General features: G+C 42.9%; 4 protein-coding genes and 1 long non-coding RNA gene across 12 annotated transcripts; 4 read left to right on the top strand and 1 right to left on the bottom strand.

Annotated features, from left to right (window-relative positions):
- Positions 1–501: 501 nt before the first annotated feature.
- On the bottom strand, positions 502–10,697 carry CA7 (carbonic anhydrase 7). 6 transcript variants are annotated; one of them, XM_084861149.1, is made up of 8 exons: positions 9,811–10,510; positions 8,904–9,101; positions 7,548–7,745; positions 3,900–4,018; positions 3,034–3,129; positions 2,859–2,921; positions 1,876–2,031; positions 508–1,374 (listed from the first exon to the last, which is right to left on the bottom strand). In XM_084861149.1, exons 2-8 carry the CDS (start codon positions 8,956–8,958, stop codon positions 1,252–1,254), a joined length of 810 nt encoding a protein of 269 aa, XP_084717275.1. In that variant the 5' UTR covers positions 8,959–9,101; positions 9,811–10,510; the 3' UTR covers positions 508–1,251. The 6 variants fall into 6 exon arrangements, with proteins under 6 accessions (XP_084717278.1, XP_084717273.1, XP_084717275.1 ...); XM_084861148.1 differs by having other exon boundaries at positions 8,904–9,291; positions 9,811–9,825; XM_084861152.1 differs by lacking the exon at positions 8,904–9,101 and having other exon boundaries at positions 502–1,374; positions 7,548–7,672; positions 9,811–9,927.
- LOC311610189 lies at positions 9,874–13,756 on the top strand. The gene is made up of 2 exons (XR_014792909.1): positions 9,874–10,009; positions 13,560–13,756. It is a non-coding gene; the product is annotated as an uncharacterized lncRNA (long non-coding RNA).
- A 6,807-nt stretch (positions 13,757–20,563) lies between these two features.
- On the top strand, positions 20,564–45,890 carry NAE1 (NEDD8 activating enzyme E1 subunit 1). Its single transcript, XM_084861078.1, has 20 exons — positions 20,564–20,702; positions 24,447–24,550; positions 24,639–24,699; positions 26,499–26,529; positions 27,278–27,349; positions 27,571–27,650; positions 27,988–28,097; positions 30,382–30,491; positions 31,758–31,820; positions 32,218–32,281; positions 32,595–32,686; positions 35,162–35,221; positions 35,312–35,445; positions 37,222–37,297; positions 37,600–37,639; positions 40,787–40,873; positions 42,316–42,408; positions 44,533–44,647; positions 44,734–44,783; positions 45,649–45,890. Exons 1-20 carry the CDS (start codon positions 20,650–20,652, stop codon positions 45,756–45,758), a joined length of 1,605 nt encoding a protein of 534 aa, XP_084717204.1. The 5' UTR covers positions 20,564–20,649; the 3' UTR covers positions 45,759–45,890.
- Positions 45,891–50,746: 4,856 nt separating this feature from the next.
- Positions 50,747–74,881, top strand: TERB1 (telomere repeat binding bouquet formation protein 1; the record flags this gene model as incomplete). The annotated part of the gene is made up of 17 exons (XM_084861045.1): positions 50,747–50,777; positions 53,286–53,396; positions 53,592–53,720; positions 56,523–56,654; positions 58,192–58,252; positions 58,348–58,463; positions 58,895–59,017; positions 61,092–61,244; positions 62,399–62,530; positions 64,128–64,253; positions 65,874–66,022; positions 66,762–67,102; positions 68,357–68,421; positions 68,731–68,826; positions 71,425–71,574; positions 71,866–71,931; positions 74,198–74,881. The coding sequence occupies 17 exons, from the start codon at positions 50,747–50,749 to the stop codon at positions 74,383–74,385; spliced, it is 2,169 nt and encodes a 722-aa protein (XP_084717171.1). The 3' UTR covers positions 74,386–74,881.
- A 4,214-nt stretch (positions 74,882–79,095) lies between these two features.
- On the top strand, positions 79,096–105,987 carry DYNC1LI2 (dynein cytoplasmic 1 light intermediate chain 2). Of its 3 annotated transcripts, XM_084861060.1 has the most exons (13): positions 79,107–79,268; positions 79,436–79,509; positions 81,799–81,915; positions 88,534–88,764; positions 93,320–93,489; positions 94,864–94,957; positions 96,143–96,278; positions 98,595–98,706; positions 99,151–99,210; positions 99,974–100,015; positions 100,406–100,523; positions 101,449–101,565; positions 103,003–105,987. In XM_084861060.1, the coding sequence occupies exons 1-13, from the start codon at positions 79,162–79,164 to the stop codon at positions 103,101–103,103; spliced, it is 1,479 nt and encodes a 492-aa protein (XP_084717186.1). In that variant the 5' UTR covers positions 79,107–79,161; the 3' UTR covers positions 103,104–105,987. The 3 variants fall into 3 exon arrangements, with proteins under 3 accessions (XP_084717187.1, XP_084717188.1, XP_084717186.1); XM_084861061.1 differs by lacking the exon at positions 99,974–100,015 and having other exon boundaries at positions 79,096–79,268; XM_084861062.1 differs by lacking the exon at positions 88,534–88,764 and having other exon boundaries at positions 79,106–79,268.
- Positions 105,988–114,157: the final 8,170 nt, after the last annotated feature.

Below are 114,157 nucleotides of genomic sequence, written 5' to 3'. Positions count from 1 at the left end.
TGTGAGTCTCATCTAAATGCCTCCAGCTGCAACCCGCATGTTCAGGTCTTCAGGAGCATGGGAGGCTGAGCAAGTGGCTCTTTATTTCCACTGAGCTACTCTCTTGGGACAGGAATTGTGGGAAAGGCCTGAGGACACAGGAGCCCCAGGGTCAGCTGGGTTCCCGGGGTCCCTCTGGTTTTCCTGATCTTTCCCCTTTCACGTGTGGCTCTACCCCAGACCCTTTAGGACTCCCCAGTAGCCCCGGGGGAGTCCCAGGCTCCAGCCCAACCGGTCCTTTCAGCCCCACAGACACTCTGGGTCTCTCACCTCTGAGCTTGCTCACCAGCTCTTCCCTCAGCTTCAAACACATTGTTCCCTTCGCTCTGCCTTGGGATTTATTTTTTTTCACCCGATGAGGTCGTAGGCTCCTCCTCTTCTCTGCCCCCCATCACCCCTGCCTGCCCTCTCTATAACCCTGACTTGCTAAGTACCCATGTCCCTCCCAACATCCTGTGCTTGGCTCACCACGGTCACGTCCCCAATGCTTAGAACAGAGCTTGACATAGCACAGGCACTCAAGGGGAATTTGCTGCATGGATGAATGCATTTATTAACCACTGCGTGGATGGATGGTCATGTAGGCGGCTTTGGTGGCGGGGGACGAGGGGAGATACTACATAAGCTGTAGCCAGAGCCTGCCCATGGCAGCAGGTGGCTGGAGGGAGAAGGCCGTGTCACCTCCAGCAGACTGGGTGCTTTTTTTGTGTGTTTTTTTTTTTGTGTTTTTTTTTTAATGGCCTGGCAGTGAGGTGCGCACATGGCGGAGGCCTGCAGAAGAGGTAATGCCGAGAGGGTGTGCCCATCTCTAATTATTATTGCTTGAGCCTTTCTGGCAATGTCAGCTGCCTGCCCCGGAGAGCTTGGTCTCGTCCGTCACAGTGTGAGCTCAGGGTGGGGCCGCTGCCACTGGCAGTGGGAAGAAGACGAGAGGAGGTTCCCAGGGACCTTTGGATCTCGGGGAGCAGAGGCAGCCCCAAGCTTGGAACCTGCTCGGCTCTTGTCCTTCCTGTCCCCAGGGCAGCTGACGAGTGTCTCCTGACGTGGGGGTCCTGTCCAGAAGCCTGGAGGGTGGCCAAGGAGCAAGCCAGCTGAAGAGGGGGGGGTGTCTACAGCCCCCCCAGGCAGGGAGCCTTAGATAATTTGGTGTCTGCTGACATGGAAGCCCTTGGGAAGATAGTGTCCTGGTGGCCAGCCGGGCAGCCGGGCAGCTCAGAACCGGAAGGAGGCCTTCACCAAACGGCCCATCAGTGGCTGTGGCGGCCGGAAGTTGTTCACCATGTGGATCCTCTCATCGTCCACCGAGGTGAAATGCAGGCCCCGGAACTTCTCCATCTTGAGAAGGCAGAAGAGAAACCCAGGGCGGAATGGAGTGCTGTGATCCCTTCTGATCCCAGACGCATCATTTTGGCCTACCTGGCCCAGCCAGCTCTGCCTCTCCGCCCTCCCCTTCCCCTTAGGGCTTGTCTCCAGTTCTCCCCGCTCATTCTCTCTTGGGGACCCCAATCTCATTTATTTATTCACGCCAGGGCCTCTGACCCTGCTTCACCTGCTTCCAGTATTAACTCCAACTAGTTAACACTGATCAGCAAATACCACATTGAAGATCTTAACACAGTAGGCATGACCCCCAGGATCCAGGGATCTCCCCTCCCAGCCTGTGTCTCTGTCCTAATGACCCGTCCACCAAGCTAACTTCCATCTAAGAATCCAAACGTTTATTAGCAAAAGATGAGGGTCTCCTTGGTGGGCCCACGGGCCGTGGGCTGCTGGCTGGGAGAGCCACACCGCTGGGGTGGGCCCCGAAGGCCGCCTCCCTCCACCCGGAGGACTGACCTGCCTCTCAGAGATGCTGATGGGCTGTCGGAGCACAATCCAGGTGACGCTCTCACTCAGAGGGGGTGTGGTCAAGGAGCCCGGGTAGGTCCAGAAGTGCCGGCTGGCAGGCAGGAGGCAGCTGGGCTGGAAGCAGGTGAACTGGGCCTTGGTGCCCTGCACGGGTGGGGAACCCAGAAGTCAGCATAGACCTCCCACTAGGACCAGACCCGCAGCCCCCCTACCTGTTTCTGTCAGGGGGAATCTAGGCTTCTCCTTGGCTCATGGATGCAAATAGTGGGCACATGCCAATAGTGGGCAGATCCCAGATGCCAATCTCCTAGCCGGGGCCAGGCCCTGTCCACCCATTGGCTCGTATGTAAAAAAGCTGCAGGAGCTCTTTGGCCACATGTCTTGTCCCTTGCCTTTTATTTTTTTAATTTCTTTATTGATTAAGGTATCACATATTTGCCTTAACCCCCCATTCCAATCCCCCACCTTCCCCACTCATGCCCCCGCCCCCCTATTGTCCTCGGCCACTGGTTAGGCTCATATGTGTGCACATAAGTCCTTCGGTTGATCTCTCCCTTTTATCCCCACCCTCCCTTTGAGGTCCAACAGTCTGACCCATGGCTCCTTATCTCTGGGTCTGTTCTTGTTCATCAGTCTATGTTTTTCACCATTTCCCCTATGTCCCTTGCCTTTAGCGGCCCTGAGTGGCGCTGCCTTCGGGACAACCATGAACGGATGTGACAAGAATCTTATCAATCCTTTACCCCCCAAGATGGCACGCTGGGGGCTCCATGGGGCCCCTGACCCTGGTAAAGAGGAGTCAGGTGCAGAATTCTGCAGGAGCTGACCTGCCCCCTTCATCTCACCGAGGGCTTACTACCAGAATGGAAGAGTGGATGGGTCTGCTCCGTGATGTAGCCTCTTCCCTTCTCTCTCCCCCCCTCTCCCCCTGCCGGCTGCTCTGGGTCAGAGGCACGGACCGCTGATCTCACCTTAAACCGAACCATGTAGAGTGCGTCTGTCAGACGGTTCATATAGGGGTGTTCAGCCCCGATCTGTCAGGGAGAGGGTAGTGTGAGCCCAGTACCACTGGGTTCTGGAAATAGGGGCAGTCCCAGGCCTTTCATGCCCCCCACCCGCCCCCTGGCCCTGGGCAAACCCCCTCACCTCCAAGAAGACACCGACCACTGTCAGGCCGTCGGGGGCTGAGGCCGCCTCCCCAAAGGTGCTGTACTTCTTGGCGTTCCAATGAACCAGGTGCAGCTAGAGGGTCAGCAACAGGCCGGGCCGGTGCTCAGCACCCCACGGGCCCCAGGGGCTCAGAGCAGGGCTTCTCTCACTCCCATCGGACTCCTGGCCCCTCTGAAGGCAGGACAGGCTGCCCAACCGCCCCCGGGCCTAGCTAGCATCCTATGTGGGCCTGGGGAGCCCCCAAAGGGCATACCGAGCCTCCACCTTGCTCTGGGCCCACCCCTTTCCTGAGCCCCAGGGAACCTGGCTCGGGCCCTGCCCCCCATGAACTATCTATAAAACAGATAATGGCCATCCAGGGACACTCCCTGGGGAAGAGGCACTTGCACGGAGTCCAAAGAATAATTAGGGGTGATCGGCGGAACCTGGGGGAAAGGTATTCCAGGAAGAATCCCTGGGGGTGTGCTCTGGGGCCTCATCCCCCCCCCCCCCCGCAGGGCAGCATGGGAATAACTCGGGGGAAGAGGAGGCTCTGCAAGGCCAAGTGCACGCAGGGCCTTGAATGCTAAACGCAGTCCTCGAAGGCTTAGTAGCAGGGGTGTGGCGGGACTGGATTTGTCCCTGAGAAAATTCCTTCCGGACACACAAGACCCGGGCAGCCGTGGGCAGAGTTCGGCTAGAAGACCCTGGGCTGGGGGTGTAGGTGGAGGACATTCCTCCCCAAGACACGGGCTGCTCCTCCCCAGTCTCTCCAGAACTCCAGACCAGGCCCCTGCCAACCCTCTGGCTATCCAGGCCCCCACTCCTTCCCCAAAGGGACTCCCACCGAGGAGGGTCCTTACCTCGCAGGGGAACGACTTGCCGTCCACCATGTGCTCCGAGCCCACGTTGTGCATCTTGCCCCAGTGGAAATGGAACTGCCTGAGCCGGTAGGGCCCATCCAGGGGGCCCCCAGTCACCACTGCGGGGAGAAGCGGGGCGTGAGGCAATCCACGCGAGAGAGGCCACAACAACCGGCAGGCGCCAGAGCCAGCCAGGATCCGGGGAGTACACAGGAGGGAGATACACTTTTCATTTGGAAAACTGGTGGGGCTGATGGGTCTTGGGTCAGTCTCCACTCTGTTCCCTGGGCCCTTAGCTGGGCCAGGGCAGAAGTCCTGGCGGCCTGCAGGTGGCAGAGAGTGTGGCACTGACAGAATACATCTCTCTGTTATCTCCCCCTCCTGCCCAAGTTTGCATGGAAGCTGGAACCTTGCGTCTAACACCCCCCCCCTCCCCCGCCCCCCCCCGCCAATGATCACTAACAATATGCCCCCCATGTCTGAAGTGCTGAACAAAAGTTGGGTCAGAAGGAATATTCTGCTTAGTCCTCCTAGTAGTTCCTGAGGGCCAGAACCTATTACCTCTATTTTGTAAAGGTGGGAACCAAGGCACAGAGAGGGCAAAGCATTTGCCCAGGGTCACACAGCAAGGCACTGAGCTAGGAGATGAGCCTGCATATCCTTTGTAAGTCCAGAGCCCACGCCCCTTGCCCCTAATCACCAGGCCATGCTGCCTCTTCAGAGGCCGGCTCCTGAGGGTCCCCACGCTGGTGGCTGGGCCCAGGTACCCCCTTGGGCTCCTTGGCGGGTCCCATCTGTGCTGGTTTATGACTTCCCCACCCTGATGTCTGGTGAGCTGGGGCCATGCCTAAGGCCTCCTGAGACTTCTTGAATTTCTAGCTGAAAGGGATCTGGCCGTGGAGGGAGCTGCTGCCAGGCCTGAATGTGAGCCCCTGGATCAGGTGACTGCCCTGGGCTCAGAGTTCCACTAGACCTCTCAGGACGGTGACCAGGCCAGGGCCTTGCCCTCTGAGGGCCCCTTGAGGCGGAGGAGGAGGGGGAGGAGGAGGAGGAAGAGGAGGGAGAGGGGAAGGAACAGGAGGAGGAGAGAGGACAATTCTTGCTGTCTGTCCTGCCTTATCTGAGAAGCAGGGCCTTTAGGCTGAGCTCCCTGACATGGCCTTCGGGGAGCCCCTCCTCTGAGCATGCCATACCTGGGACCCAAGCGTGGTCTCTCAGAGAATGAATTCCTTCCCTAACCCCTTGAACTTGGCTTCTCTGGCCTCCTCATGACCATAAAACACACTGCCATTCACTGTGCGCTTACTGCATTCTGAACTCCATAGGGGTCAACCCCCCTCAGAGACCTTGAGGGGGACACATGGTTGTCCCCATTGGACAAATGTGAGACGAAGGCTCAGAGAAGTGGGTATTCTGTCCAGGGTCACACAGCTATGGTGTGGCACAGCTCCAATCATCTCTCCCCCAAACCTACCTTCTTTCCACGGACTCTCTGCCCCCTCAGGCCTGGGTATTCTGGTAGGGGAGGGAACCCCAGCGGACTTGAAAGCAAGTCCCCATGTCAGTGGTTCAGGGGCATGCCCCTTGGGTCTTCTACCCTCACCCCATACAGTGGCCTTCGTTGAGCTACTGATGTCTGAATTGAACCCTCAGTGCCCTCCGTTTAGGAGGTGCAGCCATATGAAAACTGCTCCTTCATAAGCCTAATCTAGGGTTGGTTATCAAGAGTCTCATGTCCCTCTCCAAAGCTCTGGGTGAGAGGCTTTTCTTACAGTTTTGTACCAGGAAATGCTATTTCTCTTCTCTGAGGATTCTGCAGCAAGAACGATAACTGATCCTCTTTTCCTTTTTGCCTAGCCTACCAGGGAACTCAGAGCTAAGCAACTAACATCAGTCCCATCTGACTTCCCTCCTCTTCGATTAAAAGAAAAAAAATTATTTGGGGGAGTGGGAGAGGGAGAGGGGTGGGGGGAGAGAGGGAGAGGGGTGGGGGGGGAGAGAGAGAGAGAGAGAGAGAGAGAGAGAGAGAGAGAGAGAGAAACATCAATGATGAGAGAGAATGATGGATTGGCTGCCTCCTGCATGCTCCCCACTGGGGATCGAGCCAGCAGCCTGGGCATGTGCCCTGACCAGGAATCAAATGTGACCTCCTGACTGGATACTCAACCACTGAGCCAGGCCAGCCGGGCTGACCTTTGATTTTTTTATTTGCAACTTAAGTTCCCTTGAGTGCTTTTATTATGTGCATGGGAGGGGGGAGCGGGAGGTTAAGCAGAGTTCCTGTCACTTTCTTACACAAGAAACTCCAGCAAGTCTCCTCCTTGCCCCACTCCTCCCCTCCTAAGTCTGATCCTAAGGACACAACTCCTTCACGGAGGAGCGCTTCTGAGGCCGTCTGCCTAGGAATTTATCGTGAAAGCGCCTGGACTTTACTCCCGGGGCAAAGAGACCTTGGGGAGAGCGCCACGGATTCCCGCTGGCCTCTCTCTGGCCCAGGAGAGCTGGGACCTTGAGGCGGAATGTGGGCTGGGAAGAAGACCTTTGGAGTTGGACAGGCTGGTTTGGGCCCTCCCCAGCTCACTGAGTCTCTACCTGCCTATCTTTTCTTTAAAAAAAAAAAAAAAAAAAAAAATCCTCACTCGAAGACATACTTTTATTGATTTTTAAAGAAAGAGAAGAAGTGGCGGCGGGGGGGGGGGGGGGGGGGGGTTGGAATCCATGTGAGAGAGAAACATTGATCAGCTGTCTGTTGTACCTTCCTGTCTACACTGGGTTTTGGACCCACAATCACCAATCAATATTGATTGGTTCTCTGACTGGGAATCAAGCCCACAGCCTTTGGGGTACGGGACGGTGCTCCAACCGAGCCCCCAGGCCGGGGCACCTGCTTGCCCATCTTAGAGGTAGATTCTTGAGAGGAATCAGAGAGCTGCCCGTGACCTTAGCAAGGGGCCTGGCACAGAGCATTTTCGCTGCTTTCTCTCTCTCGCTGCTGGGCTTGGCCAGGTCACCCAAAGAGGAGGGTTCAGCCTTAGGCCGCACAGCCCTGCGGTGACGGGGCAGGGAGTGCAGTGGAAACAAACCTGACCTAAAGCACTAACGAGAAGGAGGGGAAGCGGCACTTCTTGAGCGTCTGAGCATCTGCTGTGTGCCAGCACTACAAACACCGCTTCAGCGTTTTCCTTTTTCCTTTCTATGACCCTAGGGAGCAACATAAGGTCTCGTTGCCGAAACCGGTTTGGCTCAGTGGATAGAGCATCGGCTTGCGGACTCAAGGGGCCCGGGTTCGATTCCGGTCAGGGGCATGTACCTTGGTTGCGGGCACATCCCCGATAGGGGGTGTGCAAGAGGCAGCTGTTTCTCTCATCAATGTTTCTCTCATCGATATTTCTGACTTTCTATCCCTCTCCCTTCTTCTCTGTAAAAAGTCAATAGAATATATTTTTAAAAAATAAATAAAAAATAAGGTCTCATTACTCTCATTTGATGCCTAAGGAGACTGAGGCTCAGGCCACGGCTTTACAGCTGGTGAGAGATGGAGCCTCCCCCAGCCCGACCCCCCACCGCATGCTGCCCCTCCTGTGCCTGCCCCAAGCAGGGTGAGTTCGCCAGGTGGAGGGGTGCCAGAGTCTGTGAGGGTCCACTTACCAGATCGATCATCGCTGTCGTTGAAGTCCACCTGGACGGAGTGGCCATTGTTGGCAATGCTGAGGGACGTGCAGCCCTCGTAGGAAAGCTTCAGGGGCTTCAGGCTGGGCGAATACACAGCTTGTCTGGATATGATATTGATCGGTGATTGGCGGACTCCCTGGGCAATGGGATACAGCTTGTACCACTGTGAGGGGCCTGTGGGTTGGGAGAGGGACGGACTCAGGCCAGCCCAGGTGTCTCCCTGGTATCCTTCCAGACCTTGGCCCCTGCTTTGGAGCTGTGTGTGGCCTGGAGCTCCAATCCCAGCTCTGCCACTTCCCCTCCATGTCCTTGTCTTCGAAGTGACCTCATGAAAACTCACCACCCAGCCCTAACCGGTTTGGCTCAATGGGTAGAGCATTGGCCTGCGGACTCGAGGGTCCCAAGTCCGATTCCAGTCAAGGGCATGTACCTTGGTTGCGGGCACATCCCCAGTGGGGAGTATGCAGGAGGCAGCTGATTGATGTTTCTCTCTCATCGATGTTTCTAACTCTCTATCCCTCCCCCTTCCTCTCTGTAAAAAAAAAAAAAAAAAAAAAAAAAAAATCAACAAAATATTAAAAAAAACCCACAAAACAAACAAAAAAACCCTCACCCCCCCAGAGCTGATAGGAGGCCCAGAGAGGTAGTGCATGGAAGAGAGCACAATACAGCCCTAGGCTTATGGGTGGTTCTGGGCAGTGAGTCCTCCCAACATCTAGTACCTGGTCGGAGGGATCCCTCCCCGCCAGGCATCTGCAGTTCCTGGCCTGACTCCACCAGGTATCTGGCTTTTCCCGCACCTTGGGCATGTTCGGGTTGTTGTTTGTGATAATAATAACAAAAGCTCCCACCATCCTGGCTTTGACAGTGTGACATGCGTTTGTTCCTTACAGCCACTTTGTGAAGTAGAAACCAAGGTGGTCCTCATTTCACCAATGAGAGGACTGAAGCCCACCCAGGTATGTGCACACATACACGTGGGCACTGGTATAAGTCTAGCACATGCATGAACTGCCCCTAGCGGTCCTCCCCAGCATGTGCCTACCGATCCATAGAGTTTTCACATATGTACGCATATGCATAGTGGCCGGAGCTCAATGGGCCCTGAGCAGCGAGGCCCAGCAACACACGTGCGTACAAACACACACATACCTTGCTGACTATACCTGACACACATATATGCACCCTTACCCAGAGACTGCTTGTTGCAAACCCAGATCAGCACTAAGGGACTACAGCAAAACACATGCTGGTATGCACACACACACACGCACGCACACACACCCCTGCGTGCACACCCACACACCTGCATGCACACCCACCGGCACCCACCACCTGCCTCCCAGAGGCTCCATCTGCAGCCGAGAGGCTTCTCCCTGAGGAACATCCTGAGATGCAGCCTATTTTTAGAGCTTTGCCGGCTGGTGCTTCTCCCTGTCTTTTGGCTTCTTACGTTTTCCCGAGAAAATAGCAGCAGGTGCCAACAGAGCTGTGTCCCCAGTGGATGACTCAGATCGGGGTCCAGACTCCCTGGGTTATTTTTGAAGTCTCTCGTGAGTATGCTGCCCGCTGGCACCTCTGTCCTTTGTCCTTTTCTCCCTCGGGGACCCTCCACTGGAGCGCCCAGGTCTGGGTGGGTGAGGGGCAGCCAGCAATCTGAGGGTGGCTGGCCATGGGGCAGGCCTATAGGATGCTGGAAGCTCAGAGCGTGTGGGCAGCGCTAGAGAGAAGGCTGGAGTTAGGGAATTCTGACGCTCCCAGAAGCTGGCTTGGAGCAGGTGGTGGAGATGATCTAGTATGGGTTGTCAGCTTGCCCCTTTTCTGCCTCTCTCTCCATCTCTGCCGGTCTCTGTTGCCTTTCTCTGAATGTCTCTTCCTAGCTTTTGCATGCACACATCTGGAGTTCTCCCTCCAAAAGATGCCCCCGTGTCCTTGGGGTTCCAGAGGGGGTCAGATACCCCACAGCATCTCTCTAACGCCCTCTGGCCCCAGACTGTAGTCCAGGACATCCACCCTCAACCCCCATCGACTGCGTCTCCCCACATTAGGGGTGGGGTTTGGGGGGTGAGCGTAGGGAGTGTTCCTCCCCCTTGAATTTGCCCTTCTCCCACCCCCACCTGCCCTGCCTGGATCTGCCCTGGAGCCTGGATCTTGGGTCCTCAGGGTTCACCTCTGGGAAAGGGGGAAACCCTTACCGCCACCCCCCCACCCCTCCATCTCAGCCCCAAAAGGAACTGACCTGCCACAGGCCCACACGCAAGTGGTCTGCCTCGGCTCCCTTCCTCTCTGCATCCTACGGAAACTGAGGCAGCACCGAGGAGGATGGCGCGGGCCACGCCTCATGCCGGGACGTGTCCAGACACCCTGCTCCACGGAGACACCCCACACACCCTCCGTGGGCACCCCGAGGTCCCATCTCCTCCGGTACCTGCCGACAGGTAAGCGCCGCCGCACATCCTCCGGGGACACTCTCCCGGGGCCATTCGCCCTTGCCCTTGCGGGGCCGGACGCGGGCAGATTCCTGCGCGCTCCATCCCGCATCCATCTCGCACCCACGCACCGCGCTCCGCCCCCGACCGGCCGCCCTGTCCCCGCGGCTCCGGGTCACTTCCAGCCCCGGTGCCCGCGGGGGGAGAGGGCGATCGCGGCCCCGGTCGGAGCGAGCGCGGCGGCGGCCGGGGGCTGCGCGGAGGAGGCGGCACCGCGCGGCCGGGGAGCAGCGCGGGCTTTGCGCCGCGGGGCCAGGGGAGCCCGGGCTCGGGCCGGGCAGGGGGGCCGGGTTCTGGGGGGCTGGAGGGGATTTTTTTGGGGGGTGTCCCGGTCTGGCCTGAAGGGTGCGGCGGGCTTTGCGGGTCCGGGAAGCCCGGGGAGCCCGGGCCGGGCTTGAGGGTCGGGGGGAGGGGGGGAGTCGCCGCGGCTCCGGGCCAGCTAGGGTCCGCGCCTACCGTCCTTGTGGCCGTAGCCCCAGCCGTGGTGGCCGGTCATGCCGCCGCCGCCGCCCCGCAGTCGTGCACCTGCCGCCGGCTGGACTCGGCTCCGCTGGCTCCGGCTGCGGCTCCCGCCCCGCTCGCTGCCGCGGAGCAGCCTCTTAAAGCGGTGGCGGGCGGAGCGGTTCCCGGGAGACCCGCCCCGCCCCCGCACCCCCACCCCTCCCCGCACCCCCACCCCATCCGGGCGAGAGAGGCCGGCCCGCACCGCCCCGTCCGCAAGCTGGTTGAGCCCCCAGTCGAGATGAGATGCGGGGCTAAGGGGGGACGTAAACCTCTCCGGTCCTGACCTGATGACTCTCCTTCCTCCTCTCCAGCACGTGTGCAAGCTCTGGGACCAGGAACCGCTCGGGTTTCCCACATTCCCTCCCCTCCCCTCCCCAGGCTGGTCCCTGGGCAGGGACCTGTGCCCTGGGCCCTGAGTCCTCTGGGCTTGGGGAGAGATTCCCCTTTAAATTGCGAATTGCGCTGACCATCATGTCCAGAAACTGGAGCTTCCCGTGTTTGCCAGACGCTCGGGCAGGTTCCGGGCTTCGGGTCTATCCTGTTCTCTGGACCTCCAGCTTCCCCAGAACGTTGGGTGGTACCTCCATTAGGTCTCTCTGAGAGGAGGGGACTGAGGCCTAAGAGGTCGCCCTAGGTCACTAGCCAGCTAGTGAGTGATTCGCTCCCAGGTTGTGTCATTCCAGGGACTGTGCTCTTTACTCCCCCCCCCCCCCAATGGGGCAGGGATGGGGGCAGGTGGGTCCTGTGGGTGCAGGGGTCTAGGAGCCTTGGGGGAGGGCAAGGGCGGTCCAAACCCTTAGCCCAGGAAAAGCCAGAGCCTTCAAGGCAAGTGGGAAGTTTTGGCACAAACTAGCGGCATGAAGACAGACAGATCCACAGACATCAGCTGGCTTACTCTTGGATCCAAGTCCCAGACCTTGCCTCCCACCCCCTCTTTTTCTCCATCGCTTCTTCATTCTGTCCAGGACTCTCTGCCGGTCCCTGTGCAGCCCACTCCTTGTCCCTCCTTTCCTTGCCTCCCATGGCTCTCGGCACACATGCAGGGAGCTCAGGCCCCTCACGCTGCCTTCAACCTCACTGCCGGTCCTGGCCCAACATTTTCCCACCCTCTAGGTCTGGGCATCCGTCCTCCACCTGGTACATCCTTTGTCTCCCACCGGCTGGTTCCAGCCTGGCCCAACCTAATTCATCTCAGGATGTGCCTTGTGCCAAGACTAGGGCTAGTGTCTGGCTAAGTCTTAGCAGGCAAGACGGACAGCTGGGTGGACAGAAGGACAGGATATGGTCCCACCAAGGTGCCTGCCCCCAACAGGAGTTCAAAGGGCCATACGTGCCTGCTGGTCTGACCTTGACCAGAGGAGACTCTTCTCAGGCCCTGCTCTTGGCTGACCTTATGAAGGATTCTGCCATTCTGTCTGTCTGGCTCCCCTACTTCTCCGTGGGTGTCTATTCATCAGTTTCCCTCTCCTCAGCCCTGAACCCCAGTTCCCCAGGAGGAGTTGTGGAGATTAATGGACTACTTTCAAGGGAAGTCAGTGATTTCTCAGCCCTGCCTTGATATCCTTCTCTGACCCAGGAACAGGGAGGGGCCCTTCATATAAATATCTGACCCTCAGGTGTGGACGGGGGACTCCTGATAGAGATGCCAGGAGTGGCCCCGAGACCAGCAAGTGACAGAGGATGCAACACTGCCGAGGCCCCAGCTCTCCAAGCCAGAAATGTCATCTTCAGACCAGGAAGATGAAGGCTGCTTCCACGTGACCTGCTGCCTCTGTTCAGCTCGCAGAGGAGCCTGCCTTCTCCTGGGGGCGCTGTCACACCCTCAGGGCCTGGGGACAGGCGCAAATGTGGGTCTACTTCCCTGACCCACGTCCCCCTCACAAGTGACCCAGGCCTTTTCCACATTTGTCTATAGCATTAAACATAAATTGGAATTATTTGTATAGTTTTGCATCCAGTTTCATCTGCACAGCAATCCTGGGGGAGGGGGGGATTTCACCCCATTTTACAGACGAGAAAAGCAAGGCTCAGAGAAGTTTAATTATGGTGCACCATGAGTGGCAAAGCAAGGATGAAACCCAAGGCTGCTGAGTCCCGTATTCAATATGTCTAAAATCACCGGGAGGGGGAAGAAGTGGATTTTAAATTTGGTTGTCATTTGTGCATATATATGCTTTGCATAAGTATGCATCACTCTGGAAGGAGTTAAGAGAAACTAGGGAGAAATTTGCCTCCAAGGAGGAGACAGGGAGACTGGAAGGGCGGGGGAGGGGGAGGAATAGAGGTGGAGGGACACTCTGTGCTGCCTACTCCTTTCGAAAGAATTGAATGTGTACAGTTGACTCTTGAACAATATGGGTTTGAACTGCACAGGCCCACTTATACATGGATTTATTTTTATTTTTTTATTTTTAAATATGTTATTGATTTTTTTTCAGAGAGGAAGAGAGAGGGATAGAGAGTTAGAAACGTCGATAGAGAGAAACATCGGCCAGCTACCTCCTGCACACACACACACACACACACACACACCCTCCCCTGGGGATGTGCCCGCAACCAAGGTACATGCCCTTGACCGGAATCGAACCCGGGACACCTGAGTCCGCAGGCCAATGCTCTATCCACTGAGCCAAACCGGTCTTGGCCATGGATTTTTTTTTTTTTTTTTAATAAATACATTCAGTACTCTAAATGTATTTTTTCTTATGATTTTCTTAGTAACATTTTCTTTTTCCTAGCTTAGTTGATTGTAAGAATACAGCCTATGGCACATATAACATACAAACTCTGTGTTAACAGACTGCGTTATCAGGAAAGCTTCCGGTCAACAGTAGGCTATTCCGAGTTAAGTTTTAGAGGAGTCAAAAGTGATGCATGGAATTTCGACTGCATGGGGCGTGGATCGGTGTCACTCACCCGCATATTGTTCAAGAGTCAACTGTGTCACCTCTTTGACAACCAAATAAAAGTTGATCCCATTCTCTCCTTCCTGCAGCTTGACTTCAAAAATTTCCTCCCAGCGCTGGAGCACCGGGAGCTCAGGAAGATGAGAGGAGCCGGTGGAGCCTGCCTGTCTCAGATGGAGCCCCAGTTGTCCCGGCAGCCATTCAGGTCAACCTGGTAAGGCCTGCGCCCTCATTCAGGCGCCTCCTGTCTCAATTACGTGCTGTCATTAAAGCTGAATTGATTTCACTGCTCTGGAGTTGACTCTTTGGCCTCGTTGGTGTCAGTGGATCCTGGATTTTGCTGTTTCTGGAGGAAATGTGAGGGCTCTGCTGAAGGGCTGGGGAGGAGGGCAGGAGCAGCTTGCATAGCCACACCTCGTTCATCAAGCAACTTTGACCTGATCTCACTTTCCTTCTTGACGGTACCGTGCTTTTGCTCTGTAGCTGATAAGAGGCTCATCCCCACCTTGTCCGCTTTATGGGCGTTCCTGTGAGCATGGGTTGAGAAAATAGATGTCCAATGCTGCACCAACAGGCAGAATCATGCCTGCTCTTCACAGTATTATCATGCACAGGACCAACAGGCAGGCTAGAAGCCCGATGGCCTAGAGATTCTAAGATCAGAATGATTGTTTCTTGTGTTTTTAAAAAACATTTCCCCTCCAAGCATGTGTGGGGATGTGTGCAAGCAGTGGGATATAATGATCCTGGGCTGTGGACTCAGACAGATCTGGGCTTTGCTTCCAGCATCTCTGGCTGTGTGACCTGGGCAAGTTGCTTGACCTCTCTGAGTCTGTTTTCTCATCTGTAAGATAGGAATAGAGAGTCTAGAAGGCTAATAGTATAGTCAGGTAAGGTGATTCCTGGCACCACGGATGCATCCATGAGACCCTAGTATCTCTTGTTCTTCCCCCTTTCCTTGTTGGGCACATTTAAAACCCCAAACATGCCCTAACCATTTGGCTCAGTGGATAGAGCGTCGGCCTGCAGACTGAAGGGTCCCAGTTCGATTCCAGTCAAGGGCATGTACCTTGATTGCAGGCACATCCCCAATAGGTGGTGTGCAGGAGGAAGCTGATCAATGTTTCTCTCTCATCAATGTTCCTGACTCCCTCTCCCTCTCCCTTCTTCTCTGTAGAAAATCAATAAAATATATTAAAAAAATAATTTTAAAAAAATCCCAAACATTCCTTTGCCAATTATAGTAGTGGCAACTCAACTATTCATTGCAGAAAATTTGGAAGAATCAGAAAGTATATAGAAGAAAATTTAAATAGATCATGTGACTCAAGAATCAGCACTGTTAATATTTTAGTGACCATCCTGCCCAGCTTTTTAAATACATGTTAGTCATACTTAAAAAACAATCAGAATCACATGTGTTCACATGTATAGCTTTGTGATCAGCCCCCCCGCCACACACACACCTAATGCTCTATGGTGTTTGGTCAGCCTTGGAGAACTTGACACTTAACAACTGCACAATGGTTTAGTATATGAGTTATTTCCAGTTTTCATTATTATAAATAGTACTGCAGTGAACATTCATATTTATATGTCTGATGCTTCCTTGGGATAAGCTGCTAGAAGTGGAGTTACCATATCAGATAATATATACATTACCAGTAAGGCATTTAAAAATGTAAAGTAGTTTCAGAAATGCATTCTTTCATTCAATAGGCATTTGTTGAAGATTTATTAGATGTCAAGTATTGGGGCAGGCAAGGGTAATACAACTGTGAACATTATAGACCCTCAGCTGTTTCAGGAGGGGTGGGAAAGAGAGGTAAATGATTGGCCAATAAGAACCAGGATGAGAAGGGCTAGGATGGGCAAAGGGCAGGCAGGGAAGGTTAGTGGCGGAGGCCTGGGAGAGTGTCCTGGGTTGTGACTGATTCTTCCTGGCTGTTTTCCCATACATTGTAAATTCTTCTAGGGCAGAGCTAGCTCCAAACTTCCTGGGAGCTCAATAATCCAGTCTCCACCGGCTGGGACCAACAATGATGGGTAACAAAATAGACCTGAGCTGGGTCTGGCCAGATCAGTTGGGGTGATTATTTCTAATCTCTATACCACCTCTTAATGACCCTGGGACTTTGGAATTTTATTCACCTTCCAAGTTTCTGTTCTCTTGTCTGAACTGGGATGAGCAATAGTGTCTGTTCATTGGATAAGCCCAAATGGGCACAAAATGAGGTGATGCACATCAAGGGCCTGCCTGGCATGTGACTGCTCAGTAATGTGGTTAGGTCCTAACCATGGTCGGCAAACCGCGGCTCCCGAGCCACACGTGGCTCTTTAGCCCCTTGAGTGTGGCTCTTCCACAAAATACCACGGCCTGGGAGAGTCTAATTTGAAGAAGTGGCATTAGAAGAAGTTTAAGTTTAAAAAATTTGGCTTTCAAAAGAAATTTCAATTGTTGTGCTGTTGATATTTGCCTTTGTTGACTAATGAGTTTGCTGACCACTGGGTTAGGGGCTCAGTTTTCCCATCTGTTCAATGGGAGATTGGCCTAGATCAGAGGTTCTCAAACTCGAGAGTGCATCAGAATCACCTGGAGGGCTTGTTAAAATAATGTCCTTGCCAAAACCGGTTTGGCTCAGTGGATAGAGCGTCAGCCTGCTGACTGAAGGGTTCTGGGTTCGATTCCAGTCAAGGGCATGTACCTTGGGTGTGGGCACATCCCCAGTAGGGGGTGTGCAAGGGACAGCTGATTGATGATTCTCTCTCATCGATATTTCTAACTCTCTCTCTCCCTTCCTCTCTAAAAAAATCAATAAAATATACAAACAAACAAACAAACAAACAAACAAAAAACCCCAATGTCCTGGCCTTGGCCGGTTTGACTCAGTGGATGGAGCGTCGGCCTGCGGACTCAAGGGTCCCGGGTTTGATTCCGGTGAAGGGTATGTGCCTCAGTTGAGGGCACATCCCCGTCGGGGGTTGTGCAGGAGGCAGCTGATTGATGTTTCTTTTTCCCTCTCCCTTCCTCTCTGTAAAAAATCAATAAAATATATTTAAAAACAAGAACAACAAAAACAACGTCCTGGCCTCATCCCAGAGTTTCTGATTCAGCAGCCTGGGATGGGGCTGGAGGATTTGCATTTGGAACAAGTTCCCAGGTGATGTTGATGCTGCTGGTCCTGGACCACACTTTGAAAACCAGTTTCAATGAATGCAGCCACGGTCTCCTGTTCTGATACCCGATTCTTCGTCCTCCACAACAACAAAGACTCATTCATGGGCCTTGAGCTCCCAGATGGCAGAGTTTGTATCAGATCAATCCCCACAGCTCCAGCGCGGGTGCTTTGCCATTATGGGTTGAATTGTATCCTTCAAAAAGTTGTTGAAGGCCTAACCCCCAGGACTTGAGAATCATGTGATCTTATTTTGAAATAGGGTTTTTGGAGATATATTCAAGTTAAGGTGAGGTCATTAGGATGAGCCCTGATCCAATGTGATTGGTGTGCTTATAAGAAAAGAAGGGCAGCCGAAACCGGTTTGGCTCAGTGGATAGAGCGTTGGCCTGCAGACTGAAAGGTCCTGAGTTCGATTCCGGTCAAGGGCATGTACCTTGGTTGTGAGCACATCCCCGGGGGGGGGGGGGCGGGCGCGGAGGGTGTGCAGGAGGCAGCTGATCGATGATTCTCTCTCATTGATGTTTCTAACTATCTATCCCTCTCTCTTCCTCTCTGTAAAAAATCAATAAAATATATTTTTAAAAAAAAAAGAAGAAGAAGAAGAAGAAAGAAAGAAAAGAAGGGCAGCTGAAACTGGTTTGGCTCAGTGGATAGAGCGTCGGCCTGCGGACTGAAGGGTCCAGGGTTCAATTCCGGTCAAGGGCATGTACCTTGGTTGCAGGCACATCCCCAGTGGGGGGTGTGCAAGAGGCAGCTGATCGATGTTTCTAACTCTATCCCTCTCTCTTCCTCTCTGTAAAAAAAAGCAATAAAGATATATTAAAATATATATTTTTATTGATTTTTTTGCAATAAATTGATTTTTTATTGTAAAAAATCAATAAAAATATATTTAAATATTTTTTTATTGATTTTTTTACAGAGAGGAAGGGAGAGGGATAGAGAGTTAGAAACATCAATGAGAGAGAATCATCGATCAGCTGCCTCTTGCACACCCCCCACTGGGGATGTGCCTGCAACCAAGATACATGCCCTTGACCGGAATCGAACCTGGAACCTTTCAGTCCGCAGGCCGACGATCTATCCACTGAGCCAAACTGGTTTTGGCTAAAATATATTTTTTTAAAAAAAGAAAAAAGAAGGGCAGATAGAAACATGAGGGGAGAATGCCATGTGACCCTGGAGTCAGCGATGGTAGCTCTGCAGCTGTAAGCCAGGGATTACCAGCAAACACCAGAAGCTGGAGGCAAGGAAGGATTCTTTCCTTCAGGCTTCATGGGAGCATACTTCCAGTACCTTGATTTCAGGCTTCTAGCTACCAGAACTTCGAGACAATAAATTTCTGTGTTTTTCAGCCACCCAGTTTGTTACGGCAGTCCTAGGAGACGAATACACTGAGAGATGTGTTTTTATTTTTTATAGGTACCACCAATACAGATCTTTTCAAAATCATACCTTTTAAAAAATATATTTTTATTGATTTCAGAGAGGAAGGAAGAGGGGGAGAGATAGAGACACCAATGACAAAAGAGAATCATTGATCAGCAGCCTCCTGCACAACCCCCACTGGAAATCAAGCCCGCAACCCAGGCCTGTGCCCTGACCAGGAATCGAACTGTGATCTTCTTGTTCATAGGTTGACACTCAAACACTGAGCCATGCTGGGTGGGCTACATTTTTAAAAAAATATATTTTTTATTGATTTTTTACAGAGAGAGGAATAGAGGGTTAAAACATCAATCAGCTGCCTCCTGCACACCCCCCACCGGGGATGTGCCCGCAACCCAGTCACATGCCCCTGACGGGAATCGAACCTGGGACCCTTCAGTCCGCAGGCCGACGCTCTATCCACTGAGCCAAACCAGTTTTGGCTGGACTACATTATTTTTTTATAGGTAGTATGGCTCTCCCTAACCCCCCAAATTTTGAGATGTTTTCTTTCATGCAGTGCATAGGACTGCACTGAGCATGAGAAGCTAAGCAGTAAACTCGCACCCATCTCCTTTTGACCTTTCTACAGTCCCTGGGCATATTTTATTATCCCTTATATTTCATCTGTCCCGCTGGAGCAGGAAACGATAGCATAAGCACTTAATGTGCTGGGAGAGCCCCGTGGCTTTGTTTCCCATCAGCTGTTCCATGGGTGCTGGGTGGGGGCCAGGGAAATCATGAGAGGGTGTGCCTCAACCTTGACTCCAGAGACAGCACCCAGGGGAAACTGCATCCATCATTACTACAGGGTTACTGTCAAGTTGTGTTCCCACCCCTGTCTACATCCCAGGGCAGGTTGGGCTTGGGGATTTGTGCTCCTTCCCACCTTATTTCAGGCAATTATTAACCTGGAAGTGGCTGCAGGGATTTAGTGAGAAAAGAATCCTGGTCGCACTGCCTGCTGGAATCCTGGTTTCCAGTGTCCTCTCCTCCCCTCTTCCTTGTAGAGGCTACCACCCGTTCCCACAGGGCCGCCGTCCTCTTCTGGAAAGTGATTCTTTTCAGAAAGCAAAGGGCTGTAAACTCCTCCTTGCTTGTTTGTTCATGGTCCTCACATTTTGGCCCGGGGTGTCGCTCAAGCCTCCTCTGACCACTCCCTACCCTTCACCTAACTCCCACCCCTCCAAACTCCTTTAGTGCCCCCAGCCTGCCATGCCTTCTCTGTCTCCCCAGGTGACACCTGCTGCTCTTCTGCTTAAAACATTCTTCCTTGCCCATACCACGCCAAACACTCCTGGTGTGTGTGTGTGTGTGTGTGTGTGTGTGTGTGTGTGTGTGTGATGTGCCTCTGTGCACCTCTCAGCTCCCCCATTTCCTCTATCTATAGTAGGGGTGTCGAACTCAATCAGAGAAGGGGCCAAAATCTAAAATCCAGCCTAAATTGCGGGCCGAATGGTTTACTGAACAGTCATAAACTGACAATGTCATAAACTGACAGCGGAGTGCAGTGATGACAGCGTGGTGCGGGCCACATTGCAAGGCCTGGCGGGCTGGATTTGGCCCGCGGGCCTTGTGTTTGACATATGTGATCTATAGGATGGCCATATTGTCTAGTAAGTACTTGTGTACTGTTCCTCTCCCCTCTTGGGCTATGACCTCCCCAAGAGCAGGGCCCTGGTCTTATTCATCTTTGGTCTGTACCTGCAGCTGGGAGCAGCTAGCTAGCTAGCTTTATGGCTGGAAACAGGTCCTCACAGTGGGCTTGTTGCATGAGATGATGATGGGTGACATGGGTAAATCATCATCGCCATCATAATGAAAGGTATTGTTCAGACAGGGGTTTTTGTGTGAGTCTGGTTCTTTATATTCAAAATCTCATTTCATTCTAGTAGAATCCTCTGACAGAGAACCATGTATCCCCATTGCACAGATGGATATGCGGAGGGCTTGAGAAGTAAAAAGCGGGCCTCACCACTAGTTAAGTAGTTAAAAAACCCAAACCAGCCTGAGTCCAAAGCCCGAGTCTCCCCGCAATCGTCGCACTTAGAAAATCACCGAATGGCTGAAACCGGTTTGGCTCAGTGGATAGAGCGTCGGCCTGCGGACTGAAAGGTCTCAGGTTTGATCGGTCCCAGGTTCGATCCGTCCCAGGTTCGATTCCGGTCAAGGGCATGTACCTTGGATGCGGGCACATCCCCAGTAGGGGGTGTGCAAGAGGCAGCTGATGATTTTCTCTCATCTATGTTTCTAATTCTCTATCCCTCTCTCTTCCTCTCTGTAAAAATCAATCAATCAATATATTTTTTTAAAAAGAAAAGCACCGCATGGCGGAGAGCGGATCTGGTGCAGGGAGGAAAGACTTGACCAACCAGTCCCAGGCCAGGTCCGGGCTCGGGCTGCAGCGCTGGCTCCAGCAAACCGGCCACGCGTGCGCAGTGCGGCGGCGGCGCCCCCTGCGGGCGGCGCGCGGGCGGCGGCGGCGGCGGGCACGTGGTGCGCCTGCGCGCTCGCGGCGGGGGGAGGCGGCGGCACTCCGCTGGGCACCGGCTCTTCGCGCGCCGCCGCGGCCATGGCGCATCCGGGGAAGCTGCTCAAGGAGCAGAAGTACGACCGGCAGCTGAGGTTAGCCGGGGCTCTCCGCGTCGGGCGGGCGGGCCGGTGAACCCTCTGCGTCCGTCCGCGCCGGGCCTGAGCGAGCGAGCGGCGCGGCCGGGCCTCGCAGGCCTCCCGCCGGGCCCGCCCTGCAGGGCTCGGGAGCTGGCGCTCGGGCCTCCAGCCTGAGGCCGGGGGCCGGGGGTGCTCCTGCAGGGCCGACCCCCTCCTCCCCGCGGGGCGTGCCTGCCCGCCCTCCAAGCTGTTTGAGGTGCGCGGTCCCCAAGGCGCAGCCTTTGTCCCCGGGAGGCTGCAGGCCCCGCCTCGTTGCGCTCTGGCACCAAGTTTTGCAGAATTGGGGCGGGGCGGGGATCGCCACTCCCCATCCCCGCGCCTACCGAGGGTTAGGTGCTGTCCATAGAAATATAATGCTAGTCTCCTGGGAGCCAGGTGCGTCATGATGCATTTTCTGGGAGTCACATGAAAAGGAAACAGTAAAGTCAATTTTAATAATACAACGTAACCCAATATATTCAAAATACTACCATGTCAATAGGTAACCAATATTTACATTTTCTTTTTTTTTTAATATTGCCCTCGAGATGCGGCCTTTTGCACTGTAAAGCACATCTCCTTTCCGACGGGCCTCGTGCCTATTGCTCAGTAGCCCCATGTGGTTAGTGGCTACCTTAATGGATATACTACAGGTCTAGGCCATGAGGCATTGTTTTTTCTCTTTACCCTCCCCATTCCTTATTTATGGAGCATCTTTGTTGTGTTAAGGCAATAAAAGTAATAAACTCTTGGCTCCCTTTCTTTCTGGAGCCTCCAAGCCAGAAGTTACAGAATGCCCCCTTTGTCTTAGGGACTTTAGGCACGCAATTCTTTTTATTTTCTTTTTTATTTTATTGATTTTTTTTTTTTTTTTTTTTAACAGAGAGGAAGGGAGAAGGATAGAGAGCCGGAAACATCAATGAAAGAGAAACATCGATCAGCCACCTCTTGCACCCCCCCCCCCCCCCCAACAGGGGATGTGCCTGACTGGAACCCAACCGGGACCAGTCTGCAGGCCCACGCTCTATCCACTGAGCCGAACCGGTTTTGGCTAGGTACTCGGTTCTGAGAGCAGCCTTGAAGGCAGACGATTCTCTGCTTTATTGATGGGGAAACTGAGTCTGGGAGAAGTTAGATGACTAGCTCTGTGTTCTGGCCTTTGCAAAGCTGGTACTGGGTCACATCACTCTGCTCAGAAGCTTGTGGGGAAAAGCAAAGTGGCAGGGCCCTTGTCACCAACTCCTGCTCTCTTGCAAATGCTTGGAGTTGCTTGTGTTTTGAATGCAGATAGAACCATCCCTGACAGAGCTGAGATGATATTTTTGGTTACTAAGTAAGTGGAACCAAAGAGTTGTTGCTGAGTTCAGTCCATTGAAGGATCAAACTTTACCTTTCATAGTAAGAACTAGTTATTATGTTGAAATGCCAGAGGGAAGCAATTAGAACAAGTAAGTACAGCCAGCCAGCAGTCAACAAGGCCCTGCTTTTCCTAGGCCAACAAGAGTGGAAAGGATTGATTTCTTGTTTTGGGCCCTTTCTTGAAACGTGTTATCTAGAAATGCACCAGTAATCTCTTAGGCCCACTCTCCAACTGCCCAAGCAACCATCGACTAAATATGTCCGGTGTCTTCTGTGTGCCCTCCTTTCATTGGAAAACCTGATGTTTCCAGTCCTTCTGGTTCTTCCAGGTTTTCCCTCCATTCATTTGATAACTGTTCGGTGATCACTTACCCTGGACGGGACATTGTGCCAGGCATTGGGACTACAGTGGCAGATACGGGGAGTGACCTGGGACCCTTTGGAGCTTAGAGTGGAATGGAAAGATGGATATTCAGCAAATAAAAATAACAGATAAGGCAATGATAGTTGTGACATATGCTGTAGGATAGACAGGCTACCAGATAAGATAATCTGCTTTAGATCAAATAACAAAGAAGGCACATTAAAGTCTATCCAGGCTTTGGAATTTTTCTAATGGTTTGGGCTCTCCTTATACTTCCTTTTTTCTTTTTTTTAATTGTTTGAAGTATTACAAATAATAGTACATATGTCTCCTTCCTCCCCCCCCCCCATTGACCTCCCCCCGGCCTCCGCTACCCCCCAGTACATGCCCTCACCTGCCTCTCCCCTCCCCTCTTGAATCCATTGGTTATGCTTATATGCATGCGTACAAGTCCTTCAGTTAATCTCTTACAGCCCCCGCCCCCCCCCAACCTCTCCTGCCTTTCCGCTGTTGTTTGACAGTCTGTTCAATGCTTCTTTGCCTTTTGCCTCTTTATCTATTTCCCCCCCCATTTCTTTCCTTTAAAAAAATCTTGCCTCTGCAGACTAGAAATAAACATATAATAACAAAAAATGTTTGAGTTCCAATTTCCATGTCCAACAGTTCTGAGTCCCCATCTCAATATCAAACAGTTCCTTATGTGTACACGTCAGCAGTGACATCTGGATGGCGGGCACATGGTGGCAATGCGGGCCAGACCCTCTCTGGTTTGGCCCTAGGCAACGTGCAGCGACGCACAGCTGCTGACTGCTAGCGTGGCCAGGCTTCATCAGCATCTTCCATCTCTGGAATGTTTTTCCTCTTGTCTTCGTGGTTGGAGCAGACCTGTCAGATTCCTCTCTGTTGCAGGAATCCCCATGGTCTTGGAGTTGTTTTCTGAAAATATACAAGCATATTCTCGACCAAAAGTTAATAAAGGAATCTTTTCTGTATAATTGATTTGGGATCCTTTTTATTTTTGCCCAATCCTTATACTTCTTATCGTGACAAGAAAAGATAAACTAGTTAGTGCGCTTTCTGGATGAAAATCCGGTTGGCTCGGATGCCATGATACATGTGTGATCATGTGCCTTGTTCTTTTAATGATATGCCTGTGTGAATCATAGTATAACATATATGTCTAATCTTTAGTACATCTTTGTTAATGCTTAATTTGTTAATTTGTTAATCATGCTATTAGAATGTTCGTTGGGTATTATAGTTTAAAGTACTCCTGTAGAAGTCAGTGTGAGGCCTTTCATATTATAATAATTCCCTTTTCTTGGTAAAGCTTTTCTCACTCTTACAGACGTCACAAGTCTTATATCAAGTGATAAGTCCTATGTCAAGATCTTAATTAAACTGGATCCACGTAACTTAAGGAGAAATGAAGTAGAGGACAGAATCAATTTTAAGTCTAAGGCACTTCTTTAATGTTGATGAGTATTTTTAAAGACTTTGCATTATGGGAGTTATCTGGCTTGAAGTGAGTAATGGACAGGAAGCTGAAAGACCAAGTGTCCAGTTCTGACTTGACTCCCCCAATCCAACCATGCATGGCATCACTCTTAGTCTGAATGCTACACAGCTATATGATGCCCATTACACCTCCTGCTGTTCCTGTTTTACATATTTGCCATGGTTATCACATCAGTTATTCTATTCAGGAATACTTAAAAGATCAAAGATCACCATTCAGATAAGAAAGGTATTTTTATTGATTTCAGAGAGGAAGAGAGAGATAGAAACATCAATGATGAGAATCATTCATCTGTCTCCTGCGTGTGACCCCCCCCCCCCCAGGATTGAGCCTGCAACCAGGACATGTACTCTTGACTGAAATCGAACCTGGGACCCTTCAACCCTTCAGTCCACAGATTGATGCAAACCAGCTAGGACAAGAATGTTGTATTTTTATGAAATGCTTTTAAATGTTGAATTTGTATCTTGTTTCATAGGTTGTGGGGTGACCATGGACAAGAGGCTTTAGAATCTGCTCATGTTTGCCTAATAAATGCAACAGCCACAGGAACTGAAATTCTTAAAAACTTGATACTTCCAGGTAATGCAGTTTTATGGTTGTAAATTTACTTCTTTAAGTTTTAACGTGAAATATATATATCCTTGACTGATTCTCTTTTGTCTCCCAGGTATTGGTTCATTTACAATTATTGATGGAAATCAGGTCAGCGGAGAAGATGCTGGAAATAAGTATGTTTTATTCTTTTCAAATATTTGCGTGTTAGGGAAGGCAGTGTATTGTCACAGCAGAGTGAGGCCTAAGTCCCAGCTTCACCTCAGTCAGGGTGACTTGACTGAGTGGACAGTAATCCCTGTTTTGGATTATGGCGAGGATGAAGGGAATTAATGTAGCTCAAATGCTAGCTATCACAATGTCTGGCAAATAGGCCTTTAATAAAATATATCCATCATCATTATCTTTATTGCTGTTATTAATGCAAAGGAGTAGGCATTATTTTTCTAATTGTGGAGTCTGGACACTTCCTAAGTCCTTGCGTGGATTCCTGGATGTTAGTATACAATTAACAATAGTTGTATATTAGAATTATAAGAATAATAAAAATCTGCCTTTTACTTGCGGTATCTTCTAAGCTTAGTCCAGGTATGTGTCTCTCTCCACTACACCGTCTCCATAAACATGCTGTTGTGAAGATGGGCCCCCCCCCCCTTTTTTTTAATATATATTTTATTGATTTTTTACAGAGAGGAAAAGAGAGGGAGAGAGTTGGAAACATCGATGAGAGAGAATCACCGATCAGCTGCCTCTTGCACACCACCCCCGACTGGGGATGTGCCTACAACCAAGGTATTATACATGCCCTTGACCGGAATCGAACCTGGGACCTTTCAGTCCCCAGGCCGACGCTCTATCCATTGAGCCAAACCGGTTTCAACGTGAAGATGGCCTTTATATCATTCTTCAAAGCTGATCATATTTAGGTGTTTAGAGCCTTTCAGACTCGCCTTTTCAGGGACTTGGAGTCTGGGATTTCTCATGTTTGTCAGTATACAGCAGCAATGAATAAATGCAAAAACATATTGAACTTTGATACACAATACAGCCCTTTTATTGGTGTCTGTAAAGAAAAAGTCCTCTTACCTTTCTTCACTTGGTTGCTTAGAGCAGGATGTAATAAGAATAAGGCTTCTTTTTCTTATGGAGCCACTGAACTTCTGCTACAACATAGCATCCTGACTGATTGTTTAGCAGCCTCAGGTCTGGGCCCTGGGATATGACAAGGGTATGTGTGGGAAGCAGCCTGAATAGATCTGTTAGAGTTACCGGCAAAAGCAAACGGTTTAATACAGCATTTCCCACGTGTGGCCGATGGAGCATGGTTCTGGAGAATTTTTTTTTTTTTAATATATTTTATTGATTTTTTACAGAGAGGAGGAGAGAGAGATAGAGAGCTAGAAACGTCGATGAGAGAGAAACATCGACCAGCTGCCTCTTGCACACCCCCTACCGGGGATGTGCCCGCAACCAATGTACATGCCCTTGACTGGAATGGAACCTGGGACCCTTCAGTCTGCAGACCCACGCTCTACCACTGAGCCAAACCGGTTTCGGCCTGGAGAATGTTAATGACTGCTAAATGGGCAAAGGGATTCCATGGGCAAATGAAATTAGACATTTCTTTAACATGAGACTTTAATATCATGTGTATTGTGTATGTTATGAATTTCCAAGAGGGAAATATAACCTATGGTGATTCCTAAACTTTTTAAAGCCAGAGAACACTCTTTTCTCTCAGAGCATCTTGTGAAATTCGTATGTGCTGCACACTTTGGGGAACATTGATTTATTTGCTTGTCTTTGATTGTAAGTTTCATCCAGTGTTCTTCCTCCAGGAAGGCTGTTACAATCTGTAATCAAAATAAAGTTTGTTTTGCAATATGAATGAAATGTACCTGGTATTACAAATAACCTTCCCTTTATATAGTCAAAGAAGCCCTTAATTTTATTTTTTTTGTGTGTCTTTTTTCAGTTTTTTCCTTCAAAGCAGCAGTATTGGCAAGGTAAACAATTAATTTGTTTAGTTTATAGTTGAGTTTAAGCATTTAATGATGCTACTATATTTTGGTTTCTCGAAAAAGCTTTGACTTTAAAAGAGCTTATATTTCTCTGAGAAAGAAGTTAAAATAACTCATTATTTTTATCTTGTAAATTTTATAAGCTTTTAGTTCAAGAATGTAGAAGTAATGTTTTTTTTTTTTTACTGTATCCTATATTAATGCTAAATCTTGAGTGATGTTAATGTTCAGAGGAAAGAGTATTTTTAACAAGAACCAGAATATCTTTTATTGTATTTTATATTAAAAATCTTACAAAGCCATACTAATCAATTTAGTACAATATTCTGAGTGAAAATGACTTTTTTTTTTTTTTTAATGATTTACCTCTTGTACAGTATTTTTTTTTTTTTACTTTTTTATTATTAAATTATTATCTGTGTACATCTCTTGTACAGTATTGTAAATTGATCTAGAATATTCCTGCCTGGTGCTCATGGTTTTTTGGTCATTTACATAATCAGAAAAGTAGGATGCAAATAAAGTATTCACTTAAAAACTCTGAATAATGAGTTCTATTCAAAGTAATATTCTGGTGGAGTCTCAGTGTAAACACTATGAAAAGCAGAGTTGTCATATCTGTGCATGAAATTTGGTGTCATTTTATAGTTTGTTTGCTTAATCTGTTAATTGAAGGCGTTACATTTTAACAAATTTTTTTCTAATTCAAGTTAAATGCTTTCTTTTCAAAAAGAACCGAGCTCAAGCTACCATGGAATTCTTACAAGAATTAAATAATGATGTCTCTGGGAGTTTTGTGGAAGAGGTATATGTGTATATACATTATTATTTCTGTGCAGAAATTTTATTTTTTAATAATTCAAAACTTATTTAGAAATTTGAATTTTTGTATGCTATTTACTGGAGTGTTGGATTTAATATTGGAGTCTAGCATGTTGCCTCATTTATTTTAAATAGCTTAACTTTTTCTGCCATGTTTAATGTGATTGTGAACTTGTTGGATTTTTTCCCCCTTGTCCTATTTAGAGTCCAGAAAACCTTCTAGACAATGATCCTTCATTTTTCTGTAGGTTTACCATTGTGGTTGCAACTCAACTTCCTGAAAGGTAAATTTTTATGTTAATTTATTTTTAATTGAATGTCTTAATTAGATTTGCATAGTTTTGTTTATCCTATAGAGTATGGTTTTTAAAAATTCTTAAACTCTATAGAAACCTTGAATTGGAAGCACTTATGAATCTCTAGCATCAAAAAGATAGGAAAGAAAGATACTGGATGTGAAATTTTGAAGGATTATATTTTTAGAGCAGTTAAATTGAACATTTGTTATTTTAAATGGGAGGAAAAAACTAGTTAGAAATAATTATAGGGAAGAAAGATTTTAAGGTGTTTTGTTATATATCCATTTGCTTATACTCTTATTTATTGTGCCTTCCTTTACAGCACATTACTGCGTTTAGCAGAAGTCCTCTGGAATTCCCAAATCCCTCTTTTGATCTGTAGGACATATGGACTCGTTGGTTATATGAGGATCATTATAAAAGAGCATCCAGGTAAAATTGTTGCACATATGGGGCTTGCTTTCCATTGCTTTAGCTATGATTTTAGAACTGATAATTTAAAAGTCAATTTTAAATTACAAAGTAAATTTGTAGCAGTCCAAACGGTTTATAGGTTCAAAGTGTCAGTCAGTGACTGACGTAGGCTTTAATCTAGTATTTTCTTTACTTACATTATAGGATACAAAACAAGAGATAAGAGGGTACAGCTTCTTCATCTTATTAGGAGGCCTAGTTGCTGTGCAAGTACCTAGCCATTTATTTTTTATTTTTTACCTCTTAGCATACATAGGGCCTGCATGTATGACTACTTACAGGTGAGAACCAAGGTCACGCTGACACCTAGAAGTCACACCACCTTTTCCACGCCAATCTTTTATTCCATTCTCATACAGGCCTTAGACTCCTCCAGTTCAGGTACAATTCCACAAAACAAGGCATTTACCTAACTACTGTTCTAAGGACAAAGTGTTATCAGAGACCAGAGTCATTCATATGCAGGCTTGCACCAGCTCAAGGCTGATGTTAGTCCTTTACTTACAGAATTTTAATCTTAAATGACCATAACATTTTAAAAAAATATATTTTATTGATTTTTTTACAGAGAGGAAGAGAGAGGGATAGTCACAAACATCGATGAGAGAGAGTCATCAACCAGCTGCCTCTTGCACACCCCCTACTGGGAGGTGCCCGCAACCAAGGTACATGCCCTTGACCGGAATTGAACCCGGGACCCTTCAGTCTGCAGGCCGATGCTCTATCCACTGAGCCAAACCGGTCTTGGCGACCATAACATTTTTAATCAGTATTTATACATTGCTCTGAGCCAGGTAGTTTGCTAGTGCAATGATGGAGCCATTGGCATTGGTATCAGCGCTGAGTAGTAGTATCTGCTTAGCAGTTAGAGAGTGACTTGAGAGGATAAGCTTTTGGCAGGTGATGTTGGGCCATTTAAGAGTTATAAGTGGGGCCGAGACCGGTTTGGCTCAATGGATAGAGCGTCGGCTTGGGGACTGAAGGGTCCCGGGTTCGATTCCGGTCAAGGGCATGTACCTTGGTTGCGGGCATATCCCCAGTAGGGGGTGTGCAAGAGGCAGCTGATCGATGACTCTCTCTCATCGCTGTTTCTGACTCTCTATCTGTCTCCCTTCCTCTCTGTACAAAATCAATAAAATATATTTAAAAAAAAAAAGAGTTATAAGTGGGAGAGTGACAGTAACAACTTCCAGTGGATCACTGAAGCTGAGTAGAGAATGAATGGATTTGAAGAGGCAAAGACTGGAGGCAAGAGTTGCTGTTAGGAGATTTCCAGTGGTTTATTTATTTTTATTTTTATTTCATTTTATTGATTTTTTACAGAGAGGAAGGGATAGGGACAGAGAGTCAGAAACATAGATGGGAGAGAGACATCGATCAGCTGCCTCTTGCACACCCCCCACTGGGGATGTGCCCGCACCCAAGGTATATGCCCTTGACCAGAATCGAACCTGGGACCTCTCAGTCGGAAGGCCAACGCTTTATCCACTGAGCCAAACTAGTCAGGGCTTCCAGTGGTTTATATGAGAGAGAGGGAGAGAGAGCCACTGACTAAGTACAGATGTTACAAGGATAGGGAAGTGGGAATAGATGTTATATGAATCATTTCATTTAATCTTACTAATATCTTATAAGATAGGTACTATTTTTATCTGCTTTTTACAGATGAGGATGCTGAGGCACAGAGCTATAAGTTGTTAGTCTAAGGTCACACAGGTAGCAAGTAACAGAACTGAGCCTAGCTTTAAAGACTCATTGGGATTACACATTTTTCTGAACTCGCCTTTGTGGAGAGCTGTGTGCACAGTGACATCAGGAAGTGAGGAGTGACTGGTGATGGACCCAGGAAGCAGGAAGTCAGGGATGACCATCAGGTTTCTAGGGAAGAGGTCAGGTAGATGGTGGTGATGTTTGTCGCCGACGGCAGGAGGAGTAAGGGTAGGTTGTTAGGTAATATCTGAACACAATTTTATCAGTTTTGATCTTTTTCAGCTATAATAACAAAATTTTGTATTAAGAGAGTCTTGGATTTTACTTTCATTAAAACTGTAGTCTTCTTACGATTTGTGCTTTTAGTAAAATGTATATGTGAATTTACCTGAATAATGAACAAAAAATTTTTAAACTGTAGACCCTGTGCCCATTTAAAAATTATAGATTTCCCAAACTCTTGTAATGTAGTGTATTGCCAGCAGTATTAATAGAGAAGTAAGTTTATCTTTTGGCATTATTTATTTCGCAGTAATAGAATCTCATCCAGATAATGCATTAGAGGATCTACGACTGGATAAACCCTTTCCTGAACTGAAAGAACATTTTCAGTCTTATGATTTGGATCATATGGAGAAAAGGGTTGGTATGACCTTATTTATTTATTTTTAAAAGTATGTTTGACCTGGCTGGTGTGGCTCAGTGGTTGAGCATCGACCTATAATCTACATTCTAGAAGGTCATGGTTTGATTTCCTGGTCAGGGCATATGCCTGGGTTTCAGGCTTGATCCTCAGTGTGGGCATGTAGGAAGCAGCCAATCAGTGATTCTTATCATTGATGTTTCTATTGCTATCTCCTTCTCCCTCTCTGAAATTAAAAAAAAAAAAAAAGTATGTTTGTATTGATTTCAGAGAGAGCAAGGGAGAAGGTGAGATAGAAGCTTCAGTGATGAGAGAAAATCATAGATTGGCTGCCTCTTACATGACCCCTGTTAAGGATTGAGCCCACAACCCGAGCCTGTGCTCTGACTGGGAATTAAACTGAGACCACTCGGTTCATAGGTCTACGCTTAATTACTGAGCCATACCGACCGGGCTGAACTTCCATTTTATAGATAGACTTAAAAACATTTTGAATACACCAATGTGAGACAATACCATAAACCTCCATAGTCCTGTCATCCAGATTACATAGAACAACATTGGACCTAATTTGTTTTAAATAAATCTTTTTTTCTCCAAAATTTAAAAAACCCTTTTATCGAACAAAAGTACATTAACCGAACATATCTATGTAATTGACACCTAGATCAAGAAATTGGACATTAATATATTCCTCTTCATAGCTATTTCCTAAACAAATAGATGTGCTTTTTAAAACAGTTAGAATTTGGAGTGGGTGGTTGTTGAAATTTACTCCACTTGAAGTTTATTTTTAGTGTTTGAGAATTACCAAGGCAGCTGCATATTTTGGTATGAAAATAATAATGATATTTATAACACACCATATAACTTAAGGAGTATATGTATTTTCTGTACCTACTTATTAATTAAAATGCAGGTGTTGAGTTCATCAGAAAATCAGAGAAAATCTTCCTGTAGTTAGGATTGATATCTGAAATCAAGAGATTTAAGCTTTATTTTTGGGTGGCAGTCTCTGAAACTGGTTTTTGATGGTAAAATGGGGACAAGCATAGTACATACCTGCCATATTAGGATCAAATTGGACACTGCTTCTAAAAAAGGTTTGTGAAGCAATTTTTATTAACCCAGTTCATTTTCTTTCATTCATTATTTCATGTTACTGGGGAATGGTCATAAATATTGTTAAGCTTGTTGAAAATGATAGTGAGGAATAGATATTAACTAATTAATGTTAACTGGTATTTTTTCTCTCTCAATTTTAGGACCATAGCCACACTCCATGGATTGTGATCATAGCCAAATATTTAGCCCAGTGGTATAGTGAAGTATGTCCTTTAAAAAAAAAAAATTTCTTATGTGACTGTATTTTCAATTTATTATAAAGGATTTAATTGGAGGGAATGAGAAATTAATTTTCTTTTCTTGCTTGGCTTAGGGTAGGGGGGTGTTTTTCAGTTTAGATCTAGCAGTTCCTGTTTTAATATTGATATTTTTACTTACAAAATGAAATCTGAATGAATGTCCTTCTGAAACTGGCTGTGGGGAATGAATGTAGAGAAGTGGCCCACAGTTTCTGTTTCTGTCAGGTTAGCCTCTGACTTCACTGGGGAGTATGTTTATTGATGGAATCTCATGTGGATGGGAGAATGGGGAAATTGTGGACTCTCAGTTTCTATATTTTGTTTTTATAACTTAAGTTTTTAATTTTTTTAACTGATTTAGACAAATGGACGAGTACCTAAAACTTACAAAGAAAAAGAAGAGTTCAGAGATTTGATTAGACAAGGTAATATGGGATGTGACTAAATGTTATATAAGGTTTGAAAAGCAAATTGCTTGAAGCTAATGTTTATTGGATTTCTGTCAACACCTTTGTCAAATTATACCATCATTAGTTTATATTTTATTTTGCCTTGGGGGAGATTAAGGAGCCATTCCTTGTACAGTTTTAGGAATGACTGGTGATAAACCATATTTATTCTTAAGCTATAAAATATCTGATACTCCCTTCAGAATCTGACAGTTATTTCCATAATGTTGGGGAGAGAGAAAAAGAAAGAAGAAAAAGGTTATTTGCTAACCAATTTCTATTTTAATAGGAATTCTAAAGAATGAAAGTGGGTCTCCAGAAGACGAAGAGAATTTTGAAGAAGCTATTAAGAATGTGAACACAGCACTAAATACAACTCAGGTATTAAAAGAGTTGCTGAGGGATTCATTTAGAAAGGTGTTTTTTGAAGTCCTTATGATAAAATAGTTGATTTTAGATTTAAGTTAATATTTTCTAAATTGCATATAGATGGTTAGAAATTCAAATCTATTACAGATTGACTGTTGTTTTAATAATATTCTGTATTGTCCTAGTTAACTGGACATGAGTGCTTCAGTATATAATAGTGATATAATGATTTACATAAATCAATTATTTGAAGTATGTGATTTGTGAATACTAATAGTTTGGGTGTAGGAATTATATACTGAAGGTGATACTTTGCTGGTCCAAAATAGTGATGCCTAAAAATTTAAAATTTACCCTGCATTTGATTTTTTTTTTTAACTTGAGATTTTTTTTCACTTTTATTATTTTATTTTATTATATTTTAATCCTTAACCGAGGATATTTTTCCATTGATATTTAGAGAAAGTGGAAGAGAGAGGGAAAGATGGAATTTTTGTTTTGTTTTTGTTTTTGTTAATCCTCACCCGAGGATATTTTTTCATTGAGTTTTAGGGAGAGGGGAAGAGAGAGGGAAAGACAGAAAATTGATGTGAGAGAAACACATCAGTTGGTTGCCTCCTGCACATGCCCTGACCAGGGCCGGACCTGGGGAGGAACCTGCAACCTAAGTACATGCCCTTAACAGGAATTGAACCTGGGACCCTTTGGTCTGCAGGCTGATGCTCTAGCCACTGAGCCAAACCAGCTATGGCTGCATTTGCTTTTGACAGTAATTATTGGATATAAAGGAGGTGTTTTTAAATGACACTGATACCTTAAAAATTACTTGGAGGAGCCGAAACCAGTTTGGCTCAGTGGATGGAGCGTCCGCTTGCGGACTGAGGGGTCCCGGGTTCGATTCCGGTCAAGGGCATGTGCTGGGTTGCGGGCGCATCCCCAGTGGGGGGTGTGCGGGAGGCAGGTGAGTCGATGTTTCTCTCTCATTGATGTTTCTGACTATCTGTCCCTCTCTCTTCCTCTCTGTGAAAAATCAATTAAATAAATAAATAAATAAATAAATAAATAAATAAAAGATGGAGCATTGTTTTAAAAAAAAAAAATTACTTGGAGATAACTCATTTTAGATGCCCTTTTGTTATTGAAGCCTGGCAAGTGAGGTTTTGTGGGAACTTAGGAATAATACAACTGGGAGTTTAAGTTAGAATTTTCCTATAATTTAAAACAGCAACAAATGCTGCCTTTTAAGTTAGAAAAGCACTTAAGCTATCATTATAAAATTTTTGGAGACAAAGAAGTAGTGTTTCTGAGTAAAAGTGTGTGCTTTGTGAATCAGCTTTTGGGGGTGATAAAAATTTTCTGTCTTAATTGGGGTGATGGTTAAAAATATATATTTATCAAAATGCATTGAATTATACATTTAAGAGTTATTCATTTCACTGAATGTAAATTTTATACCAATTAAAAAAACACACCAAGGTTCTCATGACTGGGGGGTAATGAACTAAGCAAAGAGATAAATGCACCAGGTGCTATCAACAAAATTAGAACAGAACAAAGAGCTGGAGCATGATAGGGAGGACAGAGGTCTGGGATCCAGAGGGGGCCAAGGAAACTCAAAGAGATGTGTTTGAGCAGAAGCCTGAGTGAAGTGACATGCAGAGATCTGGGAGAAGAGCTTTTCGGCTGCGGAAGCACACGTGCAAAGAAAGGCCCGGAACCGGGATGAAGCTTAGCGTTTGTTCAAGCAGTAAAACTGCCAGGATGATTGGAGAGACGAGAGCAAGGGGGAAAGTAGTCAGAGGGATCTGTGTTTGGAAAGGCAGAAAGGGCCAGATCTTAATATCCTTGCAGGTCATTGAAGTATTTTGAACAAGGGAGAGGAGTGATCAGATTTATATCTAAAACATTGTCTGGCTCTTGTGAGAAGAGATTGTAGAGGACGGGGATTGAAAGCAGAGAAAGCAGTTGGAGGTTACCAGTAAGACATTTTTTTCCACAGTAGAATCAAAGCCTATAATTTCTAATGTTTTTATTATGATCTTGCTAGCATTAAAAATCCTTTAATTTAACTATCTAGTTTTTGTCAGAGGGTTGCTAATTAGAGCGAAAGGGTTGAAAATTTTTGACAAGATGGAAAACCATGAAGTACTATAACTCTGTCTTGACATTAATGTCTGTAATTTTTGTTATATTTTAAAATGTAAACATGTTAAAAGATTTTACTTCGGCTCCTTTTTTCCATTTATGATGGAAAAGAACAGGTCATTCATTAATGCTGACAAACTGGGCAGGATGTGACTTCCTTCCATTCTCTTTTTCTTCATCAAACCTCCATCTGGTACTCATTTTAAATAAAAATGTAAGAAAATCAGAAGTATGTATTTGATTACAGTTTGAGAATTCAAAGAACTTATTCAGAGAAACAGCTGTGAAAATAAAGGTGGGCAGATTCTTAGTATAAGTAAATGTTTCGTGTTCCTTTGGTAGATCCCAAGCAGCATTGAAGATATATTTAATGATGATCGCTGCATAAATATCACCAAACAGGTAATAACAACAAAAAGTAAAAATAGTGCCACTTTAAGCTTTGGGTCAGATTCACATGCCATTTAATAATATTTTATTTTACTCTTTTAGACTCCATCATTTTGGATTTTAGCTCGTGCCTTAAAGGAATTTGTGGCTAAAGAGGGTCAAGGAAATTTACCTGTCCGAGGCACAATTCCTGACATGATTGCAGATTCGAGCAAATATATAAAATTGCAAAATGTGTAAGTCACTATTTTCAAACTATGTAGCAGAAAAAAATAATTTGTTTATATTTGAGATGAGACTAGCCTATCAGACATAAAATAGAAACCTTTTATAATCAAATTGCTTTAAAAACAAGCTAAAGATCTTAGAGGGCAGATTTAAAAAAATGGATTTTATTTTTTGAAATAGATTTAGCTTCATAGCAAAATTGAGTGGAAAGTACAGAAAGTTCTCATATACCACCCTCCTCCCCCAGGAGACAGATTTTTTTCTTATGTATTTCATGATAAAATGTAACATTTGAGCAGTTAATTCTGTGATATGAGTTGTCCTATGCATTAACTAATTTATTCAAACATTAGAGAGATATACTATTTTGTCCCAGTTAAATAGATGAGGAAACTGAGGCCTAGAAAAGGTAATTTATTGAGGGTCAGACAGCTGGTAACTAGTAGAACCAGGATTTGAACCCATTAAATCCATCTCCATACTCTTTTTTTAAAATATATATATATTATTGATTTTTTACAGAGAGGAAGAGAGAGGGATAGAGAGTTAGAAACATCCATGAGAGAGAATCACCGATCAGCTGCCTCTAGCACACCCCCTACTGGGGATGTGCCCGCAACCAAGGTACATGCCCTTGACCGGAATCGAACCTGGGACCTTTTAGTCCGAAGGCTGACGCTCTATCCACTGAGTCAAACCGGTTTCGGTTCCATCTCCATACTCTTAACTAGGGCCCTACACTGTCTTTTATTTGTAACTTAAAACTTGCAAGTCTTCACTTTGGATGAATTTTTTATTAGTAATGTTTCATAATTTAAAGAGTTCATGTCTATAGATAGACACCTGCTATCCAGGTATCACTAGCCTGCACCCAGATAGACTGTCAAAAGGATGGTTCTCTGGATATTACCCTTACGTGGTTTGGGCTCGATGCAGATGAACCCAGGGCCACTGGCTTGGTTTCCTCACGTGCCGAACAATGTCACACAGAGATCTCTGATCCTTAGCAGATTGCACTCTTCATTTCAGTTGTTGTTCACAAATCTTTGTTGTCTTAGCCTAAAAGTTTAACTACTTAAAACTTGGGAAAAGTCCGCTGAGGATAGAAAGAAGTATGACCTCACGTTGGAGGGAGTTAGCTTAACACGTATCCTTTTCAGAGGGTGAAAATGCAAATAGACTTTAAAATTTTACATTGCAGGTGGACAGTTTTGAAGTATTTAACTTTCCTTGGACTTGACTTCAAGGACAAAAATCATGTTCTTTAGAAACATGTGTTGCAGATTTTGTCAGAGAAGCATGGATCACAGATTAAGGAGGGCCGTTTTTCAGTTGGTTGCTGTTAGTTACAGAGGGAACCCGGGTATTATTGGATTCCAAGTGTCCATCACCAACACTGGGAAGATCCCTAGCCACTCCCAGGTGCTGCCGGCAGCATTTCCATGGCATTTTCACATTTCATATGTCCCAGACCAGTCTTTTTTCATGAATGCTTCCTGGTGATATTTGCAATTTGCTGATTTTAAATATATATTTTATTGATTTTTTTACAGAGAGGAGGAGAGAGGGATAGAGAGCTAGAAACGTCGATGAGAGAGAAACATCGACCAGCTGCCTCCTGCACACCCCCTACCGGGGATGCGCCCGCAACCAATGTACATGCCCTTGACCGGAATCGAACCTGGGACCTTTCAGTCCGCAGAGCCAAACCGGTTTCGGCTGCAATTTGCTGATTTTAAAATTTGTTAATAATAGCTCCTCCCCTCCCCCCCTCTTTTCCCCAGTTACCGCGAAAAAGCAAAGAAAGATGCTGCTGCTGTGGGTAATCATGCTACCAAATTGCTGCAGTCTATCGGCCGGGTAAGCTGCTGGGCACCCTGCCTGTGAGGGACAGCACAGCCCCCTGTAGGCCCGATCCCGTAACTTCAGCCAGAAAAGGTGGAGAGATGGAGGGCATGGCACTGGCTCCGCTCTTGTAGAGGGCCCTCTCACTTCCTGCCTCAGGAGGAAATGAGTCTTTTAAGGAGGAAATAAATGTGTTTTTCCGCTGCTCTCCCAGCAAGGGAGGAAGCCTTCCCGCCCCACAGTGACCATCTTTGTGCTGTCCCCGCTGCTAACCTGCTCTTTCATACCGGAGCAAAATCTGCATTGTCTCTTTACAGGCACCAGAGTCCATTTCAGAGAAAGAATTAAAATTACTCTGTAAGTCCCCTTGAATTAATTTCCTTACTTTGTTTCATAAAAAATGTGCCATAAGGAGTGTTCCCAGGAATTTTAAATAGTTTAAATTGAAAAATTTTCATAATCTCATGGTATAGATAAATACTATTGCGTAAGGTTTTTTTTAATTCTTATAATGTAATAATAAATGGGGATTATTTTAAGACTGGGTCAGAGCTAGAAGAAATCTATATGGCAATGCAAAAAAGACATGAAGGTCAGTTATTTGAAAATTGTCATTAATACCGACTTCTTTTCAGATTATTGATTTTAACTAATTTGGGAAAGTTTTATCTGAAGGCGTTGAGTATGAAGTCGAGTCATATGTACATGGGGAGTATTGGTTTAATTACTCAGTTTGGTCTGTGTTTAGTGACTGTAATAGAATTAAGAATTTTACCATCTAGTTTAAGATGGTCAGGCTCCAGGTATTTTTGATAACTCCTCAGTAGACCCGAAGCATTTCTTTCTTTTTTTTTTTTTTTTTTAGTGAACTATTTTTTTTTTTTTAAGTAGGTTTACAGTTGTGAGTACAAGAAACAGTTTATTCTTGTATTATTATTAATTACTAGAGACCCGGTGCATAAAATTCATGCACTGGGTGGGGGTTGTCCCTCAGCCCAGCCTGCACCCTCTCCAATCTGGGACCCCTTGGGGGATATCTGACTGCCGATTTATGCCCAATCCAAACCAGCAGTAGGACATCCCTCTCGTAATCTGGTTCTGCTGGCTCCCAACCGCTCACCTGCCTGCCTGCCTGATTGCCCCTAACCGCTTCTGCTTGCCAGCCTGATTACCCCCTAACCACTCCCTTGCCAGCCTGGTAGACGCTCCCCTGCCGACCTGATCGCCCCCAACTACCCTCCCTGCCAGCCCTATTGCCCCAACTATCCTCCCCTGCAAACCCCAGTCGTACCCAACTACCCTCCCCTGCAGGCCTGGTCACCCCCAACTGCCCTCCCCTGCAGGCTTGGTCCCCCCCAACTGCCTTCCCCTGCTGGCCTGGTCACCCTTAACTGCCCTTCCCTGCTGGCCATCTTGTGACCACATGGGGTGGCCATCTTGTACAAGGGTATGATGGTGAATTTTCATATTACCTTTTTATTATATAGGATTGTATTATTTTCCATCTGAATAACTGTAAACCTACTTTAAAAAATATTTTTTTAAAATATATTTTTATTGATTTTTTACACAGAGGAAAGGAGAGAGATAGAGAGCTAGAAACGTCGATGAGAGAGAAACACCGACCAGCTGCCTCTTGTACACCCCCTACCGGGGATGTGCCCGCAACCAACGTACATACCCTTGACCGGAATCGAACCCAGGACCTTTCAGTCAGCAGACCAACGCTCTACCACTGAGCCAAATTGGCTAGGGCTGAACTTTATTTTTAAGAGCAATTTTAAGGTCATAGCAATGTTGAGTGTTAAGTACAGAGATTTCCTGTGTACCCCCAGACCCAACACATTCACACCTCCCCCATTATGAACACCCCCCACCAGTGTGGCACATTGATTACAGTCGTTGAACTGACATGGACACATCATCACCAAAGTAAACAGTTCACATTAGAATAAACAAACAGGTGATGTACCGTCTGTGGGTTTTGACAAATGTGTAAGGACATGCGCCCACCATTATAGTATCATACAGAATAATTTCACTGTCCTAAAAATTTCCTGTCTAGTTAGGTGTGTTCATTGCCCTAGCTGGTTTGGTTCAGTGGATAGAGCGTCAGCCTGCAGACTCAAAGGTCCCAGGTTCGATTCTGATCAAGGTCATGTACTTTAGTTGCGGACACATCCCCAGTAGGGGATGTGCAGGAGGCAGCTGATTGATGTTTCTCTCTCATCAATGTTTCTCTCTGTCTCTCTCCTTTCCTCTCTGTAAAAAAATCAATAAAATATATGTGTTTTTAAATTTCCTATCCTCAGCCTATTCGTCTCTTCTTTTTTCCCTGACTCTTGGAAGCCATTAATATTTTTATTGTCTCTACACCATTTTTCCTTTTCCAGTGCACTTTGAAATGATACCCCTTCCACTCTTGCCTCTATTTAACCCATTTTCCAACAAGCAGTCAGAGAGATCTCTTAAATAGGCCATGAGGCCGTACCATTTTCTGCCAGACCTATAATGGAAGTGGATCACCTTCCTTCAACCTACAAGGCCTTGCATGATCTGGTCTCTGCCTGCTTGCCTAGCCATCTCATGCCACTGTTCTCTGAGGCATTTCTTTTTAATTTAAGACCTAGTTTAAGAATAATACAATCTGTTTACATGCTTTCTGAAGATAAAGTCTACATTTTGCATACTCCTCAATCCTAAAATATATCTATCAAACTTCTCCATTTCTTCACTCTTTCCCACTGTTTGTTTAGGCTTAGTTTTTTTTTTTTTTTTAATATATATTTTATTGATTTTTTACAGAGAGGAAGGAAGAGGGATAGAGAGTCAGAAACATCGATGAGAGAGAAACATCGATCAGCTGCCCGGGACCCTTCAGTCCGCAGGCGGAGGCTCTATCCACTGAGCCAAACCGGTTTCAACTAGGCTTAGTTTTAATGTTTTGTTCCATTATTAATCTTGTACTTTGTTTCAATATACTGTGTTTGTTTTACTAAATCACGATACCAGATTAAAAGCTGGATGTTGCGTATTTGAGGGCTTATTCTGTTCCCTCTATTTTGGGATATGTTTGAAAATTTCCATAAAATAATTTGTTTTGTTTTGTTAAAACCTTATATATACCAAGAGCACAATATATATAACACTTTACTTTTGGGCTATTTATCCATAATAATGATAACAACTACTATTCATTGTGCCCTATCAGGCATTTGCATCCATAACTTTCAAAGGTAAATATTCTCCCCATTCTGAGGCTCAGAGAGGTGCCATCCCGAACTTATTCAGTGCCGAACTGGTTGTCGCGCCAAGGACATGAATTTCGGATGACTTACGTTCTAGTGCTTTCCCTGCTAACCATTAGAGTCAAATAGGAGACATTTCTTCACGTTAGCGTGTCTGTGAAGAGTATAGACACAATTTCCTGTTCTTAAAGAGATCTGTGATTTGGAATATTCATGTGTCAGTTAGTTACCTCTGTGATGTCTTTCCCGTGTTCAGGTAGCAATTCCGCATTTCTTCGAGTGGTAAGATGTCGGTCCTTAGCTGAAGAATATGGCTTGGACACAGTTAACAGGGATGAAATTAGTAAGTATATTAATCTTTTGATGCTAGGTTATTAATTTTTTCCCATCCTTCCTTTAAAAATTGGATTGATGGGGTGACACTGGTTAACAGAATTTATAGGTTTCAGTTGCACACTTCTACAGTACATCATTTGTGTCTTCACCACCCCAAGTCAAGTCTCTGTCCATCACCATTTATCACCCCTCTATCCTCGTTCACCTCCCCCCACGCCCACTCTCCCTGGCAATCACCACATTGTTGTCTGTGCTCATGAGTCCTTTCTCTTTTATTTTCCTTCTTTTCTTTTTTGCTCAATTCTCTCCCCATCCTGTCTCACCCCGCCACCCCATAAGCTGTGAGCCTGCTCTCTCTCTCTGAATCTGCCTTTATTTTGCTTATTTTGTTAGTTCATTAGATTCCACATATGCGTAAAATCCTATGGTACCTGTCTTTCTCTGACTGGCTCATTCAATTTATTATAATGCTCTTCAGGTCCATCCAAGCTGTTGCAAAGGGTAAAGTTTTCCTTTTTTACAGCTGAGTAGTATTCCATTGTATAAATGTTCTGAAGCTTTAATTTTAAAGAGATTAATGTTTTATGTATGAGTATATGGTGATAACATAAATGATAATGGAAATATTTATGCTCTAAATTTAATTCTATAAACCTATCCAAGTAGTCATAATTTCACAATGTAAAACTTAATGCATATATACAATTGTATTTAGGTAGGTTACTAAGTTGTGTGATAAATAGAAGAACTAAAGTCAGCCTGTTACTACTTTATTTTTTATTTTTTAAAAGAATATATTTCTTTATTGACTTCAGAGAGGAAGGGAGATGATAGAAAGATAGAAACATCAATGATGAGAATCATTGATTGGCTGCCTCCTGCACGCCCCCTACTGAGGATTGTGCCCAAAACCTGGGCATGTGCCCTTGGCCGGAATCGAACCTGGGACCCTTTAGTCTGCAGGCTGACGCTCTATCCACTGAGCCAAACTGGCTAGGGCTGCATGTTACTACTTTAGTAGAGATTATGGTGACTAGATAATAGTCTAAGACACTGGTCGGCAAACTGCGGCTCGTGAGCCACATGTGGCTCTTTGGCCCCTTGAGTGTGGCTCTTCCACAAATACAATGGCCTGGGCGAATATTTTGAAGAAGCGGCGTTAGAAGAAGTTTAAGTTTAAAAAATGTGGCTCTCGAGAGAAATTTCAATCGTTCTACTGTTGATATTTGGCTCTGTTGGCTAATGAGTTTGTTGACTACTGGGTTTTATCTTAATGTATCTCCCTTTATTTTACTATTATTTATCATTTTCTATTTTATTGTCACAAAATACTAAAATTTTCTCGTAAAATTGCCTTGAGACATAAAATTTGATTATATAGTAAGGTCCATCCTTTATTGTTTTTATGTCATGAATTACCCAAATTATTTTGAATTCTTTCCCTTTCAGTTTCCAGCATGGACAGTCCAGATAATGAGATAGTATTATACTTAATGTTACGGGCTGTGGATAGATTTCATAAACAACATGGTAGATACCCAGGTAAGAATAGCAATCAAATTATCAAATATAATAAAATCTTAAGTAGACACTTGAATTAAATCTTAAAGTGTTTTTGGGTGTTTACAATTGGTCCTTGATTTTTACATTGCAAACAGTTTACATTATATCTTATTGAGGAACTACCATTTATTTTGTAAGTGTAACTATTTGCAAATAGTGTTTGATTCTAAATCATTACAAGGGAATGTTGGTTGAATGGATAGCATGTAGAAGAAAACATTTTTCTATCATTTTTCACAGTTTACCTCTAAGAGCCACTGAATTTAATGTAGTGGAAATGGAAAGTCACAGGCAGAATGCCAGTGACTCCTGAACACAGAGCTCTGAAGATGTAGGGATTTCTTTGCTTAATATCTAATTTTTGTCTTCTGTTAAATATAATGATTAGGGAATTGGCATAATTTCAAAGATTTTCAGTTGCTCAGAAAATTTTTATTAAGATAAGTTTAATTATGCAGGATTATTGCATAGCAGTACATTCTAGGTGAATCATAAAACCTCTTGCCCCAATTGATGTCATATGTCTACTGAGGTACAGTCTTAATGAGCTAGCTTATCAGAAGAAAGAAAATGCATAAACACTATATTGCTTTATTTGTATTATTTGATTAGAATGTTTTTTATAATCCATTGAATAACAAACCATCTCAAAACAATAAATTATTATATGATGACTTTGTGAATTGGCTGGGCTCAGTTAGGCCTATCGCAGTGCATGATGCCCGGAACTGGAGTCATGCTGAAGGCTTGACTGAATTGGACATCTAAGAAGTCATTTTTGCTCGGATGTCGGCCCTTTAGTCAGGAGTCCTGGAAGTGCTGGGGGCTTGTCAGGCATCAGTCACCACATAGCTAGCTGGGGTTTCCTTTTAGCACGGCAGTTCTAGGGTAGACTTCTTACATGGTGTCTGGCTTTCCTGGAATTAACATTCCAAAGACCCAGGTGGAAGGTACAAGGCTTTCTGTGACTTAGAAGCCACAGCGTCACTTACGTTGTGTTCTGTTTGCTTCCCAAGGCCAGCTGAGATTGAGTGGAAGGGGGCTACATGAGGGCACAAAGAGGATACATTGGGGAGCCATCTTGGGAGAGTAACAACCACATAGAGCAGTCTTTGAACCTAGGTTCAGATCCAAGCTCTGTCACTATTTCTTGAACTTGGATGAGTTACTGTTTCCCTCTAAGTTTCAGGTCTCATATTTATGGAATAGCAATAATAGTATCTACTCTATTAGACTGTTAGAGTTAAATATGTGATGTATGAAAATCACTTTATCCACTACCTAGCACCTTGTAAGTACTCAATAAAGGATAGGTATTGCTCTTATGAGGAAGAGTAGTGGTGATCATTTTTAAACCATAGTAGTTAAAAAATACTGATTTTTTAAAATAGGTGAATGTTATGGCAATTATGTTTTAACTTCCAGTAGTAATAACAATCAATAGCTCACCTTTGGAGATGTTATAGCTTAATTATTAACAACTGTCTGGGCTTATATCTGTTTTGCTATTTATGAGCTAAGTAACTCAGGCAAATAATCTGTGTCTCAGTTTTTTCATCTGTAAAATGGGAATAATAGTACCTACTTAATAAGGTGATTGTGAGGATTAAATTAAACAGTATACATATGGTACTTACATGTTTTTGAGCATTAACAGATGCATTAACCAGGATCTGTAATGCTCACTGTTATCTGTTGTTATATGTCCTCTGTATCATTTAATCTCTTGGAAATGAATAATAAACACCATAATTTTTACAGACGGTATAAATAGGACATCACTTTCTCATTCATTCAATTCTTCTATCAAAGTATTGAGCACCTGCTGTGTGCCAGACACTCTTCCAGATACTGGAGATGGGGCAGTGAACAAAGCAGGCTCATCAAACTCAAATTTTATCAGGTTTTTGATGGTTTCTTTGATTGTTACAGGTTTGTGGTATTTTCAAATATTGGTCTCTTACATTCTGTTATTTTTGTTCTTCATTTTCACACTTTTTTTTTTATTAGAACACCTGAAACTGGTGTAAATAAAGGAGGTAGCCATTCATTTTGAATCATATGTTTATTTCAATGAAAATTAATTTGCATGTATATTTGTAGGGGTATCTAATTATCAAGTTGAAGAAGATATAGGAAAGTTGAAGTCTTGTCTCGCTGGCTTCCTTCAGGAATACGGACTGTCTGTAATGGTGAAAGATGACTATGTCCACGAATTGTGAGTATTTCTTCAGCCATATTAAGAACTAATACTGGTGCCTGTCCTAAGCTAGTCCAAGCTCATGTCTCCTTTCTTTCCTAAAGTTGCCGATACGGAGCTGCTGAGCCACACACCATTGCTGCGTTCTTAGGAGGTGAGTTCCAAGGATGAGAAGGCTGGCATCTGTTGTTATATAGTAGAGTTAGTATGAAGTTTTTTGTTTTTTTAAAGGTTTTTATTGATTTCAGAGAGGGAGAGAGAAATAGAAACATCAATGGTGAGAATTATTGATTGGCTGCCTCCTACAAACACCCTGCCCCGTCCCTTCCCTCTCCCTCCCCCCCACTGGGGATGGAGCAGCAACCTTGATGAATCAAACTTGGGACCTTTCAGTCCGCAGGCCAATACTCTATACACTGAGCCAAACCGGCTAGGACAGTTTTGTTTTCTGAGCAGGCTTTTTACTAAAACACAGTGTAGCTTCGGGTACAGAACATGTATAATTTGCATGCATAAAAAGCCTGCTTGGATTGGCCAGAGTCAGAGAGGCGGTCTATTAAAAAAAGAACTGGTGTTGCCTCGGAAGTGGGGGGTAGTCTTATACAGCGAATATAGGCCTAAACCTATGTTTTAACTGTAAAATTAGGGGGTCTTATACGCCAGAAAATACAGTATATGTATCCTTTAAAATGCAATCAACTGTATTACTATTTTGATGGTTTTTTACTTAATATATCTTGCTAATGTTTCAAAACCACCATAATTAAAAATACTGCATTCTTTAAAACTGTGGCATAATATCCCAAGCTATGAATGTATAAAACAAAACTTTTAATAACATAGTTATTAAAAATTATGGCCCTTTATTTTGATATGGTAAATTATGTCTGTTTTGGATTACTTTTAAACACCTTTGCTTTTGGAAAAGGGGAAGGTTTTCTTTACAGAACTGATATTTTTATATAATTCTTGAAACTTAACCTTTTTTAAAAATTTGCTTTTTTCCTTTCTCCTTGCAGGAGCTGCTGCTCAAGAAGTTATCAAAATAATCACCAAACAATTTGTAATTTTTAATAATACTTACATTTATAGTGGCATGTCACAAACTTCAGCAACTTTTCAGTTGTAGAATAAGTATCCGCTGTAGTGTGTTAATAATTGAGACTATAATGGCCTTTGGGTTGTTCTCTAATCTGTAAAATTCTGTCAAGGGAAAACTGTTAAATTGTTTGCTTAATAAACATTTTCTCATTTGTAATAATGTAGTCTTGTTTGGGAGGTATTGGGGGGGCGGGGAGGGGGGTAGTGTGTGAAGGAAGTAGTCATGTTTCCCAGAGAGTAAGAGCTATTCATTTAAAATTGAGTTCGCTATTTTCAGATTGCTGTTTCAAAGTTACTTACAGAAATCGTTTCATCAGAAATAGCTTTAAGGACTTTTTTCTTAAAGTCTTAAATAATGAATCTAATACATGTGTAGATTTTAGCTCTGGACATCTTAGGATCATCCCTATTTGTTAAAATTTATAGAATTTATAAGCAAATATTTCAGACGTATTATTGATAGTTTTATCAGAAAACAAGGACATAATGCACCTGGGAGGGAAGGTTGGGAGGAATGAGGGCCCGACTTCTGGTGCTCCTCGTGCCCCTCGAGGCCATACTCCGTGATGGGTGATCGCCTCCTCCATCAGGGAGCCCTCCCAGCTAACTCTTTGGGGTGTAAAGGAAGCATTTACGGACAGGGAGGTTGGAGGATTTACCCTTGAAGTTGTGAATTTCCACCACTTAAAAACGTCAATCACGAATTCGCTAACACCTGCCCTTGGGGAGCAATTCCCCCTGGGGGCGGGGGCTGCCGGAAGTCCCGCCCCCGGAAGTGGTTCTCGCTCTCTCGGTGGGAAACGGGCTGCGGCGTCGTGGTAGGCAGGCAGCAAAGGCTAAAGAGTGGAAGCCCAGAGCCTGGCGACTTGAGGGTAAAGACCGCGGCCCCCCGCGTGTTCGTGTTCGGGTCCCCGCTCAGCCCTGCCCCGGGTGGAGCCTGTCCACTGCCTCCTGAGGAAGACGGGCTGCGGCCCGCGGGCACCGGTTCCTCACGGTGGCCAGGAGCCGAGGCCCCGCCGTGCCCTCAGCCGGCCCTGGTGACGGGATGCCGGAGCGCGAGGGCATGGGTTGTGCGTGTGGGAAGGGCTCTTCCTGAGGAGGCTGCGGTCCCCACAGCAGCTCCCGCCATTTAGTCAGGTGTGTCCCGATTTTCAACAATGTGTCCCGCAGCGTTTTTAAAAAGTCCCGATTTTTGGAAAGAACCTTTTAAAACGCCGCGAGACGCGGGACAAATTGTTAAAAATCGGGACGTCTGGTCACCTTAGTCAGGTTTTCGACCTCAGAAGCCACGGCGCCTCGCCAGGTGGCTGTGATGTAGGGCAGGTGGGAACCATCGGGGAGGTGGTCCCGGGGCAGCGGGCGGGCCCTGCGTCAGCCGCACCTGCCGCCGCCGCCAGCACCCGAACTGGGCGCGCCCGCTGTGGTGGTGGGGCCTTTAGCCAGCGCCCTGTCCTTCGCAGGCGTTGGACAACCTGGTCTACGGAGAGCCTGAGGCACCGCCTGTGCTTTTTTTTTTTTTTTCTTTATTGATTAAGGTATTACATATGTGTCTTTATCCTAAGGTGACCAGGTGTCCCGCTTTTGGCGGGACAGTCCCGATTTCGAACAATTTGTCCCGCGTCCTGCGGTGTTTTAAAACAGTCCCGGGACAGCCGAAACCGGTTTGGCTCAGTGGTAGAGCGTCGGTCTGCTGACTGAAAGGTCCCAGGTTCGATTCCATCAGGGGCATGTACGTTGGTTGCGGGCACATCCCCGGTAGGGGGTGTGCAGGAGGCAGCTGGTTGATGTTTCTCTCTCATCGACGTTACTAGCTCTCTCTCTCCCTTCCTCTCTGTAAAAAAATCAATAAAAATATTAAAAAAAGAAAAAAAAAGTCCCGGACAGATCAACCGAAGGACTTGTATAAAGGACTTGTGTACATGCATATAAGTGCATGTATACATGTAACCAATGGACATAAAACTCTGGGGAGGGAGGGTATATATGGGGGGGGGCAATGTACACAGATAATAATTTAATAATACATTAATTAATTAATTAATTAAAACCACACACACACACAAAAAAGTCCCGGGATGTCTGGTCACCTTACTTTATCCCCACCTCCGCACCCCGTCACCCCCACACACTCATACCCTCATCCCGCTGGTGTCTGTGTCCACATTGGTACCGTTAGGCCTATTCCAAAGGAGTTCTGCCAGTTCTTTTTTATTTTTAAAATTTTAAATATTTTTTATTGATTTTTTACAGAGAGGAAGAGAGAGGGATAGAGAGCTAGAAACATCGATGAGAGAGAAACATCCATCAGCTGCCTCCTGCACACCCCCTACTGGGGATGTGCCCGCAACCAAGGTACACGCCCTTGACTGGAATCGAACCTGGGACCCCTCAGTCCGCAGACTGACGCTCATTCCACTGAGCCAAGCCGGTCTCGCTCTGCCAGTTCGTGAGCGGAAATTCGGGAAACTGGGTGGGCTTAGCCTTCCCTCCTTGGAAAGATCATGCACCTTTACTTGTGCAAACGGGTGAGAGGAGGATTTAGGCGACGGCTGCTCCAATCTACTGACTGAAAATATAGTTCAAAGGTTTCTAGAACAGTGCTTGTCCTGCAATAGGACTTATGAGACATTAGAAACTTGTAAAAATTGTGATAAGTAGAAAACTGGAATAAAACACCATAGAGCCACCACTGGCAAGTGTTATGTTGCTGTTTTGTAACAGAAGTGTTTTTTCCTTACTTTTAAACATTTTGAGTAAACAGTATCCTGTGGATGTACTATAATATGCTTAGCCATTTTTTAAATGGAATCTTTGGCAAAACAGGTATACGTTTGTGTATTACTTTGTAAAAGATTCCCACATTTAAAATTGTTTTGTTTGGGAATTTTATTTTCATTTTGAGAGAGAGAATGAAAAATAGAAAGGATAATTTGGTGTCTCCCATGAACCACATAATGATGAAGTACATAAGTATTTTAGAGTTCTGTAAGTTCTGATTTATTAGTCTAAGAAGTTAATTGGACCGATAGATGTTTTTCTAAAAAATTAGCATTTAAAAATAAAGCATATAAGAGGTCAGTCATATCAGGGCTGCTGGTTATTTTTAAAAATATATATTTTATTGATTTTTTACAGAGAGGAAGAGAGGGATAGAGAGTTAGAAACATTGATGAGACAGAAACATCAATCAGCTGCCTCTGGGGATGTGCCCGCAACCAATGTACATGCCCTTGACCAGGATCAAACCTGGGACCTTTCAGTCCACAGGCCGACGGACGCTCTATCCACTGAGCCAAACCGGTTTCAGCGTGGGCTGCTGGTTATTTTAAAAATTATTATAACAGCCGAGACCGGTTTGGCTCAGTGGATAGAGCGTCGGCCTGCGGACTGAAGGGTCCCAGGTTCAATTCTGGTCAAGGGCATGTACCTTGGTTGTGGGCACATCCCCAGTAGGGGGTGTGCAAGAGGCAGCTGATTGATGATTCTCTCTCATCGATGTTTCTGACTCTCTATCCCTCTCTCTTCCTCTCTGTGAAAAATCAATAAAATATATTTTTTTAAAAATTATTATAACAAATGATATATAAACAAAGATTTAAGTTAAAAATACTATCTTGAACAAACCATGGGTTGTTAGAAAAAATCTTATTATTAATCTTAGCTTATGAAGATAAATGCAGTTCTAATGTGTGTGTGTGTGTGTGTGTGTGTGTGTGTGTGAAACTTCTGATGTGTGTGTGTGTGTGAAACTTCTGATGTGTGTGTGTGTGTGTGAAACTTATGATTCATGAAGGGATACCCAATCTGAAAGGATGGGATGAAAGACAATAAGAAGGACCAGAGGAGGACTAGTTAGATTTAGTTAACCAACCATTCGTGTGTTTATCTATTTATGAAATATATTTTTATTGATTCAGAGAGGGAGATAGAAACATCAATGATTGAGTATCATTGATTGGCTGCCTGCTGCATACCCTCTACTGGGGATCAAGTGCCATGTATGCTCCTCAGCCAGGAACCTTGGCATTTGGCCTTGACGGGAATCGAACTGGGACCCTCCAGTTTGCAGGCCAATGCTCTATCCACTGAGCCAAACTGGGTAGGGCTTGTGTGTTTATTTAATAGAATGTGTTGAATGCCTGTAGTACTTAAGAATGCCAGCAGCATTTTTTTAATGTTTTCACATATAATTCTTGTAACAAGTCTGAAGTAGGAATTTCCCATTTTACAGATGAGGAAACTGAGCCTCAGAGAACTAAAGCACACCTTGTATCACACATGTAATAATTTGTAGATTCAATCCCTGCTCTCTGGCTTTAGGAAAACTGTTCCTTCACTGTCCCTTTGCATTTATAATCCTGGACTTCTCAAATGTTCATCCATCCATTTATTTATTTGTGTGAAGGAAATGCTTTTTTTAAAATAATTTTTAGTTAAATTTATTGGGGTAATATTGGTTAATAAACTTATATTGGTTTCAAGTGTATAATTCTATAATACATCATCTGTATATTTCTTTTTTTAAATATGTTTTTATTGGTTTCAGAGAGGGAGAGAGAGATAGAAACATCAATGATGACAGAAAATCATTGATCAGCTGCCTCCAACACACCCCATACTGGGGATTGAGCCCGCAAACCAGGCATATGCCCTCGACCAGAATCAAACCCATGACCCTTCAGTCCACAGGCTGACTCTATCCACTGAACCAAGCTGGCTAGGGCTGTATATTTGTTTTTTTAAAATATGCTTATTGATTTTAGAAAGAGAGAGGGAGGAAGGGAGAGGGAGAGAGAAACATCAATCAGCTGCCTCCTGCATGCCCCCAACTGAGGAGCAAGCCTGAACCTGGGCATGTGCCCTGACCGGGATCAAGCCTGCAACCCCTCTGTGCAGGGGACAGTGCTCCACCAGCTGAGCCTCAGGGCTCATCTGTATATTTTAAACATTGACTTAAGTGAAGAAAATTTCCTTTATCTTATAGGTGAAATATAAGGGGGGGAAAAACAGACAAGCATGGAAAATGAGGACACAAAGAAAATACAAGGTGAGAATCCATGGATCATATGTCTGGAATTAGTTTCATATATTTGTGGGTAATATTGAAGATTATCTGATAGGATCCAGAAAATGAAAGAATAATTCAGCAATTTACATAAATATTTATCAAGCACCTATTCTGTGCCTGTCACAGTCACTCAGGAAACTGACATTCTAATGGGAAAAGATATACTGATAATTAGAACACCATCTGAAAATTGATTTAATGGAGGTAAATACAAGAAGAGTTGGGAACCTCAGATAACTACCATCAAAGTATGCCTGGAAGATTTCAGACTGATCCTCAGTATAATAGAAATGAAATCCATGGGCATGGAGGAAATTACCAGAGAGGAAATACTAAGAATATAATGGGGAATGGTGTTTCTTTAATGCACACTATCACATAAGGATTTGGCTAAAGACGGAGAAAAACATTTCAGAAAGGTGAATGGAGAGTCAGGAATGTAATGTGGGATTTTGAAAGTCGGCTTTAGTGTTACTGACCCTTCATGTCCTGGGACCCAAATTAGAGTTCTCCTGCCCAGTACTGTTTGCACCAATAGAACAAAACCTAGTTTGGTACAGCAGAGGAGAAACTTTATTCTTTTATGAAGGAATGGAAAGGGTGAGCTCATGCTCGAATGGCACATTCCCTCCAACTGAGAAGGAGTCTTCTATATTTATAGGCTGTGGCATGGAGTGATTAAATTCTTTTTTTAGGCCTGGATAGTTATTCTTCTGTTGTACTTGGCCCTTTTGTGCATGGCCTTTTTTTTGCACATGTTGCCCTATACCATCTTGGTCTTTGCGCTCACCCGTCTTCACTTTGAGATCAGGAATCCTCTCTAGTTCCTATAAGCTAGCATAGCTTTGATATAGTTTAGGTATTGAGAAATGTTAGGTCTTGTAGATGATAGCCAGATGACATTAGAAGAATGTTTTGTGAGAAAGACTGCTTGAAAGCATCAGTGTCAAATGTTCATAGTTGTGTAGAATCAATATTTCTCCCTTAAATATTTGGAAGAATTTACAAATGAAGTCATCTGAATTGAACCTGGAGGGTTTTTAAAAAAATATATTATTTTTATTAATCTCAAAGAGGAATGGGAGAGGGAGAGAGAGAGAGAAACATCAATGATGAGAGAGAATCATGGATCGGCTGCCTCCTGAACACCCAACACTGGGGATCAAGCCTGCAACCTGGGCATGTGCCCTTGACCAGAATCGAACCTGAAACCCTTCAGTCTACAGGCTGACACTCTATCCACTGAACCAAACTTGTTAGGGCTGGAGGGTGGTTGTTTGTTTGTTTGTTTGTTTGTTTTTTCAGAAAGGTTTTTAACATTCATTTTCATTTCCTTCAGAGATATGATTATTTAGGTTATCTGTTTCTTCTTGGGTGAGTTTTAGTAATTTGTGTTTTTCAAGCAATTTGTCCATTTCACCTAAGTCATATAGTTATGAAGTTGTACATAACCATTATTAGCTGTAGAATCTATGGCGATGTAATCTCTCCCATTCTGATATTGGTAATTTGTGTTTTTTCTCCTTCTTTCCTGATCAGTTTGTGTAGAGGTTTTTCAGTTTCATTAATCTTCTCAAAGAATCAGCTCTATTGTTTTTCTCTTTTCTATCTCATTAATTTCAGCTTTAATCTTTTTTTAAATATATTTTATTGATTTTTTATAGAGAGGAAGGGAGAGGGATAGATAACTAGAAACATCGATCAGCTGCCTCCTGCACACCTCCCACTGGGGATGTGCCCACAACCAATGTACGTGCACTTGACCGGAATCGAACCTGGGACCTTTTAATCCGCAGGCTGACACTCTATCCACTGAACCAAACCGGTTTCAGCTCAGCTTTAATCTTTATAATTTCTTCCCTTCTATTTGCTTTGGGTTTAATTTATTCTTTTTCTAGTTTCTTTTTTTTTAAATATATATTTTATTAATTGATTTTTTACAGAGAGGAAGGGAGCTAGAAACATCAATGAGAGAGAATCATCGACCAGCTGCCTCCTGCACACCCCCCACCGGGGATGTGCCCACAACCAATGTACATGCCCTTTACCGGAATTGAACCCGGGACCTTTCAGTCCGCATTTTTCTAGTTTCTTAAGGTAGAAGCAAAATCATTACTTTGAGAACTTTTTTGTAAGACAAGTTTTAGTAGCATCCCACAAATTCTAATGTCATATTTTCATTTTTATTTAGCTTATGTCTAAATGGCAGATATTTAAGCCAGTGTAGCTTTAACGAGAATAATATTTGGATTTTCTATTCCTATATTTCATGAAAGGAGAAGATCAAATAATTTTAAGAAGTTCAAGTTATTTTATTTAAGGAACATAATTGTTTTATATGTCTTTATTTGTTAGACTATAAAAGTAATGCATACTTATTTTTAAAAAGCAAACATTACAATGATATATATTTAGAAAGTGAAATTTAAATAGTTCCTTTTTAAAAAGAAACATTTGGTTTAAAATAATGACATTTTTGTTCTTTAGAAATGAAGACTGACCTGAACTTATTATTGGAGTGTCTGAAGTATCAAATGGACAACCCTTTATCACAAAAGGAAGCTTTGGTCACTATCCATTCAATTTGTCAACAAAACAGTAAGACATGATAGTGAATTTTTATCTATGATTCTAGTTCTTTAGTATTGTGACATATGAAATATGCATAGCCCTTTTTCTTCCACTCAGTTGCTCTACATGTTTTGTTACTATGTTCATATGATTTGTTTTATTCTGAAAAAAATAATCATAATAAATATGATTTCTGTCTTGTTTTGTTTGCACATCCTACAGGTGATGCAGGTGTATATTTTCGGGAAATTGGTGGTTTGATGTTTGTGAAAAATCTTGCAAGGTCAAGTGCACATAGCATGGTGAAAGAAGCAGCCTTATATACTTTAGGAACTGTTGCAGAAAAAAGTGGTAAAATATAAAAACTTTATTTTATTATCCTTCAAGCATTGTGTTATACGTTAATAAACTACTAAACATAATTTTAGAAGTAAATGTTTTTGTATGTGTCTGGATAGTTTTATCCAGGTATTTTATTTATTTATTTATTTATTTATTTATTTATTTATTTAAATTAATTATGCCAGTCCTAGCCAGTTTGGCTCAGTGGAGAGAATGTTGGCCTATAGACTCAAGGGTTCTGGGTTCAATTCTGGCCAAGGGTTGCAGGCTTGATCCCCAGAGGGGGGAGTGTAGTAGGCAGTCAATTAATTATTCTCTCTAATCCCAAAGATGTTTCTATTTATCTCTCCCTCTCCTTTCCTCTCTGAAATCAATAGAAATATATTTTAAAAAATTAATTAATGTATGCCAAAGATTATATTTAACTTATTAACTAATGAAGGAATCAGTAAAAGGTCACAAGTGTTTTAAAGGCAGTGGCAAAAACCAATATAGGCATTTAAGAATGCTGAAATCCTATATAATAAAAGGCTAATATGCAAATCGACTAAACGGCAGAATGAATGGTCACTATCATACACACTGACCTCTAGAGGGCAGACACTCATTGCAGGAGCTTTCTCCTGGTGGTCAGTGTGCACCCACGGGGGAGCACCACTCAACCAGAAGCCGGGCTCACGGCTGGCCAGCACTGTAGCAGTGGCAGGAGCCTCTCCTGCCTCCATGGCAGCGCTGAGAATGTCCAACTGATGGCTTAGGCCCGCTCCCCCAAGGGGCTCCAAGATTGCAAGAGGGCACAGGCAGGGCTGAGGGATCCCCTCTCCTGAGTTAACGAATTTTGTACACCAGGCCTCTAGTAGACATAAATAGGCACTTAATTGGTCACTATCTGAAGGGCAATAATTAATTGCATTCTAATGTCCAAGTGTTTTGCATTTCTGTTGACAGGTATAACTTGCATTACTATCAGTTTAAAAAAATAATTTACAGAATTGGGAAATAGCTCAAAGACAGTGAAAGACACAGATTGCATTAGATAGGACTTTCAGCAATAATTTTGTCCATTCAAAATCTTTTATATTCTCCTTGGCATTAGTTGGAAATAATTATTTTCACTTTATTTTTTACTACCATGCATAGGTTTTATTTTTATTTTTATTTTTTTTAATGAAAATAAAATTCATCCTTCTTTCCTATTTTGTTTTATATTTTCAGCCATAGGAAAGTTTTCTTTTCTTTTCTTTTCTTTTTCTTTTTCTTTTTCTTTTTATTAAGGCATTATATGTGTGCATATCTTACCATTGCCTCTCCCCAGGAAACTTTTCCATAGTCCCAGCTTATAGGGGAATCTTACCCACATTTTCTGTTGGTACTTGTAAGGTTTTTTATTTCACTTCTACATTTTTGATTATTTTAAATATTTTCTGAATTATGGTGTGATGAATAAGTTGGGATAATCCAGTTTTACCTTATTTTTTAAATGGCAACCCAGCTATCCTAACACTTCTTATTTAAAAAATAGGTTTTTTCACACTAATTTGAGATAGTACTATCATCAATCACTTAATGAATTTTTATATGCAGTGGGTCTAGAACTGATTTTTCTATTTTGTTCATTGAATCAAAAGATGGAAATAACCTACAGCCATCTTGTATATGGATAAATATACTCTAAGTATACAAATTCATACAATTTTTCTGAAATGAGTTTGAATCTAAACCATTGATTTGTTAAACAACTTTATATTCTTACTAGAGGCCCAGTGCATGAAATTTGTGCACAGGTAGGGTCCACAGGCCTGGCCAGGGATCAGGACTGATGGGGCCTCTGGCTGCTGGCCGGGGCCTTCCTTTCCTGGCTGCCAGCTGAGGCTTTGCTTCATTCCACACCACCCCCTGTGGTCAGTGCACATCATAGTGAGCAAAAAAAAAATCAATAAAATATGTAAAAAAAAATAAAAATAAAAATAAAATAAATAAAATAAAAAAAAATTAAAAAAATCAAATAGGATTTTTACTAAAAAAAAAAATAGCACAAATATAATTTCTTCCTCTGTTTTCTAAAGCAGGTTTCTGAATTTTCTTAAATTTTTCTTTTGCTATGTTTTTGTTACTTATCCTCTTAAATTTTGTGTGTCATATTTTTTGTTGTTAATTCTTTTTAAAAAAATATATTTTATTGATTTCTTACAGAGAGGAAGGGAGAGGGATAGAGAGTTAGAAACATCAATGAGAGAGAAACATCAATCAGCCGCCTCCTGTACACCCCTACTGGGAATGTGCCCGCAACCAATGTACATGCCCTTGACCAGAATTGAACCTGGGACCCTTCAGTCCACAGGCCGACGCTCTAGCCACTGAGCCAAACCAGTTTCGCCCTGTTGTTAATTCTCACCTGAGGATATTTTTCCCGTTGATTTTTAGAAAGAGTGAAGGGAAGGAGAGAGACACAGAGAGAAACATTGATGTGAGAGAGACACATCAATTGGTTGCCTACTAAGGATCTACTACGTGTCCTTAACTAGAACCGAATATGGGACCCTTCCGTCTGCAGGGTCTATCCATTGAGCCAAACTGTATGGAGCTGTGTGTGTCATATTTTAGTTTTTATTCAGTTAAGTTATTATTAGAAATTCTACGGGGTTGTGGTACATTTTTTAGAGCCTAGATCAAGTACTTTTGATTAAGATATTGCTTCTTTGATCTGCTAATTTAATAAGCACGTATCAGTTTGTTTATGTACAATAAATGTCAATGAAATATTTGATTTGTACTATGCAGAGAAATTAAAATTATATTTTTATATTTCAGTTTATTGTCAGCAGACTCTGTGCACTTCAGAATTGTTTGAAGACTTAATTTGGTTCTTATCTAATAATGATTCAAACACAAATTTGAAAAGAATGTCTGTCTATGTTATTTTGGTTCTAGTTTCAAATAATAGTAAGTACATTCTTTTATGTTGTAGAAACAGTTTTTAAAAACAATAAGTTGGGATAATCATTATTAATCCTTTTATTCTAGTCCTTATGTCTTTTGTTCTTACTAACTTATGAAAACTACTAGCTTTAAGAGAATTAATAGCATGCATTTAATTGTTCAATATTTATTAATTTTAACAAATAGTAAAGTGATTTGTATATTTAATTAACATTGAAAAGAAATAGCTTTAAAAGCAAAAGAGAGGCATTTAATGGATTAGTTTGGTTGTTATATCACTAAATTGGCCATTTAGTTAATGTTTGCTTTCAGTCAGCAATGACCTTAAATTTCATGTTGCTCTTACTAAAGTTTTTGTTTTGTTTTTCAGTTTTTATTTTGGAATAATTTTAGATTTGCAGAAAAGTTGCAAAGATAGTATAGCATGTTCCTGTATACTTACTGCTCAGCTCAGGCCAACGTTATTTTTTAGCATTGCTTTGTTTACATCTTCAAATTGTTAGAAATTTTATCATTTAAAATGCTTCTAGATTTTATTTTTTCTTCTTTGAATTTTTTAATGTTTTGGAGCATTTTATTTTGTTACACATAACCATGCAAAATATATGTTTTGTAATTTTTTAATAATTATTTTTTAATATATGTTTTTTAATTGACTTCAGAGAGGAAGGAAGAGGGAGAGATAGAAACATTCATGATGAGATAGAAACATGGATCAGCTGCCTCTTGCAAGTCCCCTACTGGGTATTGAGCCCACAACCTGGGCATCTGCCCTTGACCGGAATTGGACCTGGGACCTTTCAGTTCGCAGGCCAACGCTCTATCCATTGAGCCAAACCGGGTAGGGCTGTGTAATTTTTTAGAAGAAATTTAAGTGCTGTTATTCTCTATGCCAGTGGTTCCCAACATGGGGCACGTGCCCCTCAGGGGGATAATTTGACTTTTAAGGGGGGCAATTCAAGAATGAGTTATTAACAGTGAATTTTTTGCATTTCTTATAGTTCTAGGGGCTTCATATACAGTACATAAATATATATTGTGATATATTCATGCATTTCAGGTCTCTGTTATATGTTTTGAAACTTTGCTCTTTTTTCATATCACTTCATATTTGTTATTTTTTTAGTGATTTCTTCCTCAGTACTTCATCTGCCCTTTCGTTCTTTTATTTTTCTCTTTCATGGATGCCATGTTCTTTGGGAGCTTGTTTAGACCAAGTGAATGGCCTTTTAGGTTTCCTCCATGTGAACAGCTCACTTTTTGAATAATAAGAATTATATGTCACGGAGAGTGGGGAGACATCAGGATTTTAGAGATGCTTAGGTGGCCAAAAAAAGGTTGTGAACTACTGCTATAAGCATAAGTAATATATTTCCCACAATCTTGATTAGTTTTTTTTCTACCGTAATTGTGTTATACTTTGTAATACTTTAAAGTTATTAAAAGTTATTTATTAAAATATTACTTAAATGTTTTCCATTTCTGCCAAGTTACTTCTAAACAAAGTCATATTCCTGTAATATGTGGCTATTCTTTTAAGGGACTGGACAAACGCTTGTGAGAGAAACAGGTTGTTTTAAAATTCTGTCAGAGTTGTTCAGGTAAGCAGATATAAATTTCTTGTTACTGATTAGTCATTACTTAAGACCTTAACACATTTTTATTAATTTACTTTCTTTTCTTTTTAATCTAATAGGGCAGTCCTTTCAAAATATGAGTTGAATTTGTCAGATAAAAATGTTTTCCAGAATTATCAGTTGTGGTCGTCAGTGTGTGGTACTCTGTGTGTCTGTGTCAACAATCCTCAAAATGGTAATTATCTCAAATATCCTTTATAATAAAACCCTAATATGCAAATCAAACAAATGGCAGAACTACCGGCAGACAACCCATCACTTTGATGTGCACTGACCACCAGGGGGCAGACGCTCAATACAGGAGCTGCCCTCTGGTGGTCAGTATGTGCTCCCACAGCTGGAACGCTGTGCAGCCAGAAACTAGGCTCACTGCTGTGAGGCAGTGGCGATGGTGGGAGCCTAAGGAGCAGCCAGCAGGCAGGCAGTAAGAAGCGAGGGGTCCCGGACTATTAAAGGGTGCAGGCCAGGCTGAGGGCCCCCCTCCACAATCTCCCATGAATCTCATGCACTGGGCCTCTAGTATGAATATAAAAATAAAGATAAGAACAAATGAAAATTCATATTTTCCAAATATATTGAAATATGATTAACTTTGTCTTCTTTCAGATGAAAATCAAAGACTTTGTTGTTCACTTTTTCCACATGCTAATGACTGGCTAAAAAATTGTATGTTGCCTGAGATAATTCGCCCTCTTTGCTCATTTATTGGACTCACTCTTGCAAATAACAGTAAGTATACATTATTCTACGAGTTGTATTTGAAGAAGCTATTTCAAAGCATAATAAAAAAAACTATTGGTTTAGTTATTGTATTAATCGAATTAATGGATTAATTTTATTCCAGTAAATTGGGACATTTTAGATAAACTTAGACTATCACAGATAGGAAAATCTTAAAAGTAGATCTGTTGGGAAGATATTGGGAAGTATCACATGATCTCACTTGTATGTGGACTCTAATGAACAAAATAATAGATCTAGAGACATGGAAGCATAGTACAGACTGTAGAATTTCAGGTGGAAGATCTGGGAGGTGGAAATGATCAACCAAAAAACTTGTGTGTGTGTGTGTATGTGTGTGTGTGTGTGTGTGTATGCGTATGCATAACCCATGGACATAGACAATAGGGTGGTGAAGACCTGGGGTGGAGGACAGGGGCGGGTTAGAAGGGGTCAATGAGGGAAAAAAGAGACATATGTAATAATTTCAACTTTACTGGTATTGATTAAAATTTTTTTTAAATGCTAGTAATATGAAATATTGATGAAGGTGTGAGCAACTAGAACTTTCTCACACATTGCTGATATTTGTTTTCAGATGTTTAAAGCAAATAGGCATGTTTCACATGCAAAGGAACATATATCTCTATGATTTCAAAAATTGGAATCTATAGCCCTAGCTGGTATTGCTCAGTGGATAGAGTGTTGGCCTGCGGACTGAAGGGTCCCCAATCTGATTCTAACCAAGGGCACATGCTGGGGTTGTGGGCCTCTAGTACAGTATAAAAACTATTTGCATGGCATCTACATTGTGTCAGGCATCATAAGTAATCTAGAGATGATTTAAAATATACGGGAAGATGTGTATGGGTTATACACAAATACATATATATATATATATATATATATATATATATATATATATATATATAAAGAGGTAATATGCAAATTGTCCAGGATGCTGTAGCATCACAACCACTCAGGAGGAGGCTGCACACACAGGAGGGTGGGAGGGGATTGCGTGTGAGGTGAGGCAAGCCATGGAAGGTGTAGGCCTGGAGCAGAGATGGAGGCCTGCCAGCTGCTGCACACCAGCAGTCCTATCTCTGAGCGAGCTGCAGATGAAACACCTCTTCTGACTGCTCATTGGCTAAGCTCCCAGTACACCACTCACAGTGTTCTTGGTAACTTGGGTAATAAGAATCCAAGAAGGTGATCTAGAGTTTTCCACCTCACTCCTGAAGGAAAAAACGAAGGTCTTATGCTGGAGGGGCTAAGAAATGTTATATCCTGCCCTAGCAGATTTGGCTCAGTGGATAGAGCCTTGGCCTGCGGACCGCAGAGTCGATGTTTGATTCTGATCAAGGGCGGGTACCTAGGTTGCTGGCTCCTCCCTGGCCGGGGCCCAGGTCAGGGTTCATGCAGGAGACAACCAATCAAAGTGTCTCTCTCACATTGATGTTTTTGTCTTTTCCTCTCTCTAAAAATTAATGGAAAATATCCTCAGGTGAGGATTAAAAAAAAAAGAACAAAATGTCATATCCTATGAAAGGACACCTTAAAAATGCCTAAAGAAAGTTGTCATATTTTGTGGTGAAGGGACTGGAGTCCATGTTGATGAAAACACCTTGGCGGCTGCGGTGACTGGCAGTGGTAGCAGCAGTGGGGTGATGGGGGTGGCACCTTCCCCTGATCAACCCGGTTACCTCCTGCAGAGGGAGGCCAGACTGTGGCTTAAGTTCGCTTCCTGGGGAGTAGGCTTAAGCTGTCAGTAGGACATCCCCTGAGGGCTCCTGGACTGTGAGAGGGGGTAGGCTGGGCTGAGGGACCCTCCACCCCCAGTACACGGATTTTATGCGCCGGACCTCTAGTTTTAAATAAGAGACTTTAGCATTTTAGAATTTTGGTATCCGAGAGTAGGGTGAAGTGGAGGAGGGAGGAGTCCTGGAACCAATCCCCTGAGGATACTGAGGGATGTGACTATTTGGAAAAGTCAAGTCAATGTTATATTTAGTGCAGATTATGAATGAAACCGCACAATTATTTTGTTTGGGGTGTTAATTGTTCTCCTTTATTCCTTAAGCACATGTTCAGAAATACTTTATATCTGTCGGTGGACTGGATGTATTGTGTCAAGTTCTTGTGCAACTGGAATCTGATTCACATAAGACTCTTTCAAGTGCTAAGCTTGCAGTGGTGGTGACAAAGACAGTGGATGCATGTATTGCTGATAATTGTGAGTAAAAATGCTTAGTAATTTTTCTACAATTGCATTTTGCTTGAGTTCAGCTCATGAGGGTTGAAATGATAGCTTGAATATAGATTATTTATTTTCTCATAGAGGTTATAACTTCCCTAAGGGTTCAAATCTTCTGACTTCAAGTCTAATAATAGAGTCTATCATTTCTAAGCCTTTGTTTCACTTAAAGTGGCTTTAAATTAAAGAGTTTAGATGAGAAATCAAGGGATATTTTGGAGATATAAGGAATGAAAAACCCTATCTATAGATTTTTAAAAATTTTATAAAGAATTAAGGTATGCCTTTCTGGTAAGTGTGAAGTCTGACTTACCCAGCCATTACTAGTGAATGACAGAACCAGAGTTGAATTCATGCCTGCTTCTCATAAACACTGAGGAATGATAATCTATACATTTGTAACAAGCAACTCTTGACATTCACAATTAACTGTGAAATAAGTAGATTTTTAAAAAAATCAATTATTGAGGGCCTGCTATGCATAGGACTCTATGTGAGCTCTAGAGATGCAAAAAGGTTTAAGATATAGTCCCTCAAGAAATTCACAACCTTATTAATGACACAAATATTGTTAGACTCTTGGTGAACTCTCTTAAGAACCCTATTAGCAGAAGTATAGTTTAAAATGGCAGACTTCTTGAATTCTGTCACATCTCAGATTCAGGTATGCTTCACTGCGTCATCAACATCAATAGAATCATGGCCAGTTAGTAATGGATTTCATTGACATGCAGGAATTGGTTACATAGGAAGGTCTTTACTGTCTAATCCAGATAATAAGAGGTGTGTAAGATGAGAATAAGCATATTCAACTTTTAGGAATGCTTCATATTACCAACATTATGCAGAATAATTAAGAAACCATTCTTTGAAAAAATTGCTTTAGTAAAATATCTTTAATATGAGAAAAAGGATTAAGGGCTATATAAGCCACTCTCTTATTAGAATTCATTTATTTATATTTATGTATATATGCACACACATATATATTAGATGTTATATAGATATATAAGATCATTCTCCTAGGATAAGATCTGAAAAACAGTATATGTAAGATATGAGAAATAGTATATGTATAGTTATAAGTTTTATGTTTGTATTTACTCTTTTTCTTTTTTATTTTATATTAATAGCTACTTTTGGTGAAGTATTAGCCAAATACCACATTGTTTCAAAACTTCTGGCATTACTGCTTCATGAAAATCTGGATTCAGCAGAAAAATTTAGCATCATTCTTACCCTTGGTCATTGCACAGAGACTTGCGGTAATATTGGATTTACTTAGTGTGCTTATTAAAACATTGGGTGGAAATACACGTTTTTCCCCTCCTAGTCATATGAAAGGCTTAAAAATATGCCTTTTTCCCATTCATTCAGGTCCCAAACCAGTCATTTTGCTCTTCATCCTTTTTAATTTATTATATTTAGTTGGGCCCTAAGATCTGTGGTTCTACATCTGTTTACTCTTCTGTATATCCCTTGCTGCCCAGTTCCGATGCTACTCTCCCAAGACCCCCCAGCCCTTTTACATCTTTTACCAATGTTATTGCAATAGACTGTTTCCTGTTTTCTCTTCCATCTCTATTTTTCAGTACACGCTTCACACTACTGCACAGATTTAATCATATTCTTCTTCACTGAAAACCTTCAAAAGTTCTATCATTTCCTTCTCTACCTCTCTTTTTTCTCCTTGCTTCCATTTTCCTCCCTCTCTTCACTCTCCTGCCATTCTCCCTCTTCCATTCTCCTCCTTTCCAACTCTCTTCACTTTTCTCTTTCCCTCTCTTCCAATTTGTGCTCTCTTCCCTTTCACTTTTTCTCTCTCCTCTGTTTGCTCTCTTGTTTATTCTACTCCCTTCCTTTCCTCATTTTCAGTTCACTCTATTTTTTTTTTAATATATATATTTTATTTACAGAGAGGAAGGAAGAGGGATAGAAAGTTAGAAACATCGATGAGAGAAACATCGATCAGCTGCCTCTTACACACCCTCCACTGGGGATGTGCCCGCAACCAAGGTACATGCCCTTGACTGGAATCGAACCCGGGACCCTTCAGTCTGCAGGCCGACGCTCTATCCAGTGAGCCAAACCGGTTTCAACCACTCTATTTTTCTTTCTTTTTAAAATATATTTTTATTGATTTTAGAGAGGAAAGGAGAGGGAGAAAGAGATAGAAACATCAATGATTCAATGTGCCTCCTGCACATCCCCTACTAGGGATAGAGCCTGCAACCCAGGCACGTGCCCTTGACTGGAATCAAACCTGGGACCCTCCAGTCCGCAGGCCGATGCTCTGTCCACTGAACCAAACCAGCTAAGGCTCTATTCTTTTTCTTCTATATAGAATAGGATTTAGTATACTTTTTAAATTTTTATTTTTTAATTGAGGTTTAGTTGAGAACTATACTTTTAAAAAATGTTTTTATTGATTTTTAGAGGAAGGGAGAGAGATAGAAACATTATTGATTGGCTGCCTCCTGCACGTCCCCTTCTGGGGATTGAACCCACAAATCGGGCATGTGCCCTGACTGGTAATGGAACCATGATCACTTGGTTTCTGGGTTGACGCTTAACCACTGAAACACACCAGGGGTTGGGAACTATACTTTTTTAAGAACCAAGTGAAGGCATTTGTTTACACTCATGAGGTATGATGCTGCTCTCTGTGGTTGTATTTCAGAGATCATCACTTATGATACTCAGTCATCTTATGTGAGTCAATTATTTCCTAAATTGAATATACTTTTGAAACTATTGGTTTTTCTCTAATTTGGAGTATGTTCATAATTACCACAAGGAAGAATTATGATCATATGTAAATAGTTTATGGTAAAACAACTTTCTTTTTTATATCTTTTCCAGAGAAAAATCAGTATGACCTTTTTAAAAACAATGGGCTTCCACTCATGATACAAGCCTTAACTGAATCTCAGAATGAGGAACTAAATAAAGCTGCCACTTTTGTGCTTTGCAACTGCAAAAAAATTAGTAAGTTTATTGTTACTTAAAAAAAAAAAAAACCAACCAAAGTTTATGAAGGGAAATTTATTTCTGCTTTGATGAGCCAAGCCCCTTTAGCTCCCAGGCTCTTCTTACGTCTGAAGAGCAGAATATTTAATTTGGACATGACACTTAGAGTGTTTTGGCATTTAAAAGGCCTACAAGGAAGAGAGCAACAATACAGATAATTCACATATTTTATGTAGTGTGGACAAATATAGTTGTAAGACTTAAGTTTGAGGGCTATGGGTAACATGATTAAATCATAATACAAAGTGTATTACTTATTTGAAAAATGTTTGAGTGCTCATTATTAGCCAGGCACTGTGCTAGGCATTAGGAATATAGTGACAAGAAACAGTCTGTGCACTCACAGAACTTAGTTTAATTAGAGAAACAGATAGTAATTGAATAGTCTCAAAAGTGAATGTATTATATAAACTAACCTAAGAGTTTAGAATAGATAGAGCACAGATCTTAGAGTCTGTAACAAAGGACTAAGACCTAGACAGTAGGGCAGAAAAGGCTTCAAGAGGAAATGATTCTTGAGCTGAGATCTAAATATATAGAGTTCAATAGATGAAAAGAAAAGCATTTTCTTTTTATTTTATTTTATTTTATTTTTTAAATATATTTTATTGATTTTGTACAGAGAGAAAGGGAGAGAGATAGAGAGCTAGAAACATCGATGAGAGAGAGAGTCATCGACCAGCTGCCTCTTGCACACCCCCTTGCACACCCCCTACTGGGGATGTGCCCGCAACGGTACATGCCCTTGACCGGAATCGAACCCGGGACCTTTCAGTCCCCAAGCCGACGCTCTATCCATTGAGCTAAACTGGTCTCGGCATTTTCTTTTTAAAAAATATATTTTATTGACCTTTTTACAGAGACGAAGAGAGAGGGAGAGAGAGTTAGAAACATTGATGAGAGAGAAACATCAATCAGCTGCCTCCTGCACACTCCCCAATGGGGATGTGCCCGCACCCAAGGTACATGCCCTTGACCGGGATTGAACCCGGGACCCCTGAGTCCGCAGGCCGACACTATCCACTGAGCCAAACCAGCCAGGGCAAAAGGGGCATTTTCTATGGGTGAGAATCTCAGGGCTAAGCAATAGTGAGGCACAAGACCTTGTGATAGGAAGGAGCCTGGTGCATTGAAGGAATTAATAGGGCTGTGGCCATGGAAAGGATTTTTGTCTTTGTGTAAGAAAAATTGCTGCCAAATCATGTGCATGGAGAATTTAAAGGATTATTGGAAGGAACTACTCTATGAAAACTATTTTTGTGAAAAACTACTTTAAAACCAGTATCAATACCTGAGGGTGTTTATGTGCCTAGGATAACATATTTTCATGCTATTCTCTTTCCTATAATCCTGAAGAATAAAGTCTGTTTTATGACTCTTTGGGCCCTGGACCTCTGCCAACCACTTGCTTTCTACTTATTTTCAGTATCACTTGGGTGGTTGAAATAGTCTAGAAGGGCAAAATTTAGGGCAAGTGTGGGGTATGAAGTTGTCCTTATTTAAAGTGTTAAAATAACATTTCTGGTAATGGATAAACTCACTGTTTTCCACCTCCCCCTCCCCCCCCGTATTGCAAAGCTGAGAAATTATCTCTAAGCCTAAGAGGTGAAAATGAAGCAGAACAATTAGAAGATATAAATATGAAAGAGAAGAATATTGAAGAGTACTGGAAGAAAGCAAAGGACATTCTTCACAGAATAGAACAGCTTGAAAGAGAAGAAAATGAGGTTGGCTTCTTTGTTTCAAAGAATATAGAACATTTTCCAAGTATTTTTGAACAATATAGGTTAGAAGGTAAAAGATTTTTCTTGCACAGGATGTCGCCCAACCAACTGAGCCACACTGGCCAGGGCTCGTTGCTACTCATGTTTAAGAGTCAGATGCTAAAAGTCTCCTTGGAAAATTAGTTAACTGTAGTTCAAGATATGTTATACATATTCTTTCTAGGTATTTTGACTATCATTGGGTTTTGCTTCTGGCACTTTTTTTCCTCTGAGTTCCTCCCATCCCATTACCCCTTACATTATTCTTATTCTCTAGCAAAACTTTTAAAAAAATTTATGTGGTAAACTATATTAGTTTTTTTCTTTTATGATTTATTGATTTTGTGTAATAGTTGAAAGGTCTTCCAGCCCTTGAGAATATTGAAATGTCGTGTTTTCTTTTAGAACGTACATCATTGTCATTTTTATATATCATTATTTAGTTCATTTTTTGTGTAAATTGTGAGAAATGGACCCAATTTATTTTCCCCCAGATGACTACCCAGTTGTTTCTAAATAACTTATTGAATAAGCTTCCTTTTATTTCTAATATAAACTGCCCCTTTTATCATGTATATTCTATTCTTTTATCATGTATATTTATAATGTATAAACTTTTCCTACATTATTAAAAGGGTATAAATTGAATTATACAGCAAATGGATTACCTCAAAATTATTTACTTGTCATTTTTACATTATAGGAAAAAACACAAAGAGAAAAATATAAAGATAATGTTTCATCTATGAAGATAAATGTTCAAAATACATTGAAACACCTCCATACGGATAGTATTGGTCCCAAAGCAGAAGATAAGGATACAAGCCAGTCTAGGAAGCTTCAGAGTTACAAATCTCATGGGTTTATGTCTAAAGCATATACAAAAGATAACCAAATGAAGACCCTGTTTAAGAGTACGAATCCAGTTAATGCTTGCTACAGGGAGAGTGGGCAAAGTAAGACTTTATATAAAGCCAATCCCAGCTGCAATCAAAACTTACAGAAAGAAACTTCTGAAAAAAAAGATTCTGTTTCTCAATCAAGGTACATCTAATGGGAGGGTAGGGAGATATGGGGGAGATAAGAGATGAACTGAAGGGTTTGTATGTATGCATATAAGCTATAACCAATGGACGCAAAACTCTGAGGAGGGAGGGCATGTATGGGAGTAGGGGGGGCAATGGTAAGATATGTACACATATAATATCTTAATTAAAAAAATGAAAAAAAAGGTACATCTAATAATTGTTTCTAGCATTTAGAAAATTCAGCAAATACTTTTTGCTCAGTACTGTGTGCCACACTATATAAGCACTGGGATATAGAAATGATAAAACAATGTCTTAGGAGCAGCCTGAAGTAGGAAATGTTGGGAAAGTAGTTTTGGCCTAGGAAGTATGGGCCAGTTCACCTGGGGCCTTGCATGTTATACTCAGGGTTTTCAGTTTTAACTCGTAGAGTGTAGGGAGCCATTAACAATTTTAAATTACATGTGGTGATTGGATTTGAATTTTAGAAAGGATACTCAAAACACAAAGTGAAACCCTGTACCATAAGCAATGATGCATGCACTGTTAATCCATCAGCAATGTAGCAAAATCAGTCTGTAAGTTTAGTTTGGTGAAGGGAATAGGGTGTGATGAAAATCTGCTTTAGGCTTGCCTTTTCGTTTGCTCCCTACACCGCACTTCTGCCTCATGTCCTTTCTCACTCACAATGTAGCTGTGGGGCTGGACCTGGGATTGTAGCTTTCTTCTTAAACCCCTTCTGTGTTCTGCTCTTCCGGTGGTTACTGTGACAGAAGGAAAACTTAAAAGGATGCTCCCATGTTTGGGGAAGGTTGCAGAGTAAACTAAGTATTAGAAAGATGGACTGTATAATTATCATCCCTTCTTTTCTCAAAACCATTCTTAATGTTAATTTTAATTGATTTCTCAGGGATGTGGAATTGGGAAGCCATGAGATGCGTTCTTGGGCCAGCCTTTAGCACTTTAGCTCTCTCAGTTCTTTCTCTTGTTTTGTGCTCATTTCTTCCTATACTCCTCCTCTACGACTTCTTGTTCCATGTTTCTGTTGGCATCAATGTTATTGCCCTCTGGAGTCTTGTTTTCAACTCCACTTTTAGAAACAAGGTTACCACCATCTCATACCTTACTTTGGCAGAATTTGGTAGATTTTGGTTGATCCCAGCTCCAGCTCCTTCTACCTGCCAAACACTCAGAATGCTTATAGAAACATTTGTACACACACTAAACAGTATGTTTACTTTTAGTAATCTGGTGTCTTATTTTCTTTCAGCGACCGTGTTTTTAAACATCCAAATCTCATTGTCAAAAATAGAAAGCAACAGTTACCAGTAACAGGTATGATTAAAATTTTTTCTTCTTTGACTTTTTAAGAAAACACATATTTAAGTGACTAATATAGCCAAAAATGTACATCAGTATATCTGCCCTCTAACATGTCAGCCACACCTCTAACTCTCTTGCTGGTATAAATGCTCAGTCACCTTTAATTGACATCCAGAACTTTTTTGTTTATTCATTGGATGACTAGATATGAAATACTGGGCTATTGTTTATGAAAATCTCTTGATAATTAATAAATCTTATAAAAATGTCAGGTTCTTTTTGATATTGAAAAAAATCTTGCGTTTTGCAATTTTTTTTTAGATCCATTTACATTATGTTCAGATATAATAAATAAAGAAGTCGTCAATTTCCTATCAGCTGACAATTGTCCCCAAATATTCAAGTATAGATGCTCAGGTAAATATTTTTTAATTAAAGTTATTTCATAATTAAAGTTTTATCTGATAATAAGTAGAATTTGTAATAGGTTCTGCCTTCATGATTAAATTTCCTTTGGAAAAATAACCATTTGTAAAAAAAAAAAAAGAAAAGAAAAGAAAGAAAAGAAAAATAACCATTTGTAGTATCATAAAACATTCAAAATATTGCCTTCTATCTGTATTATCCTGTGTTCTATGTATTTGTTTATGTGAATTAATGTAGCTATTTTTTATTACTTTATTCTCTTTTTGTTCTCAGAAATAATACTTCTATAAGTTTTACTTGTAACAAAGTAAACTTTAAGTTCAACTTTACTGAATAAGTTAAACATGTTTTATATATGCTTATAATAAGTACAATATATAAGTGTTTCTAGTGTTCCATGCCTCATCATTTTTTCTGCAGGGCTATTTAATTTTTTTTTTACAATTAGTTTATATTTAATATTATGTTGTATTAGTTTCAGGTGTAAAATATAGTGGTTATATAATAATTTACTTTACAAATTAATTCCCCTGATATTTCAAGTACCCACGTGGCACCATACGTAATTATTTCTGCAGGGCACTTGTAAGTGTTCCATAGTGCTTCCATCCCTTCTCCTTCTCCTTCATACCCCATCTCTTTACCCTTATTCTTGCACTGTGCACTCTATGGAGAAAATTGAGGCTATTGCATATTAAGCTCAAAATATTACTATTCTGGCCCTAGCTGGTTTGGCTCAGTGGATAGAGCGTCGGCCTGCAGACTGAAAGGTCCCGGGTTCGATTCCGGTCAAGGGCATGTACCTGGGTTGTGGGTGCATTCCCGGTGAGGGGTGTGCAAGAGGCAGCTGATTGATGATTCTCTCTCATCGATGTTTCTAACTCTCTATCCCTCTCCTTTCCTCTCTGTAAAAAATCAATAAAAATATATTTTAAAAAAAATATTACTATTCTGTCTTGGGTGTAGAGTGTAATTTTATTACTCTAAAACTGATTTCTAGCTATAATCTGAATCCCATCTCTTTTTTCTTCCCATCTTAATATTTGCAAAGTTTTTCTCTTTATTTCCTTTCTATCCATTTACTCCTTTTTTCTTACCTTAAACTATATTACTTTCTCCTTACCTTAAAAATCCAATAGTGTGATTTGCTATTGCTTCAAATATTGATCTACTTTTCTGTCACCATTTATTACCAGATTCATCTCTTGCTCCCTTCTCTTTCAGTATATTCATTCCTGTTTTAACTCTCTGCAACCTGGCTTCTTTTATTGCTTTTCTACTAAACATTAATGTTAAAAGTTACCTGAAGCCACTCCCAATCCAATGACTTTTACCATAATTTTTACCCTCTAGTATCTCTATACCGTTGACTACCATTCCTTTAGATCTAATTACTAATTTTCAGGGGTACATATGAACATTTTAAAGGCTGTAACTAAGATAAAATCAGCAAAACCTAGGTTTTGGGAAACTCCATAGTTCAAATGATTCAGTATCTACAACAATAAATAAATGATAAGGAGGAAGAGAGGAGACTTGATAGATTAAAATAAACTAAATGTAATGGTAGACTTTGTTTGGATCATGATTCAAAGAAAACAAAAGAAAGTTTTGAAATGATGGGGAAATTTAAACACTAGGTATTTAATTATATTAAGCATACTTTTCTTAGGTGTGATAATTTTTGTGTGTGTATTTTTTAAAGACCTTATCTGTTAGGGATGCATACAAAGTATTTATAGATGAAATAATTCTGTAATGCAAATTGGTGGTCCGTGAGGTCCGAAAGGTTGGCAACTGCTGATCTAATGTGTACATTTGGGCAGGCAGAGAGAATACATGGAATGTATCAATAGATAAAATATGATTGACTGTGTGTGTGTGTGTGTGTGTGTGTGTGTGTAGAGAAATATGCTTATTAACTGGGACGCCCTAATGGGTCGACCAGATAGGAGCAGGTTGCACATGCAGCATCAGGAGTGGGGCAGCAGGGACCTCTGTGCACCTGCATTGAGGGGTGGGGCCTGATCAGCAGCGGCTGCAGCTGCTTCAAGGGCCAGAGAGAGAAGCAGGGCCTGATCAGTAGCAGCCATGGCTGCTGCGGGGCCCAAGGAGTGAGGCCGGGTTGGACTGGCGACTCAAGGGTTGGAGGTGGCACGCGATTTCGAATTGCGAGTTGGACTCCTATTAATAATTATTGAAGCTGGGTGATGGCTACATAGAGGTTCGTTATGCTTTTTCCTTTCCTCTAGTATGTTTGAAATTTTCCATTTTGAGACATTAAAAAAATATGACTGGGAGTTATTTCTTTTACATATCTTTTCCTAACAGTGACTCTTGCTTAGAACCAGACCAAAATAGATGCTCCTTTACTATATCACCATAACTCTGTTCGCACCTCTATTGTAACACTTACTTCAGAATATTGTGTTCATTATATTTCCATCTCTAACAAGTCTTTGAACTTCTCGACATATAATTAAATTCCTGATTTGACTTCAGTTACTATCATAAAGATATTTGCTTTCATAGATTTGTTATTAGACATTTTGTAACATTTATAAATCACTTTAATTTGTTTTCTTTTAGGTTGCATAGCAGTAGGAAAATCCCTGAATAGCCGAAATTTTAGCAAGCTCTTGCACTCTTGCCCATATCAATGTGATCGTCACAAAGTCATTGTGGAAGCTGAAGACAGATATAAAAGTGAACTAAGGAAGTCACTTATCTATAACAAAAGTAATTAATTCAGTAGCTTTAAAACTGTAGTTATGACTATACCTTCTGAACTATGACCTAGAATATACATTAAAGCTAGAGGGTAAAATAATGTTGAAAAGAAAATCTCTCTCTGATTTATGATGTATCCAGTAAGCATACTTAGTTTTTGGTGGTTTAAAAATTGTTCCTAATCCACCTAAGGATTCCTATTAGAAAAGGAAAATAAGGGAAATAACATACTAATGGAATTGATGTGCTGTTACTCAGATTGATATACTAAGTATGCTAAATGTTTTCCATATTTTTCAGAAATTCTGCTGACCCCACGTAAAAGACAACTGCTCAGTAATGAATGCACTACCTCTGGAGGAATAAGTGAATATATTTAATTTAAAACATCTTTATTGATTGATTTGAGAGAGAGAGGAAGAGGGGAAAGAAAAAGAGAGAAACATCAACTTACTGTTCCACTTATTTTACAAAGTAAAATCATTTGCAGAGCCTCATCAAATGTACATAATTATGGCTACACATTGATTATATAGAGGGATCCTAAATACTGTTTTGTGACATTCAGTTCATACATACATACATCTTTTTGGTGGGTTAGAATTGCTTTAGCTAAAAACAAATCTATAATAATAAAAGGGTAATATGCTAATTAGACCAGATGTCATAAATTTGAGATGATTCTTTTGAGACGGGACCATCACAACATCTAAGCATTTAAAAAGCCTCAGTGCCCTAGCTGGATTTCTCCATTGGTTAGAACCGTGGTTGGCAAACTGCGGCTCTTTGGTCCCTTGAGTGTGGCTCTTCCACAAAATACCATGGCCTGGGCGAATCTATTTTAAAGAAGTGGCGTTAGAAGAAGTTTAAGTTTAAAAAATTTGGCTCTCAAAAGAAATTTTAATCATTGTACTGTTGATATTTGGCTCTGTTGACTAATGAGTTTGCCTATCACTAGGTTAGAGAATTGTCTTAACATGCCAAGGTGTGGCTTTGATCTCCAGTCAGGGTACATATAAGATGCAGCCAATGACTGCATAAGTAAGTTGAACAATAAATTGATACCTCTCTCTGTGTGTGTTTCTCTTCCTCTCTCTTTTTAAAATCAATTTTTAAAAAATTTAAAGAGCCTCAGAGACAAGGCTCTTTTTTGAGATGGATTGGTATCTTAAAGGGATTTGAACAATAAGTCTAAAACTGGGCCTTCTTGCCTGTTTTCCTACTGCTCGATCAATATCACGAGGAACAATGAAGAAGCCACAGAGGAGAGCCTTGTGCTGTGCTGAGTTGCTGCTTCCTTCTAGGCTGCCTACTACGCGGCTGCAGTAACCTTTGGGGAATGGGGCACAGATGTTAAGTGTTGGAGTCAGTGAGGTGGCAGCTGCAATGGAAAAGTGGGGATTAGCTTTACATGAACAATTCTGTACCCTAATCTCCTGAATGTTATAATAACCCATCCAATACTGATTACAATGAGTTGAAATCCTTTAGCAAGTGAAACAAATCATTTCTTAGATAACTTCAGTTTACCAGTAGACACAAAAGTTAGAAGTAATTTCACTGATAAGCTTTAAAATAGTTTTTACCAATAATAATTTGTTTCTTTCAACATTTATTGATCACCTCTTATGTATCAGACACTTTTTTAGGCCCTGGAGATACAATGGTGAGCAAAACAGACAAAAATTCTGTCTTCATGAAGCTTGCATTCTAAGATCATTAAGTTATACTCAGACATTATTTTCATTATCAGCCTTCTGCTGGTAAGACTTCCTCTTTTAAAAGAGCTGACCTGTGGCTCCTATCATAGAAGAGGTAGACAAGTAGCTAATAGTCTTGACGTGCAAGGACGAAATTTTCTAAGGGTTTTCCAGGTCCTACTATAAAGTAAATAGCCTTAAGTGAATATACAAAAAACAAACAAACAAACAAAAAATCCCTCCTCATTAGCATCTATGTACAGTGATTACATGAATTAGCAATGAATGAAAAAGCTAAAAGGAACTATTTACTAATAATCATCACCAGAAGATATTTGTGTTTACAGATACCAACTGTGCATTCTTTGTGTTGTAGAAATTATTTCTAAAAATCAGTTAAAATTTTCCTTCCCCCCTTTTGCAGCCATTTTTAAAAAGTTTTAACAAGTTGAACATATAAGTGTTGAATTTTTAAAGCAAAGTTCAAAAGGCCTTTATTCTTTAAAAATATTAATCAAGACTGATAATTAAATAACAAGTGTTGATATTCTTTTTTATTCTATGAAGTTATGAAGCCCTTTGGGAAGACTGTATCTATAAGATAGGTAAGCTGTTTATTAACTGTCGTCACAGGATTGTCGAAAGAACTAACAGTCAAATGTTTGTGAACTTTTGTGTTTCTTTATTGAAAAATGTTGTATTATTCCAGTAGGATAAAATTAATGAAGAAGTCACAGTGATCACATCTAGCTTAATAGAAAGCACTCAGCTTCTAAAAATTGAAATGTGTTTCTATTTGATAAGTAGCCCAGGCATGGAGTTTTCTCACTATATAGTTCTTATCTTTAGAGTAAGTTAAGTACTTATTTGGGTCTCAAGAAGATTTTTATTTTTCCAGCAGGTACTAATATGTACTCCAATTCTCATTACAGAAGAAAGAAAAAATCGTAAAAACTTTACTGAAGAAGAAGTGAATTACATTTTCAATGGAGTAAAGAAAATGGGAAATCACTGGAATGCAATTTTGTGGTCTTTCCCCTTTCAACAAGGACGGAAGTCTGTTGACCTTGCTCAGAAATACCACAAGCTGACCAAACGCCCCAAGTTTGTGGCTCCTTAATTGGAAGAAGACTTGTCAGTTCCTATTGTGAACGCTTTTTATTTTATTTTTATTTTCCTATTGTGAACTCTTAAAAATACAGTGCCTTGAGGATACAAAATTTAAAATATTCTTCTAAACTTTCATGAGACAGGGAATGTGGAAACAGGAATACTTTTTACATTAAATTTTTTTTTGTGATGTGATGAGCTACAGCAAAATATTAAAATAGTTTAGCCTGGCTAGTGTGGCTCAGCGGTTGAGTGTTGACACATGAACCAAAAGGTTCCCTGTTCGAATCCTGGTTGGGTCGCAGGCTCCCATTGTGGGATCAATTCCCAGTAAGGGGCGTGCAGGAGGCAACCGATCAATGTTTCTGTCTCCCTCACTAAGTCAATAAAAACATTTTTTAAAAATTGTTTATAAAATACATTTTCAAGATAAGGATTAGTAAGAAAAAATGCCCTCATTAGGTCAAACATTTGTTTAAGAACATGCTTTTACCCTGACGGGTTTAGCTCAGTGGTCAGAGCGTCGGCCTGCGGACTGAAGGGTCCCAGGTTTGATTCCAGTCAAGGGCATGTACCTTGGTTGCAGGCACATCCCCAGTGAGGGATGTGCAAGAGGCAGCTGATTGATGTTTCTCTCCCTTTCTCTCTGTAAAAAATGAATTAAAATATATTTTAAAAAAGAATATGCTTTTATTTTTCCTTAAGCTCAAAGACCATAGGTCAGAGAAAAAAATCAGCCTTTACACTTTGACATTATATTGTAATGAATACTGTGTTTTTACCCAGTGAAAATTACTCTCCAGAAAGAAAATAGTTTCCCAAGCTGCTCAGGTGAGGTCCAATACACCAATGTTTGACATTTTGTTAACTGAAGTGTTTCCTTGCCCTTGCTGGGCAGCTCAGTTGGCTAGGTCAAAGCTTCGGGTTCATCCCAGATCAGGTCGTATACAAGGGTCAACCACTGAATGCATAAAGAAGTGGAGCAACACGCCGAGACCGGTTTGGCTCAATGGATAGAGCGTCGGCTTGGGAACCAAAGGGTCCCGGGTTCGATTCCGGTCAAGGGCATGTACCTTGGTTGCTGGTATATCCCCAGTGGGGGGTGTGCAAGAGGCAGCTGATTGATGACTCTCTCTCATCGATGTTTCTGGCTCTCTATCTCTCTCCCTTCCTCTCTGTACAGAATCAATAAAATATATTTAAAAAAAAAAAAAAGTGGAGCAACAAAAATTAATGTGTGCGTGTGTGTGTCTCCCTTCCCTCTCTCTCAAATCAATTAAAAAATTTTAAGTTTACTAAAGGCTAATTATAAAATTGCTTTGAATACTTTAAAATTCTATGGTCAGGTTCACTTCTTTTTAGTGTGTATATATTTACTTTTGCTTTTTAAAAAATATATTTTATTGATTTTTTACAGAGAGGAAAGCAGAGGGATAGAGAGCCAGAAACACCAATGAGAGAGAAACATCGATTCAGCTGCCTCTTGCACACTCCCTACTAGGGATATGCCCGCAACCGAGGTACATGCCCTTGACTGGAATCGAACATGGGACCCTTGAGTCCACATGCTGATGGTCTATCCACTGAGCCAAACCAGTTAGGGCTACTTTTGGTTTTTAAAAATTCAGAAGAGCTTTTTATCGTTACATCTCAATTTTCCTACTCTCTTTTCCTATTCCATCATGATCTCCAAAGATGTCCATTATACTTAAAACATTGCTGTGGCAGAGGGATCAAGAATAAGGGCCTGAAAGCTTCGCTGCACTTCTGAACCCTTTGGAGCACTGCTCCATGTCATTGCAGTAGGTTCTTCGGCCCCCAAGGGCATTTCCCTGTAAGCAAGAGTTCTTTGACCTTTTTAGATCATGACTATTTCTACTTAGGTGAAGCATAATTTTTATTAAATTTCTTATTTTCTGACCCACATTGAAAATTCCAGAGGGTCAATAAGAAAATTTTCTATTTAAATCCAAAATTTCCTCTGGGCAAAAGAATAATTGGCAATTAGTAAAATCCCTTGCAGCATTTAAAGTGTAAATGAATCTAGTCCAATCTCTGTCTGTTTCCTAAGCACTTTGGGGATTATTTAAATATCTTGCTGAGTTATTTTGATTTGTACCTCTCAAGATCTGTGAAAGTTGTTTTAGGTCAAAGGGGTGAGCATTTTGGCTGTTGCCTCAGCCTCATTGGTTTAGATAATCAGTTGTCTCTTACCATTGTTCAGATACAACTTAAACATACTTTTCCACATGAAGTGGGTCTTACATAACAGTTCTTTGGAAATTATGTATGTAACACAGTCATCAAACACTGTTTACAGAAGCATCCCTAAGAGTATGATACTGTATACACTTTTGTGTTTGTCACTGACACTATATTCAAAATAACCTGTTGCCTTCTGAAACCTTATTTTATCCTAACCCTTGGCTAATCTTTGGTTAGCATAAGCTGCTTTGCCCCCCTAAAATGGAGATATCTATAACAATAAAGGCATAATATGCTAATTAGACGAGATGACCTTCTGGAGGAAGCCGGGGCTGCCCAGAGGGAAGCCTGGGTCCCAGGTGCTGGAGGGCAGCTGGTGCTGGCAGGAAGGAAGGCCCACTCTTGTACAAATTTTGTGCATTAGGCCTCTAGAAATGCCCAAAAATGACAGAAGGCTGTGACTATAAGAATTTAGACACAGCCTAATCAACAGGGATTTTAATAATGACAGACCCTTGGAGTTGGAACTGACCTCAGTTATACAATAATTCCCAGCCAGAGGCATAAATTGCTCTATAACAATCTGGACATTGGGAGCTGTCTTTAATTTTGTACACATCCTCAGAAACCTTGATGTACTACTTCACAGGATAGCAACTGATGGTCAGTTCTTCCTTAGCTAAAAGAAAACATGCCGTCCTGCAGCAGCATCTGAAGAAACAAAAAGCTGAATTCCTTTTCCATATGCCAGCCCTTGGGACAGTTACAGATAAGTGTTTTCTCTCTACATCTTATCCTGCATGCTGATGAGTCCCAGCTACTTCATGCTTCATTAGAACAGTGTCATATCTCTTTCTGAGCTTAATCACTGACCACTGGACACCCCTGTTTATACACTGTGTCCAGAAAGAATGTGGCCCAACTGGCAGAGTAGGGCATCAGCTTTGCTCTAGGCCCAATGAAGTTTTATGGACCTTACCTAAAATGCTGCTTGGCATTCCATATGACCAACTCTCAGGTTATAGTTAATATAGTCACAATTTATAGATGATAATTTTTATTAATTTCTATACACATTTTTTATTTTTAAAAAATATATTTTTGTTGATTTCAGAGAGGCAGGGAGAGAGGAAGAGAGAAACATGACGAGAATCATTGATCAGCTGCCTCCTGCTCGCCCCTACTGGGGATCGAGCCTGCAACCCAGGCATGTGCCCTTGAGTAGAATCGAACACAGGGCCCTCCAGTCCACAGGCTGATGCTCTATCCACTAAGCCAAACTGGCCAGGGCCTGTCCCCAGCTTTAATAAACCCTCATGTCACCTGGGCTCCTGTTGTGAAGTCAAGAACCCACATACTACTGGCCAGTTCTAGGCAGACCCGCCAAGGGCCAGGTCCCCTTTCCTGTAACATGTCCATTTTTGGATCCTATAATCCATTTGGGAGAGCCAGCCAGGTTCAGGATCCTACCCATCTGAAACCCATGCAGGTGGCTGCTTTTCTGTTATATCTCACTTCCTTGAGATATTTAGAAACACCTTGTAAAGTTAGCCTGTTTCCAGAGAGCATATAGCAAGAGCCCTCGGGTGGTGGCCACACCTACATTGAAGTTTGATAGGTAAAATGTATTCTTCCATTATCTTCTTCGTTGTCCTTTCTCTTCCCTATTCCTTCCCCTCTCACATCTCTTCCGCTTTCTCCTCCCACCCCCAAGAAAGGAAATGAAAGCCTCCAAATGCTGGCTTCCTGATAATATTTTTTAACTGTTTATAAAGTAAACTCAAGTGTATTGTCAACTGCGATAAAGACTACAGCCTCACAAACTTAATAGGGCCAATGAAGGAGGGGGTGAAAGAAGGGATATTTATGAGAATTTGGAGGTCTGGTTTAAAGCTCCTCTGTCAATACGGGGCTTGATTAGGATTAGGCAAACCCCTGATATAACCGGTCAATATCCGTGAATAAGATTGCAAGAACCGGACGCTATCTTCAACCATTGAGTTCTTTGGCGGGTTTCTTAAGCTTTATAAAACTTAAGGTTCCTTTTTTAAGCTTTATGAACGTAAGGTTCCTCATCTATAAACGGGTTAAATATGATTCGGGGAGAAAATGTGACTCTGGCATACAAGTAAGAGCTAGATAAGTGGTGCTATGTATTAGTCTCATTCCAAAACCTGGGCCTCGCATCTGTCCATCTCGCCGTATCGGCCTTCGACGGCGCAGCGGGAGCGGCCCGCGGAGGACCCGCGGAGGGATGCTGTTGCACCTCTCGGCCGGCAGAGGCCGCCAGCGCGCCCGGTCCCCGCGGCTCTCGCTCCGGCCGCCGCCGCCTCCCCGCGCGGGGCTGCCTCCGCTGCCGCCTGACCGCCGTCCGCCTCCTGCCAGCGAAGCGGCCTCACGACCCGTGAGAGCCTGCGGACATCGCGTTCCAGACGGCGCCCCGCCGGCGGCGCGGATCTGCAGGGCGGGAGGCGTGAGGCGCGGCGAAGGATGCGGCGGGCGGCGGGCGCCCCGGCCGGGGTCCTCGCGGGGTCCTCGGCGGGCCCGGGGGAGGGCCCTCTTTGTGGCTGCAGTTGGCAAGATGGCGCCGGTGGGGGTGGAGAAGAAGGTGCTGCTGGGCCCCAACGGGCCCGCGGTGGCGGCCGCCGGCGACCTGACCAGTGAGGAAGAGGAGGGCCAGAGCCTCTGGTGAGTCCGCGGGACGGCCGGGCGGGGTCTGCCGGGCCGGGGAGGGCGCGGCCGGGCGGGGAGCCGGCCGGGGTTGGGCCGGACCGTCGGACACACTGACGGGCTCTCCGGCGCCGGGGAGGTCCAGGCTGGTCCCGGGACTGACCGCTCTGCCGTTGTCCCCGTAGGTCCTCGATCCTGAGCGAGGTGTCCACCAGCGCCAGGTCCAAGCTGCCGTCCGGCAAGAACATCCTGGTCTTCGGTGAGCGCCGGCGGCGGGGCGGTGCCCGGGGAGCCGGGCGGGCGAGGCGGGCGCCCCTCGCGCAGGTCCCCGCCGTCCTCTCCGCTGCCGCCGCCCGCAGCCTGCCCCGTCCGGGGGCCGGGACACCCGGGCTGGACAGCCGGCGGGTGGCCGGGGCCCCCACGCCTGAGGTTGGGGTGTTGTCCCCTTTGGGGAGAGAGAGCCCAGGGATGCTGGCGTGGGGCTGTCCGGGAGATTCCTTAGTCCTGTGGCCGCAGCATGAACGCTTTTCCTCCAAACGTCCCTGACTCCCTGCGCTCACAGCCTCCACGTGCACCGAACGTGAGCGTGGAGGGGGCGGTGGGGAGTGAGAAAGTTAGGTGGAGGAGGGAGGTGGGGGAACCGGGTGACTTGGGGTCGGGGAGATGATGGTACAGGATCAGAGTCACTCCTCGGTTTCCAGGAGTAGCTGAAGGGATGCTGCAAAGAACAGCTGGCCTTGGGGTCTTCGCCAAGAGACTCCACTGCCTTATTCCAACCTGGGTCAGGCCCCTTCACGTCTCTGGTTTCGGGCTCATCATGCAAGTGGGGGAGTTGGACTTGGGTTCCTTTCATAAGGCAAACCCGTTTGTTGAGTGGGGAGCTGTAGGCTGGCACCCGGGCAGCACAGACAACTGTCAGACAGGACACAGCACAGACACCTGTCAGACAGGACAAGAATTTCTGTCCGGAGAGAGACAGATGTGTTGGTGATTGCACTGTACTAGCTAGGCATAGTCAGATTCTTGTGGGAGCATCACACAGCGTGGTGCTGTTTTGAAAGAGGGTGATTTTGGGGAGGGAGGGGGTGTCAAGTGTTTTGAAGGATAAGTGTCACCATGCAAGGGTACAGAGGGTTAGTCTTTGCGGAAACAGGTGACAAGTTGTGGGGCCGAAACCGGTTTGGCTCAGTGGATAGAGCGTCGGCCTGTGGACTGAAAGGTCCCAGGTTCGATTCCGGTCAAGGGCATGTACCTTGATTGCGGGCACATCCCCAGTAGGGGGTGTGCAAGAGGCAGCTGCTCGATGATTCTCTAAAAGAAGTTGTGGGGGTTTGGAAGCTGCCAGAAGTTCTTTGTGTGAGAGATGACTGCTGTGGTATGTTGGGGGTAGATTGTGGAAGGCTGAAGAGTTGATGCTTTTCTCCTGGAGGCCTCTGATTGTTAAGGACCTTTTATTTCACCGCCCTCCCTCCCTCCCTTAATTCTGGTGGGAGTCCCTTCGAGGAGGGGAGCAGATGGTTTTCTTTAGGTGATGACCATTGCGCTGGATGAGAGAGGACCCTTAGAGATCTTCAAGAAGTAGGGTATTGGGGTACGCGATCTGTGTTGTAGAAAGGGAATTCTGGCAGCCCAGTAGCAGGTGGCTCACAGTGAGCAGGTACTGAAGTCATGACAGTATCTGCTGGGAACCACGTGATCCGGATGGAGGGCCAGCGTAAGGAAGTGGCATTGGGGAGGGGAAGGAGACCTTTGATGTGTGGAATGCCTTTCAGTTCTCATGTAGGTTCATATTAATCCCCAGGGGTGCCTAGGGATGTTCCCTGGTGCTGGTGGTTCTTCACGTTTAAGGTTTGTTATTTGGAGGGGAGTGGTTGTTAGTAGGCTGGAGCGGGGTGAGGAAGTGCTTTATAATTACTAAGATTGTGCTTAAGAGTTTTGCTTAGGTCTGTAATTATTTTCATTAGTTTCCTAGCCTTCAGGATGCTTATGAAAGATATATACTAAAATGAAAAGTGAACTAAAGGACAGTCTTTATCCACTTGTCAAAGGTTCAGGAATAACAGAAGTAAAACCAATGAATCACAAAAAATAAATAAAATGAAAAGTGAATAATAGCTTCCATTCTTTATTGTGACGCAGGATCATACTTTTTTTTTTTTTAGTTCAGAGTTCCTGTGTTTTAAAGTTAATTATATTTGGAAGATTTCTTTTCTTGTGATAAAAGTTTATTTTGTGAGCAACTAACTCCGTCTTTTACTTTCAGTTCTCCAAATGCATGTCTTATAAACGGTAGATAGGGCCTGTGGACCTGCTCTAGTCCTTCCCTTGTAAAACAAGGACAACTGCCATAGAGTGTCATTTTAGATCTTGGAATTTACCGTGTCTGTCACCCCTCCCCACACCAACCACTCTTAAAGCAAGGCCTGCTTTGTTTATGACTGCAGGTGATAGCACGCTTTGCAGGAAATTCTTAGCTGTTAGTGTGAATGCCAAGACTCCTCATTCCTACAGTAAACAGTACTCTTTGTCTTCTACCCATTATTTGTAGGCGAAGATGGTTCTGGGAAAACCACCCTCATGACTAAACTACAAGGAGCTGAGCATGGCAAAAAAGGAAGAGGCCTCGAGTATCTCTACCTCAGCATCCACGACGAGGACCGCGATGGTGAGTGAAGCGCTGGCCCATGGTGGGGGCTGAATGCAGGTCTCTGGCTCGTGGTTGCAGCTCCTGCAGCACAGCGAGGCATTCTCGATTTCACTGTCAACCAGTGGTCATTGTTGCCAAGTCATTGCTAACAAGAATCCCCAATTTGGGGGGTGTTGGAGAAGGAAACTTTATTTAGTGCAAAAAAGCTCAATTGTGAGAACAGCATGCTGTGAAACAGCTTAATAGTGTTACATCTCAGGAAGCAGCGCCCTGCTCTGAGGAGGCCCTGGGGCAAGGCCCCCTCTCACTAGGCAGCTTGGCTCTGCTCCCCCTGCTCCTGTTGGCTCTGCTCTGCTCTAGTGGGACATCTTCAGGGGAAACAGTCTCTGTCTTCAGTGAAAGGAAAAGTGCACTTCCCCAGGGCGAGGGGAGCTGACGTACGTAGACCGAAGTCCCTGTCCCTAGACTCTGATTGGTCAGTGAAGATGCTGATGGGGATTTAGCTGTGTAGCTCCTATTGAACTGGGAGAGTTTCAGCCCTGTTAACTCTTATAGGATTCCAGGAACTCCTCTCTAAGGGCTGGCTCAGATGGCAGAACGGCAGTCCGTGTAGGAGGCAGGCAGCTTGGTGCAACTTCTCCCAGAAGTGTGTGCATGAGAGGCCCCTGTTTAGAAATGGATGCTAGACCATGTATTTCTGTGTGTGTGTGTGTTTTTTTTGTTGTTGTTATTGGTTTTTGTTTTTTTTTAACAAATAGGTATAATTTAAAAAATAAATATTTTTATTGATTTTAGAGAGGAAGGAAAAGAGGGATAGAAACATCAATGATTAGAGAATCATTGATCAGCTGCCTCCTGCAGGCCCCCTACTGGGGACCGAGCCCACAACCCAGGCACATGCCCTTGACCAGAATCGAACCTGGGACCCTTCAGTCTACAGGCTGGTGCTCTGTCCACTGAGCCAAAACAAGTAGGGCTAGGCTCTGTTTCTTTTGTTTTGTGTTTTGTTTTTTTTTGAGCCCAGTAGCCACCAGGAATCCTTCTTAGTAGGTATCTTCTTTCTTGGAGAATAATTCACAGGGGAATCAAAGAAGTGTATGTCTTTGTAGGACTTGACTCCCTTTCCTTTTTTAGAGTATGTTAGTGAAAATGGGGAATAGGGCCGTCAGCTGCTGCTCTGGGCAACCCTCACTTTCAAGGAGATACTGAAGCTAGTTTCAGATGTGCATAAAGGTATAAGATGTTTTAAAAGCTCTGGTCTTTTCTATGAGAGAAATGCATGGCAGACTGATCCATTGTTACTCTTCCTGGTTCTAGTGGAGGATCTGAAATGGGTGTGGTTCAGAGTACAACAGTTCAGCAAATATTCACAGGAGACTTTCTGAGTCTCTTTGTGACTGTAAAAATGCTAATTTCCCGTGTTTCTTTCACTGGAAGGAACAGGAGTTCATATGTGACTAGAGGCCCGATGCACGGAATTCGTGCAAGAGCAGGCCTTCCTTCCCCTGCTGTAGGCACCGGCTTCCCTCTGGCACCCGGGACCCGGGCTTCCCTCACAGCCCGGCTCTGCCTGGAAGGTGGTCCAAAAGGCGGCCCGGAAGGACTTCTGGTCTAATTAGCATATTATGCTTTTATTATTATAGATTATATTCTCTTTCAATTCCTCATCTCAAGAATGTGGATAGTAATAGTTTCTACCTACAGGGTAGTTGGGTTGATTAATAGTGTGTGGTAAGCACTCTTATAAGGATTAGATATTTTACAATTTGAAAAAATATATATTTGTATTGATTCAGTAAGGAAGGGAGAGGGATAGAGAGATAGAAACATTGATCAGCTGCTTCCTGCATGCGTCCTATTGGGGATCAAGCCCGCAATGTGGGCATCTGCCCTTGGCCGGAATTGAACCCAGCCTGCAGGCTGACGCTCTATCCACTGAGCTAAACCAGCTAGGGCTCATTTTATAATTCTTTTTTGTAAGTATAGAGTAATGGTTTTGGTTACCATTACTCAGTTGCCTCCTTTATAAACTTTTAGGCTTTATGTTAGGGTTGGGGCCATGGGGAGATTATTTATTTTAATGGCTTTAAAATAATTATTGGTGTCTAGGTCTTTTTATTTATAGGAAAGTTATATAATTAAGAATATAGTCATTAAATTGCCTTTTTTTATACATATATTTTTATTGATTTCAGAGAGGAAGGAAGAGGGAGAGAGAGATAGAAAATCAATGATGAGAGAGAATCATTGATCAGCTGCCTCCTGTACACTCCCTACTGGGGATTAAACCTGCAGCCTGGGCATGTGCCCTGACCAGGAATCAAACTGTATCTCCTGATTCATAGGTCAACCACCGAACCACACCAGCAGGGCTAAATTACTCTCTTTATGTTTTCCTTTACCTATTTAAACAGTAAGGATCATAATATAAGGGTGATTATATATAAGAGAGCAGATCTCACCACCTCTGGCCCTCTATTTCCTTATTGCTAAAATGAAGAAACTGGACTCAGGTCCTTTGCGGTATGATAATTCTTTGATCTTCAAGAGTCATTATTAATAAGAGTGCATGGGTAAGGACTGCTTGTTTAAGCTTGGAGAACTGCATTGTATTAATGGTAACTTACGGGTTATCTTAGAACTCCAGGGTCTTTATTTCTCCTCTTCCTCCCCAGTTTCCTTTGCCATGCTGAAAATTTCCTGAAGGATTGAAAGAAAAGTAGAAGGTAGACCCAATGCTGAGGATTCTCCTTGTGTAAAAAGGACAAAGGCATTCAGGTGCCATTTAGGCCCAATGGAGTCCGAGTGACTAGGACAACTGAGCCAAGCCTGAGGGTCTCATGTGTCTGAGTCTTTTGCTTCTGTATTTGTTGGGAAGCATTGTTATTGTGAAAAGAAATTGGGCATTGGAACCACACGGAACTAGTTCAGAAACCCATATAGTCACTAGCTGTGACTGACTGAATCACTCTGCACCTCAGTTTCCTCATTTTTAGAATTGGGTAATATAAGCTGAAACCGGTTTGGCTCAGTGGATAGAGCGTCAGCCTGCAACTGAAAGGTCCCAGGTTCGATTCCGGTCAAGGCCATGTACCTTGGTTGCGGGCACATCCCCAGTATTGGTTGTGCAGGAGGCAGCTGATGGATGTTTCTCTCCCATCGATGTTTCTAGCTCTCTATCCCTATCCCTCCCTCTCTGTAAAAAAATCAATAAAATACACTAAAAAGAAAAATAAAATGAACTATTAAAAGAATTGTGTTATATATATTTTGTAGGTTGACAGGATAAAAGGTATGTATCATGTGTAGTGCAGTGCTTAAGACACAGTGGGATTTATAGTGCCCTTTTGAAAAACATGCTGTAGATACTCTGACTCTAGGCCTCTTGTTTCAAGATGACACAAGTATATTTCATGTCAAAATATCATATTAACCTTATACATTTGCTTTTGAGTTAAAGTACATGTTAACTTTATTTCAGATTCTTTAACAACTTTTTGATCTTTGCATTTATGGGATTTTTCCTAGGCCACCTATTTGCAGGTTCCTCTTTGAATTTGTGGTTAACTATATATCTTTCAGCTCTAGTTTTTAAATTATTATTTTTATGTGATGAGACTAGGTTATAAATATAGCTTGTTCCTGGTTTGTTGTAGGACATGACATGTCAAAGGACCACTGCCTTCAGGGCTGGGGGCATTTGTTTAACTCCACATGGGATGTGTATGAGCTCCATGCATATGGGTGAGTTATGTGTAGTGTGCAGTGGGAAGAGAGACTGAGAAAAGGAACTGTGCCTGGTAAGGGGCAGGCTTTAAAATCTGTGGCCTTTATATACAGAGCAGTATTTTTGAAGGAATTCACATAACCCAAACCAAAACTGCTATCTGAAACCTGTTAGAATTCTGATACACCTGAAATACAAAATAATATTGAATGTAAACCGTGATTGGAAAATAAAATGTATTAGAGTTTTGAAAGTTTAGCCAGATGTAGATACTTTATTATACTATTGAAATAAAGTTATGATAAGTATTTTTTTATAGTATGTTGATTATACAAAAAAAGGTAGTTAACAACAGACAAAATTTTAAAATGAATGTTGGAATTTATTGGGAAATATGTTTAATGACATTATATTTTGATCGTAGGAGTTCTTCCTTGTTGTACTTTTGGAAAAAAATTTTTTTTCTTAAACATAATGACTAAACTTTTTTCAGATATATTATCAATTTGGAGAAATATCTCATAATTTGGTCATCCAGTTATGATTTTGGAAATATGTTTCATTAAATTTCAGCATTTGCACATTTGTGTGAATGTTTTTAACTTTTTATTAATGGAAAACAAAAATTATCTGAATATATAATCATACATATATATATATATATATATATATATATATATAATCATATATATATGGCTATTATGTAAAGTGTCCCCTCAGGAGTTCAACCAGGAGACCGGGAGTTCAATTGCTCATTATGACGTGTGCTGACCACAAGAGAGTGTCATGGAATATGGCAGGCGACCAGCGGCAGTGGCGGGGTGCTGAGGGAGCGAGGGAAGGAGGAAGCGGGGAACCACACGGTGGCAGCACGTGGGTGGTGAGGGAAGGGGAAGGAATGGAGGTGGGGAACCAGATCAGCCCTGATCACTGGCCAGGCCTAGGCACCCTACCCTGCACGCATTTCATGCACTGGGCCTCTAGTATACAATATAGAGCAAGACTAGTATGAACCCCAATTTACTTACCATTTGTCTTCAATAGTTACCAGTTCTTGATGAATTTTATTTTAACTACTAGAGGCCCTGTGCACAGATTCGTGCATTGCTGGGGTCCCTCAGTCTAACCTGAGGGGATTGGGCCGAAACTGGCTCTCTGACATCCCCTGAAGGGTCCCAGATTGTGCAGGGCGGTTCTCGGGTGACACAACCCGGAATCAGGCTCCTTCCTCTCTGGTTCCACATGTATCACCCAAGGACCACAGCTACCAAGTCACTGTGCCTCAGCAGCTCCTGTATTGAGTGTCTGCCCCCCTGGTGGTCATTGCGCATCATAGCTACTGGTTGGATGGTTGCTTAGGCTTTTATCTATAGTAATAAAAGTGTAATGTGCTAATTAGACCGGACAGCTGAACGACCTGGACTAAGCTGGGGCTGCGAGGGCCAAGCCCCTTATGAATTTCGTGCATCGGGCCTCTAGTATATATTGATCATTCTCACCCTTTTCTTCCTTCCCTTTACATTGGATTCTTATGAAGTAAATTTCAGGCATGTCATTACATCTGCAAATACTTCCATATGTATGTCTAAAAGATAAGGATTTTAGCTCTACCTGGTTTGGCTCAGTGGATAAAGCGTTGGCCTGTGGACTGAAGGGTCCCAGATTCTATTTCAGTCAAGGGCACATACCTTGGTTACAGACTCCTTCCTGGCCCAGGCCCTGGTCAGGGTGCATGCAGGAGGCAACCAATCAATATATTTCTCTCAACATTGATATTTCTGTCTGTCTTCCACTCTTTCTAAAAATCATGGAAAAATATCTTTGGGCGAGGATTAAAAATGTAAAAAAATGATAAGGATTTTTAAAAATGACCATATTATTGTATCAGAAATAATTATAATTCCTTAAATCATCGGGTATCCAATGATTTACATCTCAATTTATATAAGTAATGATTTTATCTTTGTATTTAAATACAAAGGTGTCCTATCTCTGACAAATATGTGATATGTGAATGTACTGCTTAGTGTGACTGACACAAAAAAAGTGTTTAACCACAGGCTCAGCAGCATAGCTTGCTCCCTCACAGATTGCTGAAGTTTTAAGGAGGATAGATTATTTAGACCACATGTCAAACACAAGGCCCGCGGGCCAAATCCAGCCCGCCAGGCTTTGCAATGTGGCCCGCACCGCACTGTCATCACTGCACTCCGCTGTCAGTTTATGACATTGTCAGTTTATGACTGTTCAGTAAACCATTCGGCCCGCGATTTAGGCTGGATTTTAGATTTTGGCCCCTTCTCTGATTGAGTTCGACGCCCCTAATTTAGACTATGGAACAATTGACCAGCAGCCTTTATTAGTGTATTTTAATTCTTATTGAAAGCTAAAGTGTCCTTTACTTTTAAAAAATATATATATTTTGTTGATTTTTTACAGAGAGGAAGAGAGAGGGATAGAGAGTTAGAAACATCGATGAGAGAGAATCATCGACCAGCTGCCTCTTGCACACCCCCTACTGGGGATGTGCCCGCAGCCAAGGTACATGCCCTTGACCGGAATCGAACCCTGGACCTTTCAGTCTGCAGGCCAATGCTCTATCCACTGAGCCAAACAGGTTTTGGCGTGTCCTTTACTTTTTACTCCTCAGACATTGCTGGAATCTTTTTATAATGTGGACGCAATAAGTTATGTAGTTTAAAAAGTTCGAAGTTTAGACAGGTCACTAGGCATCTTGACCAAGAGTTGCTGTCCACTGAGCACATGGGCCTTTCTCGTTACGCATTCTATTTGCGTTCTGTGTGGAATTGTGTGACTGTCACCTTCCAGCTGTTTTCCGGTGTGGCTCTTCTTCCAGCTGTGCTGGTGGTCATTATCAGGTAGTAACTTAGCTTCGCTTCCTTTCTTAGACCTCACACGCTGTAACGTGTGGATTCTGGATGGAGACCTGTACCACAAAGGCCTGCTGAAGTTTGCGGTTTCTGCTGAATCCTTGCCGGAGACCCTGGTCATTTTTGTGGCTGACATGTCTAGGCCTTGGGCTGTGATGGAATCTCTACAGAAATGGGCTAGTGTTTTACGTGAGCACATAGATAAAATGAAAATTCCACCAGAAGAAATGAGGGAGCTGGAATGGAAGTGTAAGTAAAATAAGGCTTTCTTAATGGGGAAATTCAGGAGTCTCTTTGGGTGGTTCCAACCACCTTCCTTTTGACAATGCCGAGAGGCTGCAAAGCTTCCCTCGCAGAGTGTTTGTGTTTTGTTTGCACCATTACAGCTGCTCCTGTAAAATCAGTAGTCAGAAAGTAGTCAAAGCAGCCCTGGCCGGCACAGTTCAATGGTTAGGGCATCGGCCCATGCACCAGAGGGTCACAGATTCGATTCCAGACAAGGGCCTGTACCTGGGTTGTGGGTTCATTCCCTGCTCCCAGTTGGGTGTGTGTGGGAGGCAACCAACCAATGTGCGTATCTCACATCAATGTTTCTCTCTCTTTCTCCCCTCCCCGCCCCCCTTTCCACTTTCTTTAAAAATCAATGGAAAAAATATCTTTGGTTGAGGACTCAAAAAAAAGTTTTTATATTGTGTCACAGTTGAAGAATATTAATGAACCAATATTTTGTATTATCTTCATTTGTTCTCTTGTAAAATAAGGTTTTCCCCTTTCCCCCCCAAATGTGATCTTTTTATATTTCTGTTCCTCTCTGCCTGCAGAGTTAGCGTCAGTGGTATGTGATCCCTGCAGCTTGAGTCCTTTGCCTGGATTCCCTTGAGGCCCTATGGACCCTCTTATTGGCAGGTTTAAAGGAAGCCCACAAGACACATCTTTCACTCCTACCTTAGTTCATTTTGGGATCCAGCAAATAGGATTTTAGTTCATATAAATAGGAAGGATGTTTTCTTGTCATTAAAATGAAAGGCTATTTTAAGACGAAGGATATCCTGGTCCTTTTGAAAACAAAGAACTTTCAAATTAAAGGAAATTTTGTGTGTGTTTTTCTCTCTCTCTCTTTAATGTGGCTCAGAAGCTTGTTTTTCTTTTCCCTTGCTTCTGTGCAGTTACATCAGCTTCTGTCCACTTGCCAGGAAAATGGGAGGGGTAGGGACTGGAGCTGTGGCGGGGACTGGAGCTGTGGCGGCGGTGGCGGCAGGCTTGGCTCAGCTTGGCTTATTTCCACAGGATGACATCATTCCCTTTAGTGAATTAATGAGGGCTTCTGGGGCATGGCACACAGGATCCTCACACTTCCTGGCAGAAGGGTTCAGAAATGTTGAAGTGGTTTTCAAATGGTATTTCTTGCTATGTATTTTCCTATCATAACTTCATAACTTGCTCCTGTCCCACACTGGCTTAAATAGGGAGTTTTGCATCTAATCTTTGGTTTCCTGTGTTCATGTGTGCTGCAGTGATTGGTATGCAGCTCAGCTCATCTGTCTCCAGCCACTGACCTTTCTAGATAATGCCTCTTCCTCCCCTGAAATAGAGATCCTAAAGACAACTTCTCAGAATGATTGTGAGGCTGAAAAGCAGTTTTTCTTTCATTGCATGTTTAGCATCGTGCCTAGCTTAGTGGGTTAATGCACTGACAAATTCAGTTTCCGAATTTGTTTTCTTAGAGTTATATGTAACTTTGTAGATTTGTTAAAACAGAAAAAAATAAAATAAAATAGAGATAGAGCCAAGGATATTGTTCCTTCCAGACAGAGAAAGTGTCTGCCTTGTATCAGGTCTGGTCTAGGTGTTAGGGATGCATATAGCAGACTAGATGCCTGTTCCTTGGGAGCTTGTGTTCCCATGACAATGGCACACTAAATTTTGTGTACTTAGTCGTTGATGTCTGTCACTTAGGATTCAGCTGCACGTGACACAAAACCTAAAGTAACAGTGGTTTAACAAGACTGAGGTTTATTTCTCTCTCCTGTAAATGAAATCCAGAGGGAAGCAATTCAGGCCTGGAAAGCAGCTCTAAGAAGACAGGTCAAGGACCCTGGTTCCTTTGGCTTATTGCTTTGTCATCTCTAGGGTGTGGTTCTCTTCCTCTTGGCAATTAGAGCTCTAATTCTCACATTCCTGTTCCAGACAGCAGGATGGAGAAAGAGGAAAGCAGGGCTGACGGGCTCTTGCCTGTAGTCTATGTGGCCATGTGTTCTAAGTATCAGGGTTCAATTCATTTATAAGGAAGAAGAGAGAGGACACTGGAAGGCAACAAGTAATTGCTGGAACTGATCCATGCCCCATGACTCTGGTCAACCTTCTGAAGACCTCTTGTTTTCACCACCCCTCCTCTAAGATATCACATGTTGAAGGAGTGTCTTTGTTCCTGCTGGTTTTAGGTTACATTTTAATAAAGCAGTTGTCTATCATTTTGCTCAGAGGACTCACGTTTTCCAGATGAATGGGACTTTAGATATTGTATTGAGTGAGTGAAGGGTTGTTACCCAACCTAGTTTACAATCCAGCAGCAGTCTTCTGCCTGCTGAGTTTGGAAAGCTATTCCAGGGCCAGCCACTGTCTTGCAGAATTAGGTTCTCCATTGGTCCTGAATCTGTGGCAGCTGTTTGGCTGCAGGACCCCTCCGAGTGAGGGGAAGGGCAGAGCAACCCCTCCCAGAGCCGCCAGAAGATTGTGCTTTTGTGTAGATTATTCTTTCCTGCCTGGGGGTTCCTGTGCTTATCAGATAGAGCAGGGGTGGGGAACTTTCTGCCAAGGGCCATTTGGATTTTTTTTTAATGTATTTTTTTATTGATGTCAGAGAGGAAGGGAGAGGGGGAGAGAGACAGAAACATCAATAATGAGAGAGAATCATAGTTCGGCTACTTTAAATCATTTTCCAATTAAAATGCCCAATTTTCCAGACAATAGTGATCTTTTCAGTCATTTAAAGATGTAGGCAACCTGGATATAGCATAAATATGTGAGCCATCTCTTATGTGATTCCTTATTGACTCACTTTGGTTCTTCTCCATGTCTTCTCTTGGAGTTGTACCCTGGTTTTATTACCAGTTTTCATCTGAATCCGTTGGGGAATGGCTGATATGCTTTTGTTTCTTGTCCAGGAACCACTTGGTCCTGAAAGTCTTCTGAGAAGACATAGGGGAGGAAAAGCGACTGCAAGGCAGAGAAAGAGTGTTTTTTGTGGATGTTGTGGATGAGAGTAAAAGGGCTTTGGCCCTTTAGTCTTATTGGGCATCGAAGGGTAGGACTGCCTGTTTGCTCCTCTGGCTCAGAGTAACTTTAATCATCATGTCCTTTTCTCTGGCCTTACGTGTGAGCCTTGACACACCCATGTGCTTTGTGTTCACTTGGCTTAATTAACTAAGGCCGTGGACCACTCAGCCCGAAGGCCTTCTGTGGGTTGCACCTGGGCAAAGTAGTGACTGTATAGGCCAAGAAGTGGATGCTGTACCACTGACCCCTTGTGTTACCACAGGTCCTTGAACACTGTACATGTGACTCGGGATCTCCTACAGATGAGACCAAGTCCATAAGAGTGAGGTTGATGAGCTAGGGGTAGTGCTGGGCAAGTCCAGCCTCCCTCCTCAGTGAGGACATATCTCAGCTCTATGCAAACAGTTCTTGTGGAATTCAGATGGTTTTATTCTTTCTAATAAGGACTCTGAGGAATTTTAGAAGTTAACTATTTTTGGTGGTTGCCTCTGTTGAGGTAACACAGTCCAACTATCCTGATACTTTGAAAAAGTATGATATATAAGAAAAGGGGCTTTTTATAGTAGGAATTATTGAAGCCTTGAAGTTGTTTTTTTAATATATATTGATTTTAGAGAGGAAAGGAGAGAACTAGAGATATAGAAACATTAATGATGAGATAGAATCATTGATTGGCTACCTCTTGCACATTCCCTACTGGTGGGGATTGAGCCCGCAACTCAGACATGCATCCCTGGCCGGAATCGAACCTGGGACCCTTTAGTCCGCAGGCCGACGCTCTATCCACTGAGCCAAACCAGCTAGGGTGAAGCCTTGAAGTTTTTAAAAACCTGTTTAAGAGTTGTATACAGCCCTAGCTAGTTTGGTTCAGGGGATAGAGCGCCAGCCTGCGGACTGAAGGGTCCCAGGTTTGAGTCCTGGTCAAGGGCACATGCTGGGTTGTGGGCTTGATCCTCAGTAGGGGGCATGCAGGAGGCAGCCAATCAGCGATTCTCATCATTGATGTTTCTATCTCTCTCTCCCTCTCCCTTCTCTGAAATCAATAAAAATACATCTTTCTTAAAAAAGAGTTGTATACAATTGAAGATGTCTAGGGGAATTTTTTAAAATATGTTTTTATTGATTTTTTTTTTTTTTTTTAGAGGGAGCGGGATAGAGAGATGAGAAACATCATCAGTTGGCTGCCTCCTGCATACCCGAACTGGGGATCGAGCCTGCAACCCGGGCATGTGCCCTGACGGAGAATCGAACTGGTGGCCTCTTGGTTCATGGGTCGATGTTCAACTGCTGAGCTACACCGGCCAGGCCAGGGGAATGTTTTAGCCGCTCTGAAGTTATAACGTTCAAAGTGAATATGTAAGAATGGCATTTTGCATCATCATCCCCAAATCCCTAATATTGCGGTAGGATGCACTTAGGAAATTTGTCACAATTCTTTTTGTTTTGTGCTTGTTCCTACCTTTTTTCAGTTTTCTAAAGCTGGCATGTATCTCTGTGTATGTAATTTTCTTTTCCTTTCTCACTATAGTTGTGAAAGATTTCCAAGACTATATTGAACCAGAAGAAGGTTGTCAAGGTTCCCCACAGAGAAGAGGGCCTCTGACCTCGGGTCCCGATGAAGAAAATGTGGCCCTGCCTCTTGGTGACAACGTGCTGACTCATAATCTGGGGATCCCAGTGTTGGTGGTGTGCACAAAGGTGTGTGCCAGGGAGCTGCAAACGTGGCTGGATTTGGCCAGTGAACAGCCACCATCTGAAAGGAACTAGGAAGCTTTAATTAGGCGTCTTCCCGAGGGAGATTTGGGCTAATTCAGGATTCATTAAGGTACATTGACTATGTCAGCATAGGAAATGTCATTTAAACATTGTTGCTGGAAACGTGACATAACTCAGTTTCTCTTAACCTGGGTTGATCTCTTCATGAAGCACTGTCAATTTACTGAGTGATTCAAACTTAGAACTAAAAACAGGTTTCATTAGGCTGTTGAAAAATATATATTGAAGGGCAGAATTCTTTTGGGGTTTGGTCTGTAAAGTCTGTTGGACTTGAGATGATTTTCAGAAAGGAACATAAGCCTAGGAGAAGAAGGAAGGGAACTTGAAATTTCAGTTTCTTTTATCCTGCAGAATGATGAAGTGGAAATAGAAACTAAGTTCAGTTATAGAGAAAGGAAGTTGTGTCTCTTAAAAAATAAAGAGAAGTGGCTTTAAAAACATTGTGAGTTTCAAGAGTACTTTAGTCTCAGTCAGAGCCACTGTGTTGCCCAACTATAGGGTGTACCTTTTGCATTGGGTTCTGCAAGAATGGAGCCTATGGAATGTGCAGTGCCTAGCCATGCCCAGTAAACCTGTTTCTTGATGTGACCTTGTTTGGTTTCTGGAACCTTAGAGAGCTGATCATGGCTGTTATATTCCCACTTTACAGCTATGAAAACTGAGGTGCAGGATAAAATACTCAGTTGCTTTTTTCTTCAAATAATTTTTATATATATGTTTTTATTTATTTTATTTTATTTATTTTTTTAAATCATGTCGAGATTTTTTTAAAAATATATATTTTATTGATTTTTTACAGAGAGGAGGAGAGAGAGATAGAGAGTTAGAAACATCGATGAGAGAGAATCATCAATCAGCTGTCTCTTGCACACCCCCTACTGGGGATGTCCCGCAACCAATGTACATGCCCTTGACTGCAATTGAACCTGGGACCTTTCAGTCCGCAGACCAATGCTCTACCACTGAGCCAAACCGGTTTCGGCTGTTTTTATTAATTTTAGAGAGGGGGAGGAAGAGGGAGAGCTAGAAACATCAATTGGCTGCCTCTTGCACACTCCCTTCTGGGGATCAAACTGGTGACCTCTTGATGCATATGGATCAACGTTTAACCACTGAACCACACCGGCTGGGCCATCCAATTGCGTTTCACTCTTGTCTGTTTAATTAATGCTTGGACTTTTGCCTGTGGCTTTCTTTGGAGTTATGGTGCTTTACTCTTGAAGAAGACACTCTTCTCATGTGCATCAGGCAAAGATGCAAAAAGATAACTCATTTTTCTTTCTGTCTTCCCTGCAGTGTGATGCCGTGAGTGTCCTGGAGAAGGAGCATGATTACAGGGACGAGCACTTTGATTTTATCCAGTCACATCTACGGAGGTTCTGCCTCCAGTGTATCCTTGGGGTGCTGTTTCGGGGGCCTGGGGGCACAGGCTTCCCTCCAAGTGGAGCATCTTCAAGGAGAAAAGTGCTTCCTGAATCCAGAAAGATTCTGCCAGGAGGAAACTGTATACCCGTATTTTCCGGTGTATAAGACGATCCCCTAATTTTACAGTTAAAACATAGGTTTAGGCCTATGTTCGCTGTATAAGACTACCCCCCACTTCCGAGGCAACACCAGTTCTTTTTTTAATAGACCGCCCCTCTGACTCTGGCCAATCTGAGCAGGCTTTTTACTAGAACACAGTGTCGTCTTATACTCCGGAAAATACGATACATCTTTTTACTAGTTCTGTATTTTACTATGTTGGAATTTGAGACTTAAGAATTTTTGCCTATATTTGATCACTTTTATTTATTTATTTATTTTTTATTATTATCTGTGTACTGATCACTTATTTTTAATGCTGTACATTTGATAGGCTTTTATATTTAAGAAGAAAGCTGATATTTGATTTTATTACCAAGATACTTTTATCATACCTTGGAAATCTCTTTAAACTTTGCTTCTTTTGTAGAAAGGGTTAATAGCCCAACACAGTATTGTTTTAGATGCTACAAGTGTTTTGTGCTATCCATGAGAAAGACGTTGTGTCAGTAGTTCTTGAGTCCAGTGTCTATAAAAATCCAATAGCAGTTGATGCCACTGTCCCATTCCCTATGGTGGGAGTGAGGGATACATTCCTACCACTTTCTTTGGACCCTTTAACTTGTCCGGCTCAGTGGTGGTTACCAGTACATGTAGGTACCCATCTCATAAAAGTTTGCTTAATGATAAATTTAATCACATGTGAACATGTGTGTGGGAAAGAATCTGTACCTTGGATATGCTGACGGGTGTTCCTGGTCTAGCTGCAGAGTCATTAACTTGACTGCTAAGAAGCAATCTTAATGGGTCAGAAAACAAGTGTACATTTTAAAAATGAACTGCATGGCCCACTAGCAACATGCTCTTTACTTTTGACCTGGTTTGTCTGCTACTATTATCCTTTTAGTTTTTAAATTTTTAACGCTTTCCTGTTGATCATGTATTAATCAAAAAACTGATCAACCTATGGGTAGTATTGTGAGGATTGCACTTGTGTGTGTTTGCTTTTGTTTCCTGCAATGAACTGATTTTCCTTAAGCAGATTGCTTAGACGGAGCTGCCTTGATTTACACGTCAGTGAAGGAAGAAAAAAACCTCGACTTGTTGTATAAGTACATCGTTCATAAAACGTATGGTTTCCACTTCAACACGCCTGCCTTAGTTGTGGAAAAGGATGCAGTTTTTATGTGAGTTCTTTGCTAGGTGATGCTTTCACATTCTTTTCTTTATTGTACATGTGCTCTTTACTTTTTATCTTTCCGAGTAAGGTGCCTTCTGTCTTACACAGCCAGCTTTCTGCAGCTTGGGGAAAAGTGTTGGGCTGGACCTCACAGGGGATAGGTACCCTCAGATTTCCCTCTCCGCTCCTTCCCAGATTACTTGCCATTCTGCTTCCAGTCTGAGAGAAGTGGGTAGCGTGAGGTCACGGGTGCTGCCTTTCGTCCTTGAGAGCAAGTTGCCAAAACTGACGCCAGCCATTTTTGCCAATTATTGTCTACTCTGGTAAAATATTATACTAGCTGAGGGAGGGAGTTGAAGTAAAGGGAATTGGCGCTTTGGGGATCCTGAATGTTTTCTGTTGAAGCAACTGGTTTCTCTCTGCTCATCAGCAGGCAACCCTGTGAACATGGGCTTTGGCTGTACTGCCTGCTTAGTGTGTTTCCAGAATTTCACATTTTGGGAGTCCCTGAGCATGGATTTGAGTACTTGTTTGTGTCTTTTACTCACTGGAGAATGATAATGCTGTGGATGCATAAATAAATGTTGAAGCTGTGGTCTCTGAGAGGACTTATGCCAGTAGATCAATGTTTTTAGACTTAGATATTCTCTTGACTTAAAGAAAAATTACAGGATATTCAGCAAATACTGAGCACCTTGTAGGTACCTGGGTTATATTCTGAGTACACAGAAATGAATGAGAGGTGGTCCCTGCCATGGCACTATAGAGACATACCCACCGCCAAGGAGAGGTAGGGGAGTAGGGGGATAGAGGAGACAATGCAGCAGGGAAGGCAGAGGGGGTGATGCTAGAAGGATGAATGGTGTGGGCCATGCAGGCCAGAAAGAATGGAAGAGGAGGAGGGACAGTCTATGAGAAGACTGAAGGTGTAAAAGCCAAGAGCTCAGGACTGAATGGATTGCCTCCTAAACATTCAGAGAGAACCTCACTTGGGCTGCTTGTAGGCAGCAAACCTAGAGGCTTGGATTGATATTAGAGAATTGTCTAAAGCAGTCAGTGGCACAAGTGCAGAGTAGTATGTATTTGGAGTCAGCCAGTGCCCAGATCACACATGATCCCAGGGAGCACGAGGAGCAGGGAGACTGGCTGGGTTTGGGGCTGCTCTGGAGTGGAAAAGTATCTTGCAATTTCTGAAGGCTGCATGGGTCATGGCGGTATCTTGATCACGCCTTGTCCCTTTACACTTTTGGCCCTCTAGGTAGTTGCCTATTTGGGAGCTGATGACGTCAGCAGAGCGATTTGGGTGCGGACCCCTGGCTAAGCACTGTCTTGGTTTTAGAGCTATGGAGCAGGAATTGAATAGAGAATGAGAAGCCTGTGAGAACTATCAATCACCTTCTTTTAGAACTTCTAAAGTCATGTAGGACATTTTAAACTTGCTCCTTTAGGAAAGTCTGAGGGCTGTGACTTAAGTTAATGGATGCTGGGTATCATCTTACCCTGTGATGTCAAGTTGGGCATCATCCATGTAGGAGCCTCAAGGACTCTTTGTGTCCCTTTGGTTTGGGGCCCAGGATAGTGCAGGTCGTGGTTCTCCCCTTGGCTCCAGGATAGATTTTCCCAAACCAGTAAAATGTATGAACCAATCCATAAGAAACTTGTCAGAAAAACAAGAGAGAAACAGCTCACAAACAGGAGAGGTGCCTGCATGCCAAAGAGAAACAGTCCATCCTGAGCTGTGGCCTCTCTGCTGGTCTCTGCATTCTCTGCTCTTAGAACAGGGCTCCATTGTGTCCTCGCCCTTCTGGATGGAGTTGTGGGAAGGCGCTGACCACTTGCTGTGGGTCAGCATGTGCAGTCAGTAAGATCCAGCAGGGCTGCAGTGTGGATCTGATGGGTTATACCTGCAGTAAATTCTGGCTTGTCGCCCTAACTGGTTTCGCTCAGTAGATAGAGTGTTGGACTGCCAACTGAGGAGTCCCAGGTTCGATTTTGGTTAAGGGCATGTACCTTGGTTGCAGGTTCATCCCCAGTAGGGAGTTTGCAGGAGGCAGCTGATTGATATTTCTAACTCTCTATCCCTCTCCCTTTCTCTCCATAAAAAAATCATATATATCCCACACACACTTTATATAAAGAGTTCCTATTTAAAAAAAAAAAAATTATTTTTGGCTTGTCTATTGAAAGTTGCAAGCCAACCCAGCAACTGCAAATGAGATCTTGTGGGGAAGGAACTCACCCCGGAGTCCTGTCTAACCCAGAATGTGCTCTGTACACGACAAGGCAGTCCCAGGAAAAACAAGTCAATCCTTTTTGCCTTTAGACCTGCTGGCTGGGACAATGAAAAGAAAATAGCCATTTTACATGAAAATTTCACAACTGTGAAGCCCGAAGATGCATATGAAGACTTTATCATGAAACCTCCTGTGAGAAAGGTAACCAAATAATTACAGGTATTTTTTTAATGGGAAAAGCAGCCTATAAAGAATCAGATTTTACACATTAAACGATCCTAGGTCAGGGGTTAGTAATCCAAGGGCTTTATAAAAAAGTCTCTAGATGAGGTGTGATATGCAAGTGGATTCGGGCGGGGCATGAGTGATGGAGTGGGGTTGGTGTTTCCCCTTAGGTCCTGACAGTACCTCCGCCACCGCTGAACTACTTAGTTGATTCCTTACTCCTGGGTTAGAACCTGCCAGACTTTTAGAAAGTCACTTGGCCACATGCCAAGCTGACATCAGAAAAACAGTCTCAGCAGGGATTCTGCCCAGACTCAAGTGGAAACCCTAGCCCAAGATTCTCCCTTCAGCATGAATTTGATAGCAGTTCAGATGTTCTTTACCTCTGACCACAAATGAGTGTGTCTCTTCCCTTCACAGCTGGTCCACGACAAAGAGCTGGCAGCGGAGGATGAGCAGGTGTTCCTAATGAAGCAGCAGGTAAGACCAGCGAGCTAGAGCAGAGGCCCTCATGAGTGAAATGCCAGTTCCCTGGGGCGAGCTTGCCGGCGTCAGAGAGCTGCCAAAGGAGTTGCGAGCAGGTCTCGCTTTCTTCCATTTCTAGAATTGGTGCGGAGTAGGGATTAGACCACCTGTCTCAGGGAATCCCTGCTTGCCTTGCAGATTCTACAGTGATGGGCTTAGTTATCGTTTTAAGTACCTTTTTTGTCTGAAAATGTAGGTTTTCTGGCATACTTCCCACGTTGGCCAAGTGCTCTGAACTCACTTCCATTATTTCACATAGCCCCCAAAGCCTTGGGAATGAAGGCAGGTGAGCTGATAGACCCGTTCTGTAGGTGAGGAAAGTAACTTCCCCAAGCTGACCAGTGAGGCCAGAGCAGAGGCCTTCAGGATGCAAACTCAGTCTCACCTGTTTCACTTGGGCTGTTGGACATGCCCATGTTAGACGTGACATGTCTGGTGGTGCAGGCAGGTCAACAGAGGGTGTTAAAAGTTCTTTTGCCAACTGTTCCTCCCTTCTGTGCTCTCCTTGCTTCCTTAGCTTCAAAACTGGTTACTTGGAGTATATTTTTTCACCGAATACCAAACTGTGCAATTGAATTTTTTTGCATTTAGAGTGTTAAACCTATGACTTGGTTGTTGTTAATGGTGCCCTCTAGTGGAATACTTGGAAGTGTTTCTCCAGACCTTCAGTGCACTTGGCAGGCCTTGGTTAATGGCCAGTATGTCCCTCTCTTTGCAGTCACTCCTTGCCAAGCAGCCAGCCACGCCCACGAGAGCTTCCGTGAGTACCTTAATCAGAGGGTCAAGGCCAGTGTCTTGGGTGTCTTCAAATCTTACACCTTTTACTTGTAAGAGCGTGTGTGGGCTTTTGTATTTTCAAAGGGAATTTGGTCCCCCAAAGGCTTAGGGCCAGGAACATAGCAGGAACTCAGAAATATCTGAGGAAGGAATACTCCTCTGGGAATGTGAGTGAACAGGCCTTGTTATCTCGATACCTCTTCTCTCAGGAGAAACAGGTCTAGAAAGGGGCTGAGCTGGGAGCAAACTCCCAGTCCTCCCATCCTTCTCCCTAGACTGGAAAATAACCTGTAGACTCATGGCTTCATTTTCGGAATATGTATTTTCTGTTACTTTCATGCTTGTGTGTGACTCGGGTTGGTTTTGGACTTAGGAATCCCCTGCACGAGGACCCTCTGGCTCTCCGAGAACTCAGGGCCGGGGAGGGCCAGCCAGCGTGCCTAGTGCCTCCCCAGGCACGTCAGTAAAGAAGCCGGATCCAAACATCAAAAGTATGTATCCTGTGTCTGTGGGAGTGGCTTAGTCCTGGGCTTGAGCTCTGTGGGACTTTGTGGCTGGGTTTGGAAGGTGGAGACTCATGGGCTGTTTTCTTCCCCAACAAGGGCTGCTCTCCACATCCCCTCTCTCAAGGGGAGCGGCATGTGGTTGGCAGAGGCCAAGGCCTAGTTCTTTGTTGGAATCGGTGGCCCTTGCACCTGACTTGTGTAAGACCTTGGTTAGGCAGTGCAGATTCCTTTGGAGAAGAATACCGTATAAGAAGTCACATTAAAATGTGTGTTTTGGGTCCTTAGTTTTGTTTCTCATTATGTTTATGTTATTATCATTTATGAATTGTAGGACTTACCCCCTTCACTTCTCTTGTGAAGCTCAATTACTTATTAGTTGAAATAGCTCTTTTCAAAAAAAAAAAAAATGAGAGTAAATAAAGTAGAAATAAGAGAAAGAAAGAAAGAAAGAAAGGAAGAAAGAAAAGAAATAGCTCTTTTCACATTGACTTAATAATACCCAAAGATGTTAGGTGCAATAAGACCTCAAAAGAAAATTTTATTCTTGCATATTTGATGGCTATCTGCTATTCTGAATAAGACTTTTCACAGCTGCTTTTGGAGTATTAGGGGATTATAAAACTTAGAAAAACACTGGCTTGGGGACTTGGGGAGGGAGATGATAAAAAGTACAGGTTATCTGTTATGCCTCCAAACAGGTGGGAAATCTAAACAGGACTCCACTTATTAATCATGTGACTTGTACCTAGCCGCAGCAGTGGCCGTATGTAAGGCATCATAGTAGGTGAATGTGCTCAGTAAGCTAGGAAGGACAGTAGCCACTACTGGATCATTTCAAGCCGAAGACTAGGTTTTGTTTGTTTGAGTTACCCAGTTTGTGTGATGCTTTTTTTTCTTAATGTTTTCTTAGATAATGCAGCAAGTGAAGGGGTGTTGGCTAGCTTCTTCAACAGCCTGCTGAGTAAAAAAACGGGCTCTCCTGGAAGTCCTGGCGCCGGTGGGGTGCAGAGCACAGCCAAGAAGTCAGGTACTGACGGGCCCTTGGAGACTTAGGAGCCTCTGGTTGAGGGGTGCCGAAGGGGGGAACTGGACAGGAGCGTGATTTCACCTGACCTACAGACCCTCGGTTTTCTCAACAGCCAAGCAAAGGAAGCACTTTTCTGCTTTATACTGACTATACCTTACAGTAGGATTACCTTATTACTGAGCAGGTTTCCTGGGCACATTTCTGGTGGGATTAGTGTACATTCAGGTTCTCAGGAACTGACTGTTGGCTGCACTAACCTATACATGTCCCCTGGTGTAGAAGCTCTGTCCCTTGGAGGTCAGAGTCTAGAGCAGTGGTCGGCAAACTCATTAGTCAGCAGAGCCAAATATCAGCAGTACAACAATTGAAATTTCTTTTGAGAGCCAAATTTTTTAAACTTCTTCTAACACCACTTCTTCAAAATAGACTCGCCCAGGCCGTGGTATTTTGTGGAAGAGCCACACGCAAGGGGCCAAAGAGCCGCATGTGGCTTGCGAGCCGCGGTTTGCCGACCACTGGTCTAGAGTACCATTGGCATTTTATTTATTTAATTTCTTGTAATGCTTTTTTTTTTTTTCTTTTTCTTTTTTTTTTTTTTTTTACTGCCCTCAGTCTTACCGTGCGCTGGAGTCTGTGAACACTCACTGTCTCACTGGAGGGTCTTCATTTTTCCCTGCATGAAGCTCACCCCCTCTATCTGTCCTTTATGGCTTTAGAGCAAGTCTGTATCTTAGCGGTCTCTGAAACAAATAACCAAGTTCCTTGGGAATACACATTTTCCCTGGAAGCTTGAGGCCATTTTAAAAGTCCTTGGTTCTTAATTTTCCATTGGCTGTAAGATATATTAATCGCTGTTTTCCCTAATGGGGGTTTTCATATCAAAGGATGCCTTCAGGGAAGCACTCCACCCTCAGGTCAGCCTGGGCCTTCAGGGCTCCTTGGTTGGTTTTTTTGTTTGTTTGTTTGTTTGTTTGTGTTTTTTTTTTTTAAGTAATTACCCTTTTAATATATTTTATTGATTTTTTTTTACAAAGAGGAGGAGAGAGGGATAGAGAGCTAGAAACGTTGATGGGAGAGAAACATCGACCAGCTGCCTCCTGCACACCCCCCACCAGGGATGTGCCCGCAACCAATGTACATGCCCCTGACCAGAATCGAACCCGGGACCTTCCAGTCCTCAGACCGACGCTCTACCACTGAGCCAAACCGGTTTCAGCAGGGCTCCTTGTTTTTGCGGACTCAGAATCTGGCCTGGCGGTCCAGGCTGTGAGCTGGTATTCCCTGGTAGGAAATAGAAATTATTTGGTTTTGGGAACACAGACCTATGACATTTGGAATAAAGAAGGATTGAATTTAGGTCTGCCTCATAATCATTGTAATGAAAAAAGGCTTTTTTCAATAACCCATCATTGCATTTTTGTGTTTCTTTTTTTCAAGGACAAAAGACTGTGTTGACAAATGTTCAGGAAGAACTGGATAGAATGACTCGAAAACCAGACTCCATGGTAACAAACTCTTCAACAGAAAATGAAGCCTGATCCTCCTCAAAAGTGCATATGTAAAATGACCAAATAACTATGTATATTGATCTGCTAAGACCAGGATTTTTCTGATACGGCACATGCTATCAGTTTTTTGGGGCAGGGGAGATGAACTTTAAAAAAAAAAAACTTCATTGGCTTGTCCGAGTGTGAATTGCACATTTAGGAAGATTATGTGTCAGATCCCTTTGTTAAGGATAAGCTTGGACTCACAGGCATGTTGCTCTCTCGCGGGAAGCAAGTGCTGCTGGGGCTTCATGTGGAGGGGGAGGTAGATGAAGAGAGAGAGAGAGAGCCCTCTTTCTTACAGGGCGGAGCAAATGAGAGCAGGAAGTCATTGATCAGATGGTTAGTCTGACCAGGTGCGTGCTAGCAAATTCACTTGTTCTTGGGAAGCAGATTAAGTAGCGGAAAGTCCAGGAAACAAAAAGGCTTAAAGGAGGAATGAGAGAAGTGATGGTGGGGAAGCTGAGCGTTAAAGGAGGTGAAGGAAGGAGGAGATGGGCAGTGTTAGTAAATACTGTGTGTTCGGTAGAAGTTGAATAGTCATTTTTAAGACTTAATATCAGAAGCATTTCCAAACTAAACACTAAGCAAAATGGGAATTAGACTTGTTCTGAATGCATCTTTAATTTATGAAAGATGTGTTAAGTGTGGGTGTGCCCGAGTCAGGTGGCGCTGACACAGGGATGGGGAAGATGGCAGCCTCCCAGGACTCACGTGCTTGGCCTGCGCCACATTTTCGTGGGAGGTGCTGGGATCCATGCAAGTGCATGGTGGGCAGACAGTCACTGGGATGTGTTTAAAGTCAGCAGTTACAAAATTAGTTTACTTTAAATAGCGTTTTCTTAACAACTCCTCTCTGTTTTTTAAATTTCAAAAACATTTTTTTTTTACTACCACAGGCTGGCCTACAAATAGAGAATGGGTGACCAACCTCTCATTTTGCTATAATGCAAAGTACTATAGAAAGTTTGAGGGGGGTTTTTAATGTAATTGCACACTGATTAATTGGCTTGCACCAGTCCCTGCCTTACTGTCTGTGGAAGCCATCGTGTGGTTCCATTGATGCAAAAGGGTCTTGTCCTAGCTCCCTGGTCGGATCAGTGCTATGAGATGGACAAACAAATGAATGTTTTATATTGAAAATGAAAATGATATACTTCTCTTGTTTTATGTTTTTCATAAAATGTAGCTTTTTTTTTTTTCCTTATGGAAATAAGAGTTTCAGGTGTCTCCATTTAGGGCAAATTCATGCACGTTATCATGTCACAGCACCATTCTGGAAATGACTTCTGTGGATTTGAAATGGCACTTTTAATTTTATACATGATACAGAACTTTTAAATGCAAACACTACCATTAATTTAATGTCTAAAACTGTTGTCAAACCAAGGGAAAAACCACAGTTCATTTATGTGGAGTTTACTTTTTTTTATATGAATGTTTATTGTACTGTGTCTAAGCATAACTTCCCTAATGTTACTACTTTTACATACAAGATTTGACTGACCACTAACATAGTACTGGGCATAACTTAATATCCTATGTTATAGAACAAGACTCTAAAACTGTCTTGAATTGCTTTTTTGTAAAGGTCTAAACACTGTTAAGGAGAAAGCTGAGTATTTACTTGTCTTTCTGACAAACCTAAAACATGTTTCTTGTGCCAGTTTTATTGTTGAAAATATACTTTTTCACCCTTTTTAAATTCAGTTTTCTTTTTTAAATGTATTGTGGTTTCCAATTATCCAATTGTCCAGGTAATGACAGTAAACTGACTGTGGAGTGATAGTTGTGGGGTAGTGACCAATAGATGCCCAACAGCTTGTGACCACACCAGCTGGTGGGGCCGCTTAATTCCTCTCTAGTGGCTGGGAGTGGGGCACAAAACGTGTGACCTCAGGAACGGGAAAGAATTCTTGGAAAGGCACAGGCTTAAGGGGATATGGAGTGATTTTAAATTTCAGAGCATAATTTTCCTTTTCGTTTATTTTATTTTTTATGATTTAAACTGATAAGCACTTTTGTGTCACTGTAAAATGTACTAAAGCCGATGAGATGCTAAGGCACCTGTGTTTTGTGAAGGAGGGTTTCTTAGAGACCACTTTGAGCTTCTCATGACAAATGGATGCTCCTGGTATGAGAAGAAACTGTTGCATAGTGTCATGTGCTTAGTGGTTGCCAAAGTCTACCAACTTGGGGGAGCTGCAGGGTTCTTTCTGGGCGGTGGGGGTGGGAGGGGCACTTTTTGTTATTTGGGGGCTTTCAAGCATTGGAACCAAAGGCCAAACAATAAACAGCCTTTACTTTTTAAAGTAAAATTCATGTTATTTGCAGAATACACTTGTATGGTAGACTATTAAATACAATTTTATGACTATTTATATACATTATAGTGGTTACATCTGCTGTTTGTCTTTAAAATGGAAAAATCAAAGAAACAAGCCCAGCTTTGAAGACGTCTTACTGAGGCCATGAATTATTCTTTCCTAAAAATGCAACGGGTATGCTGCTAGAATTATTTAATTTTGTTTGCACTTTTTTTTTTGTTCGTTTTGATTGGCATTTTAAAATCAGTATTTAAATTGAAGACTTCGCGTTTCATCCGTTTTAACAAAGTTAAAAGTGACTGCTCTGTACATCATGACCTTAACAATGTTGATACTGTAAGTGAAAGTTCACTGTTGTCTCTATACTAAGTTTATTGGTATTTTTCACTAAAATTAGGACTGCACATTATTCCCTGAGCAGCCTTGGTCCAGGGAGGGGTGGCTCTATCCAGATTCGGTATGCAGTCATGTGGAACCTTGCTTTCTAGCGCTGGGAAAGATGTCTCTAATTACTGGCTTCAATAAACACGAATCCAGACTGCTTACAATTTTTGGTGACTTTCTTTATGACAAATCTTCCTACTGGAGATACATTGAATTGTCTGCTCGACATGTGGGATGTCTGCCCTGTAGCTAAAAATGTGCACCTCTTGAAATTCTCAGAAATTCTGTTATAAAAAAAAAATTTGAAAGCCATATTTTGAGGTATGTTTAGTTCCAACTAGTGGGTAAAGTACAATTGTGTTAGTGAGTTGTCCAACCTATTTTCTTTTCTCTTGGATAAATTTTTTCTTTTCTGAATTGGGCTAAGCCAGTGGTCGGCAAACTGCATCTCTTGAGCCACATGCGGCTCTTTGGCCCCATGAGTGTGGCCCTTCCACAAAATACCATGGTCTAGGTGAGTCTATTTTGAAGCAGTGGCATTAGAAGAAGTTTAAGTTTAAAAAATTTGGCTTTCAAAAGAAATTTCAATCGTTGTACTGTTGATATTTTGCTCTGTTGGCTAATGAGTTTGCCGACCACTGGGCTAGGTGATTTTCATTTAACTAATTTAGAAGCCTTGAGGATTCATAGAGGACTTGCAGAGCAACTATATCAACGGGAATAGTAAAATATGTTCAAGAAAATTAAATTCTTTGTATTGGACATCATTGCATTTCTAATTATTATAGCTTAAGCATGTTGGTTTTTTTGTTCTTTAAAGCTGATTTAGTATACAAATCCCCCCCTCCCCCAACTTTTTATTTTGCAACATTGTAAACCTCCAGAAAAGTTAAAGGAGAAGTATACTGAACTCTCATGTTCTTTTATATAAATTCACCAGTTAGTAATTAGGAGTTCTTAAATGATAATTTTCTTATCCCATCATTCCTTCTACATTTATTAGCTGGTATTCATCTATAAAGAAGAATTTTCTACCCTCTGTCCTTTTTCAATTGTGGTTTTTACTATGAATTTGGTTGTTGAAGTTTTTTAATTCAAAGTGTTATAATCTAATAACTTAATCCTTTTTTTATGCTCAGCTTGCCCCAGATTTAAAGAGTGATGATCTCCAATTAGCTGTGTTTTTTTTTTATTTTTTATTTTTTTAAATATATTTTATTGATTTTGTACAGAGAGGAAGGGAGAGATAGAGAGTTAGAAACATCGATGAGAGAGAGTCATCGATCAGCTGCCTCTTGCACACCCCCTACTGGGGATATGCCCGCAACCAAGGTACATGCCCTTGACCGGAATCGAACCCAAGACCCTTCAGTCCCCAAGCCGACGCTCTATCCATTGAACCAAACCGGTCCCGGCTAGCTGTGTTTTTTTTAAATTGAGATTTAATTCACAACTTCAAATCCATTTTAAAATTTTGATTTCAGGGATTTTTTTAGTACATTCACTATGTTGTGTACCCATTACCACTATCATATTCCAGAACATGTCCATCACCCTCAAAAGAAACCCTATACCTAATAGTCCTACTTCTCCCATCCTCCCATTCCCTGGCAGTCACAGATCTCTCTATGGATTTGCCTACTCTGGATATTTTACATAAATGGAATAATACAATATGTAGCCTTTTTGTGTCTGGCTTCTTTTATTTTAGCACTAGAGGCCGGGTGCATGAAATTCTTGCATGGGTAGGGTCCCTAGGCCTGGCCAGTGATCAGGGCCGATCCACTTCCTCGCCTCTTTCCCTCGCTCTCTCAGTGCGCCACCTCCTCCTCCGCCGCTGCCTCCACCAATCATGTTTTTACGTAATGCCACAATGAATAGCCTTGTGCATTTGTTGTTTTTACCTGTGGAGATGGATCTTCAGGGTAATTTTCTAGCAGTGGGACTACCTAGTCCTGGGGTGGGGAACGTTTGGTCTGGCCCTGCCAAGCCATTGGGGTTGAGTTAATTAAATGTCTGACCAAATATAGCAGGCTAATTTTTAAAAATATGTTTTTATTGATTTCAGAGAGGAAGGGAGAGGGAGAGATAGAAACATCAATGATGAGAGAGAACCATCGATCGGCTGCCTCCTGCATTCTCCCAGTATGGGGACTGAGCCTGCAGCACCCTGGGCAGGTGCCCTTGACCAGAATCTAACCCAGCTACCTTCAGTCCACAGACTGAAGCTCTATCCACTGAGCCAAACCAGCAGGGCAGCTAATTTTTAAGTTGATAATTCTGTATAGCCCTCAAATGATGTTATAAATACACAAGTGGTTCTTGGCAGAAAAAGGTTCCCCACCCTGTCCTAGTCAAAAGGTCAACAAATGTACTTATGTAGTTTTTGTTTTGAGATGATCAGAGTCCTTTCCATAAAGGTTATATCATCCTGTACACCTACCAGCAGTTGTAGAAATTAGGAAGTTTGGTGAGTAAACACTTGTTTTGGGGATTATTTGGTGACATTAGCAATGCTTTGTAAATAAATGCTTATACCCTCCTGTGTTCCAGTAATTCTATAGATGTTGTAGAGTGATTTAATTTCACAACAACTCTGAGACAAGTGCCTCTATCATCTCCATCTTACTTTCCAGATGAGGAAACTAAGGAAGTATGGATAGACTAAACAGCTACCAAGGTCAGCCAGAATTGAATCCAAGAGGTCTAGCTTCTGAGTTTCAGCTAATTGTGGTGCTGTGCAGGTGTTTATTGTACGTATTTAAAACAAATGGGGAAATATGCTAGTTGAAAGTGTTTTCATATGTGTCCTAAGCATATGTGTGCTGCTGTTTATAACCTTTTTCCCTTTCTGTCACAGATGGAGGAGTCATTCTTGTTAGGTGGGAAAATATGGCAGAGAATATACCCAAAGAGAAAGAATACAATACACTTAAAAAGGGGGGTGGGGCCCTGACTGGTTTGGCTCAGTGGATGGAGCATTGGCCTGAACACTCAAGGGTCCCAGGTTCGATTCCAGTCAGGGGCATGTACCTTGATTGTGGGCACATCCCCGGTGAGGAGTGTGCAGGAGGCAGCTGATGGATGTTTCTAACTCTCTGATCCTCTCCCTTCCTCTCTGTAAAAATAAATAAATAAATAAATAAATAAATAAATAAATAAATAAATAAATCAATTAAAAAATATTTTTTAAAAAAGGGGAGGGGGAAGAGTCCATAGTCAGTTACTTTGCTGAGAAAGGCAGGTTGTGCCTGCCACTCTCAGATCTTGGAAGGATAGCTACCTCTCAAGGCATGAAGAGTTTAGGGTCACCTGCGGTAAGGGCTTTTGGCAGGCCCTGAGATGTAGACTTTCACCAGGTCTATGTCTGCGTTTTTTCTCCTGCCACCTCTGTATTGGGGCCGTGCTCTCCTGATGCCTGCTCTGACTTGACTGACCTGATGAGGCATAGATGGTGTGTTCTGATTAGGAGGAGTCTGAGATGACAGGCCTGTAGCAGTGTTGGGAGCAGGAGGCAGGAAGAAGCCAAAACCATTGTGCATGGGCAGTGTACCCTGCTGGTGCCATGGTGCATTTCAGAGAAGGAGCCTAACTTTTCAAGTGCTTCTAATCTTGTTAATAAATTCCTTTGTGAATAAAGTTAACATTTTTTCCCAGTACTCTTAACATTGGATTGTGTTGTATTTTGTTAATCCTCACCTGAAGATATTGATTTTAGAAGGGAGGGAGAGGGGAAAAAAGAAATATTGATATGAGAAAGACACATTGGTTGCCTCCTGCAAGTGCCCCAACTGGGGTCAGAGGTTGAACAGGCAACCCAGGTAGATGCCCTTGACTAGGAATCAAACCCAATACCCTTCCATGCACAGGCCAATACTCTATCCACTGAGCCACATGGGGCAGGGCTGAACTGTGTTCTATCTTGATTGTTTTCATCAAGGAACTCAAGGTAAATCACAAGAATGTCAAGGTATTTTTACATACGATGTTTCTCTAGAACATTTAATGGAATGTAGTTAATATTCCTAAATGGTCATCAGGCTCCTCCATCTTCCCCATCCTGCCTCCCAGCAAGTCCTCCTCACCTACTCAGTTCCTTTAAAGAACTTCTATTTCAAGTTCTAGAAAAGGCAATTAAGATCTGAATTTCAGATTATAAGCATCTTAATTTTTATTCGGAGATAAATCCAACAATTTAAATTATGTCCCTTTTTAAGGCAGTCATTTATTTTAGAGAATGGGGTTGCTTGGGTACATCTGTCAGCAGCCTGTGGCATGTTACATCTGTCCTTGATACTAAAAATATTTGGCACCATTTTGCTGGGAATCCATTACTGACCTCAGAATCATCTAACAAATGTTAGCCTGGAATTAAACTTTGGAGTGTATAGGACATTAAACACTGTACTTGTTTAAACTTTGCATAAATATAATGTGTGCATGTTGAGAAGGTATGTCAGCAATTCCAATTACTCTGGTGGTTTTGCTCCCTGAAAACCCATCTCTACGGCAGGCCCACAGGAGGCCAGTAGACAGCAACTCACTTAACCTCTCTGAATCTTTTTTCTTTTTCTTTTTTTAATTTATTGATTTTTTACAGAGAGGAAAGGAGAGGGATAGAGAGTTAGAAACACCAATGAGGGAGAAACATTGATTAGCTGCCTCCTGCACACCCCCTCCTGGGGATGTGCCTGCAACCAAGGTACATGCCCTTGACCAGAATCGAACCTGGGACCTATCAGTCACAGGCTGATGCTCTATCCACTGAGCCAAACCGGTTAGGGCACCTCTCTGAGTCTTAGCTCCTCTTCTGGAAAGTGGTGTGGAGAATCTCACTTATCTCATAGGCAAGCTGGCTCCCTTGAGATGCCTGCTTCATGCAGTGCCCAGCATGCAGATAGTCCTGAAACTGAAGGAGCCCTGAACTAATGGTGTGAGAGACAAATATCTTAGTTCTTGAAAAGGCCTGAGAAAGCATCACTTTAAAGATGGGGAAAGAGCCGGACCAGTGACTCAGTGGTTGAGCATTGACCTGTGCCAGGGTACATGCCTGCGTTGCAGGCTCAATCCCTAGTAGGGGGCGTGCAGGAGGCAGCTGATCAATGGTTCTCATTACTGATGTTTCTCCCTCTCTCTGAAATCAATAAAAATATATTAAAACGATGGGAAAAGAGAACAGAGAGAAATTACTTGTCAAGGTCACACAGAAGGAAGCAGAATCGTGACTGAGAATCCAGGAGTCGTTGCTGCCTCCCTGTACCCCCACCTGCATATTTTCCCCCACCCTGGGCAGTGCCCAACACCAGGTTTTAAATCTTGAGACATGAACTGCTAGTTTAGACTGAGCAGGAGAGCTATTTTAGGGCAGACAAGCTTTCAGCACACCATAAATTCCATCACCTGGGCAACTGCCTGATTTCTTAGGCAAAGCAGTTCTCTGCCATCTGCATTCGTGGGCTTCCGCATATGTGGCCTCCTCCATGCTGCTCCTCAGCAACTACTCCCATCTTCCAATGACACTCAAGATGCCAGGGATCAGAGAACTAGGTGGACCCTGCTCCTACAGCGCTAGCTGATAGTCTTCTGGGAGCAACAGACAACCCAACTGATGTCTCTCCCACACAGCTTCTCTGCTCAAAATAAAAACACAAGTCTTTGTGGCAATCTTCCTCTTTCTCACTGATTTGGCCTTAAATTTTTTAGGTGGGCAGAGCATGGCAGATGTCTGAGCTGGGAACTGTGAAGACCTCAGAGCCAGTCTTTGGAATCTGAGCAGAGTAAAGAGAATGTCTCGGGTGTCAGGGACTGGATGGGGAAATGGCATGGCATGGAGAGGTGGCCCAATATGGTGAAAAGGGCATCTTTCTGAGTGAGATTGGGGGGGGAGGGGGTACAAGTGGGGCTGGCTGGACTCCATATAAGCCCATGGGGTGAGTACCCACTTGGGTTGTCAGAACCTGAGTGGGGTGAATAAGGGATGGTTCAATGTGGGGTCATGGGGCAGGAGGGCATTTGTGCAGGGATAGGGGTGGGGATGGGGGTGGGAGGATGGTTACATACAGAAACGTTGATCAAGTAATTGTACGAAAGAAAATAATAGCCAGATTTCTCACGACAGAGAAGGACATACGCACTACTAAAGTATTGGGGGACCATGGGGTATTAGATTGGCAACTCAAGTGGGTAAGTGGGGCAAGTTGTTTGTACTGTACTTACAGCCTTTTAAGTGCTTAAAAATAAATTTGATATTGTTTCCAAATAAATTTACTTAGTTAAAGCAATCTTTAGATCTGCCCATGTAAACAGGCTAAAAAGTGCAAGTGGTGTGACATTCAGGCCTTTGGCAATAGCTCCTAGAACCTTCACCCCATGGCTTCTTTAAGTGTGTTCCTCAGCCACTATTTCATCCCGCCTCCCCTAATGTCTTGGTCTCCCAGACTCTGCCTTTCGCGTGTCCCAGCATCATGTTTTCCTGTCCGCTCTGATCACTTACCTAAGGTCTGTCTGTCCTCAGGCTTAGCTCATGTGCCCACAGATCTGGAGGGCTTCAGCCCACCTCCTCTCCAAGAATCAGGCTCCCTGAACCGCCTTGAGGGCATTCCTGGCTGCCCCAGGTTTCCCCATATGAGTCTGGGGACCCCTAGGTATCCATAGATATACTCGGGGGAGGGGAGGAGAGAGGAGGGGTTCTGAGACCTTTTTTTTTTTTTTCAAGGTCCACCATTTTTTAAAAATACATTTTTATTGATTTGAGAGAGGGAGAGAAATATAGAAACATCAATGATGACAGCCAAAACCGGTTTGGCTCAGTGGATAGAGCGTCGGCCTGCGGACTGAAAGATCCCAGGTTCGATTCAGGTCAAGGGCATGTACCTTGGTTGTGGGCACATCCCCAATAGGGGGTGTGCAGGAGGCAGCTGATCAATGATTCTCTCTCATCGATGTTTCTAACTCTCTATCCCTCTCTCTTCCTCTCTGTAAAAAGTCAATGAAAGAAAGAAAAAGAAAGAAAGAAAGAAAGAAAGAAAGAAAGAAAGAAAGAAAGATACATCAATGATGACAGAGATCATTGATTGGCTGCCTCCTGCATGCCCCCTACTAGGGATCAAGCCCGCAACCCAGGCATGTATGTCCTTGACCAGAATCGAACCTGGAACCCTTCTGTCCGCAGGCCGATGCTCTATCCACTAAGCCAAACCAGTTAGGGCGAGGCCATATTTTTTTTAAGGGCTTTGTACATTATTCAGGATAACAGAATCTCTACTCCCCATTTGATACAGGAGATAAGATTTTGAATTATTCATCTGTACTTTTTGTTTTCACCCAAATCTGATCATGTCAGTCCCTGCTTATTCAGAGCAAATGCAGCTCTGATGGCTCCCCTGACTGCTGGGGCTTTGGGAATCTGTTCCCAGCAAGGCAGCCTACCTGTCTCAGCCCCTGCCCTTCAAATGCCTTTTACCTCTTCCTGTCTGGACAGGAACCCAGACTGCTCACCTCTTCCTGAAGCTCTCCGGCCTTTCTGATAGGGCCTTTGCTTAGGACAGCTATTCTTTCCAGAATGCCTTGCCCTGCCTTGCTTGTTCAGAATAATGACAACAGCAATGACTAAACATTTGCTGAGTATCTATTGTACTTTGTTTCAAGCACAATTCTGAACTCTTCACAGATGAGGAAACAGGCCCACAGAGGTTAATATCTTGTCCGAGGACATGCAGCTAGTGAATATAATGCCGTGTCCTGTGAATGGCCTATCCCACATCTGGCCCTGAGACACAACGGAGGTAAAAGAGGCCTTTGCCCTTTCAGAGCTTATGGCTGGAGGGGCTGCAGATGGATGCGTCTACAGTGAGTCAGAACCCCTGTGATAAATACTTTGATACAAGGAGCTAAGAAAGCCAGGGCTGGAGTACCTGACCCAGCCTGGGGACGTGGGAACTGAGGGACATTCTGCCAAATGTTTTAATATCTAGCTGGATGAGTTGACGTCTAGCCTGAGCCCTCCAGGATGCCAGGAGTTAGCCCTCCTGAGTGGCAGTTCTGAGCCTTGAATGAGTTAACATGTGGAAGCCAAGTAGAGCGGTGTCTGGCCCCTGGAATGTACAATAGCAGTGCCTCCTCCTCCGCCTCTCCCTCCTACTAGCCTCATAAAGGAGTAGGTGTGCTTATGGCGGGGGCGGGGGCATCAGGTGAGATTATGAATTATGCTTTATGCTTTGGCCTCATGGAATTCAGGCACACAATTCCATGACAAAGGTAATATCTGTGGGCAGTTGGGTCTCAGTGACCTGAGCTCAGGAGAAAGGTCTGGAGTCATAGGAAAGGAGATGAAGC

This window comes from Pipistrellus hanaki, assembly GCF_964339955.1.
Source record: "Pipistrellus hanaki genome assembly, chromosome: 15".
NCBI lineage: Eukaryota > Metazoa > Chordata > Mammalia > Chiroptera > Vespertilionidae > Pipistrellus > Pipistrellus hanaki.
Note: the sequence above shows the minus strand (reverse complement) of the source record. Positions and strands in the feature narration are given on the sequence as shown.

Excerpts from the sequence above, each read along its gene's own strand:
- CA7 (XM_084861147.1), bottom strand. The coding sequence starts at position 10,112 with ATGCGGGATGGAGCGCGCAGGAATCTGCCCGCGTCCGGCCCCGCAAGG. Across the intron at positions 7,673-9,810 it reads TGCGTGTGGGCCTGTGGCAG|ACAAGCTGTGTATTCGCCCA; the intron begins GTCAGTTCCTTT and ends TATCATATCCAG. Across the intron at positions 2,922-3,899 it reads GCAAGTCGTTCCCCTGCGAG|ATCGGGGCTGAACACCCCTA; the intron begins GTAAGGACCCTC and ends TCTCCCTGACAG.
- NAE1 (XM_084861078.1), top strand. The coding sequence starts at position 20,650 with ATGGCGCATCCGGGGAAGCTGCTCAAGGAGCAGAAGTACGACCGGCAG. Across the intron at positions 27,350-27,570 it reads CTGGGAGTTTTGTGGAAGAG|AGTCCAGAAAACCTTCTAGA; the intron begins GTATATGTGTAT and ends TGTCCTATTTAG. Across the intron at positions 30,492-31,757 it reads TGGATCATATGGAGAAAAGG|GACCATAGCCACACTCCATG; the intron begins GTTGGTATGACC and ends TCTCAATTTTAG.
- DYNC1LI2 (XM_084861060.1), top strand. The coding sequence starts at position 79,162 with ATGGCGCCGGTGGGGGTGGAGAAGAAGGTGCTGCTGGGCCCCAACGGG. Across the intron at positions 94,958-96,142 it reads ACGGAGGTTCTGCCTCCAGT|ACGGAGCTGCCTTGATTTAC; the intron begins GTATCCTTGGGG and ends CAGATTGCTTAG. Across the intron at positions 100,016-100,405 it reads CCACGCCCACGAGAGCTTCC|GAATCCCCTGCACGAGGACC; the intron begins GTGAGTACCTTA and ends TTTTGGACTTAG.